Source organism: Pseudopipra pipra, chromosome 4 (assembly GCF_036250125.1).
Source record: "Pseudopipra pipra isolate bDixPip1 chromosome 4, bDixPip1.hap1, whole genome shotgun sequence".
In the NCBI taxonomy this organism is placed as follows: Eukaryota; Metazoa; Chordata; class Aves; order Passeriformes; family Pipridae; genus Pseudopipra; species Pseudopipra pipra.
In genome coordinates, this window is record NC_087552.1 from 39,079,312 (window position 1) to 39,193,399 (window position 114,088).

Genomic DNA, 114,088 nt, shown 5'->3' on the forward strand with positions numbered 1-114,088 from the left:
CACCAACACTTTACGACTTACATTAACACTGACAAAGTGGGGTTCAGTTTGATCCTAAACACTAAAATGTGCAAGTAAGCCACAGACTTTGACTGCAAGAGATGTGCTGAGTGTTTTAGTGCTTTTACCCAACACATTTTAAGACCAGCAGCACAGATGGAGACCAGCCAGTGTACAAAGAAACACAACATTTTCATTATTTGAAGCCATACTAAGATTTCTGTTTAGAGACATAAGTAGATGTAAGACTTCCATAAACATAATCAGACCAAAGATGTGTGAGGTTTGGTAAGATTTTTTTATTTGTTTATTACTGTTTGTAAATTGGTAGCCTATCATATCAAGGTTTCTTTGTACTTTAATACTTCACTTGAAAGGATTTTTGGAGTTTAATATTACAAAACCACAAATACTTTTTTTTTTTTTTGCGGAGTTTTCAGATAAAGACAGAATCAGCTGTTTGACATGCTGTAAAAATGATTTATATGTTTTAACAACAGTAATTATTTTTTTTCTATAACCATTAGGAATATAAATTGACTTTATTTTATATACAAACAGAATAACTTAGTGATTCATTATGTTATATAAAATGTAGTTCTGCAACTTTTTTGGTTGTTTAAAAAAGAAGAAATAAAAAAGATTGGAAATTAGATGATATGAATGTGTTTTGCTCCTTATTTGAAAACAGACCTTGCAAATCGCTCTTCATTATTCTAAAATGAAATTAAATGAAGTCTTCTAAATGTTAGAGCAGTTCATGTTTTTAAAATAGGACTACAGCACCATCTTGTGGAAATCTTTATACAAAGTAATTATCAAAGGAGTAAAAATTAATATTCCTACAGTAGTGATCAAATATTCTGAATTATTATCTCTCTTATTTTTCCTCTTTACCTTGAAGTCAGAGGGGCTTTTATGTTAAGTAAGATATTTATTCTCTATGAAATTTGATAGTATTTCTGGCAAGAACCAGAGGAATTAATCTGTTGGTTGTTGATGTCATGGCAAAAATGAGAAGTGGTAGTCGGTATAATTGATTCAAGTTACAGTGATTTATCACTGAAGGCCTCTGGGGAATGCAGCAAGTGCTAGGTCTTTCTGTATGTGTGCAATTCAATATCATCTCTGTTTAGTGCTACAGAATTGAAAATCCAGAGTTTCTTCCAGCAGTTTAAATGCTTAAACAGTAATGAAAAGCTGAAATCAAGAATATGGACAAACTGAAGTTTGAGAAGTGCATTATTGTCTTGTAAAGGTTAATTTTTCTGAAAAAAGAAAAGATGGTAAAAATATGTGAGAAGCTACTGGTATTTGTGCAATTTATATAGTAACTTTTTATTAGAGATGCTTAAAATTCATTACTAATCCTTAGTGAACAGGGTTTTAAAACAGCTTTTTCTACCAGCTGCTTGTTTTGACACCAGAAGTTAGCCATGATTTTGAACAGTCTCAGTTGTAATGTATTCTAGCTCAAAATTATTTATTTGTGAATTATTTACAGTTATCTTTCCAAACACTTTATGCCACCTGTAGTTCCTGTTCAGTTTTTTTCTAGGATCTTTAACTCTGTGGTGAAAATATCTTGGTTCAGTTATAACAGACAGCAAACTGTTTCTTCAGGAGAGGTCTTATATCTGCAAAAATTGTTTAATGATAGTATGTTGCTTCTGTGTTATCTAGGCAGATTTCTGTGTGATAGAGGTCTGTGTTGTGGTCTCTGTAGGGTACTTAGGATGATGCACTCTGCCAGTGATGTCAGATGAGCAGTTAATACAAGGGTACTAACTAAAACACTTCTAACTTGAGTGTTCTAAATGGGTAAAAGGAGTCATACCAAAACTATGATATGCCTTCACCTGAGCATCGTACAGCTTGTTTAATGAGGTGTAGTAAACTTAGTAGCTCTGTTTAGGCAATGTGACATCCGAGAGAAAGATGCTGTATTGGTCATTGCAAGACTTATTCTTTATAGATTATCAAGAGCAGATGCTTGATTTGGAGGTAGTGAGGCTTTTTACTCTCTGGGAGCAAACTGCTCTAGTTATAGGTTAACAACAATTAGCAGTAGTTAGAGCGCTGATGCTCTAATACAACACTGTCTGTTGGGTTTCCCTTCACCTTTCCTTTTGCAGTCATTGTAAAGAAAACTTATGCTGTAAAGCAAAATCACTTGATGATAGGCTCCAGAATCAACAGAAATATAATTTTGCTAATGTTAGGTTTATAATGATTAATTTTTAGCATAAGCAATGTCAAGAATATCATGCCTCAGGGTATTTGAATAAAAGATGCAATTATATTTCTAAAACATATTGCAAGGTTTTCATAAAGTTTCACGTTTGCCTGTCTGTTCTCTTCTTACCTAGTGTTGCTTCACTGCAGTGCATGTTGAAATATGAACTGGGATTAAGAAAACTGCAGTTAGAGAGCCTTGAATACTTTCCATGACTGCTGAGAATAGTTTCACAAAGCTGAAGTTTTTGGCAGCTTAGGGGATTTCCTCCCAGTGCTGCTCATTCCCATCTGTCTATGTTATGAACTGTGTTTTGTAACTGATGTGACTTAAGTATACACTTCTGAAAATACATAGCAAGGGGTATTGGTTGGTTTTTTGGGGTGGTCTTGGGGTTTTTTTGGTTTTGTTTTTTTTTTCTGATTCACATCAGTTCCATGTTCCAGCTTATGACATTGCATACAAACATTTGTGCCTGAACTTTCGGTTGGAGCAGCACGCTGTGCTGTCAGCAAGTAACGAGGCAGCAGAAGAAAGAATGGGTCAAGTTGGTGTTTTACTGCTGAAGGGTTTTTTCTCTGAGCCTGTAGTGAGCTAGAAGTGAAGAAGTTCCTATGCAAACTCCCAGTGTACATACTCATGAAAACTTGTTTATTTTTGAATTGACTAAATGAAAGAGCAAACGTGTGATTTTTCTTTTTTTTTTCCCCTGGCCAGTTTTTGTGGATTTAGTCATATCTTTCATATATTTAGAAAAAAAACCCCAAAAACTTCTGTCCTGTTGCTGTGTAAAAGGACCGTAAAATATACAGGCAAATGCAAATACAATTCTTGGGGAATATTTTTTGAAACCTTTCATATTGTGGAATAAACATGTATGAATGTGTAATGCATTTAAAATAATTTCACATAGACTATCACACTGTATTATAAAAATATGAAACAAATACTCCTTTCAACCTTAGTTTAACTGTGATAAGCTAGATAATATAGTTAATGGAGTTTGAAGCATTTCATTGCTAACAATTTAAGGAAATTTTAATATACATGATTACTCTCCAGTTATTTTTAGCTCTACATGTTGGTTTGCTTCATAGGTGATCAAGTAGAACACACTTTCCTGTCGTACTGATGTAGTCTGGGATTGCCTAGTCTTTAGGTCATTGCATAAATAATTTGTAGTAATTTTGCTTTCTCCAACTCTAAAATTAAGTGATTCCGCTTGTTCTTCTCCTGAGAGTATTATGTGGTTTGGTTCATTGTTTATGTCCACTTTAAGAATTACTTAGGAAAAAAGCTAATGGAAAAAAAAGGTGGTCTGGTTTTAAGAGTTCTTTTAATTGAAACCATTCCATTGGAACCTATTGAAGGAACTAAGAGTAAATTCATGAACTTGAGCTTGTGTATTAGTGTTAACTTAAGCTCCAACTTCTTGTAGTTATAAAAATGACAATTGACAGCTGTGACAATTTCAGATAAAGTAGTTGTGCTTTTGTGTGAACTACGGAAAATTCGGTGCTGATATGGTAGGAAATAAGTAGCCTGAATATCAAGTTCCATTTTAAGCTGAGATATAACAATTTAGGACCAGTGTCTCAAATTTTCTGTAGTTTTTTTTTCATATATCACTGTTGAAACATTTCTGTATTTTCTATATTACATATAGCCTTTTTCATGAAGACATACCAGCAAACAATTTATTGCTGTAAGTATGATGATCAAAGACATAAGACAATTGAATGGCTCTTTTCATGACCCAAACAATATGATTGGAGCTTAATCTCCAAATGTGATGTGCAGTAAGAGAGGAGATGGTTCAGACTCATGTATTCCTCAGAAGTTCAGCAAACTTTCCACCCAGGAATGCCTCTGCAACTAGGAGAGTGGGGAACAGTGATGTAAATAAGAATATGTTTGACGTAATTCTGGTTTGCACATGAAGGAAAAAAATGAGACTGTATTCCTTTGGAGAGAGGTAATTGGACTTGGAATCTGAATTGGTGTTTGTTGTTGTTCTTCCAGGATTTAGGTAATCACCTCTGCATTCTCCATGTTTTCGTCAGAACACTTTTAACTCTGTTAAAACAAAAATATCAAACTCTCATTCTTCAGAACGTGTCATCGAGGTGAAAGAGGAATTCATGTCCAGTGTGTGTGTATTTGGTGAGGTGTATACAGAGCTTGTGGAGAACAGAATAGGATTTTTGTTTGTCTAAAAAAAAATATGGTCCAATGTTCATTGCTAATATTACTTTATGCTAATATTTACAAATTTAATGCAAATTTTAATATATATTCTGTATTGGTATGTTTATTGACAATCCTAAGCACAAATACAGGCTAGGCAGAAAATGGATTGAGAGCACCAATGAGAAGGAATTGGGGGTGTTGGTGGATAAGAAGCTTGACATGAGCCAGCAATGTGCACTTGCAGCCCAGAGGGCCAGGTGTACCCTGGGCTGCATCAAAAGAAGTGTGATTAGCAGGTCAAGGGAGGTGATTCTGCCTCTCTACTCCATTTCGGTGAAACCTCACTGGAGTACTGTATCCAAATCTGGGGCCACCAACTACAAAGGACATGGACCTGTTGGAGGAAGTCCAGAGGAGGGCCACTAAGATAATTAAGAGGGCTGGAGCACCTCTCCTATGGTTGAGAGAGCTAGGGTTGTTCAGCCTGGAGAAGACTCCAGAGGCCTCAATAGCAGCCTTCCAGTACTTAAAGGGAGTTGGACATCTTGAGAGGGCATGGAGTGAAGGGACAAGGGGGAATGGCTTCAAGCTGAGAGTGTGAGTTTATATTAGATATTAGGAAGAAATTCTTCCTTGTGAGGATGGTGAGTCACCTGGAACAGGTTTCCCAGAGAAGCTGTGGATGCCCCATCCCTGGAAGTGTAGATTTTTTTAGCAACTTCGTCTAGTGGAAGGTGTCCCTGCCCATGGCAGGGGCATTGGAACTGGATTGTCTTTTAAGGTTCCTTCCAACCCAAAGCATGCTGTGATTCTGTGATAACGGCTTTATCTATGAGGAAACAGTGCACACATAACAGTGTGAAACTGGTCACTTCAGCTGGGGAGAGACCAGATGCAAGAGAGGAGCAGATTTCAGTCAAACTGAATTGGCTTGATACAAAGTCAAGGCAACACCACCAGAAGGCAAGACAGGAGTATGCAGCTGGGGCTACCCAGAAATGAGCTTGGGGTGGATATCCTCATTGGCAGTTACTGCCTGTGATATTGTTGCATTACAGTATTTATATCACATTACCTTCAGTTTTCTGGGGACTAAAAATCCCTTCACTACTAAGGATTTTATTGCTATTAGATTGCCTGCACAGGTCAATTTGCCTCTTTTATGATTTATGGTGTGAGTGGATACTTTGGTACTTTGCTGTTATAGCACCTCCTCAGAAAGGCTCGTTCCAGCCTTCTTTAGGTCTGCTGTGGTGATTTTTGAGTACTGTAACATTTTAGGATATATATGAGGTGGGGCCTAGTATCACAGATATAAAAGTCACCTTGAATACAATGAAAACCAAGGCAGTGGTGGGGGGTTGGTTGGTTGGTTTGGGGAGATTTTCTTTGGGGCTTGTTTGGGTTGTTTTGGGATTTTTTTAAGGTGTTGCTGACCAGCCAGAGTTGTATATGTCTATACTTTTCCTGTCTTAAAAAGATTGAGATAAGAACAATTTATTGGAAACAGCAATGAGATAAGAAAACCAACAATAACAGCAGCAATATTAATAACAAGAGTGTACGAAAGACAGTGATTCACATACAAAATGCTCACTGAGCCCGACCCGACCACAGCTGGCACCACCCCACCACTCTCTGGCTTGGTACTGGTGCCACGCTACCCCAACCACTCTCTCCACCACGTTTTCTTGACCATGAGGAACACCTTCTCCTCAGAAGAAAGAGTCCCTTTCCCCTGCCCCTGGCAAGGACATGAGGGGTATGGAATAGCTGCTATGTTCTAATCATGCCCCCTCCCCACTACTGCAAAAAAATTACCCCTGTCCTGGCTGGAACCAGGACAGACAGCAGTATTGCTTCAGCAAATGATTTCATAGACCTTAGTCAAGGTGAAGATGGAATGTGAGAGTATCTTGAATCTTGTACAAATCACAGACCTGTAAATGAGAAAACTTAATTTGACAGTTTATTTAAAACGGCATAGATGTCAGACAGGGTTTTCGAGCTTTAGGTAATAAGGCTTTCAGACTTGAACTGACTGACCCCAGCAGCACACTTCAGCACATAGCTAGCTAGCTTTAAAATATCCACTGAGGTTAAGTTGTCTTGATTACTCATTTAGCTCTTCATTTGTAGTGTCTAAGTTATCAGTAAATTGAGTAGCTCAGGTCCTGACTTGTTACTAGGGCTGTAGTGTTGAGGTCAGTACAGGCTGCAGGACCCAGGAAGTGTGTGAGTCAGAACACGCCAGTCTCTGTTGCTGTAACTGCTCTTGCTGACAACCCAGCCAGTTTGGTAACTCTTAGTCTTAAAGTCTTGGACAGCAGCATATACCTCAGTAACTGAATATAGGATCTAAAGTTAAATGGTGTTCTCGGCAGTTCATGTTATGCAGTTGCAACATCCCATTTATCCCACAATGATTGTTGTATATGTACTTTTTGTGGGAACAAAAGGGAAGAATATGTTTAAAAATATCTATAAAACATTCAAAATGTAATTAGTACTAGTTTTTAACATAAATGGTAAAATCAAGTAAGGAATATCTGAACTCAAGATTTCTGTTTTAAAATGGGTTCAATGCTTTCATGTTAAAAATTGAAGTTATATTTGGAGTGATTTAAGAAATAACATCCATGTAAAGTAAGCCCATTATTCATGCAAAAATGATGATTTTAAATCTGAGTGTTAAGTCAGACAATTTGCTGAAGGATCATTCTTTTTTTGTTGCTCCAGTATTAGTCACTATACAAAATAAAAAGTTGACTCTTACTGACAAATAGACCCCAAATAAAGCATATAAAGTATCATACATGTTTTCTATTTCAGTGTAGTTTATTGGTAAATGTAGACAAACTTGTCTACTATAATATAAACAGTTTAGTCCTTAAGTTACGTTTTTTTTTTCATGAAAGATTGACATTTTCTGCTTTTTCCAGATAACAGTAGCTAGTGTTGTCTTATCAGGGAAAAGGTTAGCTGCAGTTCTCTAAGTCGTGGAGAAGATAAGAACAACTTTGAGTAATGGAGCAATGGTGCAACAAGGTCTTTGTGTTTGAGAAAAGATTAAAGACTAAAGAACTTCCCAATATCCTGTTACAATCAGCCCTTTTCTTCCCCGCATAACAATTTCGCAATCACTTAGAAGTATGAAGATGTTAATCTATACAGGTTTTTCAGATAAATATGTTAATCTATACAGGTTATTATAAAAAGCTTAAGTTCTTAAACTTTAAAATTAAAGCTATCTGCAATATAGAGAATACTTCAAAATGATGTGGGATTTTTTGTAAGAGAAATTAAATTTAATATTTACCTTTTATTCTTCATGTGGGGTCTTATTTGTGACTCTGAGCCTTTTTTGCAGATATAATCCCTCTAATTTAATTTTTTCAAATATCTAAGAAAAGATACCCAAGAATATGTGTTAAAATCTCTATAAAAATTGTTGAGTTGCATTTCTTGCACCTCTAAATGAGTATTTACCCACTATCTAAGACAGATTTTCTTGATGTCAATGATGAATACATTATTGCCCATAATGGGGGATAGGCCCAGTTAATTCCAGCTCTCTTGCTATTATTATTAGCAAGTATGTCCCATAATCCTTATCATAAGTTCAGTTAGAACTGCTTTTGTAGCTGAAAGGGAGTTTTACTCCCCTTTCATTTCCTTTCCTTATACCTGGCCTGCTAATGTTTTCCTTCTTTACAAACTGAAGCTATGTTTTTCTGCTTCAGAAACTGCTGCTTGAATTTAATGTCTGGACTACATATCTGGAGGAAGAGAGAAGAGCGAGCTTGTTGCTTCTGCTACCAGTACTAAATCTGATTCTCCTTTCTAGTTTTATCTTCATATTATTTTTTTTGTTGTTGTTGAAAATGAAAAGCATCAATTCTGCTCTTATTTTAGGATAAGTAGAATTTACTGAGTTTACTCCGTGATTACGTGGGTAAAAAAAAAAAGAATCCAAAAGCAGGAGCTTTCAGAAATGCCAGAAATACTGTTTCTGGCCATATTATTGTAGTATGGCTTTTAACGTACCTGTTACTTTAAGTTCTTGCATTTTTTTTGAATAACATTGCACTTAAGCTGATCTATTTTTCTTTCCTTCAGTAAAGAAGAAATTGTTAATGGTGTTTATTACTATATCAGGTGAATATGTGAGTATTTTTCTTGCCAGTATTTTTTTTTATGCCTTGCATTTCAGAAAGAGACAGCTATTATTGTGATGGGTTTTGTGTACCAGTGAATCTAGGAGAAATGGAGGGAATAAATAATCAGGATTAGGCAAGTACCATGGCAAAAGTGCTGTTCTTGTTACCTCATTCTATTCTATTGGTAGAGATTCTACATCACTTAGGATAATTTTTTGAAAACGTAGACCACTGGGGACATTGTGCAGGCTCTTGCAGAATGTGAACCATGAGAGAGGTCATGGTCTAGAAAAGGTAAATCTGGGAAATATCCCAGGGAAGTTGTTGATAAGTGTACTAGTGAAATTGTGACTATATTTGTATAATTTGCATAATTGGAGAGAAACAATAGAGGCAAAATACATAGACAGTAAACTTCAAGTATGAAAACAATGCTTGCAGAACATAAACAGGTCAGCAGGAAACTAGCATGAGTTTTTCCAATGTTATTTGAAGAGGTAGGTGTTAGTTTGAGATTCTGTATAAATCACATTCTTATCTGTATAAATCACATTCTCATCTTCTGTTTTCTGTTTGAGACCTGAATTCTTTTTCATAGCAAAATGTAACATCTCTGCAATTTTCCCAAGGGGCTATTATGCCTCCTGGACACATCTGTACACCCAGTATCTCATTTTTGCATAGGGGGAATCAACTCAGAATTCATCACTGCAAAGTTAGAGTTGCCATGTGTCTTGTTTAATATTTGTCAGCATTGAATTTCTTCAGTAATTCTTTTTTCACTCAGTATTTTCAGTAAATATTTTTTCAGCATTTCTCATCTTAACAGTCTGAATATTGTCAGCCAAAATTGTCATATCACAAGAAAACCACATCTTCTAGAACATTTATGAACAGATTTGCATTCGATGTTTCTGCCTTTCTAGCAGTAGCTGCTCAGCTAAGTCTGTGAAAAGGGTAGCACAAATTAAATTTTTGTCCTAACAGCCTTCTTGCAAGTTTTCTTCAGCTTTTTGTTGTTTGACCCTTAACAAAATGTCACTCTAGAAATTTCAGAGGATTGTCTGAAAGAAAAATTGCCAAAATTCAGGAATGTCAGGATCTTCGGAACCTTTTCCAAGTTGTAGACTTGTATATCCATATGCTTCTCTGTCTTTACTTGTTCCTGATTTATCCAGGGAAACCAATTTTATCTTTTCACATCCTTTTTACCTTTCTTAGGTTAAACATTGGGTTATTTTTGGCATTTTAGGTCTGTATGAAATGTGATCTCTAATGGACAATATTGGAAGCATAATATTAAACAAAAGTTCTCACCTAAAAATCCCTTTACAATGAAGATGCTGAAGAAAGGTTCTGCTGCCTCTTTTGAGTTCTTTGAGGCTACTATATATCTAATATTTATACTACTTGAAGAAAATTAGACATTTGTCACCGAAAAGTGCAGAAAGACAATATAGATAAACTTGATGGATTCTTGGGAATGAGCATACCTATCATATAATTGCAGAAGCTGCAAGTTTAAGCTGAGTGCAGCATCTTTCAAAGGGAATTGAATTTCATACTGTCAGCAGTGTAACATAACTGATTACTTGGTACTTGATAGCAGCTTTAACTTAGAGGTACTAATTTAACATTTAGACTCCCATCAAAAAGATAAACACCTTTAAACTGACCACTCAGCTCGCTTAACCATGGTGTCTGTTTAGTATGAAAGACTTTATGCATTTTTTTCCTCTTACTTTTAGGTTTCTGAGGCCTTGTCTAGTACTAAGCCTTAACAACTTGTCTGCCTGAGACCTTAGGGCCACACAGAAGTCTCTGATGAAATTTAGGAACATTCAAAGCTTCTTATATAGCTAAAATTGCGTCAGATGACCCGTGAGAAACAGGTACCACTGCAAATTCAAGTTAATGTTAAGATTCCTGTCAGCATAGGCAATCATTTCAGCCCTTTCTTGCAAAGCAACCAAATAAAGTATTACTCAAACATCTGTCAGCAGAGACTTGAGGGTCTAACCCTCAGCTAAGCTAGAAACCTATAATGAAGCACAGCTGGTTCAAACTGCTTCTGCTTAGACAAGGCTTCAGCACTTCTTTGATATATTAGGAAGTCACATTTGTGACATTTGTGATATAATTTTCTAGAAACAATCTGTCCAACCTAATTTATGCAGTCTAACTCTTCTTCATTAGACTTTATTTATCTTCATATTATAAAAATTATCTGCACTCAAATGTGTTGTGTCTTTCTTTAAAACTGCTCAAATTTGCTGTGCAAGTTTTCATTTGTAAAGAAATTAAGTTTTTAATAATTCTGAGATAAGCAGAAGCCTTCTGATCTCTTTTCCATATCCCTGTCCTGTACCAAGCCACTAGAACCCAATTTCTTCCTTTACTAAAATGGTAAATATTCTACTATTTATCCATAATATTCCCTGTGGCTTCTTCTTCTGCTTTAATGTGTGTGCTTTCTATTTCAACCTCTTATCAGAGGGATGGGCCTGATTCCCTTAGATTCTCCTTCTTTTTGGGTATTCCGATGCTTTCAGAAGTTTTTCAAAGCTCAGGTTCATATGAAAGCTGAGAACTAAGAAAAACCAAGATTTCACATTGCATTTTCAAATGGGTTAAAAGAGGGAAGGTGAAGGGCTGTTTTTTAACAAAATGGTGGATAATCATTGTCACCTCAATAGAAAGTTTAACTGCTCTTGAAACAGAGTAATTTACTAGATAGTTCATTTACTTGGAATAAGGGTAAAAAAGGCCACTAACAATGGTTTATAGTGCATTCCATCAAATAATTGCTACTATTCTACTAGTAATAATCTGAAATTTAGAGTTGTCTTGAGAAACAAGGAAACAGGATCTTTGTCTCCTCATTTTTTTTTCTTCTGTCGAATGGTGCTACTGTTAAGAAGCTATAGAATAAGTACCTAATTGTCAAAACTATTGCTCAACCTGCAGGCTTTTTGTTCTGCTGTTCATTTGGCTATTCAAGCTTGAATTTTCTGTATTTCTTATATTGCAAAAAACCTGTGTTTTCTCTTGTAGCCTTTCTGTATGGATCCCTGATTCTTCCTTTCAAGCACTGTCTAGAAACTGTTGATGACAATTTAAATTGCCAATTGCTTGAGGAGTGAATATCTCTTGTGGTATCACAGGGAAGGATATTTTTTGAAAAGTGAATATATACAACCAGACTCCTTAATTTCTCAACCTTGTAGATGGAAATCCTGATGAAGCTAGAATTAGGGTTAGCTGTCTTAGACAAAACTGTCACTTTTCTCAAGAAAGTGTAGAAAGATTTTGTAGATGAAAAGAGGTTAGTTGGAGTGAAAAATTTTTATAAAGCTAAGCAATTACTGACCATTTGAAGGATCTTTTTTAATACACACTGTAGGAAATTAATAAGACGGTTTTATTACAAGCAGGGGTTTCCATGGTTGCCTTGTGCCGAGATACCTGGAGGTCATTTTATTTGGGGATTTGGGGAGCCATTTTGTGGCCGAGGACTAGTGGGCTGCTCGCTGTTCTGCTTACAGTTACCTATTGCTGCTCACAGGGTTGCTCACAGTTACTTACTGTTACTTAGAGTTGTGGTGTGTGTAAGGCAGTAAGACCAGTCTGGGCTCACTGCCAAGGGACCATGTGGCCGGGGTCAGGGAAACAATTTGATAAGTTGGTTAAAACAACCAATGGACTGCAAGAAGAAGACTATACCACCTTTTGAGAAAGAAAAGAGCCAGGCTTGGCATGGGAGGAGCGAGGGAGTGGTTATGTAAATCAAAGGGTCTTAAAAGGCCTCGTCCTTCCCATTCGGGCTGTGCTCGGACCTGATCACGAGTCCGGTACACCCAGCGTGCTGTCGATAAAGTTCTTTGTTTCACTCTATTTGGCCATCTCCGAAATTTTAATTAGAGATATTTCTCACACACACTGCGATGTTTCTTCCATGTTTGAAGGTAAGTTGGCTATAGCAGGGCCATGTTCTTGGTTCTGAGGAAAAAGTAACCCTAAGAATTGTTGACTGACTGAATGTAGATAAATGATTTTTTTTTCAAAGTCTCTAACCCTACATTCATTTTCTCATATCTCCAGGTATGGTTTTATGCTGCCTTGACCCATCTTATCATGTGTGAATATGACTTCCCGTAGAAACCTGAAGTATAGTGTAAGATACAGCTGATTTTGAGATGGTTGTTTTTCTTGTTTTGTTTGCTTGTGGTTTTGTTTGTTTGGGTGTTTTCCAACAAACTCTAAAAGTGTTTGTAAAACTTCTAAGGATTTTATGCAGACTTTTGGATTGACTGCATTTTAAATTAAAGTTTTTGTATGGCATTAGTGCTTGAAAGCTAAAAGACGTTTAAACTACTTGTGTATTGTACTTCTGTGTGCTAAGGGGCTTTGCAATGTTCTGCTGTTGATGAAATAGCTTGAACAAGAACAGCCCTTACTTTAAGTGACCTCTTCTTATATTGAGTTGTTCAAAACTTGATAGCATTTACTGACTTGCTTCCTAATGACATTAGAGCTAGTCTCCCTTATATTAAGAAAATATTTCGTCACTGTCATGTGTCTGGCAAACTTTTTTGAAGTGGTTGTTCCTGTAGATAGTTCATTCATATCTTTGCTGATGCAAAATAACTAAGTTAAGTAACATATAAGTTTTGTCATCTTCCTCAGACATGGTAATAAAAATATATTTTAAGCAATAGAAAAAGATGTCACTTTTCAACATAAAACACTTTTCTCACTAAAAATTTTCTAACTCTCCTAATTGTTGAGGGGCGTGTAAATCTATTTCTAAATATAGTACTGATTGAAGACCCAAAATTGGTTACAATAAACATGTTAATGTAATTTTTTTACCTACTCTAATGTACAATTTACAAACACCCCCCCCCCAACCAACCAAACAAATCCCAAACAAAAATCCACAAAATCTTTTTTCTGTTTTTCTCCCGTTTTTCTCTTCAGAAAAACAACCAGACTGCCAACAGCTTCTCTGGGAAACCTGTTCCAGAGCATTACCACCTTCACAGCAAAGAATTTCTTCCTAATATCTAAACTAAACCTACTCTCAGTTTAAAGCCATCCCCCCTTGTCATATCATACCATGTCCTTGTAAAAAGCCCCTCTCCAGGTCTCTTTCAGCCTCCCTTAGATACTGGAAGGCTGCTGTAAGGTCTCCTTGGAGGCTTCTCTTCTCCAGGCTCAACAAACTCAACTCTCACTAGCCTGTCTCTGTAGGAGAGGTGCTCCAGCCCTGTAGTCAGCTTTGTGGCCTCCCATGGACTTGCTGCAACAGGTCCACATCCTTCTTACATTGAGATCTCAGAGCAGGACTCAGTACTTAAGGTGGGGAGTCACATGGGTGGAATAGAGGGGCAGAATCACCTCCCTCGACCCGCTGGCCAGGCTGCTTTTGATGCAGCCCAGGGTACGCTTGGCTTTCAGGGCTGTCAGTGCACATTGCTGGCTCATGTTGAGCTTCTTGTCAACCAGAGAAAGCCATCTGTGATCACAGAATATGCCAAGTTGAAAGGGACCTACAAGGATCCCTCTTGGCCAACTTAGTTCAACTCTTAGCCCTGCAAAGGACCATCCCCAAGAGTCACACCATGGTCCTGAGAGTGTCGTCCAAACACTTCTTGAACTCTGTCAGGCTTGGTGCTGTGACCACTTCCCTGAGGAGCTTGTTCCAGTACTCAGTGACCCTCTGGGTGAAGAACCTTTTTTCTAATATCCAAGCTAAACCTCACCTGACACAACTTCAGGCCATTCCCTTGGGTCCTGTCACTGGTCACCACAGAGGAGAGATCAGTGCCTGCCCCTCTTCTTCCCCTCATGAGGAAATTGTAGACCACAATGAGGTCTTCCCTCAGTTTCTTTTCTCCAGGCTGAACAGACCAAGTGACCTCAACCACTCTTCATACGGCTTCCCCTCAAGGCCATTCACCATCTTCATTGCCCTCCTTTGGATGCTCGCTAGTAGCTTAATGTCTTTCCTGTATTGTGGTGCCCAAAACTGCACACAATATTCAAGGTGAGGCTGCCCCAGTGCAGAGCAGAGCGGGACAATCCCCTCCCTCAACCAGCTGGCGATGCTTTGCCTGATGCCCTCCAGGACATGGTTGGCAAGGAAGGCCTTGGCTGGTGCAAACAGTTTATAAGCATTAGTCAGGCAGTCTAATCCAGCATTGTGTCTTTAGAACATTTAAGTTAATTTTCCTTCTAATTAAGTAAACCTGAAGTATGTCAGTGAACCTTTACCTTCCTGGAATTGAAACGTAGAATATAATGTGAGTTGACTGAATTGCTCACTAATTGAAGCAATCAGTCAAGATAATGAGGGAGGATTTTCTAGTTAGTGGTGGTGGTTGGGGGATAGAAGAGACATTCAGAAACTCATTGAAAGTAGAAACATGATTAGGGGTACAGACTCAGGAGGATTTGTGTTAGGGTTGGCAGTGAAGAAGTTGTGCACTCTTCACTCAGGAATGAAATTTGAAAAGATTGTTGTTTATGTCTGTTGTACTGAGCTGTTTTATACTCTTACTAAGCAAATTTTTCTGATATATGGCAACCATAGAATTACTATTGACTTAAATTAGAAAAGTAACTGCAAGTTCTAATTTAAATTGAATTGTCACTTCAGGGTGGAATTTTTACTAGCTTTCTGTAGTTCTTACAAGTATGTGATCTGGATGGTGTTCAGCACTCATTAATCACTTTTGCATACCCATTTACAGCTGGATTTTCAGATCTGGTTTTAAAGTTCATTTAACATGCCTTCCAGAAAGTAAATATGTCAGTAAGTTTTGGTTTGTTTTACATACTCATTCTTCTGGTGGTTTAACTTAGTACAAGTCTATACTGCATTCAAACTTTATTCAGAGTTGGTCAAGACTAGTTTCATTTCAGATTACGGAAAGTAATTCAGGAACACCTGGAGCTGAGATTTATATCCTTACCTAAATTTTGAAAGCACTGTGTTTTTATAGCTCTTCAGAGGAAAGACAGGAACTGCATTAACACTTGTTAGAGCAACAGTTAATGCAATGCTGACTAGAACTTAAAGCTCTCAAATATTAATATTAAAATGTCAAAAAAATAAGGGGAGGGAGACTAAGTTTAAATATTTGTTCTTTAATGAAGGAAATTGCTTTTTCTCCTTTAAGAAAAAACCAGTCATGTTATTTGAGAGACATTATAGTGATGTGAACAAGGCTTGCTTCTTTATTTTCTTCGGATCTGGTATTGAAAGTAAAGACTCAAGTCCTCCTGGAAGTTATTTCACTAGAATAAGTATGTGCAGATTTTAAATTCTCACAGATTATGTACGCCAGTCGTGAACTTGGAAACTGGTTTATTTCTCAATTGAAATATCGCATTGAACGTTACCTTGTGCTTAGCTTTTTCTTGTGGCAGATTCAGACCCGGTATGTTGGAAACCTAGATTTCAAGTTGCAAGCATTTGAAAACATCTAATTTTTGTTTTAGTGGTTTTGTGTAGTAATGTTTTATAATTTAGAAAATTTGTATCTACAAAAAGTTGTACTCATATTTAAATCCTCCTCCAGACATGGTGAAAATGACACTCTGTGTGGCCTCAGATCCCATAATCTACGTGATATAATTCCCTTGCTTAAAGTAGATAGTAGAAGGCCACTAATTATAGAAATTCTGGCACATTTCAGCACTCCAGGCTGCTTTTCCAAACTGTAAAATAGTGAAATGATTCCATCTTTTACTTTCTTTAGAAAAGTTCAATCGGCTGGAATTGTCATTCGTCACTGACAGCACTCCATTCAGTATCATTTTACTGGAGTTAGGGTGATAAATCATATTCTGCCATTTCTCTGAAGAGTATAAAACCATTCCAGCACTACATCTGTTAAGGATATAGTGCTAGTCTTTCCATGCAGCAGAATTTTGAAGATTTAATCATAACAGCACCATTTAGAGGTGTCTATTCATGTATTTGAATCTTCTGACTAAGAAAGATTGGTTACTTCATGAATGAGAAAGAAATATATCTTGGGATAATCTCTTCTATCCAAGCTCTTTTCTCTATAAAATGGGATTTTGAGATATACTTGTTTGAAATACCTTCAGGAACTTGAAAGCAACAAGCGTTTCCGGTATTTCTGCAGCTGTGTGAAATGTTTTGCACGTAAAAATGAAGGTGATCAATTATGATTACACAAAAGGGGCAAGCAAATTCTATTAAGACTGTCAGCAGAAGTAGGTTTTGTAACTTTCTTGAGAAGGATAAAACTTTTTCTATTAAAAGCACCACAGAATAAATGAAAGTTACATATTTGATTTTTTAAATTTTTTTTTCTATGTCACTGTGATGCATTATTTTTATCTGCCTCCCTAAATATGTTCTGGAGAAAACCAAATTTTTTCAAGTATTAGAGTGAACTAATGAAAGTTGACTAATCTGTCTCTAAACAGACTATACTATCTTCTTCTCTACTGCCTAAATCCCCATGACTCATTTATGCATTTTCTTGTCTCCTCTCCCTGTATCCTTTTCTGCACTTAGCCTAGTTTGTGCTATTAGTAGTGTTACTCCTTTGCTGCCAATGTGGCCCTACTTGGCATGCTTTGATTTGGATTAGACCCAATCTGACCATGTAGGCTGAATACCTGTGAGTAGTTTGAATGTTTTAGTTCCCCAAACTCAGCAGTTGACAAACTGTTGTTTTTTTTAAATTTGACGAATTTAACATTCCGAAGGTATCTGTAATTTCACACTGTGACTGTAGTTTGGACAAAATGACAAGCACTGATGTAATTTGCAACATTGCAGACTGTTGGAAAATGTTTTCAGAGAGAAATATTTTCTACTATTTCTCAAAATTTTATGCTTATAGATGCCTTGCTCTTTTTGACGTGTGTTTATTGTTCATATATTTTTCAAGAACTGAAATGTTTTCACTGATTAAATCATCATATATTCTCTTCCTTATGATGATTATTTTTAAGAAAACATACATCTAATTTTTTTTGTAACGTTAGCTGTGGTTTATCTGATATATTTTATCTGAATATGAACAAATATGTTGCCTTATGAATTAGAATAACAGGAGTGTTCAAAGGAGTTATTAAACTAAGTTTGAAAAAAGTTGGCATGAACTTAAGTTAGGATACCTAAGCACAAAACTGTCTCTTAAGAGCCACCAGAATTTGAAAGAAACATTAAAATTTATATAATCTAGAGCTCCACGAACTTGAACATATGTTTGTGTCCAGTTCTTAACAGTACTGAGAAGCATTTCAAATAGTCAGCATCCAAACCCAACCACCTCATTTACACATATTTCCTTCAGACTTGGTCTGTTAGACATCCTTGGAGTCCACTTACTGCACTGATCTGCTTGTAAGATAGGTAGCAGGATTGGATGAGCAGAAGGCTGTGGATGTATTCTACCTGGACTTCAGCAAAGTCTGTCTCCCATGGTATTCTTCTGGAAAAGCTGTCAGCCCACAGCTTGGACAGGTGCACTCATCTCTGGGTTAAAAACTGGGTGGATGACTGGGCTCAGAATGTGGTGGTGAATGGAACTAAATCCAGTCATTGGATGGTCACTAGTGATGTTTCCCAGAGCTCAGTATTGGGCCCAGTCCTGTCTAATATCTATCGATGATCTGTATGAGGGGATCAAGGACACCCTCAGGAAGTTCACAGATGATACTAGAGGGTGGAAGTGTTGATCTTCAGGAAGGTAGGAAGACTCTGCAGAAGGATGTGGGCAGGCTGAATCGATGGGCCAAGGCCAGTTGTCTGAGGTTCAACAAGGCCAAGTGCTGGGTCCTGCCCTTGGGTCACAACAATGCCCTGCAGTGATACAGGCTGCGGGAAGAGTAGCTGGAAGGCAGCCTGGCGGAAAAGGACCTGGGAGTGCTGGTTGACAGTGGCTGAAGATGAGCCAGCAGTGCACAGGTGGCCAAGAAGGCCAATGGCATCCTGGCCTGTATCAGCAACAGTGTGGCCAGTAGGTCTAGTAAAGTGATTGTCCCCCTGTACTCGGCACTGATGACGCTGCACCTCGAGTTATGTGTTTTGGGCCCCTCACTATAAGAAAGACATTGAGGTGCTGGAGCATATCCAGAGAAGGGCAACAAAGCTGGTGAAGGATCTAGAGAGTAAATCATATGAGGAACATCTGAGGAAGCTGGGGTTGTTTCACCTGGAGAAAAGGAGTCTCAGGGGAGACCTTATTGCTCTCTACAACTACCTGAAAGGAGATTGTAACAAAGTGTGAGTTGACCTCTTCTCCCAGACGACTAGCGACAGGATGAAAGGAAATGGCCTCAAGTTGTGCTAGGGGAGGTTCAGTTTGGACATCAGAAGGAATTTCTTCATGGAAGGGGTTGTTAAACACTGGAATGGACTGCCCAGGGATGTGGTGGAGTCACCGTCCCTGGAAGTGTTGAAGAAACAATTGGATGTGGCACTTAGTGTAAGGTCTAATTGACAAGGTAGTGATCGGTCAGTGGTTGGACTCAATGATCTTGGAGGTCTTTTCCAATCTAAATGATTCTGTGATTCTGTGACTTGCCTTTTGTGTTATGGCTTAGGACATGTAGTATTTTCCTCAGGAGTAGGAATGCAGATATGTGCCTCCCTTTCAGGGACTGTCTTAACCACCAATCTGTAGCTCACATAAGGAGTGGGGGTTTTGTTTTGTTTTGTTTTGTTTGTTTTTTTCCCACTTCACAACTTTATGGTTCTTATTGCATCATATGTACAGCTACAAGATAAACAGTCTTGGCAAAAGCAAATGGAATGTAAACTGCATGTCTGTGAACTCCCTGATGCCTAGACCAGAATTTCATGGATTTTTTTGTCATTATGATCCAGACATTTTCCTCTGGATTACTTTATAAACATCATCACCGTGGGTGTTTTAAATGAGAAAAGTGTCTTCCTTCCAATAATATGTAGGTACTTGTAATTTGGAGGGTGTTTTCATCTGTGATCAAAAATAGAGAGAGGTATTTTACTGCAGGTAAAACATCTAAACCACAAAGAAGGTTTTATATAATTGGCTTATTCCAGCGAGCAGCTTAAAGGAAGGAAGGAATAGCTGGTGTCAGGGAAGAAATGCATGGGAACATCTTAAACTGGCTTTGCTGTCTGAAGACAAGACAATGTATCATGTAACTGCACTTTAATACAGATGTTTGGATTCCTTTGTATTTCTTTGAGGGAGGAGCTGGTCAAGTGCTTAAGTAGTTCTGCAACACCTCTAAACTTTTTAGATGTGAAATTACAATCTATTGGACTGTTGAGTCCTTCGCAGTCCCTGTCAAAATTACGTAGACTCACCAGTACAAAGAAAATGAATTGTTATAATGTATTTTAATACTTTTCCATATAGTCTCAAACACAGCTGCATATTGTCCTACCCAGCAATTAAGGTATTAAAGTAAGGTTATATATGAAAAAACCCCCAAAACCTAACAAAAACCTATTTACATATGAATCAAAAGATATTAAGTACTTTGGAGACAAGTCTGTGGGTTACTTTTTTCTTTTTTCCTTTTCCCTCCAAGAACAGCTTGAAAACAAAAGCATAAATTCATCACCCTTGGCCAAAGAGTTCATATTCAGAAAGGCATTTTGGGGGGAAGTAACCCTTCTCCCTGCCATTATGCACTTGGATCTCAAGCGCGTACCACGTGCTTTCCTGACGTGGGACCTCTGTCAGCACATAAATACGGAGGAAAACAGGTAGGATTATAAAGTGAGTTTTAAATAATTGCTTAATGTAGAAGGGTGGGAACGTGGGGGAAAGTTGCTTAAGGAAGATCAGTGTATGATAGATACTTGCAGGTGGTATGTGCGTGTATTTGCTGTTGTCCTTCTTGAGAAGTCCTTGCCAAGAGAGATTATATGCATCAAATTACGTTCCCCCGATTTCATTTAAAATTAAACTGTTTTATTCATTTGTCTACATTCAAATGGCATAAACTCAATTGAAATGAGTTTGCTGCCTTTATTTGCAAAGAGCACACTTTATCGTTCTACTTTTCTCTGAACTATTTAATGTTTTCTTTTTAATGTTTTATTTTCTTTTTAGTTGTCTTTTGAATACGTGCTCACCTGCTTCAATGGATCCAAAGCTACTAAGAAAAACACCCCTAAATATGTAACAGATGCAGAGGTGAATATAAGTGGAAACAGTTGAATAAGGGAAGCAGACCCAGAGCTGTCATCAAGCTCTTCACAGTCACTAGATTTTTTTTCACCTGCTCATGCAGTGCTTGCTCAAGACCTGTTGGCAGTGACTATATATTTCATCCCTCACCATTTTTTCCCCCTCTACCTCACAGGCTTTTTCTGAAAGTTTGTGACTGTATTAGATTCATCCTTAAATCCTGCTAAATGTGCTAAACAATGTAAAGTGGTTGCCATTAAAAAGACAGGTTTATGTGCTGCCGATCTTTTAACTCAAGCCTCCTTCTAAAGTTTGTCCTTGGAGATTCTGTGGAATCCTTCCAACTTATGAGAAACTGGTGTGGAATGGTGCATGTCAGCTTGGTGAGAGACCACTGAAGGGCTAGGAGTTCATTGGTTTGTTTTTCTATACAAACAAAATTAATTTCGTGAGGAAGTGGTGCTGTGTCTTGAGTGCAGTGTCTTGAGTCTGTGACATGGTAATCATAGAGATACCATGATCATATGTGTAAACTTGAGAGCAAAAGGAACGGCATTTATATTTTTTCAAAAGTGTTTTTGAAAGCAATTGATGCTTGCTGTTCTCTTGTTGTTCCATATGCGAAAAGTGAGTTTACAGAGATTTTTCTATATGTGTGAAGAAATTTCTGGGCAAGATGGCTTTAAGAAAGGTGCAGAGAAGTTTTGATTTGATTACAAAAATAAGTATTCCAGAAATCATAATTTCATGTGCATTCCTTTTCTTCCAAGAGAGTGTTCTCAGATTCCTTTAAATGCATCAGGCTTTGTTGCCTTATATACTTTGTGGATACAAAAAAGGAAAGTAGAGGCTTTCAAAACAAACTTAGAATATAAGTGATGTGAAATAATAAAGTCAGTTGCATTCTTCATTGTGAATTCCATTTGTTGGTTGCAATAATGTAGTTGGACTGTAACTTATGGAGGGAGGACCTTCTTGATGGCACACCAGCATGATTCTATTAAGTTAAAACAGAACACTTATAAGGGATTTGTCAGTTCACTTGAGTTCTGCTACGTGTCCTACAGTGCTTGGCAGTACAGTGCTGGAGAGTGAAATAAGCTATAAAAACACTTATCTTTTTAGGGGCTTTTTCAAGGACACGTGATATGAATGCCTCTGTTGGCAGCATAGAGAGCATATCCCCAATTCCCTACCAGAGAGTACAGATAGAAAAACAGTTTTGGTCTCCTTAATTTAGCAGAAATGCTAAATTAAACAATAGCATTTCTGCAATTGATGGTGCACGTTCAAAGGTGTTTTGTAGTTTGTGGTGCTTATTGAATTGATCTGTCTGTGTTCAGTATGACTTTGATTTTCTTTCCAGAACTGAGCTACTGAGTCCTCTACTTTTTATTCAACAGACCACTTGAAACCACACATATTTCTTTTTTACGCAATCTGGTGGTCCCTTGCTTGTACAGAGACAGAACAGGACAGTAGTGAAAGTTAGTTGGTTGGTTCATGTTATATTGTGCAATTCCTTTCCTTCTGCTTAATATAAGCCTCTAAATATAAAGTTCACCTAGCTCTGCTGTAGAGAGACCGGTTTCTCTGTTTGTGCATGAGTGCTGTGTATCGGGCATATAGACAAATTATAAGTAGAACTTTATTCTCCTTTGTTTGCAGCCTCATTAATTCTATATGGTTCAGAGTTTTAAGTGTGCATAGAAGTAACCATTCACTAAAACACATGCACCCAAGCAATCTAGATGGTAACTGTTATTTGTTTTTATGTAAGTGCTATTAAAATAAAAGGAGTGATTTATTAGGGATGAACAGAGTTTTTATGGCCATGTCAGTCTTGCACACATTTATAAGGTTGTTTAAGTATCAATACTCACAAGTTTAACTCTTTGTTTTATTATGTGTAAAGAAGTCTGGAGCAGGTCATTCCTTGCACAATAAGTGGATGGTATTTAAGAGAATATTAAAGTCCCGTTATTTGAGGAAATGGCTTGTTGGATTTTCTTTAAAGTGTCTGACCTCCTGTACAGCCCTTAATTCAACTAATTTATTATTTTTTATGCAATATTTTTGTCTGATATGTATCACTATTGTGTGAGAATATCCTTGTGTCAAAGGAAGTTCAGCAAAGTGTTAGCAAAACAGTGAGCATGTTTGTAATTTCTCTCAGGGATACACACTTGTAATTGTTTGGTGTGATACATTTTCTGGACACCTGCAGAAATTATAACAAGAAGGAAGGGAGGCAGAAAGAAAACTTGTTTTGGGGTATTGATCGTGATACAGAATTAATGCTGCTGCTTGGTCTATTCTTGTCTTTTCATTCATAATTTTCTGTTGTTTCAAGCTGTACTGAAAAGGAGAGAGATAAATAGATAAAGACATTTGCATATGTAGAAAGTATAAAGAATAATATATGTGAAGAAAAACACTTCAGTCTATGAAAACTTTTGTCTTGCTTAGACAGTTTAGATATTTAATGAGCAGTTAGACAGTTTAAATATTTAATAAAATACTGTGATCTTATGTCTTTTGAATAGTGTCTAAGTAAATTAACATTGTGGGGTATAGTTAATTACTTTATTAATTAATGCTTTGAACATTGTAAGCATTCTCTAGTGTGCAAAAATGCAACTCTTCTGAGAAAACTGCCAGTAAAATAATTTGAATTTAGAAGTCACAGAAAAGGCAGGAATGACTGCTCTTATAAGGCCTGATACTGCACCACCGAAGTCTGTGGCAATATTGTCTTGTGCACCAATCACTTAACTTTGAATAAATTGTACAATTTCTCTTTAAAAGACCACCACAGTCATTTCATATTTAGGAGAATTTGAAGGCTCAAACTATATTTGGGAATCTCAGCAGAACAAAATTGTAACTTTTAGGAGGAATGCTTAAAAAATAAATCCTTTAAAGAAGGTTACTGGTTTCTGCATCCTGAAAAACTGTTCAATGTCCAAGAGTATAGCACTGAAGGTATTGTGCGTGCCACTAATACAAGCAACATGTAGAAAGTAGGAATTTTCCTGAGATACACGAAGGAATAAATGCAAAGTCAAAGCCCTAAAGCAACTCAGAATTACTTAGCTCTCTTGATGTCTACAGCTTTTCTTAATAGACACTACTTTTACTTACCTGAAAGTGGTTATTCTTACCTTGACACACATATATAAAACTTTTATGAGTTTCAAGAATCTGTGAGAAATTATGCAAGTATACTGTGAAGAAAAAGGACACAAAATCCCCTAAAGGTGGATGTTTAAATAATACAGAGAAATCAAATCCTTATTGAACAGAGCATGGAGCCATGGTCCTTTCAGACACACTGAGTTGAGAGCTCTAAAATATTAAAGTGATTTCTGATGTCCAGCTCTAAAGCAATAAAAATGGATCTTCATATTTTTATGTATGAATACTGGGCTTATATGATAATAATGGCCATCAGGAGGATGTTGCACATTTGCAGACCTGCCATTTTCAGTGCTGATATGCTACCCATATGTTTCCTTCTGCAGTTTTGAGACCACTGAGGTTGTATAACAGCAGCTCTTGTTCATCCAACCTTTGAGTAATCTTCTTCAGCTGAGTACAAGCATGGCAGTCAGGACTTGTCTTGAAGGATTGCTTTGAAATCAGCTGTCACAGTTTGCTCTTTGTGGCACAGCAACTTAATTCTGTTCTGTTCTGAATTAAAGGAAAGCATAAAGTGTCTTGAAGTAGTTTTAAAAGTAGGGAAAAAAAAGACCTTTCATAACAGGTGGCATTATGCTTGATTCCTGGCTTGGATATCTTTGGAAGAAGGGCAATGTAGTAACAGAGATGCTTGATTTTAAATTAATTTTTTTAGAGTAGATTTTTTTCCATGACAAACCCGCCTTATTATTATCTCTGCACGAATGAATGATGAATTAAAAAAAAAATAAAAAGGGTAGCATGAGGATTGAGAAGCATTCTTTGAACTGGAGGTGATTTTGTCAAAATCTTGAAGGGCGGTATTTGTTTTGACTTATAGCTTGCAGTTTTTTATTATTAATTTTAAGGACACTTAGTTCTCAGTTCTTAGTTCTTTATTACATAATATCAGCTTTCCATTTTATACAGCCTGACAAAAATATTAGAAAATATAACTAGGAACATGAAACTTTGCACCTGCTTTTTAACATCAGATAAACTTTTGTAGGCAACTACAGAGGAGTGCAATCCCTGAATTTGTTATTCTCTAAAACCAAGCAAGCTATTTGATAGATTTGAGGGAGTCTTGCAGAGCAGAGCCCTTAGAGATGCCCTACAAATGATTCATTATTTAGGGCCTAAACCTATTTTCTCCATAAATTCCTATTCAGACAGTTATTCTGATAACTATGTTAACTGACAGCATCCCTGTAATAAATGTGGATAGAGCCTTCCTTAATCTTCGTTCGCAAAGCCTAGCCATGAAAATGTTAACTGAGTGAGTAGAAAGTATTATTGCAACAATAGAGCTAAACTATCATCTCAGAATATTTCTTTGGTTGATTCTAATTCTCTGCAGTTGAGCAGACATAGAGCCTACAAGTCTAAGCTGAAGCTGGAAAACAGTTTCTGCTACTTAATACATCATGAGTAATTTGATATTTAGACACTGGAAAACTATTAAGAATACAGTCAATATTAAGAATTGACAATAGAGTCAGTTTTGGTGAATCTGGCCTGTAGCTCTAGTTTTTCAGGATACCAGTTTCCTTTTAGTTCCTGGGAGCTTCAAACCAAAACATCTAGGATATTTGGCATTAGCATGTATGGAACAATTTTACCAATGTATTCTATAAAGTGAGAGACAGGTCTACTCATATGAGTAGATGAGTACTGGATTGCGCAAAACAGAGTGAAGTACTTCCATCTGCAGTTAAATAGATAAAATAATTTAACTCTTAAGAAAGGCAGATAGTCATATTTATGTGTAATATATGGTCATCTATAGATCAGATTATCTGCTTCCTCATAATTGCTAATTTATGTTAAATTAGTTTACCCCCTGTGTAGCACCTATATAATGGTTTCTGTAGTATTCTATGGAATTATACATACTCCCTGATAAAGGGAAAACTAACAATAAACCCAGCTATTCCACTGGAAAAGACAGAAAAATAATTAATTTCATTATACGTAATGAAAATTCTGTCTTTTTTGGAATGAGTTTAAGTGCAGCTATCAGAGACTTCATGTAATTAGATATGTAAAAATGTGTTCTGGTGTTCTGCTGTATTGTGGCTTTAACTGCAGGATCTGAAGAATTTGCCTAACAAATAGCCAAGAACTATGCTTTGTGGGTTTTGTTTGCTGGCTCTTTTTTTCTTTATTTGTTTTGTTAGACATGTGAGGGACCTCTGATATGTGATGTGTGGATTTAAGTTTATGCCTATCCCCAAGGTTTGAAACATTCCAGTCATATGTTTCCTATCAAATATATTAAGAAGCACTGTATGTATTTATCCACACAGCGTGTGATGAATTCTGAAAGTCTTCAAATTTGTCTGAGCTAAATTCAAGGTGGAATTTCTTTGGATTTAACTGAATTCTGAGAACAGGTTTTATTTTTCTTTGAGTTGTTTTCATTGAGACACCTTTCACAGTAGCGTTGTATGTTTCTAGTTTACTTTCAGCTCAGTTGGTGAGATACAACTGACATCTGGTCTACTGTCAGGATATGCCAGATGACTATTACCTTGCAGCACATTTACCATCAACACACTGAATTATTCCAAAACATTTCTGCATTTTCAACAACACTGGAAGAAATGACTGAATGGCCTTAAGTATGTGAAAGTGATTAATAGCTTTCCAGAAAGTTAGGCATCCATTACTCCAATTAGATATCTGTCAGTTGGTACTGACAGATGAGAATTAATACAAAATGCTTGGCAAGAATATTAATTCTGTGCATATATTTTGTATCTATATGTTTATCTATCACTGTAGTAATACAGACACTCATGTTCACAACATATTGAGCTCTACTAAAATAATCACATCTTATAAAGAGTAGGAATTCAAAGAATAAGTTGTAACCAGGTACAAATAGTTAAATGTAAAACTCTTGTTACCATTCTAATTTCGTTGAGAATTGAATTAGTTCCCTTCTTAATGCATTTTGGTTATTTGCAATCAAATTTCACGTGAGAGGAACTTTGTTTTTTGAGCACTGTAATCCAGTCATTCTTCCCATGACAGATACCTATTTCTCCAAAAACTAGAACAATGACAAAAATATTAGCACACTATTTTATAATTTCATCCTTTATCTTTAGATCAGCCTTAAAACAGCATTTATTTTGTGATAACACAATTGGAAAATATACATATGACAACATATATTTGTTTAATTTATATCATAGAAATGAGATTAGTTTGTGACAGCATTTTGCAAATGACTGAAGTACTGCAGTCTAGTGGAAATTATTTGACAAAGACTTTTTTTATGTACACTATTAAAGTATGTTATACATTGTTCAAGACAGTATATTTGGTCTTAGACCAAATGTATGCATATACATTTTTGTGTAAATGTGTTCGAAAAGATTGAATGTTTCTATTAAGTAATTATTTTCATGCTTGTTATAATTTATTGAAATTTAATAAACAGGCAGGTTCATAATTTCTCACACTTGTACCTGGATTTATCCTATCTTCATTTGAAACTTTCCCAGAACCTAGTTCCTCTTCACTTTCCTCTCTTGTGCCAAAAATCCCAGGCTCTTATGAATATTGACCTAACTTGGACAACGGTACGTTCCCCAAAATATCTCTGAGAAAATAACTTCACAGTCTTGAGATGCGGAAGACTATCGTACATGTTATTTATTGATTAGTATTTATTTTTTAAAAATAAACCTATTAAATATAAATTTCTTATAATTTTGTTATTGTTTCTCACAACTGGATCTGAATCAGGGGGAGATGAGGATTTCTGAATCTGTTAGTTCATCATAACTGAGGGGGGTCTTATTGGTTGTTACAATTTCCACTCAAGTAAAAAATTTTCCACGTCTCCTACCCCACTTTGCCCAGTAATCTTCTTTGCCCCATACCTGATGGACAAAGGTTGGCTTGTTTGTGTTTTGAGGGCATACAGGACTGAAATGGACTCTTTTTTTGGCATTCAGGATCTTAGAATTCAGTAGTCTTCCTGCTGGTGACAATTGAGTAACACTGCTAAGAAAATGCTGTATAATCTTCCTGAGCTCAAGAATGCCAAAGTATTTTTTTAGACCTCTTTGGGAAATGTGATGTGCATAAAGATGTATTCATACTCATAGTGGCCTGTGGAAGTATGGTAGAGATGGATAAGGGAGATTAACTTGAAGATAGAGTAGGTCCAGGTAAAAATGTGAAAGACTTGAATACATGTTTTTTAAATATATCAGACCTGACAGCCCATGAAAGAGGCATTAGTTTGCAAAACTCCAGACTTGTATCCCAACTGTAGTTTTGCTGCAATTATTGTTCATGCTGAAGAGTTTTGTAACCTATGTTATGGTATTTTGCTTTTTAACTTTTATGGGTAGTTCCTTCAAAATTATATATCTCAATATAAAGCATTTAATGACTAGAAAACTAGGCAAGTTCTTATCCTTTTTCCGAGTCTATCTTATATAACACTAATTGTAACTGATTAATGGTTATTTGTCAGCCCTGTGTGAAAAATACATACCTTGTGGTTCTTACAGGCTACACTGGGAAGGAAGTGTGTTTTAACCTGGAAAGGATGATGAAGTGCTTCCTTCATATTCACAGCAGAGCTAATCCCACTCTGGTCATGAATTCTGCTCCATTACAGCTCCTCTGAGGGTGAGAAATGTACAGGTGTTATTGGTGACCTTATTGGAAATGCTGAGCAGGTGATGGATAAATTGTAGGTGGGAAGATGTGTTTGAAAGGGGGATTTTACAAATCTGGTTCTGGAAAATGAGAATATTCCAATTGGTCACTGAGATGTATTCAGTGTAATATGATTTTTCTCTCCAAGTTGCTGGTTTTATCTGAGTTGCACTTTGAACTACAAGTTCGGTGCAGAATCTGTCTCATCTTTTTTATGTTATAGAGTAGGAAAATGAGTTGAAGTTAAATTAATACTGTTTTATTAAAAAAAAAAAAGTTTACGTGTCTGATAGGTAAGAGCAGTATACTAAAGAAACAGAAATTTCCCTTCGAAATGGTGTTTGATCCAGCAAAATCCAATAAATGGAAAAGGGATACTTTCCACAAGATGGCGGTGTAGGTGCATTTTTTTAACTTTTCTGAGCTAAAATAAATTGTTCTGCAAAACCCAAGAGAATGTTAGAGGTAACCTAACAATTTATAGCTGCAAGTAATTGCTATGTGTTTTGTTATTGTAATTAGTCAGATCCTGGGTGACACAGTAACTTCCATTACTCCTGCATTTTAGTTTGATTTATTTAAAATACATATAACTATTTTTTACCCTTTGTGTTGTGGTTAGAAGTCATAAGCGCTCTGAGCAATGAGGTGTCTGTTTAGATAATGCACGGTGAAGGAACACAAAAGATGATGAAAAACTTTTGCACCTTTTAGCCCAAAGGTAAAATCAAGGGTAAGGTTTATCATCAAAACATACAGAGTAAAAGCCTCTAAGAGGAAAAAATATTTTGTTTTGATGTTAAGAAACAAAATCCTCCCTCATAAGTATTATTGGCTTTTAATTGTCCTACATTTTTTCAAGATAAGGCTGATAGGTTTTTTTGGGGGAGGTGAGTTCCCCCTGTGGGTTCCCCCCTCACTCCCTCCACCTATAAGTTAGTTGAGGGCTTTACCTAATTCCTCTGCTCAACGTAGAAAGGTGTCTTCCGTGAGTGTTTATATCTTTGTGAATTTTGCTGCGGTGTATTTCATTCAACCAGACAGATCTCTCTCTGGCCAGTCATGTGCACCCACAATACATATTCTGATCTTTAAAACTCCTTAATCATGGAGATATAGTGCAAACTTCACAAGAAAATACTAGTCTATACTACTTGTAGCAGTGTGTCTTGGAGAATGTCAACCTCACAAAACTATTTTGCCAAAACCCCAGCTTTTCATCCATGCCATTTTAGAGAGTCTCCAGCATAATGGCTCGTTGTGCACATGAGCAGCTGGTGCATCTGCAAAGGACTGGGAAACACAACTGGGAGGCACTGAAGATGGCTGGGAGCCCTGCTCTCCAGAAAGAGCTACACAGGATATCTGCTAGGTCTTCTAATCTAAGAACTCCCAAAAAGGGCTTAGATAAGTATTGTTTTGAACAGAGCTGGGAGGCAACCAAAGAGCCATGAGCCTTTTCTTTGGTATTATAAGATGTTAATATATGTTCTGCCACACTGCTGTATAGCTGGTTTTAGATTGTTCAGTTGAAAAAATCAGGAATAATTGTATTTTCTTGTGGCCAAAAAAGGGAGTTTTCTCTCTTGTTTGTTTGTGAGATCTGACTGTTTTCATTTGTACAAAATTAGTGCACACATTCAAAAGAAAATGAAGGACTCTTAAAGTCCTAGTATTTAGGATATTATAGACTATAGAATATTTTGAAGTCTTGGAAATAAGCTATTCAAATTTAGATGAAATAACATCTTTAGGCACTCAAAAGAAATTTTCTAGGTCACTGTCTACATCACAGAAAAACAAATTACTGTAATACACTGTGTATTTGATACTTATAACATGATATAGAGCAGAAAAAAAGCAATTAATTTTTCAGTCAAAACAACAAATCATGAGAATATAAGGCTGAAAATTAAACATAGTTGTATTATCTCAGTTTTTTTGAAAATGAAAGGGAACTCCTACTATTCATAAGCAGTCAGTAACTGAGTTTTCATGTCTTACAAAGCAGGAAAATGAGCATATTATATTTTGAAAATATAACTTTTGGACTGAAAAAATAGAATCTTGCAAACTGGAGAGTTAATACTGTTTTTTGTTTGAATTTGATTCACCAAATGTTTGAGAATGGACTTCTGTGAATTATTGTACAGTCAGAATTTTTATGTATAGGACCTGTAGTCCTTGTCTTGGATACCCATTTACCTGTGTGTATTCTTAAAGGCCTCATAGTGCATTCAGTCCTCTAGTTGTTATTAACTGCTATCTATGTTATGAACTTAGAAGCAAGGCAGGATTATGCTCTTAAATAATAAAACCTGTGATTTACAAGTATTCCATGCATGTTGTTCGCATTTTTTTACTAGGTGTGTGGAATCAACTTAGTTCTGCCTATACTTATGTTATCATTGTATGAAATAATGGAAACACTTCAAAACAAGGTAGGTGGAGGAGGCAGAGAGGTTGGAGGTTAAACATTTATCAAGAAATGTATGTGACTGTAACATGTTTTTGGAAGTTGAACTATAAGTGCTTTGTTATACACATCAGGAATCAGTAAATGGCAGGAAAGGTTTCCAAAGTTAAACTGAATTTTCTGACTTTTCTCTTTCTCCCACAAAAGGAGAAAAAACAGCATTACCTTACAGCAATGAGGTCTTCTGGCATCTAAGAATTTCTGCATATTGCATCCAGTGATATCTTGCTCTAATCAGTATAATGAAAATTGTCTGTCCACTGATAAGTGCTCCAGGTGGCTTTTGCACAGTGCTTGAGAGCTTTCAGTTAAGGTAAGTGATCTTATTTGTATAATAATTGAGTTATTTAATTTTCTAGAATTTGATTAAAATATGCAAATGTGCTTCCCCCGTTCTGTTCCCAAGTATCTGAAAAGGCAAATATACATGTGAAAAAAATAAAGGTCAAACCACATCAGTGTTCCTTGCCCAAATAGGGCATTAGGAGCATATAAAATCTCTAGTGTATAATTTCTGTTGAGTTCAATTTGTAGAATTATCATTGAAGTAGAAGTGATAGAAAGTTTTTTGTTTGGTTGGTTGTTTTTTTTCTTGAGGAATGTATGGGTACCATATGATTGCTACAGAATGCAATCTGACAATGTAACAAACTCAACTGTATCTTAAAATGCCATTAACTCATTGTTAAGCTGCTTTGCTCCAAATTAAGTTTAGCTATAATGAAAAGCCAGAATGTGAAGACTTAGGCTTCCTACAACTTGATTTGACTGCAGCCATGGGAAAGTGTCAAAAATTGAGAGGAGCTTTAGTAAGAAGGAACCATCTTTCATCACCATGTCAAATGTAATAGTGTATCTGTATTGAATACCTTGCTGTGTTGTAGCAGTGCAAAAAAACTATACTACAGTCTTGGAGGCCTAAGAAGTTTATCTTTGTCCTTTTGGCCTATTTCTTATCTGGCTGGCACAAACACATCCGTGTGGACTTCAGGGAAATGTTGAGGCTTTTAGTGCTTTACACAGGTACGTTACTGATTAGCAAATGCAGCTGTTCTGCGTGTCATATGTCTCCACAAGTATATTGAGATAAGATGGAAAAAACATCTTGCCAGTGTATGGAAGATAGCCAACAAAGAATATGATTGGTTAATCCCAACAACCAAACATATTTGGTGCAAATATGTTTACTATTTTAGTGCCCAGTAGGATTTATGTTATATTACCTAGGTTATCGTACAGCTTCAATGTGCTTCTTAAATTTATATCAGCTTCTGAAGCTGGTATGATGTTCGTGAACTTTGCTAGTTGACTGGCAATTATTGTAGTGAAAACTGTTTGACAATATGTTTGTCAGTGAAGTCATGGAAATTTACTGTACAGGTCAACTACTGTTGTTTGCTTAGCATATTTCAGTACCTTGCTGAGGTCTCAGTCACTGCCCTGAGGAATTTACAATCAAAGATAAGTAGAGATAAGAAACCCACATTGAGTTTACTTGGCTGAAAATTGTTAGACAAACATGACACATCAGGCATGACGGATAACATATACCTTGCATTCCAGAATTATTAAGCCAATGAAAAATAATTCAAATATATAAATTAAATACAGGAAGAATTAAATTGGAATTAGGACTGGAGGAATACTGTGGAAAATGAGGTAGCTTGCATTGCCCAGTGAAGCTTTAAAAGGAGTGGAATTTTATGTTAAAAAAATAATATAAAAGCTGCAGAAAGGATTATTTTATTCTTCAGAGGAAACTGTTTACATAGATAAGTGGCCCGGAAAGGGCTGAGTTTCAGTAATACACATAAAAGTCAGAGTGAGAGAATCAAGGCTTAATACTAAGACATTTTCAATTATTCTTCAGTGTTTCGAACAAAAAAGAACAGATATGAACTTTGTGTGGGAAATTATTTTTCTGACTGCCTTCAGAAAATATTTTTTTTCTTGAAAGCAATTTGTCTCATTTAGTTTATTGGGTCAGTGGGACTGAGTCATGAAAATGTGTCAATTTCTTGGCAGTCTCAGTGCCAGCCTGCTTGATTCTCAGTTTTCTCTATTTCAGAACACACTTCTTCATCACATCAGTGTCAGTACTTCATGGAGCATTCAAGTGCAAGTCCTGCATAGTTGTGTGTGCTAAAATAGGCCACTGAATTTTAATCAGACTTAAAGTTGTCCTTTTGCAGCTCTAATAGTGATGCGTTTAATCACTTACAAGACAATTGCTGCACATGTCTTGTCAGTAAAACCATAGTTATCTATGTAACATGATTGTTACAGATTCATGGTCAGGGTTACCTCAATTCTTGCTCAGTTTTACTGACTATTGGCTTTTTGCAGATAGGTGGAAAAGATAAACAAACTCAAGAAATAATTTGTTTCTTTAATTTCAAATTTGAAGATGAATAAGGTAGTTGGATTCAGTAAATCCAGATTTACGTTATTTATCTTCAAATGTTTGCATTTGTTCAGGTGGCAAAAGCTTCATCAGAGAGGAGAAAAATTTTAAGAGGAAAGCTATGTACGGTAAGGAAAGAAGCAATAATCTTCCCAGTGTCAAGAGCTTGTAAAAAGAATTTTGGATTAAAAACCTGGAAGACTAGCTTTGTCAGGAGCTTTGATGACATGAACTTAAAAAGGCAAAAGGAACCCACTTAAAAACTGGTAGGAGGAAGAGCCATCAGAATAGTTAATAAAAGTAGGCACTGGAGAAAAATGATGAGAAGGAAGTCTTAGGGAACCTTTTCAAAAAAACAACATGGTGTATGGAGTAGGAGAAAGTGGGGATAGGAGAAATATTAGAAGTGTCACAAATGATACATCACTGTCTGCAGCTACCTAAAGGGAGGTTGTAGACATATAGGAGTCAATCTCTTCTCCCAGGTGACAATCTATAGGACAAAAGGAAATGGCCTCAATTTGTGCCACAAGAGGTTTAGATTGGATATGAGGAAAAATGTCCTCATCAAAAGGATTTTCAAGCATTGGAACAGTCTGCCCAGGGAAGTGGTTGAGTCATCATCCCCAGAGGTATTTAAAAGATGTGTAGATGTGGCACTTGGAGACATCGTTTAGTGGTGGACTTGTCAGTGCTGTGTTAAATGTTGGACTGTATAATCATAAAGGTCTTTTCCATCTTAAAGGATTCTATGATTACTGAGTGGTCCAGAGCACGAGAGAATACGCATATGGTCCTAGCACAGAAGAGGACATCAGACTTAATGAAGGTCATTTCCTGGAATAAAATAAAGTCCGGTTTAGACTGTGAGAGGAAAGAGGGATGATTATTAGTAATTAGGTTTATCCTCCGCAGCAGCTATGTTTGTGAATATTGAATACAATAATGCAGGTGAACCATCCTGTCTGGTAATCACACTCTGCGTTAAATTCAGTAACAAAATTCTTGACTTTTCATTTACTAAAGGAGGTATGAGAGGTAGTGAAAAGTATCTTTTTTTTTTTTTGATTAAGTATAAGAAGTTATTTCTTCACTTTGTCTTATCCTTACCAGCTCCATGCCCAATAAAATAGAATTATATTATCTTATTTTGTTTTGGATCACTTCAATTAGAATAACAGTTCCAAGGGGTTTGTGCATTACAATCTAAGCAAGCTCAGGAGTATGTTTTAGTTCAGATGATTTCCCCAGCTTGCAGATTGATAGACCCATGTATTATTCTCCCATTCATTCCTGGTTGCAAAACCTAGTGGGAGGAACAGGAAAGGGAAATGTTACTTGAATAAAAAAAAAAAAAAAGGAAAGAGAAGAAAAAAACCAAACAAGACTATCAACAAACTCAAGAAACCAACTCTACGGGATTGGGAGGCTGCTTTAGAGTACAGGCAGTAGACCACATAATAATTTTTCTGGGTAGCAGTTGTAGCTGTGTTATCTGTGACCTGGATACTAACTTTGTACTGATAGGAATCACAGTAGGATGTTTGTAACCTGAAGGTAAACAGTCCATTAAGGGATCATGCTACTGCATTGTTGCATCTACTGTTTCTGAAATCCTTAACAAACAGGTGTTTAACTAATAGTTCTAAGGAATAGCACCTTTTATTTTACACATTTCTAGTAAGGTGGTTCTGTAAAGACTCACATGTGGAGCCCTGACAATCCTGACTTGCTCTGGATCTTGTTATAAGCACCTGTCATATGTGATAGTGGTAGGGTCATAGCATCATCCTGAATCAGATGCGTTATGGCACTAGTAATATGAACTGGAGTATCTCACTGGAGTCCCCACAATAATAATAATAATAATAGTGAGTATGAGTCAGTTCAGGAGTGGCTAAGATTAACTCAGAGTTTCGGGGAGCCAAGAGGTGATTCATCCTTTCAAATAAAGAGAAGCTGCTAATAAACATTAATAGACATTTTCAGTTTTGTTTGCTGTGTAGCACTCACTGTAGATACTGAGGAAGCAATATGAGGAACTGAGAATGTCATACTAGCAGCTGTTTTATAATCAAGGACATGCATGTTGATTTGTCACTGCTGAGATATCAGCACTCTGTAGTGTCAAGATACAGCAACAAACTTTACTGGTTTTGCTACTGTAGCAGCTTTGTTTTTCACAGCCCTCACTGCTGTTGTTTCACACTTCAGATTTTCTGGGTTTTTCCATGAATTTCTGTATGCAAGTGCATATCAACAACAACTATGCTTAATTTATAGTATTTAAAGTGACAAATGAGTCAGATACAGGAAAGGCATTCTAATGTACATTCACTGGACATGAGAATGAATTTGTTCTCCACAGAGTAAATGTATTTGCTGTTCCAACTAACAGTAGTCTTTGCATATCTGCCAAATCATTTTAATTGGGACCTCATGCTACTCTGCCTGCTGTGACATTAAGTCACTGAACCCCCTACTGCCTTGAAGCCATCTTCACAATTCAGTGCTGAGCTGTACCCAGCTGCTGTCCCACATGCTTCTAGCTCACGGAGAACTCTCTTGCTTCAGGCAAAAAAGAGTGTGATGCTTACTTTGCTCCGCTGTCAGGCAATGTCTTTGACTTCCTTGCTGGTGTGTCCACTTGTAAGAGATTTTTTATGCTTTCTAATCGTTGCATGTGTTTGGGGTGTTTTTATCTGGTCAAAGGAAAGATACAGGTCAGAGCCAGACTCCAGAGTATCATGATAAACTCCAACTGGTATCCAGTGTGGTAGAGAGCTTTCTGTCCTCAGGAATTTTGTTCCTCCCTACACATTGTTCAAAGCCCGGTGCATCACAAACTGTCATCTTTTCCTGGCGTATTTAAAGCACATAAAACTGCTGCTTTTGCTGACTGTGCAGTGCCTCAGACAATAATGGCCACTGCTTTTCCTTTGTCCAGCCAAAATAGGTTCATTGTGTAAACTAATAACTTATCTTTCTTTTAGAAGCAGAGACAGGAGAGAAAGCACAAACAATACTTTCACTGGCCTTACTTGTTTATGTCCTTGATTTTTTAAAACTTATTTATGAATTTTTTTCCAGTATCAGGTGTTTAACTGGGCCAAGACCTATTTCACAAAAAAAGATATGACAGGCATTTTTCTTAATAAACATGCACTCTTTTTATCTGGGTCACTTAATATTTTCAATACATGGTCTCTGACTATGTTTTTTGTTCTTTTTTTTTTTTTTTATCAAGAAGAACAAAGCTCTGTAATTTTCATTGCAATTGATTCTTCTGCATTATTGGTTTCTCGCTGACTGTGTACCTGCTTTGAGACTACCATTACACAAAAAAAAGTCCAATGTTTTTCTCAGCCTTCCTATTTGTCTTTTTGAACAAAAAAAACAAACAATAGCCTTCCTATTTGCCTGTACTGAGGGGAAAACACTCAGAAATATTTTTGCAATTTGTCTTCTCTTTCAATGCTCAGATATCTCAAATTCAATATGTGCTCTGTTAAATGTTCATTAAATTCCTTCTCTCAAAAAAATGATTGGCTTAAAACCTTCAGACAGCTGTTTGGCTTGTGTCTGTATATGCCCGCATTCACAGGAAAAAATAATTTTAAAAAATACTGTAATGTACACTCCTGCTCTTAGCATTTGCTGATGTTTTACTTTCCTTAAGTGGAAAATATTGAATAGATAGTGATTTCAGAGACTGCATCTACCCCTCCTTTTTTATTTTTTTCTCTTTTCATGGCTTATAACAGCCTGGTTTATAAATGGGGTTGAGCTGACTCTGCTTGCATATTTGACCTATACCTTGTTAAAAATTTTTATTTGTTCTGATTACATTTTTTTTGTTGTTGTTGTGTGTGAATGTACTGATTTTGGCCAGGATAGAGTTAATCCTCACAGTACCTTGTATGGTGCTATGGTTTGTGTTTTTGGCCAAAACAGTGTTGATAACACAAGAATGTTCGTATTGTTGCTGAGCAGCACTTACACAGGGTCAAGGTGTTTTCTGTTTCTCACACTATCTGGCCAGTGAGGAGGCTGGGGGTGCACAAAGAGCTGGGAGGGGACAGAGCCAGGACAGATGATCCCCACGGACCAAAGGGGTAATCCATACCATAAGGTGCCATGCTCAGTATATAAAGCTGGTGGAAGAGAAGGAAAGGGGCATACCTGGAGTAATGACATTTGTCTTCCCAGTAACCATCATGCGTGATGGAACTCAGCTTTCCTGGGGATGGCTGAACACCTGCCTGCCCATGGGAAGTGGTGAATTAATACCTTGTTTTGCTTTGCACAGCTTCTGCTTTACCTATTAAACTGTCTTTGTCTCAACTCTAGAGTTTCACACTTTTGCCCTTTGATTCTCTCCCCCATCCTGCTGTCGGGGGAGTGAGCAATTGGCTGGGTGGAGCTTGACTGCCTACAGCAGGTAACCCATGACAGTAAGTTGTCTTGCTCCAAAGTTTTCTTATCCACTCTGTCCTAATGAATTTGGGAGTATTGTGCTGCATGTGAAGAGTCTTATATAAGAGAATAAGTCTGTTCTTATTATCTGTTCACAAGTGGGTACTTCTTGGTTTCAAGTGAGTAATCTTTTTGCATGAAAACATTCAGATGACTATGTATAGCTACCACACAAAATAGCACAATAGACTTATCTAAAAGACAGATGGAATTAAGTGTATATAAATATTATTTTGTTTAAAATAAATGGAAAACATTACTTTTCTGATCAGTGAAGTGATTAATATATTTTTGTGCATTATTGTTATGCATTTGTGTTGCCAGATTTATGAAATCAATAGTTTTGTCTCTTCTAGCAGCTCTTCAGAAAATAGAGTTGTATTATTGTAATAATGTGCATAACATTAGTGAATTTCTATCCCCCATAAGCATCAGGAATCCTTCTACCTTGTAAGCTGAATTACTTCGTACCAATACTTTATTTTTCTTTCTCGCACTTTCCACTTATTACATGTTACTTCAATGGCATTCAGGCAGATTAACTTTTTTTCCCATTCTGATTTGAGTACACATATGTAATACTTTTTCCCAGGTAGAACTGCTAAGTGTTATATAAATCAGATACTACCTAAAACTGTAAGTTACTCAAGAAAACTATGCAAGTTTTCCCAGGTTGAGGCATCTTTCTCCACACCTTCTTACAAAAGTTGTGTCAACTCTATTTAATTAGCATTGACGTGCTACCAACTGATGATTGTACAGGCTGTTCAGAGACCTTTGTGTTGCAATGTGGTGTTTCTTTTCATTGTGGGATGACTCTGCAGCACTGGCCTCCATCATAGCACATTAAAATTTAACCCATTCATGTTCTGGAAATAACGGGGTTTGCCAGGCACCACTACATTTCTGCGTAGGGGTAGAAGCCTTCATTTGTGGAAAGGTTTACTACTGAGCTCTCAGGCATATGGAGTCAATTGTGTTTTTCTTCTACTCTAAACAGTTGATTAATTCCTTCCAATTAAATGTACATTTCAGAGTGGGAACATTCCTGTGGCCTTGTGAAATTCAGCCAGACTTGAGGTGATTCATAATAAGACTTTCCTTTGTGGGAAACCTGAGTTAATTAACATGCTTACAGAGAAAATAATGCAGATATCCAACATCCTGAAAGACTGAACAATTTTGCTCAAATTCTTTTTATGTGGTCTATTTTTATTTATCTAATTCTTCATAAAATGATACTGCTATGTGAAAAGAATGTAAACATTATACTTCCCCTCTTTCTCTTGTATAATAAGTCCTCACATTACTCTAGTTTGGAAATTTAAAGTAGATTAGTCAGTTACTAATTATTTATTAAATAGCATAGTTGGCAGCGTAAGTTATTTTGGAAGTTTGCAGCTCTGTGTTGGCTCCCAGAATATCTTGTACTAACTCTGAGCAATTTACCTTCACTTTAAGAGCACTCAGTGGCCTCTATCTTTGCTGTCTCTCTTTTTCACACTCAGCTTTGACATGGCCTGCATCTCTGTCCTGATACTATTAGTTCAGATGCAAACAATTAGGAAGTATTTAGAATAATCCACTGAGCTGGAAGCCAATACAACAAGATGAAATCTCTAAAATAAAATTCAGATTTGAATATATGAAAGCTTCTTGAGAGTGAAACCTGTGAAGAAAGGGACACTGGACAGAAGTTGTGGAAATCCCAACATCGTGGATTTTTTTAGAACAAGCAATCTTGTCTGTAAAGAACAGTCTGTATTGAGATATGCTAGATGATCTAATCCAGCAGCTTCCATTTTTTTGGAATGGCATAGAAGGACTGGATGCAAAAGATAAGGAAAAAATTAACTTTGAAATTTTATACTATTTTTCTAATTATCTGATGTGATAATACCCAGCAACAAGGGGAACACAGGATGGTGTTAAGGTGAACTGCTAAATTAAAACTCTCTCCAAAGTTTCACCTAAATCCTTCTACTAGGATTTACTAGTCACTACGTTGTTTATATCCCTCTCAATACAAGAACACTTATAACTTTGTTAAGTAACAATATTACTCATTGTAACTTTTGTTTACCTTTTTTGAAAACTGACTTTTTCACAAGAAATTTTATTTGTGTAATATCAGATATTGGTGAATAACATTTTTGAAGTTATTGATAGAGAAAGTTAAATGAGTTTGCAAAGGACAATATTATTGTAAAGCATGTTTAAACTTGTTTTATGCCAAATTTTCTTTGCAGTTTTCCCAGTGGAAATTTTCAACACTCACATTGAAAAAGCTCCTTTTTGGTTTTTCATTTCATTTTTTCAATTCACATTTGAGATTATTTTAAAGAAGATTTGACTTCTTACAGGTAAACAGAGTACCAAATCTGTGGAAAAAAAAGTTAAATTGTTCTTTTCCTTAGTTTCACATCATGCCTGAAGAATTAGATGCATTTCAGGAAAGTGTCAATGACTTTTCCAAATTATGTTGTCTGATGCTGGGAAGCAGCACAAGGTTCACAGAAGTCCTGTAGTTAGACACTGATAAAGTAGAGAGAGTAAGGGAATCTACTTTGATATTGCTAGAAATTGTATAGAAAGCTGTGTAATAATATCTGAATAAATTCTAAATTCTTATGATGACCAAATGCATGGCATAATTTGAACATCACTGGTATATCTTGAGGGTGGTTGTAGAGTAGAAACCTGGTACAGTTTGTTTTTGTATGCTGCCACTGGCAATCCTGCGCTAGAAGCGTGTGTGTTTTGGCTGGGAAAAAGAACGGTCATCTATCATTAGGCAACAGAACTGAGCATGAGATGGGATCTTGTGCTGTGATGGAGAAATGAGATGTTCTCTTGGAAATACACTAGAAGGTCAAGAATTTTTATGTAACATCAAAGCCAAATGACTAAAGGACAGACTGTCACTTTGTAGAGGTAGCAAGATTATTCATATTTTTTTTTACAGTTGTTTTGAGGCTAGTTATCTTCTGTACATGAATCAGTTTCAGAGGGTGGGAACAGCTTTCCATGTTGATAAGGATATCTTGTTACCCTTACTTGCTTTCTTCTTACAGTGATAGTGACTGCTATCAGAGACAGGATATGGAAGTTTGACAATTCCTGTGTACTCTCTGATACATTCACTGTTTACGTAAATCAGGGAAAAATACTTTCACTCTACATTGCTTGTAGTTTTAATGGAGAAAACATCCAAAAAGACTAAATGAAAAGCCTGTGTGCCAGAAAAGTGCAGGAGAAACTGCATGCATTTCAGATATGTAATTTTTTTTAGTACCTCTTTTCACTAACTTTTTTCTTTCTTGACCCTGTAGGAGGAAGGAACACAAGAGACTTTGCTGTCTCACTTTCAGGGATTTCATAACAATTTTGATCCCTCTTTTTCTGTTTAAAAAAATCCAAACACTGTGAAACAGCTGTTGAATATTCCCATTTGTGTCTTCTGCCCGACTGTAGTCAGTTTTGGTGCTCAGGTCTGCCCTTTTTACAGTGACTGAAATTGATAGATTTTCCCAGTTTATTTGATTCCTTTCTAACAGTATAAATTAATTATCCTGCATTACATTCCATTTTTATTTATTTTTTTTTAATGTGGAAATGTATTAGGAAAGAGAACAAGATTAGGGTAATTACTATACAAAGTGTTCCCAAAAAGCCCAGCAAACAAAAGGAAGCCAAGATTGCGACAGATAAGGAATGTCATTACCAATGTGGCTCAGGGCTATTCTGACTTGTGGCCATAAACGAAGGAAGTAATTTTCCTCCTGGATCCTTTTTAAATATAGGAACAAAATAAAAGTCTGACGAATGTAGGTATGGTGCTTGGGAGATACTGAAAGGTCATATAGATGTCTGGGCAATAGGATGGAGGTGCATGTATATGAATTCATAACTCCTAACTGTTAAATTTCTTAGGAATTTACCACTAATACACCCACATCTGTGATGATATTACGTAACTTCTTAACAGCACTTCCTTTCTTAACAGTCAAATAATGTGGTAGGATGTCCCTATTCTTATGCTCTGAACAGTCTGTTCATAGAAGTGCTTAGAAACTCCTCAATTCTGTTTCCATTATGTCAGCTACAAGAAGTTCTAAAGTTTCTAAAGCAGAAGCTTTAGGCATTTTAATAATTAACTGGAGAACTGTCAGGGTTGACTAAAAATCCCAAACCAATACCATGTATATGAAACAAATTAACCCCACTGAGACAATAAATAAATTAAAAAAAATGTCCAGAACATTATCTTTTTCTTTAGTACAGATCAATAGCATATACGTTTATCTCTGCATTCACATTTTATGTTTATCTCTATGAGTGTTTTTTTCTATGATTAGTAGTTTTAACCAGCTTTTATTTACAACTAAACTAACACTACTTTCACTGCTTTCTCATGAAATTTTGTTAACATTCATGTTTGTATATTATACACATGCTCTTTACTCTCTCTATAGATATGTTACTTAGAAATACTCTTTTGATGGTAAATTTTAGTTACGTATCTTGCTGTTGGGTTTTTGACTCAACTACATTTTCCGGTTATATTTCATTTCACAGTTAATACTTGCAAATTCAAGTTGGTATCATGTTAAGCAAAAAAATATAGTTTGTTGCTTATCTGGCCATCTCATTTCCCAGTTGCATATTTCCTGCAGTTCGCTGATTTTTTCTGAATTTTTTAAAAAAAGATATTTACATGTAAATACTCTTCTATTACTACTTCTTCTGCATTTGAATTAATTATTTCCCAAATCTTTGTTTGTACTAAGCCCTGAGGGCAAACCAAGTGCTTTCGTTTTAAATTCAGACAAGCAGCTTCCAGAACAAACAGAAATGAAGTTTTGGTGAGATAAACAGAGTTTGCACATTACAGGAACTCTTCCTTCAAAATTCAATCTGCAAATCAAAGTTCTTAGAATATGAAATTTCAACACAGAGTGAAATAGTCTTCTGTGTGGTAGCTGAGAAGGGGGTCATGTTGGTGGTAATCTTGCAGGTTGTTTCATTTCTTAGTGTTTCCCAGAGAAAGTATTTTGTTTCTCTCCACTAAATGCTCACTAGGTGCAAAGTGCAGCTCTGATTTGTGTAAAAAGGACACATAAATTGGTTAAAGAGTCAGAAACAAACCCAAAAGTTTGTTTCAGTGGTCCATAGCCATCAAGTGCCCATATGAATTTTACCATACAAAATGCTATCTCCATTAAGGAAAATTGTAAAAGACTTCATGAAGATAGGACTTAATCTTTAATGTTTCCCTGTTTCAGGTGCTCTACTGTAAATTTTAGTCATTCATTTCTGCACAATCAAGCATAGAAAATAAAGAATATGCTTCATTCATGTGAGAAGGGGAACTGTAGTAAAACATAACAAAGCAGTGCAGAATGCAATTCCAAAACTGGGCTTTCTACAATCTATTTAATTTTGCCTAAATTTCTCTCTGTCATTATCCCCAGTAGGATTATGGATAGGGCAGAGAAAAATTATGAAGTAATTAGCATTCCAGAAATCATAGAGTGGACTCTGGAAAAAAGCATGCAAGCAAATTAAATAATGCATATTTCATTTCATTTGCGGTTAGAAATTACATTGAGCAGTATGTGAACAAAAGCTTGCAATTTACAATTTTTGTCTCAAGGGAAGCAAAATATTTAAGTTGAAGCAGTTAATTTTAAAAATTAAACTTAGTTAACTCTAGGCTGCTTTTCCTAGTAGAGGCTCACCTACAAAACCCATGTTCAGCAAAAACTGTGTTTCCAAAAAAGAGGTTCTTGGTGTTTTCTCGGGAAGAGAAAGACTTCTGTTTTTGCTGTGGTATTAGCCATATAAATGTTTAGAGGCTATGTCAAAACAAGAGCTGAGTAAGAGATGAAACCAGAAAACAGTGTGAAATGTTTCTATTGTAACTTTTAATGTTATTTGGAATTTCAGTTTTATTTATTATGACCTCCATTTTTCACTTTTTGTTTTCTAGTTTGATTTTTAAATCCCTTTGCCAGAAGCTGCTGGGTACTGTTAGCTTCTGAAAGTTCCTCTTCTTCAGTAAGGGCATGTTGAGAAAGAGGTTTATTATCAATGTCAGTAGTTTGATAGATCCAAGACAGAGTAAGAGGTTCCAACAAGTTTCTGGATGAAAGAGGCACTTAAGTGTGCTTTAGAAAAAAACTAGGAGAAGAGGTTCAGAATTACCTGCTCCTTGTAAATATTAACCATTTTTCTTGTTTTAGTTCTGACTTTGTCTGAGAAGAACTTGTTGGGCAAAGACAAAGAGAGGCTGCCACTGCCTGTGAACAATGTAGTACTTCATAATTTTTCCCTGGTTTTCCATAGGCACTCTATAAAGGTTGTGTCTGCAAACCTTATAACAGAAAGTCAGGACTTATAATTAATATAATTTTTCTGAAACACTTTTTAACTTAAATTAGGGCTACTGATTTTACACTCTACTATTTCTTCTGAGAATAAACTTCACATAGAAATGTCTTAGAAAGTAAGAATTTCACAAGGCATTTTACTTGCAATGTGTTTCTCCATCTTCTCTTTATATTTGATTCATACACCTTTCATATTCTTCTGTAGCATTGGCTGGTGCAAGGTTTCCAGTGAGAGGGAAGACATTCATATTTATTAAAAATGGTTTCATAGAGTACCAGAAATAGCAAATTGTTTGGAAACTAGTGATATATGTAATCCTATGATGCAAAACATATAAGTGCAGAGAAATGAAAGATTTATTTTTTTTTAATAACAAACTAGCAGCAGACAGCTAAAAGGAGGAGAAAAAAACTGGAGCTAAAAGAGAGAAAATTATAAATGTTCAAATTAATTCCTTCAAAATTTCAGCAGCTCTAAATTGACAAGTATACTGTATAGTTTGGAAATGAAGTGTTTAATTAATCCAGTAGGCTTTTCTTTTCTATGAAAGAAAAGAAAACATGCAAACCTGGTCATGCACTTATAAACATCTTCCTGCATGATCAGGATGTGGGTTTGCTAGTCAGCCTTGCACCTCTGTGATTTCACACCAGTGCTGATGTTAGTGCTCTCTAGTGATATGAACTGGCTCAATCTTCTGAAAGTTGTCACACATATTGTGAGGTACAAAGATTGTTGGATTACTGTGGCACCTTGTCAGCAGTTAACTTGTTTACAGGAACAACTCATTGGGAAAGCCTGTAACAGGACCAAATGGGATGAATGTCTGGCAGAGAAGGAACAGAGGCAGCACGGGTATAGGCAGTTTCTTGATTGCACTTTCTGTTCCCTTTAAACCTGTCATCCTAAATTTCTGTACTATCTTTGTATTTAAGCATGTCCTCCAAAGCTGTTGCTTTTCAATAAGCTTACTTTCATCACTTTTTTTTAATGCAAGAAAAAGAAGGTGGTATACTTTTTTCCATTTTTTGTCATGGGCCTTGTGTAGTAGAAGTGATTATATGTAAGTTGGAAAAAGACCCAAACCATCAAGCACATTATAAAATATGTTTCTTTTTGAAAAATCTTACAAATTACAGCATCTGTGGTACAGGTCACATGTTTATTTCTACATATTGCCACAAATGATAGCAGAAACATTGTAATTCAGCCTTTTTATGGAACATCATCCATAATAATACAATGTGACCTTCAAAAACCTGTCTGGCTACTTCAAGTGTTTACAACAGAGTAGGGAAGGTGTGGTGTGCTGTTACGTAGAGGTTTTTAAATATTAATAGAAAGAAATTATCTTTCAACTCTTTACCCAATCAATTTCTTTCCTTCTAAAATATATTGTATATTGAAGGCTTATCCATTTGCAGTTTAGTATGATAAATGTATGACAACTAGTGTTCATGAGAAAATAGAAATCATATTTGAGTACCAGTTACTAGTTAAAAAATAAAATTGCTACCCCTGCACAATAGAGTAGTTGCAGCACTTAGTTATGCAGGGTCAAGGTGAGTTTCAGTTCCAAGAAGGATTCTTGAGAACAAACAATATGAGTTAAGGCCAGAAATACTGGAAATGCTTTCTGTGGTGAAACAGCACACATTAGCTTTGAAACAGAATATTTTGCTCTGAGGTCCCCAGCTTTCCTGCAAAGGAAATAATGTTGGTAACTGCATCTAATATTCCTAGTCTGGAACAGATCAAATAAATTCAGGATTGCATTTATCACTGACACTAAAATTTTCATATGAAACATTTTTTATCTTTTGGATAAAATTAAACTTCTGTTTTTCCCCTTACTGCTAAGAAAGTATTAAAAGCATTTTCAACATGAGGATAGCGCAGACAAAAATATTTTCTTACAAATAGGGGATTACAGGGAAATCAGAGGTATGAGAATATTTTACTAATTTAGAATTTGATGTTTTTATGTGAGGAATCCTGCCTTACTAAAGTAATCACATTTAATTTCTTCACTGAAATGGTTGTTAAGCACTAGAACAGGCTGCCTAGGAAAGTGGTGAAATCACAACCCCTGGAAGTGTTCAAATAACATGTGGATGTGTCACCTGAGGACATAGTTTAATGGTGAACATGGTGGTGGTGCTGGGTTAACATTGGACTTGATGATCTTGATGGTCCTTCCAACCTTAATGATTCTATGATTCTATAATTTGCCTTCCATCTTGAAGATTGTCTGCTTTTGCAAAGCCAAATATTACTATATCTCAGTAAACACTGCAGCAAAGACCTATGAGTTTAAGTACCCTCCTTAGCCTTTCAATCCATTTTGCCAACTTGCTTTCCAAGCTTGGAAATGTGGGGTTTTTTGCCATGATTTGTTGTATAATTAGGAGCAGCGAGGGATGCACTTGCTGCATACTCCAGATCAGCTAATTAATTCTTGCTGACACATAATCCCAGAAAGGGTGGGAGGAAAGCAGGTGCAGTAAACACCCCAGACCTCCTCCTTGGCAGAGTTGATGTTGGAATGATGTAAAAGCATTCATATAATTCTTTTCCATCCCAATCTGTCATGTCTGGGGTTTCCTTAAAGTAACAGCATACCATGGCCCAGGAAACCTTTGATGTGTTAGATAGCTCCTCTTCACAGCCAATTTCAGGCCAGTTTAAGAAAAAAAACCTCTTTTTCTCGATTAAATTAGATGTTTTATTTTTGTCCATCAAAGGTAACTCAGAAACAATGAAGATATTGTGTGAGGTGCCCTCATGTTGCCAGCAGCACTGGGGTTTTTTTCTACTATAAACAGATATTTCCCTTCCTTCATCAGATTGTGCGCATGGAAGCAGAGCTTTGCTGTTTCAGGCAGTGGCCAGCTTCCCAACTGGTTTCAGGTTTCTGTGTATTTTTTTTTCTTCCTATTACACTACAATTAACACTGCTGTTATCAATTACTTGTTACAAGATAAAATCCCGAAGCCCATTCTTCTGTGTATAATTTTTAAACCTCTGGATCTGGCATGGGAAGTAGAACTTTACAGCCACACCCAGTGATTTCAAGAGAAACCAAAAACTACGCATCCATAAAGTAATTTTGACCTTCTTTTACGTCTGACCCGAAACCTAGAACGATTTCTTTTTAGGAAGGAAATTCCTAGCTGTACACTCTACAATGGGTCTTTATGCCATTTTGCCACCATCTGATATAAACTATTAGTCAACAAATTAGAGTTCAGCCTGGTTGTGGGGTTTTATGGTGGTCTGAAAATGACTAGTTCCAGGAGCGCCATAATATGGCCCATATAGAGGGGCTTAAAAAAGTAATGTGCACAACCCCAGAACAGGCAAGGTTGGAAGAGACATTGAAAAATCATCTAGTCCAACTTTTAATGGGAAATGGATCATAGATGAGAGTGTTTAGATGACCTAAAACATCATAGATGACCTAAAGCAGAGAGGCAGCTCTCTGTCCCAGAAGAGATGCCTCTGACAAGGCTTTCCTGCAACTTGTGTGGATTCTTGTCTGCCTCCTTACCTTTCATTCTCTTGACTGGAACTGGTTCATGTTCTTCCCTCATAGGAATTTTGACACTTCACCTCTCAGGCTGTGTACTCGTCTCCAGCCAGTGGGTGACAAGTTCCTCTTCAAGTTCTTCTCTGTTTAGTCATCTGATGAATGTGTTTCACCGGAAGTCAAGCAAAACTTACACAATACAAGTCGGATTCTAGATAGTGGAGAAACACTGATTCTGTATCCTCTAAGGTGACCTTAGGCTCCACAGATTCACTTCCTTAATCTCCACTTTTATTTCTCCTTCTCATCCTTGACCATCAGACACCCTACCTCAAAGTGTAAAGAGGTAAAGTTGTAGGTGTGGAAAGGTCAAATATGAAAAATAATGCAATTTCGTTTCAGCCTGGCACTAACAGAACATGAAATTAAAAACAATGCTTTACTAGATAAGGAAGAACTGATTGCTTGTAGAGAGGCCCCAGTCCTCAACTATCAAATGTTCTATCTGAACTCACATCATTTAGAACAGGAAACTCAGAAAAATCTGTTTCCTTCAGATCATGTTGATGTAATGGTATATAAAGTAATTAATATTCTGGATTTCAAACTGGCCTACTGGAATCCTTCAAGGGAAAACAAGACAAAAAAGCAAACAAAACATTTCCTTTCTTTTCCAGAGAAAGATAAATAGGAACTGCTAAGCAAGCTCTGACTAGCTTTGAAATCTCTTATGAAATTGGATTGTATTATACCACCTAAAGAGGATGCCAGAGTCATCAAATTGTTAAGAGTTGATTGTTCCACTAACTAAACCTGTTTAGGAGGAAAAAAGTAACTGTTGATGACCAGAGACTCTTTTAATCCAGAACTGAAATGCGGTTATCGAGCTAAAAGCTGATGATTTAAAAAGTCTAACCATTTTCTAGACATTAAAGGAAGCAAAGCAAATCAACTCCCAAAATGTTTATTGCTTGAACCATTTAGTTAGGAACCAACTCTCAGAAGCATAAAATTTGCAGAAAATAGTGGAACAGATTTCTGAATGGTGGAGACCAATTATTTCGGTATTGAATCCAATTTTAGCTTAAAAAGCTAACAAATGCGTTTGAAATTTATTACTCTTTCACCTGTCCTTTCCCTAATTCAATTAAGTAGATGGAGAGAAAGAGCGAGAGAATGTGCTTTCTCTCTCCACACAGAGGTGGCTATCGATATGCAGCAGGCTGAAGTCGGTGGTGCTTGTGACAAATTCATAAAATTTGTTCTTTTTGTATATCTACCAACCTCTGCTATCAGAGAAGATATAGTATCCTGGTGGATTTTAAAGCTTTCTTTTAATCAAAATTGTGATGTAAGGCAAGAGGTTTGCCATTTACCAGCTTCAAGTTTTTGCCCTTTCTTTGGCCACCAAGTAAGAGGGTGGTGCAGGATGTAAAAAAATACACTGATCTCCGCTGAATTTAATGAGTACAGTTTGAAAACTAATTTTATACAAATTTATCACTCCATTTCATTTTTTGATATATGAGTAGAGTTATGTATCCAACAAGAGATATGCAAACCCCTCAAATGCTGCCAAAGAATACAAGTTATACAAGCGGGCATGTCACAGGCTGACTTAGTGACTCAAGTTTTGGCAGCTGCCCTATAAACAAAGCTACTGAATTGGTTTGAATCTGTCTAGTTGTAGAACTTTTTATGCAACTGTCTTTCAAAGATATGCTTTAATGAATTACTAGAGAGTGAAAATTTGATCAAAACGCATGAATTACTAATGAGTTGAAAAATTAGGTTTTAGAAGTCCTATTATAATACTTGTATTTCAGTCTCTGGGTTTTAATCAGACATGAATAGCTGCTAAATCTGAAACAAAGATTTGCAAATCAAAATGCATTTGCTTTCTGTATTACTGTAATTTACATTTCGGCTTTGGGAGTCAGACTGCAGCTCCTGTGTCAAATACCACTGTCAAAGCTTCTGATCATCCACAAATCTAATTTTGAATATCAGGCAAATATTGAGGATCCCGTAGTCTAAGTTGCTTTACAGGTGATTAGATGCCTATTCATATATTCTAAATGCTTTAAATATACAAAACCTACCAGAATACACGGAAGAAAAAAGTAAAGTAAATAGAAACAAATAACAATGATTTTGCAGGTCAGATCTTTCCTCAAAGTTGTAATATTATAGAGGTAGCCAAGTTCCAAGACAGGATGGTCATGCTGCTTATTAGCAGTTATTTGCCTGTTTACAGAGATGTAAACAGTGACAGCTCTTTCTCTCTCTTTTTGTTTCTTCTGGAATGTTGTTTGACTTTTAGAACTGAGGACTTGATCACCTCTGCCTGCAGAGGAGTGAAAGAGTATTTTTGGTCAATTTGGTTTAACATTAGCATTTTGTGGTGGTTTGAATTTTGTTTTCCCCCAGAGGCTGGCTAAGAAAAGTGGTAGACCCCAAGGGGTGGAAACCCCTGGAAGTTTTGAAGTTCTTCCCAATGGGCGCTCCTGCAAAAATGTCAACATACCAACAAGCACCGGAAGAGACGGAGTTGTAGTTTTGTTGTAGAGGGAGTGGTGGCCATGTTGTAGAGCCACGAGGAAGGGATTGTGAGCCCCTTGGGCCCTCTGGGGCCCCCCCAACCCCTGGCTGGGGAGGGACTGCAAAGACCTGGAACAGTGCTAGACTGGACTAAGTGTCTGTAGTTAAGCCGGGAGATGTTTTCTCCATGGGCACAGAGCAGCAGCCAGCACTGACCAGAGAAACGGTGGCAGAGAGCCAGGACAGATAAGACCTGAACCAGAGGAGCAGCAGAAACAACATGCATGCATTTTCAAATACTGCTTTGCATGCAGATGTTTCCTCAAAATCACGAATGTTTCAGTGCTAAAGTTTCATTTAATTTGAGAACAAAAATGCTTTGTTGTAATTGCAGCACCAAGGCTTGAAATTTCCAGAAATGAAGCACATTTAGTTTATTTAAATGACTATGATTGCTTAAGCTATTGCTAATTGAAAACGCTATTAACAAAGTCTAAGATGGGTTTAGTCCCTATGTCTGTTAAACAGATCTGCCACACAGATCTTTGTTGGTACCCTGTAGTATTTTAATTTTTGCTACCAATGTGTTTTCATGGTCAAATGTTTTAAGAAACTCTCATTTTGAATTTCATTTCAGTGCGTAGAGTGATTACTGGACCATTTTTCGTCCTTAAGCTGTATAAATAATTATTTTTCCAAAAGTATGGTACAATGAAAAATTGAGGGGAAATTAATGGCCAGTAGCAACCTTACTATTCATACCATTATTTATACAGACTCTGTCATTCATAGAAATGAACCTTACTGTTTCAACCACAGAGTTTGCACCATGTGTGTGTCATAGACAAATATCTGTACTGCAAGATATGGCTACTTGTCTTCAGTTCAGTCGAGGAGTACAAGCTTTATACTTTATGGAAACCTTTTGTTCTATGTTTGAGATTTTTTTTGGGGGAGTGGTTTGGTTTTGTGGTTTGTTTTGGTTTTTTTTTTTTTTGAATGGTTGACATATTAAACAAAATGGGAAATGACAAGTAATAATGAGGCTACTCAGATGATATATTTTATAGTTTTCCAAGGAACACAGTCACAGAGGTGATAATGTTTTTTGTTTTGGCCACATTGTAGCACAGTTGTTCTTTTTTAAGTAGAACCCACTGTTATATTCGGTGGATGGTTCTGTTCAATAAATGTAATAGCAATGTATGTTCTTTTATGCTTTTTCTTGTCATTATTATTTGGATGGGTAGCTTTCAAAGAAAAGCTGGGTTTTCTTTGAGTTTTGGGGTTGTTGTTTAATTTTGTTTTCCCCTTCTACAAGTAAAACTTAATAATGCTAGCAGTTTAAACAAGAGAAGGAAAACAGATATGAAAAAAAGTAAATTTATTCTTCCACAGAGATGGACTAAATGATCTTAAATGTCTTTTCAAACCTAAGTGATTCTATGATTCTAAAGGCTCGGTCCTGAAATATCTGGGAAGTGTCCAGTGTGTAGCATCGCAAACATTTCAGTGATTGTGATTATCTATAATAATATATAAAATAACATATGAGAAATTATAACAGATAAGACAATAGATTTATCTCAGCAGGTGGAATTTTAGGGATACGTAATATGTCAAAGATTATACATCAGCTCATGTATGAGTGTTTAAATTAAAGAGTAAATCTAATTTTGGTATATTTTAGAAACTGAGAAGAAAAATGAAATTGCAAATTAGACTTACACTAGGTAAAACCTGCTAGTTTATACAGATTTAAGCATATTCCATGAACTTCAGATACCAGATTTGGGAGTTAAACTGAGAAATAATGCTTTACAATTTTGTAAAAGTTACTATCTTCAGGCACATGCATAAATAGTGAATGTTGCTCTAGAACAAATGATAATTTTTTTTGTATGTGTGGTCTGTGAGTGTGTGGATATATAGATACATATATGTGAAGATATGTATATGTGTATATATATAGATAGATAGGCAAAAGAATGCTATCTGCATTTTCCCTAGCCTTACATTAATACATGCCAAGTATAGTAACTCACTTAAATCAAGACTACAGCAGTAGTTTTGATAAGTGTCAGCTAATTTGTAAGCATTGCTGAGGGCAGTGTATTTACAAATGCACAGAAAGATAAAAGCTCCGTAAAAGAACACTATATCTTTTTGAAGTGAAATTGCCAGGATTTTGTATAAGGAAGCTTATTCATTTTTGTAAGAACTGTTCCAGAATAAGTAGCAGAGAATTCAATATTCTCTGCCCATCTCTGGGTCTTTCTTGAGAACTGCACTGTTCATATGTATTTGAAGTTAACTGCTTGTAGTGTTAATTGCAGAAAGAAGTCTTCAAGGTAAAATGCTGTTCAAAATTCTGAAGTGTTAGTCATTTATGTAAATAGAAATGGCTAGATGAGCTAAAATAAAACTATTTTTTCTGAGAAGCTTTACATTCCTGTGTTCCAGAAATATCTGTATTTCTTTTCTTCTTTGGATTTTGTTTGCAGCTGTGAGAAAGTGCACTAAAAGTTGTCTTTGTGTTTTCTTTTTTTTTTTTTCTGAAAGCAAGCAGAAGTGTGCTTTTTCTCATGTCCTATAGTAAAGAGTTCAAAGCTGTGTAACTGAGAGCCTGATTTCCTATTCTTCTTTCTTGACTTTCTCCAGATTGCGGCTGCTGAGGAAAGGTCTCATTGTGGAGACAAAAATGCTACTGAGATACCTTGAGCCACTTCTGTGACATGGAGCATCATGGGAACTAATAAACTGGCCTTAGAGTTTGCCTGAAATCAGTGATGTCTTATGTGAATATGTCCTCAGTGACTGATGAAGAGGCACAACTGTGTTTTGGTGTAGCTGGAGTGTAGTTCACTGCTGAAATGTTTGTGTTTAAGGTAGTCCAGGGGAAAGATGCAGAGGAGTGGCCAGGGTGACATATAAGGGAATAGACAGATCTTTTGCATTCTTCTTGGATGTCACTACAATAAATCTCTGCTTCATGATGCTAAATCTAGAGCCTTCAACCATCCAGAATTCTGGGACCAGATGTCAGACCTGTCACCAGGTAATCATCAAGTCCTGTGTAGCTTCTTTTCTGTGTGAAAGCAGGAGGGCTAGGAACCCTCTGATGAAAGTGAAAGTTGAAAAAGCACGACTCTTGTAGCAAGAAATCAATTCCACCTCTGCAGTAGTAATAATCTCTGTAAGATTTGCCCAGCAAGTGCCAGCAGTGAATTAGCACAGAGTTTGTGAAAAATTAAAAGGAGCTGTATATATAACTGTTGCAAATGCTTCACTGCTGAATGATTGCTTGAAATAGATTGATTTTTTTCATTAAGGTTAATTTTTATTGTGAAGATCCTGATTTTATCTTCTGAGTCCCTGAGAATACTGTGTTAGACTGTCTCTATACAAGTCAAAAAACATTGAGGTTTAAATTTGGGTCACAGTTCATAGTAATGGTTTTCCACTTAAAGAGTGGGGTTAATTTACTTATTTTAAATATGTTTCAGGTTTAGCCTCTTTTCCTCTTATATGTTTTTACCTGACCTGTTCTCTTCCTGTTTACTGTCCCCTTCAGAGTAAGAACAAACTCTTATTTACTGTCTCTCTCAGCTAGAATTTAAAATTTGACCTGACATTAAGCTATTCCTTTCTGTACTGGAGGGGAAAAAAAAATCCAAGTCATATGGTACTATCCTTCACTTTCATTGAACCATCTGGATTCAGCTCTATTCTGGAGCTGAAAACTGTCAACGTCTCTTGATGCAAAGCAAATAGACTTAGCTAAAAGGGAAGTTCAAGCTGGAGCATCAGCGTGTAGAAAGTTTAGAGGAGTTCAACACTGGAGGAAGGAAATTATTATCTGTCAGACGAGTCTCATCCTGCCCAAAAGCCATAGCATTAAGCATCTAATGCTGTTTCTTTAAAGATTAGTCTCATATTCAAGATTTCAGAGTAAATCAGATTTTGGGTTTATTAAAGTTTACTTTTGATTTACTGTTTGCAAAGCTTATGTCCCAAACAAGAGGAAAGTCTAGTCTCTTATATCAGGACTTCCTTAATTTAAAGAAACTACAAGGACTTGTTACTGCATGGCTCACCCCCTCAATAATAAAATTAATACCCATATGATTTTATGATACTCATAATACAAATTAGTTCCATGTCCTTCTGAAGTCTACATAATGTAATTTATTATCTACATAATTATGTTGATGATTGTAGTTATTTACCTTCTAAATGCCTTGAATCAAGGCATTAAACAAAGAAATAAAGTAAAACTATCATGTAACAAAGCATTTGAAATGCCTTATGATTTGGACTTTTGTGTAGGATCATAAGCACTGAAAAGATGGAGTTCACTAGTCATATTTATCCTTTACCCTTAAAAAAATCTTAGTTGAAACTGTAAGGACCCACTGAAAAGTAAACTCGTGTCACATGGGATTGAGTATTCATTCCAAATAATGATCATTATTTGAGTCTAGAATATTACTTGTTATTTTATGTTCTTGGCAATTATTGTATCTCATTTAAAATATTTATTTTTCCTTTTGGCTGTATTTTCCCTACAAAACTGGAACAGTTATTCTAAAAATTATGGTCTCCCAGGCAAAATAAATTCAGTCTTGGAATTATGTCAAGACTTTTAACTTAAGATGAAGTTTAAAAACTATTTTTGTGCAAAAATGAAACTCACTTTCTCCCTTTAACTCATCTTTCTACGTACTGCTTCTCTGGGTGTTTCTCTCTGTAAATCAAACATATGCTCTTTTTCTTTCTTACTGGAAGACTTCCAAAGGTTGAGGGGAAGTCTTACAGGAAACCCTTCCAAAACATATGTAGGACTTGTTCTTCCTGTGCAGATAAAACCCTCAGATGTGTTTAAATGCAGACTAACTGAAACTGGAAAGCTGTAATATTTGGTTTGGGGCACTTTTTAATTAAAAGGTAGAAATTTGATGGCTAGTTTTCTCCGTTATAATTTGTGCCAAGGGTTTTGCTTCATTGTATGTGTTTCTTTCAGTGAGTTCCAGATGTGCTAAAAATTTGAGATTTATTTTAGTTTAAATGTTTATTTGATCAAATGAGCATGTATTGCATTCTGAGACTTCCTTATCAGATTATCAGATGGAAATCAGTGCAGTATGTGCCTTTCATGAAGTTTTCTGTATGGCTTTGATTTGAAAACATCTGTCTTTTGAGCTACAAAATTAAACCAGAAGAAAAGACCCATACATACAAAAGGTTGTGACTTAAATTGTTTCCCAGATACTGGCTTAGATTTTCCAGGTGTCCTGGAGTCAAATTGTATATTTTATGAATCTGATATTTTCTTGTGTGACTATTGATATACCACATAAATGGAATCCACTCTTAGAATACTGATGATTCATAGAATTAGAATTTTGTACAAGTGCATTATCACAAGTTAATTGTGCAATGTCTAAAGTGATTAGCTCTAATTAACTTTACATATCTTTCTGTTTTTGATTCTCCCAGGGAGCATATATTGGACTTCTAGCCTCTTATTATTAACATTCTTAAATTACGTATGCTTTCATGGATCCCTTGGGAAAGTCAACCCACCCTATTTAACAGATATTTCTTTTGGGGCAGCAAGGAGCAGAGATGAACAGAAGCAGTCAAGACAGCAATGTATCATCAACGATATTCCCATCATTATTTGAGGTGTGTTACTAAGAGAAGCTGCTGAGTTACTCTCCTAGCCTGGTGTTTGCTCATTACATGTTTTGAATATAGTATCACTATTATTAAGCCTTCACTTGTTTATAAACTATCTTGAAATACTGCTTAACAAGGAGACATACAGAGGTAGATAATTATTAGCATTAGGACCTAACTAACACATGCTGAGTTCAAGTTTACATCACATCTTTTACACTAGTCTGCCCCGTATTAGAAATGCTCTCATTTTATTGAGACAAAAGTAGAAAATTAATACTATCAAATCAGATAGTATTTTCCAGTCCAGATGGATATGCAGATGCTGCCAGGGATGTTAAAAGTGTGGCTAGCATCATGTGTGCATTCAAAATGGGCTTTAAAAATAGTGCTAACATAGCCAAAAAAATGGGAGAATGAGTAATTCAAAGTATGAGTGTCTGTTTCTTTTCTTCTCCCCCCCAACTTCACAGAAGGTAAGTGCTAGTATTTCCACTATTTCAGATACAATGCTGAAAAAAAAATCTGTGAAATTAAAGTCTGTACTCCTAAGAAGGGTAAATTTTAACTTTTTCTAGCTTTCTCAGGAGCTATTAAATCTTTTTAGGTCATCACCTAATTAAATGACCATGTAAAAAATTATTTTTGTCAGGCATGTAACCCATGGAGTACTTAGGTTTGTTGGATAAATGTAGCTGGGGATTGACCTGGATTCAGGAGGTCCAGTAGTGCTCAGGAGGTAGGAAGCTCAATTTTTATTTTCATTGCCACTATATGACATGCTGCATCTCAGAATATGTATTGTGAAACCAAAACAGACATGTATAAAACATGAAAAAGACCCAGATTATTCAGGATTGAATTAATATTTTAATCAATCAGGAAAGAAATTAGGTTTAAAGGTTTGGAAAATACAATCTAATGAGTAAGCAGACATTTCAAACAATGCCAAAGTATTCATCCTTTTATATACAGAGAGAGAAAATTCACACACACACACAAATATATATATATATATATATATATATATATAAAAGAAAACAAAAATATTTCTAGATTATTTTATAAATACCTAAAATCTAAGAAGATAAAAATCTGTACTTTCTTATATGATATGGAACATACTAATATATATGTGCATATATACACCAGGAATTTGAATTTTGAACATACTTATATATATGTATATATATATATATAAGGAATTTGAATTTTACCTCTTGTTCTGCTTAATTTTCATAAGAAAAAGTAAAGTCTTAACTCCTTACAGAGCTTATGGGCTAGATTCCTGAATTGAATTCCTGGTCTGAAGAATTGAAGATGTAAGTAGGCACAACAGTGAAAAGAATTTTAAGAAAGTAAGTCAGGTCCACCAAAATACGCTTGGAGTCCGTAGATCAGAACTACCAGAATGAAAAAAGTGGCTCCTATTACTAAACAACAAAAAAAGTCTTCAGAGCGGTGTGTTTATTATACTAAATAAATAATCTTAGTGTTTTTATAATCAGAATAGAGTGGTAACATCTTCCCACACCAGATTTTCTTGCCCATTTCTTTGTTATAGCAAATGTTTGAACACTGTTACTGCTCTAGATAAAACAATAACCCTTTTCCCCAAAATTACTCTTTTCAAAACTTTTTATATTTAAGAAAAGCCAGGAGTAATTAGCACAAAACAATTATCTCTTTGATGATGGAAAAGGTGTTTGGCCGTATTGCTGAAAATGAATCCCTTGGGATGCTGTAATCTTCATCACTTCTCCATTTAGAGTATCATCTTCAATTATTGTTATCAGTCCCTCAGCAATTGTTGATGGGCTGAAAAAAAAAGTTATTTCAGATTCATGATATAATAAAACGTGAAAAGGACAAGTAAAGAAACTCAATGTAAATCTATATAACCTGAAAATAAAACAAATTTTTGTTTGAGCAAATTTACTTTGAAGAAAAGCAGAGGTGTATGAGTGTTTCAGGAAAGATATTTAGTCTCCTCAATCAGGACATACATGTAAAGTGGCTGCTTTACAAATCATCATTTGTTTGCTCTAGTTTCTGATAAATGCCCGTGGACATCCAAATGCTACTGGACTTCCTATCAAAGTTTTCTCTGCCAGGAAAATGGACAGAAGTAATCCTTACACAATCATCTGCAGCTCTGCTGTTTCTGTACCAGGACTGACATACAAATTAGCATAAGGATAATTTCACATGCAGTTTGCTGTGGTCAATAGGTGCAATGTATTTTACATATGGAAAAGTATGGGTGAAACAACACAGTCATAGCATTTCCTTTGTGCAGAAGCATCTGAGCAGCCAATTGTTAGAAACTAAGAAAGTGTTAAAAAAACCCACTTTATGCTTGTCTTGTTCTCACAGGCTGTCTGAGATGTCTGCTTTTGGCCTTTGTTGGCAATACTGTAATGGGTCGGATAACTCTTTGATCTGATGCACAATGGCTGCTACTGTGCTTTTATGAACTTAGTCCAGTTTTTTCAGTTCTTGGTCTTCTGTCTTGTTTCACTGGCAAATTTTGTGAAAATCCAATGCAAATTATATACCTTGTATCTCACAAGAAGTTTGATTAAAGAAATTTATGAGGGAACACCTAGGTCTATTAAAAACTAAACACAATGTATTTAACTTAGGAATTTGATTTGCATTTTGCTGGGAATTGGGAATGCATATGGGGATATATTACTGTGAGGGTGGTGCTGTTAAAATAGCTTAGATGTCTTCCTTTTTTTCCTTGTTTATAGGATAACACATTTGATAGTCTTTTGTCTGAGGCAGCATTTCCCTTTTATTTTAATTTTTCTAAAAGTGCTATTGTGTGTCTTTGTTCCTCATGAACAAAAGGGAAAAAGCCTGTATCTGACTTGACTTACTCCATCACGCCATAGAACTGCATCATATTTTTGATCTCATCCTTATATGAATAATATTGTCCCATATTCTCTTCTTTATCTATGGACTGAAGAATTGGTGTGTTGACAAATCCTGGACAAATTGTGTTGAGTCTTACACCATAGTTGTCCATATTAGCAGCTAACTAGAAAAGAGAAAGGGTTAGACGTTTGTCATCAACATTTTGAGACAGTATTGTGTAAGTTTTTAGATAATGAGATTTAACACTAAGTACTTTTCAGACTTGCTTAGTAAGCAGATTTTGTTACTACTGATTGTTTTGTTTCAAACTAAGTTTGAAGCACATTTCCTGTAGTAATCATACTAGATTACTAGGAAAAAACCTGTTTGTTTTGTTGGGAGAACAATTCTACAAGAAATCAACACTCTTATTTGCATGAAGCTGTTTTTTTCTGATATTTTTTGTTATTAGTGCTCTTAGCATGTCATTAAAAGTATTCTAGGGTGATGAGATAACTCTTCTAAGCAAAACTAAGAAAAAAAATCTCCCAAATATATGAACTTTTTTATTAAAATAAAACTCTGCAATAAAGAAACAGTATCTCTAAGATTGTATTTGCCTTCCTACATCAACAGAAATAGGATCTAGTCTTTATGCCTAGAACTGTAATGTTAAACCTTTCCAGTTGCTCTGTTGTCCCTGCCAATGTATGAAGCTATCACTGGGCATCTCCACAGGAAAGTCCCTGTGAACTCCAGGAAAGAGGCACTAGTTTTTTCAGGAAGTAGTTCAGGAACATGATGAAAGCAAGACGCACAAGTTGTCCTGTGCCCTCATTTGTGGTTCTACCAAAGTGTGTATGTAGCAGAGAAGTCTTATCAGCATTCAGGCATGCGTTGCATGCTGGATGAACTTTCTTAGCACAGAACTTATGAACTATACATGACATATTCAAGAATAACCATAAATGTTAACGCTAAATTCTATTTATTTTAATATTTAACAGGAATCCTTTCAGGTATTATGTAAGTCTCATGTCATTTTCATGGTATGGTAGTCTGCCCTTTTGGTCTGAGGGAGAAAGGAAAATCAAGTCCTAGATGTTAGGTATCAGACCAGCCCAACATTAGGCTGTACTGCCTTCCCTGGTAAATACTGTAGTTCGCTATGTTCATTATTCTTATTCTTGACAGTCTTATGTTACTTAAAGACAGTGTTTCCTCTAATTTACTTTTGCACTTAGATGGTGTAATCTATATTTATAATGAGAAAAACAAAATGCAAGCCTAGGTGTCAGGTTCTTGATGTGTTTAATGTAGTATATGAAACACTTATCCATACTATTCTCTTAAGGTTAATCTGAGAAAGAAGTTAAATCTGTGGGGGCATAAAATATGGATAAAATATCCAAAGTATTATTTTAGGTGAATAATTCTGGAAATCAGGTTGGAAATCTTATATGAGTAGATTAATCTATTGAAAGTAACCATATCTGCTTCCTCCAAGTTACTTTATTACACCGCTTGTTCAATTTAACTAGGAAGTTTTGGAGTCAGAGCCTGAGACTTACTATATGGTCATCTTACATGTCCCATCCTGAATGTATCATTTTGCCTTTTTGGAGTACTAAGACTCAGTAAGAATAAATAATGGTGAGTCCAAGTCACTTTTGTAAACTTTAGTTTAAAAAATGTAACCAACCTGACTGGCAAATAAGGAAAACAAAATGTTAAGTGACTGGGATGGGGTTCTGAAAAAATTTTTAAAGCTTGGATTAGAATTTGGCTTTTGGGCTCCTCCCACTCTCCTTAAATTACTTTGCAACATCTTTCTTCCATGCTCCCAAAACCTCAAATTGGTCATAAACACACAGATGCCATACTTATTTCATCTTTGGATTGCCTTTGTGAAAGGAGGGAACCTCCATTGCTTCAGGCACCTTGTTTCCTTTCAGAAAATTAATTCCAGTTGTGTGGCTATATAGAAGGAATGTGAAAAACTTCAGCATGTTCCGAAGGAGCTGCTGATACTCTTTTCCAAAACACATACTTACTGCTATTGATCGTGTGAATCCAATTACACCATGCTTTGTAGCACAGTATACAGGTTGAAATGCAGCAGGCATGAGTCCTTTAAAATAAAAAGATAGCTGAATAAAGATGTTGAGAACTCCTATTTATGATTACCTTAAACACACATATAGGTATATAATGTAAAAAAAAATATGATATATTTATAGAGATAAAACAAAATAGAGTAGTAAAAATGTGCAGATTATATTTTATAATCTGAAACAGGCTGGGAAAAGATATTGGATAAAAATACAAAGAGTCAAAAGAAAGTAATAAAAGAAAGTGTAACTTTTAAGAGGAAAGGTTTTATTTATGAAGTATAACTTAGAAGAGAGGACAGGATCTGGAAGAAAACACTCAAAAATGAGATTTTTAAGTCATGTTCTATGAATTAGTAAAGTATTTAAGTATATAAAGGATGTGAAGTATTTTAGATAAGCTTTGATTTCTAACACCCTAGCTGATGTGAACTGGACACCTGCATTAATTTACAGTGACTTCAGAGAGGAAGTGTGGGAAAAGGAGAAGCAAAATAAAAAATGACTGCTAACATCGTGAATCTTGATGGTGAGAGGGGGAGAGCAGAAATTTTTATTTATAGTAGAAAAAGAAGAGAGAACAGGGGTTTTGAAGGAAAATTAAGAACTTTGTTCTAGTAAGACTGAGTTTGATGGCCAAAGAAGGTAATCAAGAAGAAATGACAGATCATGAGTGCATATTCATTCCTGCCCATTAAGCCAGCAATTTCCACTGTACAATGAAAGCTGAACTGGACCATATGGATGCTGTAGTTTCACCTGAAAGCTATGTCCTTATGAATAGCAAACTTCAGCCTGTCCTAAAATTAGAGGATAAAATTAGTCTGTGTTCCTTAATGTGCCATTGTAAAACTGGATAGTGATTTTGATGCCTTAATGTTTGGTTCTATTGGAAGTCATCTCAATTAATAACTCACATCTAGTACGGTTACTTTCATTTTTCATATTTCATATCTTTAAGTGATACATTCAAGAAGGGGTGGGACTTATCTCAGTGGAGATGAGGAAATTCACTACCCAGCTTTAAATATGGATTTACCAGAAAAAATATGTTTGCCAGAGACTTGCGTGGGCTCTTTGCTCTGGAATCTGTTTTGTCTAAGGGAAAAAACTTTCTAAGACAGCATGAAGTTCTAATTACAAACCTGAAAGTTTCAAGGTTTTATCTTGGTTTATATGCTACCTTGGTGATCCAGTGAAACCAAGACTGTTATTAGCACTGTTCAACAGTGGAAAGTGAAGAACTAAACCTAGTGGCTGGTTGTTCTCTTTAACTTGTATTTATTTGCTTAGTTTGGACTAATGTGTTAAACTTCTGCTTGAGAACTCACTTTATGAAAATGGCTTTTGTGTTGTCTCCTGTGGGTTGTGATCACAACACAGGCTTAATGTTCGTCTTTTTGTTGAATTTTGATGATCATCACCATTCTTCAAATTATTGGAAACATTAGAATAGTAACACATTAGAAATATTATAACACTATTTTTAAAAAGACTCTTAAGTACTTTTACATGCTTTAGATAAAAAAAATACCAATTAGGCTGCAGCAAACAGAAATAAAACTGACACAATTTAGTGAGAGACACAGAGGAGGAATTTAGAGGTAATTTATTTTGAGGCAAATTACTTTTTACTTGAGAGGGAAGAGAAACAAAGTCAAGAAATAAACAAAGGAAGGGCACAGCTCACATAATGAAGTGTAATAAGGTTCAAAGACTTACTTAAATGGCAAAGACAGCAAGAATATCTAAGCAGAAAGGGAGGAACAAATAATTTTTTTTTAAAAGCCAGTTCTTTTCTAATTGAAATTATTATTTTTGCTGGAGAACCAAGAAATAATCAATTGACTCATTTTCAGCCCAAGCAGCTAAGACTAGTCCTAGCACCTCTCACACAAAACAATGACAGCCCTGTCTTACTTTTCTTCCTGAGTTTGGTACTGAGAACCATGGTGTGGGCTTTCCAGTTCTGAGCCACTTCCCTGCACTGGAAAGAGCTGAACTTGTTAGTGATGTGTCCTAAGGACTTTCTTAGCAAGTATTTTGTGATGAACCACTGTGAGATATTGAGCCTGCTCAATTCAAGCAGTGAGAAAAGATGAGTTCATAACATATTACTTAGGACATCCTTTTGTTAGAAAATCTGGATTCTATTTGCTCCTTCCATGAATATTTAATTATCTTATGCAATGCAGAACAGCTGTGAAACAGACTGGAGAACATTATGCACAAAATAATGGGGGGAGGAAGGGGAGGGTGTTCAAATGGATGGGTTAGTGTACTTCTGCAAAGTGATATATGTGTGTTTTAATCTCTCTTAACAAGGGGGGGCAGCTATGCCTACGTTTTTCTTTCTCTGGATGTTGCTGCACAGTGAAGTGCAAATGATTTCATGTTGACTCAAGATGCTCTTTGGTTTACCAAAACCAGTGTTAACTGCTCTTTTTTTATTTTTCTCGGTTGCTGGCAGGTTGACAGAGACAGCTCTTGCCCTTGCTTATACTCTAGTCCCCTTGTTATTAGAGTGGCAAGATCATTCTACCATTGGAGACATGGTGTCAGGCTTCTCACTCCAATGCCTTATTTATCATGGTCAATAGTTTCAATATCCACATCTTGAGAAATTAGTACTGGAGGTGGAAAGTTGTATCAATAAGTTTGTATTGTTATCAGTAAGCTTTGTGGAGACTGAAATTTCCCTTCAGTCTGCTGAAGAACTTTGATGAAAACAGAATTAAGCATTTTTCCCCAGTTATACTTTCCCGCTGAACACATATTGCCTTCAGAGGTTTGAACAAGTCTCTTTGAATAAGATTTATTAACCTTTTTAGTTTTTAGTTGGACTTTGGCCCTTCTGATTTTTTCCCTGTATACCCTCATGACATCCTAGCAGTCCTCCTGAGTGCCAAAACAGAAGACACTCAGAAATCCTAGCAGAAATTCTAAGCTGTGCCATTTCTATGATTCCTTTAATAGTGAACTGAAGTCTCAAGGGAATAGTTTCTAAATTTTTTAACCTCATTGTGTTGGATTCTGCTCGGTATCCTTCTTTTAATAAAGTGGAGGGACCAGAAGCTCTTTCATGATTGTGAAATTAAGGCCCCGGTTGTACAGCCATTGGCACTTCTGCTTCCCTGTACTACTGTGATACAGTCCTTACTCAGTGATGTTAACAATATTCTTAGTTTTGTTCTTGTAATATATATAGAATCAGGTCCTATTAAAGCCTGTTTGCTATGATGGGTACTTTAAGTATTTCTTTGGGCTGAAGCTTTCCATATAAAAGGAGGACAAACGAGCTGCTTGTGGAATCTGAGTGCTCAAAGTAGAGTGCAATCAAAACACTTATATGACTGTACAACAGAAAGGTGACCAGATTCATTGCATATCAAACAACCTCTCAATCTTGGTGGTGTGCTAAAAATTTTACCACTTCTAAGCCCTCTATGAAAACTCTGAAGGATTTTTTTGTCTGCTAGAATCCAGACAGATACAAATTCAGTTTTATAAAATACCTTCTTCAAAATATGAAAGCTACCAAGACAAAAGTGTATGCATGACTTTCTTTCTCCCTTTACTTGCAAAAAGTGTAAGGTACCAGCCACCACAAGGTAGAAGACAATGTTAAATTTAATCAGGTAAATAATCTCTTGAGTTAAATTTAGTTTTGTATGGTTTCTCTGTTGCTTGTAACTATTCCGTTAAACAAAATAAAGGTAATGTGTAGCTTCCTACAGAAGAAATTTTAGAACATTTTACTCCTTAAATTTGAAATAAAATTTTTTTCAGTACAAAACCCTGCAGTCATTAGAGTTATTTTTTATGGGGCCAAGTTAGAAGTAAAATACATTTCTCATTATTTCAGTTTAGCAGCATTACTTCTTGATATGAATACACAAATCCAATAACAATCAGATTTATAGATCTGAGACACAGCTGAGTGCTTGCTGCGTGTGCTTGCATATTTGTCTCTCTCTCTTACCTAGTCCTGTCCTGTGGAGAGACTAAAGAAAGGAAGACCCAGTACTGGAAAGACAGGGTGGACACTGGCTTTAATCCAGCTGAATGAACACTTTAAGCATCGACTTCATAGGAAGCATTTAAGTAGTTCCATGGGTGTTTGAAAATGTAAAACTATAAGGCTTAATTCTGTCCCTAGTCCAAATCATTGGGAAAATTTCCATGGCGGAGAACTGGAATATAATTAATGTGTAAAGCAAATATTATTGAATGTTACGTAAGCACTAAATACAATTCTTTTTGTTGCTCATCAAGGCACAGGAATAGTTGCTGTCTGCATCTTATAGAGAACTTGCACAGGGGGGATCAAAGCCACTCAAAACTTTAATGATCAACAGAAGCTAGTTCTAAGAAAACACTGAAAAAGAATAGTAAGCAAGCCAATGGCAGTTTGCCTTTCATATATGGGATAAACTACAGGACCTAGACCTTCAAACTGGAAAGGAGAATTAGAGTCATAAAGCACAAGTAGTAGTAAATAAGTAAGCAATAAAAATTAGTATATGTTAGCTTTTAAAGTGTGTTTTTTCTTATGCCCTTGGAAACAATTCCTAAATACAAGCCATGTAAAAGAAAACAAAACAAAGAACACTTTGTTTTGTCAGATACCCACAATCATAATGGCACAATGTTAATGTTAAAAAATTAAGTAAATAAATGCAAATTTTAATCAAATAATTAAAACGGCTCTTACAAGCTCTTAACAAACAGAACAGCCAAGCTTTTAGGTCTTAAAAACAAAGTCATTTTGTGTTTATGTGAGACTATTTAGAAAAGGAATCAAACTACTTGCTACCTCTGCCCTTTTTTAAGCACTGCCTGGGCACCAGTGTTCCTGTGAAAATGTTTAATCTTTTACTTGTGCTGATGAACTCTTGTACTGCAACAGCAGTTCCTTCAGGTTAATTTGATCCCCATACAATGTCCGTTTGAGCCAATAGGGATAAACTTAGAGGCGTCAGTGGGCAATGTGTTAGGCAGTATTACAAATGCTGACTTAAAAGTACACGGAGGCTTTTAATAAAGAACCTCTCACCCATATGAGATATGTGCATGTATTAAGTCAGATCCTCCAGATCCATATGCATTATCTTAATAGGGTGAACTAGACTTTTTATCACAAAAGCTAAGGTTTACAGGAGAATTTAATACTCAGAACATCCACACCTATCCACAGTCAGTAACTATGGCCAGTGCTCTTAAATGGCTTTTCATTGTTAAGACAGATAGGAATATCTTGGAATAAAATTGCTCTAATTTGGTAATCTGCACAGATACCAAAGAAAGCTCTGACAATCCAAGTGTAAACTAGCATATATATTATTTTTCCCAGACAGTATAACAGTAAAAAGAGAGAACAAACTCTTCAAACGAAAAAGAGAAAATGCAATTCCCCACACATTTTTTGAGGAAGGTTTTCAGATGACATCATTGTCCATATATAGTTTCCCCTTCAGCTGTGCTTTTTTGCTGTGAACCCAGTCATTGCAACATTGAGTGTACCACAGGAAATGGTGCAGAATTCTGCCTCACAACTGAGCAGCAATAACCCTGACCCATATAATGCTATTTTTATGCCGATAAATTGAAACAAAATTATAGCATAGACAAAGAGTGAGCAAAGAAAAGACTTGCTTAAGCTCGGTGAAGTATGTTAATTTTATGGCTTCTCAAGCTCAAGTAGATCACATTTGAGAGGACTTGGAACAGAATGGGTGTATGACATTCTTCGTTAGTAAAGTAGATACAGTCTAGTCTTAGATATTCCTACAACTGTGCTCCTATGGAATTGAATGGAGGAATTTATATCATGCACAAGATTTTAAATATGAGACCGATAGGTTAGGAAAATTACTGATTTTTCTATTGGACTGTGCTTAAAAAAGCAAATGAAAGTTGTAGTGATTTGATATACTTCTGTTGCTATGATGAAAACCAGGTCAAAATTAATATAAACATGGAAAAATAAACAGGGAAGAGCCATAAGAAAGAAGAAAAAATACGACTGATAAGTATGATTCATTTACTTTAGAAAAAAAAGTAGTAGGAAGCGTTTTGCAGAAAATATTCTCACCTGCCAAGGATGAGATATTAATGATTACTCCTCCATTGCCTCCATTTCCTTTTCTCATGTATTCTAGGCCAAGGTAGGTTCCTCTAATCACAGATGTCTGGTATAAGGGGAAGGAATTATCAAAGATATTCAAAGATTATTTGAAACTATTAAAATATCTTACTGAATTATTTATGGTATACAAAGTATCTTTCTATTGTGCTCCTACAAACTGAAACTTGCTTTTATTGTGGTGCTTTACCAGTGATCCTGTTTATACTTTGAAGATTATAAACACAAAAGACACTCCATGGAGTATTGCAACTCCATAACTTCAGAAGTGGGACTGCAATAAATAGAAGTAATAGCAGTTTACTTATTTTTCTTAAGAAGATCTCAATAATCAAAATAAATATTGCAAAGTGAAATAAGAGCCACGAAAGAAATTAAATAAGTAAATTATAGATCAAACACACACCTTATCTAAAAATGTAAGTGGCAGATGAACTGATCTATATCCCATAATTTTTGTTGAGACGCACTGTAATACATAATAAAAAACTGTACAGACTGTATCTGAAAATAACATTAACACTTAAAACTGCATTTGGCTCAAGTCACAAGAAGTTTACAGTTTTTAAGATTAAGAATATATTTCTGGTCCCAGGATATTAAAGATCTGTATTATTTTCTGGCTAAAGTTATGGGAGCTTTACTAGTCCTCTCAAATGAAAATTAGCCCAAACAGGCAAATACAGATAAGGTAAAAAAAGCATTCTAAGAGATGTGAAATGTTGTTAGCTTAATATTAGTTGCAGTATGTGATTTTTACAATTATTTTTTTTCAAGAAAGTATTTTGAGGAAAAAGAAAATTTCTGAAACCTATATAATCCTGATTCCTTAAAATCTGGTTTTGATCCCTAATGCAGTTAGAAATTCTGCTGGGATTCCTCTCACTGAACTTCAGACAAGCCTGGGGTTATCAGCCTCCTGGATGAATCATGAGAGAGAGTTTCTCCCAGAGAGTGAGTCACTTTACCTGAGATTTAAACAAACAGTAAGAGAAAGGCAGCAGCAAGGGCTCCTGGTGGAAGACAGTAACTTTAGTGAAACAGTGTTACGGCATAGAAAAGCTTTTTTTTGTTTCTCTCCTGGCAAGTTTTGTTTCAGCTAACATATTTTTTAAAAATATTTTGATTATTATCGAAAGGATGCTATAACAGATGCTTTAAGAGAAACTTTCTGTTTTTCAGAATTCTCTTCAGTGTTATTCAGTCTTGAAACATACCAAAGTAAATCTGATTTCTCTTACATGTTATGGAAAGTAGCAAATCCCCTTGTAAAGGTAATCTAGTGCTGTTTAATGTTGATTGTCACATATAAATTTGATTTATTAAACCCAAGACTGTTAATGTCCAGTAGTGTTGCCATAAGGTATACTTATTCTGATCATAAACTAACTGGCACCTCAATTGAAATTAGATTTGGACTTAAGGGTGGGTGATATTTTTTAATATATACTTATGATAGGCTGTACAGAAGATATTTAGAAAGAAAGGGGTTGTACAAAAGATATTTTAGAAAGAAAGGGGTTAATGTTGTCTATGAGAGCAGGTGCAGGTCCTGTCATGCCCTGGAGCAGTGGCTCAGCCTGTTGAGCAGAAAAAGAGAATTCCACTTAGGATGATCAGAGAACATAAATCAATTGAAGAAGAAAGCAGCTTGGGGCTCCTTAAGGATTTTTCTATTCCTCCAGCCTTCTAAGAGATAATAGAGCTAGATTAGTCCTTGTACAAACTTCAATTATAAAACAAGAAAAAAAGTGGGCTGCTTGACTCTCTTATGAAAATTACTGTATTGTTCTTTTTTTCTCTCTAGAATCCATTAACTTAGTATTTATTCAAGTGGCTGGGAACATGTTCTCCTTTACACAAAGGTATTGTGAGAGGTAGTCTTCAGAATAAAGACAGACTTCCATTTGGATATTGCCCCTTACACCTGCTATATCCTTGTAGTCCTTACCTGTAATCCTTGCAAGTACCTCATTGAGTGTGGCTGATTTTGGGTGAAGTGACTATTTATGATCTTTTGGCTGGTAAAGTAAAGAATTACTATATTCTGCAGATAGATAAACTCTGAACCTCTTATCCAGGGTGAGAAGAACCTATATGTCTGCATACTCAGGAGGTGACACTTCAGATGAAAAGTACTGCGTGATAGATTTCCCATTCTCTTTCCAGAATCCACCTCTCTCCAGGAGAGAAAATTCTCTCGATAGTTTCCCAAGGAAGACAGCAGTGGCAGAACTTACTATGGAAGTCAACAATGTGTGCCTAGCAGACTTAGTGCCACTTTCCATTTAAGCCTGTTGATCCAGCTGAGTTCATGAAGGGAAGCTGGCTGCTCATATCTGGGTGTCAAACACTCAAATGGGAAAGAGGTTTCCCAAAGAAAAACAGTATTTGGATTACTGTTTTCCAAAGAACAATAGCACATTTGATTTTGGTTTTGTTATGAAATCCATCTTCGCAAGTGCACAAATTGCAGCCTCAGGCCTCCTCTCATATGTGACTTTGGATTCCTAATTGTTGACGTCAGAATGATTAGTCTGCACTCTAAAAGAAAGATCATCATCTGTTGCTTCCTTATACCATGAAATACACAATAGAAAGTGAGATGGGCAAAGAATTATGTGTTTTCTGCACAGTTTTCTGGGTTTGGGATATGATTAAAAATGTCTGTCATTTCCTTTCCATAAATTGAAAGAAACTAAAGGTCTCTTCAGATTGTGTAGTTCTCTAATTGAACTTCTAAAATAATTTAATTCCATGCTCTTAACCAACAATAATTCATAGCTTGTGTGTTGCAAATAGAAATTCTGGGAAAGTTAATTTTAAAATTACCTAATTAAAAAAATTGTCTGACTTGGTTTAAGATAAAAAAATGCTGAGAGACTGTACAGGAAAGCAATTCAGAGCTGAAATTTTTACAGTTCCTTTTTCTAAAGCTGCATTTAGTGGAATGGATGTTGTTCATAAACATGTCAAGAACAAAGAGTATGAAAGTTGTCAGATTTGTAATTAAATGTAGGTTAATCAAGAATTAGGACAGATGACTCTCACACAGTTTTTTTGACCCTGGCTATGGAAAACTAGTATCATTAAAATCAGAAAATAATCTAAATTACTGTCCTTCTAGCTGTTGAAAACCGTGTGATTTAGCAACACTGCTGTTTATTTTCTTACCAATATACAGTGTTTTACTATAGCACATAATGAAGATAGGCCATCAAGGTGCACTGGAAGTCTGAGTGGTCTCCCAAGAGGGCAATTTTACTCTTCAAGTGCCAGTGGAAAATTTAGGATTCTTTCCAATAAAGTTATAACATGAGAATTAGTTTTCATATTTAAATTAGAGATCAGACCTTCTGAAGTACTATAAAGTAATAAACTCAAAGTGGTATCTGACAGCATGATGAACATTGTAAAATAATTATGCAAATACTCTGAGCATTTGCAATTGCTTTTGAGAGTATCATATCAATAATCGCTAACTTATTTAATGATTTCTTAAATGGCAATTTAGGTATCAGTGTCAAAATCAGAAATAAAAAGGTTCTTCAGTGATGGTGCTCAGAACATCATTAATCATCATCTTTTGCAAGTGACAATTTCTTTGAAGGTAACTTAGTACACAGTGCTTTCTTCTAGTGTTTCAAGGCAGGTGTTCCAACTGACACACGTTCTCCTATTTAACAGGAGTTTTACCTATCTAATAAGGTTTCCCTTCCACCTCTGTCTGATACTTCTGCTGTCTCCTTATGCATGCTAGTATTTCATGCTGAGAAAATGTATTAGCACCTTCAGTGTTGAAGATAAGTACTATATTGCTATTAAGATGGTACAGCAATATGAAATTTTGAGGGAAAAAAAGGGTAATCAGTCCTAACATTTTATATAGGTTCCTGAGCTAACATAGTTCAGTGCTAGGGATAATGAACAAAAATGGACTTGTGGTTTCATAAAGCAGGTTAGCACAGAGCTGGAATTTGACCCAAGATCATTTGCCTTTCATACTGTGATGTTGTAAATTGATGGCTATCTATAAGGAAACATTTAAAGTACCTTGTAAACTGCGTAAGACAGAGTTCAAAAGTCTGAAACTAAGTGCTGCTAGTGGTACCCATGGAAAATTTTAGCATTTTGCTGTTGGACAGGAAGGTGGGACTGATTTTTTTTTTAATGTATATTTTCTAGGAAGTAGACAAGTTGTAGCAAGCATGCAAGTCCCTTGGCATTGCTATGTAGAAGTTAATTTAATTTCTATGAAATGAAATTGGAGGCTCTTGAGTTTGAATTTCCAGCTCAAACTGTGGAAAACAAGAAGTCTAGGGAGGGAGAGGTACAAAGGAGAAAGGAATGTGCAGTTGGATTTGTTCATTTGCTGCAAATCCATAGCTTTTTTTACAAGGTTGGAGTGAAACACTATCTTTTAGTTTTTTTATGGTAGTTTTCTTTACTTCCCCCCTCTCCACTCCACACACCTCTATTCGCAAAGGACATTTGAATAGCATTACATTTTGAATAGCTAGGCTTAAGTTCTTAGTTTAAAGACATTTGCTGTTCTTTGTACTTCAACTGTGGTTGCTATAAACATACATTAAAACTGTAAGCTAAAAAGTTCATTGACTTACTGTGCGATTAAGGTAGGTCACTGTGTCCTTCCTAATGCAATATGAACAACAAAAATAATTATACCTATATGCTTCTTTATGCACTTAGAGGATTGACCCTCATGTCACTAATTTCAAAGGAAGTGTCTCTTTTTGGCTGCATCTCTCCATAGACACTTGGTCCCCTGTTATAAAATTATGCTGAAGAATAGGCAACTAAGCTAGTGAATTTCTAGTTGTCTTAGAAGGCAAGCGTGGTAAACCAGTCACATATACCATTTTATCTTCTACAGATAGCAGTTTGTTTTGGTTTGTTTGGTGGCATTAAGAAACAGTGCTTGCTTTTGTCTGTGTTGTGGGATCCACTGGTTATTTCCAGCTGCTGAATCCAGCTATGTGTCTGGGTCACATTATTTTGGGATGAAAGTTCAGTCCTTGTCATTTCTCCTGGTACACTGGGAAAGGCAAACAATGTGTATGGACCAGACGAAGATTGCAGCATACTCCCAAGGGATCCTTTGTATGGCTTGCACAGTGGAACAGCCTTGTGATGATCATGAAGTCTTTGTCCCAAAAATAAATTCAGTTAATCACTTCTGATGTTTACTTAGTTACCCTTCTGGTTTCTGCCAAGACATTAACTGCCCTTTTGAGGAATATTTCCTTACTGATGAGCTAACTGATTTTGCAAGGTTTGCTAATTACTGGAACATTTATTGCACCGTGAGCTATATTGAAAGGAGTCACACATAAATATACAGTGCTGCATTATCTTCTCTATAGTTCCAATCCAAATATTTTGCAGGGACAAACCATGAATTTGGTAGACTTCTTTTAGTAACTTTTCTAAATTTATGCAAATTGTTACCTCTCTCATTTATGGAAATAACTTTTGCAAGTCCATAAAAAATGTAAAAACTTGGAATTGTTGGGTATTGCTCCATTTTGTCTAGTAATGCAATTGAATTCTACTTCTTTCTGGGGGATGCTTAAATAATTGGATCCCATGTGACTGTTTTTTTTTGATGTGCCCAATTTCCGGCCTGCAATTTAAAGTTTTGCCAGAATGTATTAAAGTGTACAAAATCATAACAAAAACAGGAGATAGTTGTGATTTTGCATTCAAATTTTTTCATAAATCTGTGTAATTACATTTGGGAAATTTGTTTAAATATATCTACAAAATTAATTTTTTTGGCATAATAAAACAAGAAGGTAGTCAAAATGTCACATAAAGTGCTTCTGAATTTTTGTTTAAGGTAATACTTAAAATGTGAGAAAATGTGATACCAGTTCTGCTACATTGAACTGTATACTGCAAGCTATGTCAGTTTTCAGAAACCTGTGACATGAACATAAAAAGGGAATCTGCATGTAATTTGGGGGATTGTGTTTAATATAAAATGTGCTAAGTGCATTTGTACAGAGCAAAGATATTGTAGTTATAGTGGCCACTCTAATTACAGTGGTTCCAGAAAGCCTACATCATCAACACAAGATAAAATTACCGAAATTTCTTAGAATACCCAATTGTGTTTAACTGACATATATTTTCAAGGCTTATAAAGATGTGGGCCCTTTTCTTGCTTTAGGGATTTGAAGAGAAAAAAGTCAGATTATGAAATTTTTGGATCCCTAAGGTAAAAGTTTATATGAAGTTGAATGCAATAAACACTATTCTTATGCTGGAGGACTGTAGGTAGGACTCTTGATAAGAACGTATGTGTCATATGCCCCTGTGCCATTCTGTGCATTAGTATGTTTGTGTGTGGTGAACTCTTGAAACTACACTGGTAATATCTGTTTAAAGTGGAATTCCTGTATGGATTTTTTCTTTTGCACCACAGTAACAGGAGTGAACACTCGTATGGGTATGAGCAGTTGAAGTGGCTGTTGATTAAGCTGATGTCGATCAAGTTCACACTGCGAGCTTTGGAGTTTTGAGGTGACAAATAGATGGCATTTCTGGAATACTTATCAAAAGAAAGTAACAGAAATATTTATAAAGTAATGAAAATATGGATGTTTAGCACAAAATGGAGCAAAATGGTGGAAAACACTACAAGAGAAATACCTTTTTAGCAGTTGATACTCCTTCTACCCCCCATCCCCATCTTTATTAAGTTGTCTTTTCTTGCTCCTGGGAAACTGTAATGGATACAAGTAGGAATTGTGTTTTATTTCCTCTTTTTCCTTGCGAATTAAGTCCCAGTTTTTGAACTTGCTTCTTCATTTCTGTTCTTCATGCTTTCTCAAGCAGTACTAGCAGAGAACTTCCTTACACTCCTTTAAAAATATTCTTGAAGACCAACCGGTTCTGTGAACTGTTTTAGCCATAAAGAACACACCCCAGATGTGTTTGTTCTGATTTATCTTGCTCTGTACTGCTCTACTTTTGTACTTTGTACTTTAAACTGGGGCAAGGAATATTTGTCATTTCAATATATAAGTGATATCACTAAGACAACAACTGGAATGTAGAGGGCTTATTTTCCCTTTTTAAAATAAAAAATATGTGTATTATGTGTATCACGTGTGACTGTAGCAATTATTCTTGTTCTTAGGAATAATACAAAGAATACTTAAAATATCCCACATCAGGGAAATAGAGAAATTTTTAAAACATGTATTTCAGACATATTTTTTTCCTTTCAACAAGAAGCAAAAAACTCACCTAGGGTCTGCTTTTGCTCAATCACTTGTAATAAGAAAAAAAAATAGAATCCTAGAATTGTTTAGGTTGGAAAAGACCTTTAAGAACATCAAATCCAACTGATAACCCAGTGTTGCCAAGGCCACCACTAAACTGTGACCCCAAGCACCCTATCTATAGGTCTTTTAAATACCTCCAGAGATGGTGACTCAACCACTTCCCTAGGCAGCCTGCTCCAATGCTTGACAACCCTTTTGGTGAAGAAATGTTTCCTGAGATCCAGTCTAACCTCCCCTGGCACAACTTCAAACCATTTCCTCATCCTATCACTAACGTGGAAGAAGAGGCTGACCCTCACCTCATTACAACCTCCTTTCAAGTGGTTTTACAAAGTGATAAGGTCTCCCCTGAGACTCCTTTCCTCCAGGCCAAACAACCCCAGCTCCCTTAGCTGCTCCTTATAAGACCCTTCACCAGCTTAGCTGCCCTTCTTCGGATATTCTCCAATACCTCAATGTCTTTCTGGTACTGAGGGGCTCAAACTGAATATGGAATCTGATGTGCAGCCTCACTAGTGCTAAATACAGAGAGAGAGTCACTGCCCTGCTCCTGCTGGCCACACCATTTCTTGTAAAAGCCAGGATGCCATTGACCTTCTTGGCCACCTGGGCACACTGCTGGCTCACGTTCAACCAGTTGGCTGTCAAACAACACCCCCAGGTCCTTTTCCATTGGGCTACTTTCTATCCATGCTTCCTGCAGCCTGCAGTTCTGCATGGGGTTGTTGAGAACAAAGTGAGGATTGGGCATTTTGCCTTACTGCACCCCAGACACTTGGCTTTGGTTCATCTATCCAACTTGTCCAGATCCCTCTATAGAGACCCTCCAGCAGATCAACACTCCCACCCAACTTGGGGTCATCTGCAAAACAGCAGAAGGAGGTTCTCAATGTCTTCTGTTTGAAGCTCTTGTCACTGAAAAATTATTAAGACACCACATTATTTACCCAGACAGTAAATATCTTCAAGATTTCATGATCAGAAGTACCTTTAGTTTTTGAGCTAAACTGCAAGGTGGGTGACAGTCAAATATGTTTCTCACATGGACTTTGCTTTTTCTAGTGATGACTATCTGTGTTTGCAAATTTGTTAGGTGAATGGATGTCTACAGTAACTTATATCTTGTGTTAAAACCAGGCACAAAAATAGAGAGAAATAAGTTGTCTAGAACACAGATAAAGTCTTCTTTCAAGTTCAAGGGATCTGTATTAATAGATATTGGTATTGCATATCACTGAGTAACAGAGTACTGTTACTTCACAATATGAAGTTTCCTGATGTTTGATTTTTCAGCACATTGTAGAAATTAGAGAAGGAGGAAGAAATATATGTACTTAAATCTCGAAGAATATGTGAAGAATAGACAGATATAAAAGGTCAAGAGAAAGGTGGTATGAAACCTAATTTTTTTTCCCAAATACCTATTTTGACATTAATTTTTCTGTAACTTCTCTCATATACAGTTTGTCTTACTTGTCCTGGGGTTGTTTTGTTAGTTTGTTTTCATGGAGACATTAGGATTCAAAGACAGGTAGTTTGGTCCTCAAAATTTTTGACAAAAACAAACTCAATTTTCTTATTCTGAGCTTTCTTGTTGCCTGACAAATTCCAAATGAGAAATCTTCACATTTCACTCTTCAAAGCTTCCTTTTGCTACTTTCTTTGCAGTAAGTATGATCATGGGGTGACCTGTTGAATCACCTTTGAATTAGGACTTCACGGGTGGTAGAATACTAGCTGGTCAGAATTTTTTTAACCTAGAAAGTTGGTCTTTCCTTTGGAGCTTAGATGTCCCAGCAATATACTCTAAATTAAAAAAAAAAATTCAATTGAGAAACAGATATTGTGGTTCTTATATGAAAGAACTGGTAATAGTCTGTTCAAAAATGAATTTTACAAGCTCTTTGAACATACTGGGTTGTAACAAGTAAGTGCTCTTAAGAAGTGTGCTTTTCCAGTGATGATGGTGAAATGGCTCAGATTATATGGTTGCTTTATTGGTGAAGAAAATGTGGAGCTCTTGGTTGAACGGCAAATGGCAATTTATCCTCTAATGCAGGCCAGCTGAGTCTCACAAGCAACTAAAATGTTCTAAAACCTTCATATAAAGAGACTGGGCCTACTGTGGATGCAACCCTACTGCTTTGGCAGTCAGTTGTTACTCCACTTTAGAATTTCATTGTGTTTTATAGAAAGAGAACGTTTTCTGGTGATAGATAGCCTGAGTACTTCTACGCAGTGCTGCATGTCTCAGACAGTTTAAAGGACCCACCACACACCTTTTCTTTGGTTAGTACACATGCAGTTACATGGTTATTGTTTCAATAGCTGTGCTTACCAATCCGATAATTAATGCTCTGTCATATGGCACAGTCTGTACAAGCCAAGGCTGTTAAGTGTATTCCAGCTTTAAATATGAACATGTGAAAGGAGATAATGCTTACCAAGTTAGTTTGTATAGTGCTTTCCCAGTCCTTCTCATTGTTCACTCCAGCATTATTAACCACAATATCCAGCCTTCCAAAATGTTCAATTACTTTTTTGAAAGCATCTAGAGGAAGATCCAAGGGTGAAATTTCTTAGCATTTGTGGAAAGTAAGACATAAAAGTACATGCGTAAAAATTAATGCTTTATTAGTCTATCAAAATGTCTTCATTGTTTTCTTAGCCACTAATGAGCAACATGCAATTAAATGCTTTATCTAATATGCACTAATATTAGACATAATCAGGGAAACTGAAAGGATTAAGATACCATAGTTGCCTTTTCATTCAGTTTTATGATGTCTGATAAGAGGAGCTAATAAAAGTTCTTATCATCTATACATTTTACATTAGATAGGATGTTTGACACCCTAATTATGTAAATTAAGCATTTACAGCTTGATTTGTAACAATTTGACACAGTTAGAGAATTCAAGATTTGACGCCATCTATTTTAAATGAAAAGTAAAAAGCTTCATGTGTTCAGAACAATTTTCTTCATTCAGTCCAATTTTTATTTAATGAATAATGAATATGAATATTTCAAATACAAATAATTAATCATAATTGTTGTTTAAATGTATATATTTATGGATACAATGTAATGCATCTTTCTTGTCGGGTAACTTTAATAATCTGTTTCTCAAATTCAAATCTTCTTCATTTTGATGATAAAAGTAGTGACCTGTCTTCCAAAGAATTTCAAAATAAAGAACTGGGAAACTTCCACAATGACATTGTGTTCTCCCAGGTGACAAGGTTTAGAACTGAGATAAAAGATGTCTGTGGAAAAACATGATGATGTCATAGCGAGGAGCAAACTCATCAAGCCTGCCTCTGCTTTGACAGGGTAGTTGGATGAGATGACTTCCAGATGTTCATTCCAAACTAAGATTTTCCGGGACTAAAGACATTATCTGACATGTACATATAGCTTGTTTGGTTTTCCCTTGATTCTTATCACTAAATATTTATTATTATGTAAACCAAGACACCACCTCCACAGTATTATTTTAAAAAACAGTTTGATGACTGACCGAAAATCTACAGTGTTTCAGGTGTACTGAAATTATGCTTGATAGGTCTTAATGAAACTATTTCACTGAAAGATGATCCCAGGAACATCTTCATTCTCTTATCTTTAGTATTTGGCTATTCAGGAGCATAGCAACAGCTTTCAGACACCTACATATTTTTACAACAGTTGAAGGGATGTACAAAGTTTTTTCTTGTACCAGACAAGAAAAACAGTCAGTACTGTTACAGCGTTTTCTTTGCCTGAATGCTGCAGGTCCATCATGTTCTTCACATTAAAACAAGAGCTAGGCAGCTGATGGAAAAGGTTTTATTCGTCCAATTGTCTTTATTGTACAGATTTTTCTAATATTCTTATTCCATACTAGAATATTGTGATATTACTAAATCCTCTACTTTTGGCTGTCTGCCTTTTTGGCTTTTCTTATGTTTGTTGCTAATTCTTTCTCTCTTTTCTCAACTTAACTCTTTAATCACTTCTCATCTCACCAATCCTGCATCAACAAGGGTAAATGGAAACCTTTGGCTTTATTACGAGCAGAACTGAGTATTTAACTTAGTTTCAATGAGTAAAATAAATACCGTTTGGGTCCTCAATTAACTTCCAAATTTTGGAAACTGGATGATTCCCTCTTAGGCCTTCTCTAAATGACATCTTTCATCAACCTAATTCTTAATAGAATCTTTTGCCTTCAAAACCCACCAGGGATAATAGTAATTTTGCTAATTATTTGTTTATTAGATTCATGGACTGACTGTAGTTTTCTAGTTTACCCATTGAGAAAAGAGACAAATGCTTTTCAGCTGTTTTCATATCTATGTTTGGAATATTTCTGGTAAAAGTTTGTCTACAGTAATCCCACCTCTTACCTGTCCCCAAAAAGAAGAAACTCGCTGTAAATTCTTAGTAAAGTTCTCACTCACACATCAGTATAAGCTGACTTGTTTTTGCGTTGTCAAATGTAGAACAATTCCTTTACATTGCACGCTAGTTAGTGCTTATGGAACCATAAAAATTAAAAGCAGATGATCATATGAAACACTGAGTGAAGAAATAAAAATGAAGAGGAGTTTCCATTTTAAAGGAAAAGTAAGAAAAACAGTGGAAACCAAGCACAAAGAGCAGTTATAGAGGAGCTTCTTAGATATCCTTGGAAAGCAAAAGTAAATGTATGGTGATTTTTCAAAAGTAGGACAAAATAGAAGACTTTTATAGGAGACTGAAAGAACCACCAGAGAAAAGAGTACAGGTAAGACTTGAAAGTAGATGAAGCAGCTGATTTCCTACCCATAAGCCTTGTGTACCTACAGATACCAGTTCTAGTATTGGGACTTGTTTCCTACTGTAAGGGCTAAAGTTATAGGAAGAGGCTGCATTCATGCACATGACCTTTAACATAAAATACGGGACTTAATTCATCCCATAAGACCTTTAAACACTAGGTATGAAATTAATCTAAATTCATTAAGCAGTAGCATACAATTACAAGTGAAAAAAATTGAAAACAAAGCAGTCAGAAAACCCCCAAACAACAAACACCACCAAAACCAACACAGAAACCCAAAAAGATTGTAAGACATGTTTGCAAATTTATGGTAAGAAATGTACAGCAGGATTAATATGATTATCAGAGAAGCATATACAACAGCTGCTCTTTCTGTTTGTGAGACCCCATTCCAATCCTACTCTTTTCCTACTAATTTGGTTCTAACAACTCCCTTCCTGACCCATTCTGTTCACTCCAGCTCCCAGTTCCTATTGGTCCTGCACTACCCTGGCACTAAAGAAAGGAGGAATTGTGGGAGAGAAGGCACACTGGGGTAACACCCATGCTACAGCAGATGTTACTCCTACCCCTAGGATGCTTTTTCTTGCTCCTAGGTTACTCCTCCCACTTGGAGAAACAGTCAATAATCAACCTAGCTGATAAAGACTTTGTTTGCTGATTAGAGAAGATCTCATATTTAAAGTCCAGCATCTCTCTTACAGACAGGCACTGTAAAGCTATGGACTTAGGCATAGTCATGCTAGCTTGGAACTGTAAACAATATTGCTGAATTCTGGAATAACTGTAATGTTTTCTAAAAGAGGAATGGATATGCTCAATGACCACTCTTGAGAAAGTGACCAGTGAAGTTTAGCGAACAAAAACAGAACTAAAAATATTCACATCTAGTTTGACAGAAATTAATCTGGGGAAAGAGTGCTGAAAAAAGGGATGTCAAAATCTGTATCTGAGTCACTACCTATGATTGTATCATTTAATAATGAACCTTTGATGAAGTGATGTGCCTGTTACGAAATATTGTGAAGGGTGTGCATCAACATTATATGATATTCTAGGAACTCAGTAGGGTACACTGTTTCACTAAGTGAAAACAGAAGTGCAAATCATTCATGAGGGAAACTTCTTGCATTCCCTGCATCTGCAAAATGTGTGTGAGGTGTTATCACCCCACAGATAACATCACAGTATAGTAGCATGCTATTTTTTGCTTTCAACTGTGGCAGTTCTGCTTTCAGCTGTGGCAGCATGCAATGAAAGTAAGTGTGCTGGATGGAAGGAGCACTGCAACTCAGCGCAGAATTTATTATGAGGGAATGCAGCTTGGAATCTGTACTGAAGCCTCATAAAAACCAAGTCTGAGCTTTAAAGTTTATATATATTACTCATAAAATAACAATTATCTTCTACAGAGGCTTTAATGCAAAAATATCACACACAAAACCTCAATAGAAAGGATTTCTTTGGCTTTTCTTTCCCACGTGCAAAGGAAAAGGGTGAAATTGTGGTAGTAATATTTCACATCTGCAGGTTCGGAAACAAATCCTTTTTCAGTCACTGTCAGAAGCGGTCGGGAGCAGGCTGTCCCCCAGAACCTTTCGGTGCACTCTTACCGGTGCGGCAGACGGGGCTCGCTCCGGTCGCTGCGCTTTACACCGGAGCGCAGCGCTGAATTTCCCTACCTTTCAGCTGCTCCTGATCCGTCACGTCACACTGGATGAACACCGTCCTCTGCGCTTCAAACTGTTCGTCCAGGGCCGCCTTGCTCTCCTGTCCGGCCTCGGAGTTGCGGTCCAGGAGGGCTACCTGAGCCGGGAGGGAGGAAAACGAGTGGCGGGCGGGCGGATGGACAGACGGACGGGTCCCCCGCCGAGCCGAGCCGAGCCCCGGGGGCTGCCGCCACCTCGCGCCCGTGGGTGCTGGCTGGAGGCAGAGGGGAGGGGAGGGAAGGGGAGGGATGGCGCGCTTCCCGAGACTTACCTTGGCGCCCTTGCCCAGCAGCGCCTGTACGAAAGCCCGTCCGATGCCCTGCGCCCCGCCGGTGACCAGAGCCACCTTCCCATTGACGTGCATGACCGCCGCGCTCCTGCCCGCCCCGCGCCCGCCGAGCCCGAGCAACCCAGCGCGGTGTCACCTGCCCGCTTTCCTTTCTCCCTCCCTCCTGCCCTCCCTCCTTTCCTCCTCCCCCTCCTGTGAGGGGGGAGCCGCCGCTGTGGCTCATTCCCCCCCGCTCCCTTCTCGTGTGACCGAAAGCCGCCCGGAGCTGCCTGGGCGGGGGGAGTAGGGGCGGAGCGGGTCATTAAATCGTTCTCCCAGTGCCGGGATGAACCCCAGAGATCAAGAGCCAGAGTGGAGACCAGATTCATGCCCTCTTCTCACTCCCGGGCTTTCCGGAGAGGACCGGCTCGCTGTGTCTTCCCAAGAACGGGTCCCAGCTACAGCTCCGCTCGGTGGAGGGGGGGATATGCATGTGTGTGTATTAGAGTATTTGAGACTCCATAAATCGCGTGAGAAGCTGCTACAAGCTTTGATAAGGGCTCTTGGCAGCTCTTCGGGCTGTGTGAGTTTTGGTTGGCCCAAGTTGCATGAGCAGCAGGGTGAGGAATTAAGAGTTCAGCCTCGAAAAAAACAAACATAGGGCCCTTTTTCACACTTCAAAACAGTTCACCAGCCTTCTACCTCTTATTCTGCTACTAAGCAGAATCTATTTGCATGAAAAAGCATCCATTAAATGTTATGGTTTTTAGACATATCAAGGTAAGTGCTTTCTAGAAACTTGTAGGTCTGTGGATAAAGTAGCTTATATCTTAAAATGTGTTTAACCACTTTTACAGTTTATAAACCAGATTCTGTCTGCTCCATTAATGTGAACTGTATGCAACTAAAATTTCTCAATACCAAGGTATATCACTGTACATTAGAAATAAGAGCAACTTTAACAATCTGAAAGCTGAAGTAAATTTTCTTGCTTAATAGTCTGTTATGAGATTCACAAATGTTGTCCCATAGAAAATGCAATGTTGTGGAGTGTTGGGCAGGCAGAAAAATTCCATTGTTTCAGTCTAAAATTCTCTAAACATGTACATCATGCAAGTGCATGTGTGTATTAACACACAAACACACTTGTCTTTTGTGTTCTCTGTTTTCTTTTGCCTGGTGTATCAGGTTTAAACTTCTCGCTTATGCTTTCAAGGCCCTGAAGTACTCTGACTCAGACTGCATCTCTATCATTAATGTCTGTTGTCATTTCTCCTAACTTCTCAGCAACAGTGTACCTACCATGCCTTCTCTCTTATCCCAACTGCCTATTTTCTACTAGTCTGCCTTCATCTATGAAATTCTCCTCTTTTGTATTACCTAGAAGAAAGAAATTACATTGTTCCTAACACCAGCAAACTATTACAGAACCATTAAGGTAACTATGTTACCTAATTGAGTAAATTGAGTCAATTGGGTAACACAAGATCTTGTTATTATAACCTTTGTCCTTAAAAATGTGAACTAATATAATCCAGCTGCTAAATTGGATCTCAGCCATTTAGTTTTCCTAAAGATCATGATTCACAGTACTTCATAAGAGCAGTCAGAGCTGGCCTCTGGGGTTAGTGAGTTGTTTGAATATGATACCCATGTTTCTGGGAGGACTCCAGATTGCTTTGGAGCTGTGAAATTTGTGCCACCTAAAGTGCCATGCCTAATGATTTCTTTCCCAACCAGCTGAGCCAGCTTCCCTAATTTGTTGGGAGACAAGTACAGTGCCAGGTCAAAGTCACATCATGAGAGCAGTATTACCACACAGGGACCTAACAATAGCATTGTAGTGGACTCTTTCACCCTCAACCCAAAGCTGATTAGCCCCCCCTTCCTGTTCTCCTCCACCCCTTATGACCAAGTCATTATCAACATCTGTCATGGTCTTTATTTCTGTGATGTAATAATATTTTTTTAAAGAGCTATGCAAGGGAAAAGATCAATAAAGCCCTTTGCATTTCCAAACAGCTGTAGCTGGAATGACCTTTGGCAACCATTTCTTAAATTGTTGATAGTTTGGCATGAATGTTAAGAACAATCTGGACTCTTTAGAGATTTTGGAATGTTTTAAAATCTGAGTGCACACACTGTTTCCATAAAACAAAGCTTGTAAGTCTGCATCCCAAAGATCAGTTTGATTGAATATAGTCCTGGGTATCATAGACTGAAATTGTTTAGAAGTATTGTGATAAACTAAACCAGGGTTCTAATCTGTTTTTGTTGCTGAACAGGCTCTTTCCATTATTCCATTCAAGAATCTAAATGACACATCTTGCAAGATGGCGGAAAAAAAGGTTCCACATTGATACCAGTAAATTTGGAAAAATATATTTGAAATAAGACACAGTGTTCCTAGCTAAAACAGTATGTGCCAATCCTCCAAATCTAGGCAGAAGTAATAGAAGGATGGCTCTGTGACTTACCCCTGCAGGCAGCAAAGTTAGCTTGACTGTAAGAGATATGTACACTCTTCTCATTCAAACCGCACTGGATTTGTTGCCAACTCACTACAGGTACTCTTAAGAAATTTGTTGGAACATAGTCATTTACTGTCCCAAGTTTGCAATAAGGACAAAACATTGTCCATAGGAAAAAGCTCCTTGTAGACATTTGCCGTGTTAGAAATCCAGAGTTAGCATCTCAGTCTTCTTGGTGAAATCTGAGGGGGGAGGTAGTTATGAAATATTTTTCTTCTGTGGTTCATAAATTGACAGTTTTTGAACCTTTCATTCAATTGTCAGGAAAACTTTCTTAAAAGCATGAGGACTTCCATTGGTCAGTGTTTCAATGGTCCATCTTTTCAGATAACCCATCCTTAAGGAAGAAAAGTACCCAAGTTCACATAAAAAGTTGGAAGAACTGTCACAGCAGACAGTAGCATACTATAAAGAATCTGTCTTCCTAAATGGCCAGTTTACAGAAGATTGAGTATATGCTTTGGGTACCTTGTTCTTTGTGTACTGATATGTTGATTTAAGCTGGTATGTTCATTTAAGAAAATGTGAGGTTGCATTATTCAATGGTAGAGTTAAACCGAATCTTACCACATTTATGATTTTTTTCATCAAAATGAAATGTGCCCTAACACTTGCCCTAAGGGGTTCTTATCCAATACATTAGTTAGACTCAAAAATATCACAAACAACTATTATCTGAAATCACTAGCAAAATGTCTGGTTTTTTTGTTTTTCTTTCGTGTCTGTGGTGCTTTCTCTTCCATTTCCCTCCATTTACTTAGTCCATGGTTTATGCTGCACTGTTCCTCATAGAACACAGTGGCATCAAAGTGGGAAGAGACTCCAGATAGTTTTAATCTGTTTTTGTAAAGGAATATAATCTCTCTGAGACGTATGCCGTCCTGTTCATTCAAAAATGGTTTTTCAAAAAAGCAACCCATGCCTCATTTTTGTTACCATCTCTTCATTCTCTGCAAGATATTTTCCAAGTTGCTATGAAAACTAAATAAGTGACATCATACCTGTGAATGGATTATCAGGCAATGCGTATAGCAGGATATACAAACACAGTTAGGCAGCATGTGCACTTTGGTATGTAGCTTAGTGCATTTCCCCAGCTTCTACTGAGAAGAACAGGTGGAAAATGAAGATAGAGAAATGACACAAATGTCCAGCTTTGCATGGGGTAATTAAAGAACTGATTTCAGGTCACATACTTAATCTGGTGTAACCAAACCTTCCTTAACAAGAAACTTAAGTGTTCAGCAAGTATAAAACAGTTTTCCATGTCCAAGAGGTTTTTTCATAATGAAATTTCTGTATGATCTCTTTGCATGTATTAAGTTGAAAGGCATCAATTACTACCTGAGAAGATAAGGTTATGCAACTAGGCTTTATTTCAGATATTATATGTAAATAATATAAAATAATATAAAATTATTCAAGACATAGACTGGTTGCCAGGAATATCTAACTAACTCAGAGGGCAAGAAACTGAATGAACAAGAGGCTCAGAGATTTGCCAAAATGCATTTTTAAAGCACAACATCATGTCAGCTCATGGTAGGTGAATGGCTAAATTATTTTATTCATCCAGGACAACAGCAGTAGATGCACAACAATGTAATGTACTTGGTGAAAATAAGTGAAAACAAGATACATCAGAGTACAAGAAAATAGTTGCGAAAAATCTACTTTTATGGTGCTCATGCTACATGCTTGAGATGTCAAGACTTCCATGGTGAGATTTGGAGTAAGACACTAAAACAGTCCTGTGATTGTCTGTCTTTTCAAAAATAGCAGGCTGGATAGAAGACAGCACAATATGGTGGTTTTTTTTAAATACAAGAAATAGAAATTGAGGTTAGTATTATTGTCATAATAGAAATGACAGTTCATGTATTAGCAGTATATGAGAATAAAAAGGCTTGGTTTAGTAGCTTAATGAGGATCATACAGTGAAGACTAGACTACTTTGCATTATAAATTAGGAAAGAGAAGTCCCTGAGGACACTAAAAAAGGGAATGAGAAACTCATATAGTGCAATTTCCTGATTCTTAAGAATATCTGAAAAGTATACAATTTTTGTGAAAAGATTTGTCAGAGCATGTGGGAGGATGTTACAGTAAATGAGAGGCAAGAGACGCAATGACTGGTTTTTAGATTGCCTTCATCTCATATTAGAGAAGGAATGCTAAGAGGGAGAGAGAGTTTCCTGTCCATTTGGAAGTATCTACTACTACTGAAAGAAAAGTTTTGAAATACAGAAAATAATGTGGTAACAGATATCTAGGGAAAAGGGGAAGAAAATAGCTGCCTAGGAAGCTAAGGACAAAAGATTTAGGAACCCTGTCCTGGATACCTATTCAGAGAGGCTTTCTAGCTCTCCAGCATATGTTTCCTTGACCGAATTCCTTCTGTCATGCTGAATATTGATTCAGCCTGTATCTTAGGCATCACAATTGTAAAGTTTTCAATCCATTGTCCTGCATATAGATCAAATAACTGAGGATCAATAAGCTGTTTGTGTTTCTCCATAGATACTTAATGCTTTTAAGGAAAAATAAAAGCTCAGAGCAATTAATGTAACACAATGCTCAATGAGGATATAAACATTACTAGTAAAATAAATTTTAAAAACTTACTAGATAAGGTAGGAAATTTGGGCTTAATCTGGTGCCTGAGATAACACATTTAAAAAAATTGTAGTCTGCTGGAAGAATGAGAACATGAGCATGAGGCCTTGCTAGGAAGGCAGTTCTGCAAGGTGTTAAACTTCTCAAGGCTTGAGCCAGGCTCTAAATGAATAAGGAAGGATTCAGTGTTAAAGCATGCCCTGCCCTTTCTCTATCTGATATAATTATAGGAGAACCTTTAAAACCCTGTATTTGGCACTGTCTTTAAACACCCCAGCAGTATGGCAGCTGGCAGCAAAAACAAAACAAAAATATGTGAACCCCTCCCATGCCTCTTGCAACTTTGGCAACACACCATATGCAGGACTGACTGTCTGTTCTGTTAATTTGATTATCAACTCATCAAGCTGTGCAAATATCTACACATTTGGAAAGAAAATATTGTAGGGTTACACTCAAATCGTGTAGGGCTTCTTAAAATCTAGTGTGAGCAATCAAAATCAGACCAACCACCCAGCAGAGTAACTTATGTTTCTTAGAACTGTGTAATTCTAGTGCAAGTGATTTGTTTACTTCCTTTTAGGATTAAAACCACAGAGATAAAAGTCATGGGTTTTGATATTTGTTGAAATGCTAGAGTCTGATTAATTATTTTATTTGATAAATACTATTAATGGGCCTTCTTTGAGTAATATCCAGTTGAGGAGAGAAAAAAAGCTTTTTATTATAGTTTAACATTTAAAAGTAAGAATATTACAAAAAAAAAAGAGAAATCTCAGAAAACCCTCATTCCAACTCTGAAAAATAAGGAATTAGCAGGGAGGCATGAATCCAATGAGCCCTCCTTATTCTGCTTTTCAATTTTATGTATGGTCTGATGGTGATAGTTGTCTTTCAAGCTAGTGATTTGACTCTTTCCTTTTTTTTTTCTATACACGTCTCTATCTAGGTACATCAATTTCTGGATGTTCTGTTTTAGAAAAAAATCTGTCTCATACAGACTTTTTTTTGAGCTGGCACAGAGTGATTGTTATATGTATGTTTTAGGAAACTTCCACAACTGTCTTTTGTGCAAAAACTTGGAAGTGCTACAGAAAACTTGTACTGTGCTATAGATAAACATCTGGTCATAAGAATGATGTAGTGACATTCAGAAATTACATGAAAACATAAACAAAGCTCAAAGAAAATTATGAAAAAGGAAGCAAAAAAACTGGTGAGTGATGTACTTACTAGAAATTACACTTATCACGGAAAATGAAATTAAGAAATGATTAAAAAATCTCAAATGTTAACACCATGGCACTTTTTCTCATAGGAAGTTCATTCTTTTAAATTATTTTTTTATGCTTAGTGTTATGAAATACATGAAATTGAATCAGAAACTGAGTAAAAACAACAAAAAATATATAAAACTACGAGAATCAACTTCATTTCTTAAGGAAATGTCATTGTTGATATTGGTGAAAATACAAAAAAGAAGTATAAATATTTACTTCAGGCATGATCAATACAAGCTTAGATGTAGATATTAAAAATAATAACATTTTTTTAAAAAATCTATTAAAAGGAAGTGTCCTATGCCAAAGGGAGGACTGTAGCTAATACTTAAAATTTTAGCCACGAGCCTGTTTTTGAAGTGTTTTAACTAATAGAAGTTTACAGTCAATTAATGAATATTATTTTTGATCACTGAAAATCTCTCAGCTACTGCTGAGTGCTTATGGAGGGTGTACACAGGCACCTTTCACAAATTCTCAGCTGTGTGACCTTCAGAGAAGATAAGATGTATTTGCTAGACAATTGAGAATGATATATTGTGGGCTTTCTAGCTGAAATTCTTAGATGAATCTTGACTTACAAAGGAACATTCAGGGTTTTAAGGAACTCATCTATGCGGCTTGGTAAAAGAACCACGTTATGCTGGTATAAGAATCTTTACTTTTTTATGAATGCAGCCACAATCATCCTTCTGTTCATATTAAAAGCTCCAACTAAATATTTAGTACAATATTTAGTGGAGGCATTATCTGCACATAGTGAATTCATTTGCTGAGATATACAAATTAGTTCCTGCTTACATAATAGGGTTTCCTTCATATCACCATTAGAAAGAAGCTGAAATCTTCAATGTAATTATTTGTCTAAGTTCAAATTTGCCATTATATTCTAGAATATCTGAAAATCTTACTAGTAGGTACATTCTTCTAAGACAGTGTAAATAACTAGGTATCTTTCTTCCATTTTATATTTCTTCTATTTGGGCAAATAGAAATAAACTTATCCATTTTTAGAATTGTTGTCTAACTGAAAGCATTTTTTTACTACTAGAAAAATTATATCTTTGACTATGTTATGAAACTTAAAACCTCACGATGGTTTTGTTTGGATTGTAAATCTATAATGTATTGCAAAAATTTTTGCATGAAGTCATATAAATAAGTCTTTCAAGACACTTCAGAGGTCATATAAAAATAGAATGCACAGCCACATCAAATATGGTAACATGCTTAGGTATTTGTGGCAGAAAAGTAACTGATACACTCTTTTAAATATTTTAATATTTTCCAATTAGCAGTTACAGTACAGAAATAAAAAACCCATCAACATTTATTGGATTAATTCCATTTTGAAATTAGGCAGAAGCTGGCAGCAAAAGTAGTTTATTTCATTTCATATATGCACATTCATTAGAAAATTAGCATGAAAAGATTGAGGTCACATATGTCTATGAACTGGAGACAATAAAAAGTATTTACAGGAAATATTTAATTTTGCTCATGCACTAAACTACTACATTTCAAAAAACATTTATTTAATTTTTTTTTTTTAATATTTTATTTTTAATTTTCACAATAAGAGATCTTCATGAGTGTCCTAGTTTGAGCAGCCGGGAGCAGTTTATCACTGTGTGGGTGTAACCCAAACTGTGTATTCTACATCTTCTATGTCATTTCCCAGGAACTGTTAACAATAGACCATTTGCAGCAGCTGCCCAGAGCAGGCTATAGCTATGGGTGATGCCCTGACACCTCAGGCTATAGTTATGGGTGATGTTAACTCCCCTCCAGGGAGTCATCAGCACCTTCACACCCAGCCTGAGGGGTCATGTCTGCTAACAGGCCACCAAGGATTCCAAAAATATCTCATGACTCACAACCACCCACTGTGGAACTCCGTGCCCTTGGGGAGGTACTGGGCATTCCCACTCGAACCTGTGTGTATATAATCTTGGGGTCTTGGGACTTCTGGTACTATTCTTTGGATCCAGAGGAGAACCAGAACCTCGACCGGACTGCAACCACCACTCTCGACTGGACTATGACCACCACCCTTGACCAGACTGCAACCAGCGCTCTCACCAACAGGTTTTCCGCCCCCTTTTACTTTGGACTCAGGAGGACCACGTGGGGCTCAGCACGGGGGCCAACGAACACCATTCTGTTCGTGCCCCAGGGTGCTGGGTTATACATCTGGGTTTGTGGGTTAAAACCAATTGCTTGTCCGTATAATTGTATTATTTATTACTTTTTATTAAATTGTAACTCTGACTTGTGATCTCTTTTGAGTTGGATTCATTCCTCCTGCTGGTTTACCTTTAAACCAGCACAATGAGAGAGATCATAAAGTACTTTCTTAGAAATTATTATGAGGGCATCTATAAACAGGGTTGGTAGCACAGCCCAAGAAGCTGTCTCACATTTCTCATTAGAATTTGCCTGCTTAAAATTCTTCATAATTCTACAGTGTCAAAAGTAAGATATTTTCATATCAGATGTTTTCTTCAAATTGGAAAACTGCAGGTAAAGACAAGTCAAGTAAGAACTGAGACTCCCTACATCTGCAAAAGTATTTCGGTAATTTTCAAACAAATGCTCAGTCACAACACCCTCAGGATGTTTTTGTTTTTACCAGGAAAACTGTCTCACTGACGGTGTTGATGTGCAAAGTGTAAACTCTGTGTTAATATTTGTCTAGTTCATGCATAAAATCTTCCAGTCTTGTGATCAGTCCTATACGCTGTGATGCGAGCAGTGAGCACAGATACTCATCCGGGCTTTGTGCTTAATACTATGGCAATGCCTCTCTCACTACATTATGTTTTCGTGCAATTCCAACTTTTCAAAATAATTCCATAGCAAAATAATTGCCTTGGTTTTGGTTCTTTTCTTTTTCCTCTCATCAGGGAGAGGGGACTGTTCAATCCACATTTCTGTCTTTTGAGAGGTGTCATTTACCTATATAATTTAAAGCTCCTGCAGGGTTTGAATACTTCTGGCATTCATGTGACACAACGTAACGATGGAATTTCACTAGGCCAGATACAAAGACAGAAACACAGCAAATATCTTCTTCTTACTGTTTCTTACTTAGTGCCTTTGAAAGTAAATAGAAATGCTTACAGTGCACTAATTAAGTTTTGTGTTAAGATAGGCAGACTATTTATTGGGATACTTAATTTCTCTCCTAAATATCATAAGGCACTACTGTTGATGGAAGTAACAGGTCTGTAGAAATGAAACATATACATGATTACTGAGATATAGATACAATCCTGAGATGAGCTCAGTTGATTAGAGTATTGTGCTAATAATGCCAAGGTCATGTGTTCAATCCTTGTATGGGTTATTCATTTAAGAGTTGGACTTGATGATCCTTGTGGGTCCCTTCCAATATGTTCTGTGAAGTCACCTTTTTATGGACCCAGACCTTCCTCCTCATGTGATTGAATTTCATTTCTTGGAATGGAGATTGTGAGTACCTTACCATTATACTATTAAAATAAAATTTTCAATTTTCTGAAATGCCTTTTCAATTAAGAGAGAAATATCGCTCCTATTTGAATTATTTCATATCCTGTAACACTACTGAATAACAACATAATGTTTGAGATGCTAAGAATTACTTCTTAGTCTTTTCAAAAGAAAAGTGAAAAAAAAATTCCAAAAACTGAGAAGTTAAAAATCCAAAATAAGAATATGAGACTGAACATAGGAATGAACATGAAAATGAACATAATCTGACAAAAATCTGTGAACCATGAACCATGTAAGATCGGAATGAGTCCTGGTGACAACTTAAGTATTTTTGTTAAGGTGAAGTGAATCAGACTGGATCATTCCACATTTCTAGCTCCCTATACCACACCATATTTCAAGTCATTATTCTCTGTAAGTAGAGATGTTCAGAGTTTCAGTATTAAGAGAGCCCAGATCTCTTATGGAACCACATTTATTTTGACAAGTTTCAAAGAAAAAAATCATTAGAACAAGACTGTTCTTATTTTATTAATAAGTATTTTTTTTGCAAAATTAATTTTATTCTTAATTGATTTTGTTATTTTTTATTTGGGCCTTTATATTCTATTAGTTGTGTTATGCTATAAATAGTTTCTGTTATATACAGTATTTTTAATGTTTTTCAATTTTCTAGCTGTTCTTTTTCCCACAGAATTTCTAATTTCATATTCCCTGAATAATTTCTTGACTATGAATTCCTTTGTAGTGATAAAAGTACTTATGAAATGTGAGAATTTTCCATAAAATTGAACATCAGCCATTCTAGTCAGGGGTTTTTAAGGCTTATGACATTTTAAGGCTTATTAGACAAACACATTTAGACAGATTGTCTGCCTGGAAAACAAATAAGGATAATACTATTAGACTGAATTTCCATGAGTGAAACCATTTATTCAATTCCCCCCTAATTTTTATTGCCTCACAATTATTGCCTTTTCTTTTGCTTCAAATAATGAGTCTCCCACAAGGTACTCAAATGTGTGTTGTAGAAACATTTATTAGACATACCAGGACATGATAAAAAGATCATCCTCCCAATTTTGGAGGGAAAATTTGTGTTGTTTTGTGAATCATGGCCTAAGTCTAAAGAACTATGTAATCCATTTCTAGGCAGCAGAGACAGCAAAATCTATAAGGCAATTTACAGCAGAAGCATTGCAGCAGAAGTCTACAACAAAGTTTAATTAAAGTGTTCTGGTGATCTGAACATATTCATAATCCAGCACTGTAATTAAAAAAGTCCTCATCAACAAAATTTTTCTCAGGCTCATGGTGCCAGTTAGCATTGTTATGCATATATATATGTATATATTTCTCACATGTATAAATCTACTGTTAATGACCATTGTTCAGCCATCTCCAAGTAAGCAAAGCAATGCCAAGATATGAGGCACTGGTCCTAGATGGTTGATTCATATCACTCAAGTGAAGTATTCTTTACATAAGCTTTTTATACAGTTCATTGAGATAACAGTGTGTGATCTAAATGGGAAACTTTTCTGCTGAGCCACTTAGAACTTGTGAGTAAGAATGTTAAGCATTGTGAGTAAGAATGTTAAGAATGTTATGCACAAGCCTTGTGCTTTGGGTGTCTGTTCATTTGGCTCCAGTGCACCTGTGGACTGTGGAACCCATTGCCATACGATGTTGTATAATTTTAAATGGGTTCAAAAATTATCAATGAGATTTACGTTAATTAGACACCAAATTACCATCACTGAAGGTGAGATAGCAAAATGTGGGAAACTTACTATATACATATATATGTGTGTGTGTATGTGTGTGTGTGTATGTATGTATGTATGTGTATGTATGTTCTGATCTAATCTGGCGACTGTCAAGGAAGGGATTCTAGAATATGTGGATTTTTGTTCAGAATGAGTGCCGTCATGTTTTCTATATTATGGCAATACTGCAATGTCTGTAAAGTTAATTAAATCTATTACATACATTTTTTCAGAACAGCTTTTCCAGAGAAAACAGATTATTTTTCAAGAATGATTGGTTTTTTAAATCTAATTTAGGTATATTCCTGTCCTTCTTCATATATCAATATTCATTCAATAATCAAAATATATTTGCGTGTGTGTATCTAAACACACATAACTTGCATACCTTTCTATGCCAAGGAAATAGACAAGTTCTGCATGTCACTAATTTCTATTTGAAAGATAAATTAGCCCATTATGAAATACCCAAACTGGTACAGCTTGTAAAATAGCAATACTCACTAGAGTGAGTTTATGTTTTCTTTCCTGGCTTAGGTGACATTAGCTCAGAGAGTTCAGTGACAAAAAATGCTTGTGTATATGAATCTTGTGCATTTTGATGAATTTATCTGATTCTATGCCTTAAAAATGATTTTCATTTAAATGACAAAAAAGAAATTTTGATATGTGATATTTTTAGCACTTATACAGTAAGATTTTTTTTTCTTTCTCCTCTGGATTTCATGAGATTATGGTCAGGCATACAGATCCAGTTTCTGTGTGATTATAAATTAATTTCAGACAAGCTGCAGGTATCTAGTGGCTCTTATGAGACTCTGCTAAGATCAGGATTCCACACACTAAAGGCAATTTAACAATAGAGTTTATAATATAGTTTAAAACAACAGTAACATTATTTTGTAGCGGGTGAAGATAAAAAATAGCATTGGTTTGAACAGACTTTTTTGAATGTGTTATTTTCACAAATTATAGAGGTATAAAATATTAAAATACTCTTAAAATATTGTCTGCCTCTGTAAATCCTATTGAATTACTTGAATTCTCTAAAATAATAAGTATTCTTCATAAAGAAGAATAGCACAATGCCTCTTACTATCATTGGATAGTCTATTTCTGAATTTATTTGTTTTATTTTGGACTTTTTGTTTTTACAAGTAAATCTGGTTGTTTATTTAATTCATGTCTATCTTCTGTAGTGTAGAAATATATTCTTCTGAAATTGGTTGTGCAGGGTCTTCCCAGGTATGTTTACACAAGTAAACTCTATATATGTCGAATCAGAGGTCTAGTAAATACAAAGTGCACTACTAGGCTGGAGCCTTCAGGTTTTCTTTAGGCAATTTTTCTGAGGTCATTTTTTCCCAGCATTAAGCATGTGGATGGAGCATTTGTTTGCTCAAAGTTTTCAGTGTACCTTCTATGCATGAAAAGTGAGGGTGGATCTTGGCACCACTGTAGGTTCTTTTTCCATATCTGTTTTGACCTTTTTTTTTTTAGTTTCTGGGCTCGAGTTCAAAGTTACTAACCACATCTGGCATCTGGAGCAGATAAAGTTCAAGGCAGGATGTCTCAACAGCCAGCAAAGATGTCCAAAAATTTAGAGAGTAACTATGTGCAAATTCAAAACCGTACACTAGGAATCTAGGGATCAAGACAAATCAAATATTGCATGACTAAATGTATTCCAATGAAGCTAAGACACATGAATTATTTTGTGCTGATTCACTCAGGTATATGACTAATCAGGCAGAGTTAATACAGTTGCAAACTCAAAAGGGAAAGACAGCTGGAGAAATCAGCAAATTTTGTGAAAATATCTGAAACCAGGAGAACACTTTGCTTAACACTTAAGTTATTGCACAAATTCATTGCATGGCTTCCTTCTGTTGCACTGAGAACAAATAATTAGCCTAAACAATCAGAGATGTGTCTACACTAGCCTTTTGCCCTTCATCTTTCAACCACCAGCATTAGTGAGGAAGCAGTCCTCATGGTAGCTAATACAGTACTACTAGCAACAACAACTCTTGGCATGCCTGACTGCAGGTAGCTTGGGCCTCAAAGATAGTAGCAACTTTCCCATAGCAGACCTCTATAGTTTCTTGGAGTACTAGAGCTATTTTAGTCTATATCAAGGCTTAGAGAGTTTCAGGCCAAGATTCAAAAAAATATGATAGTGCCAAAAGTGGATCTGTAGATGGTTCAAGCATCTAAATCCAAGACTGTGATTCTCAAAAGCCCTGTTGAACCATGTTAGGTCTGTAGTTTTGGCAGTACATCTACTCTAACGCAGAAGATTCCACAATTTTCAGTGACTGACTTGTTAGGATTAAAACTGGTAGCTGTATGAAACTTAAATCCAATCAGTAGTCTGAAAAAATGATGTTTCTCTGCCCGAGTATTTACCTGTTCTGCTCCGCATTAACTTCAATCAAAATATGGTTGTTTTGACCACTTTCTTTAAATTTACAGAAAGGGTGGGAAACATGATCTGTCCTCTGTTTTGTGGAATACCTGAGCAATTAAAGCATTTGCATGGAATATGGGGCTAAGGTTGTCAAGACTTTCAACAAAACAAATGCACTGAAATCTGCATCTCCCTGGAAAGTACCTTAACCGTAAGGCCATGAGGCTGTACAATGATACTGTATACTGGTGCCCGTTTGAAACTAGGGCGCTTGAAGTAGTCTTTCAGTAGTTCCTGAAGTATGCCTATGTATTTTAAACTAAATGATCATTTTATGTAGCTCCAGAAACTTCCAGGCTTCTGTGAGGTTTTTTTATTGTTCATTTGTTTTTAAGTGTACCAACATGATTAAGTTCTAGACAAAATAATTTCTTGCAAAGACTGCTGTGTCACCCTGTGGGGAATTAAAAAAATCTTGAAATTATGAACTCCAATTAGAAAATCCATCTTATCATAACAATGGATTAACTATTGCATCAAGATATTGCTAAAATAGTCTTCAAGAAGAACACAGAATGAAATAATAGATATAGAAATAAAGCAGAAAATCTGTGAGTCTATCAAATTCTTACATGGGATTGTTGCTGTTTGTTTAACCTAGAAGTTGTACCAGCAGAAAATGTAATTTATCATAACATTAACTAGTTGTGACTAGTATTTAAAAAGCAATATATTTTTAAAAAAAATTAGGTAAACAACTGAGTATTAGCCTACTTTGAGACTGCTGTTCTCAGTTTGTTTTTCTGGCGTCAGACAGTATTCTTTTGTCATAGAAGTGAACTGAGTTTTCAATGCTGTTATTATAAAAGGCATATGTAGTCAGAGTTAAAGTAAAAAAAGGAAACCAGAACTAAAGAGATAGAAGTGGAAAATGGGAAAAAGAAATAAACACACAGTATACGGTAACTACAATTTAGTAAAGTATAAAGACAAAATACAGATGAAGTATCCTGTGATAGGGAACTTGCAACTAAACATTTGTTTCTTCAAAATTTCTAAAGAAAAATATATTCATGCATTATGCCTAAATGTTTAAGAAATTAGACTATACACATATGAGAAAATGTCAACTTTGTATTCAAATTGTAAGAACTTAGTTTGTATGTTTATAGACTTTATTTAGTACAATCACTGTCAAATAAGCATTAGTCAGCAAAAAATGAAGATTTACACCATATGGGAAACATCCTGACTTTTGAACAGTGGCTATTCTGACTATCTTCTGTTCCCTAAGAATTTTTTACATAAATCTTGAAAATAGTTATTGTTGAAAGTTAAAGTACTGAACTAAACCTTTGACCCACACTGTATTTTGTAATATACCTTTTACTTCAGTTTAGAGACAATAATAGGAAGGATTCTGCTGCTTAAACACTGGCATCCACATATTTTTAGATGTTTTAAGGAATCTTGGATATCTATTGACAGGTTTGACATGAGACATTCAAGAAACCCAGATTTTCTGGAACAACAGTGAAAATGTAATCATGAATATAATCCTGAAACCCAAGTCTGCCCCATGCAACAAGTGGAGAATTCCTGAAAGTAAATGAGTTTTTCTGCAGCATAAAGACTCTCATATCCATATAGTCTTAACAATCCTGAGATCCAAGAATTATGCTGAGGGGACCGAGCATATAGATGCATGTATACGTATGTCATACATATACATAGGTGGAGACAATGAGTTAATAAGTTCATGGTATCATGAAATGTTTGAGATCACATAAGTGATTAGTTCTCAATCCATTGTGAAGTAATTTTAGGTTAAGCCTACTGCTTTCTCACCTTAGAGCAACTCATGCTACAGGCATCCTAACCATGGAACAATATAAGGTAATAAATAAAAAAGAATTTAAATATTTTTCTGTCATACCAGGATGTTTACAGCAACCGAGCATGAAATGAATTATTGCCTCAGGATGACTCCAGGAAGATATTATAATTGTATTTGGAAGATGGAAGATCTAAAAAAGGTGTTGCCTCTGGTGCATGCGAGCCTGTTGCTCACTTCAGTTTACTTAATAGATTCATTACTAGTGTTTAATTTAGCTGTGGTGACTATATGCTAATGGTTGCCACATAGATTCTTTACTGGACAAGTACAATCAAGTGACTATTCACTCATGGGTCTTTAGCAGGATTTTAGCTCCTCAGTTTGTTCCTAAATGCTAACATAAGTGTATCATCCCTGAATAGAGAACAGATTTTTCAAGCAGTCGGAGAATACTCTGAGTATCAGATCTCTGAGGTTTTATGAGTCTATTCTGCACTTTGCAAGCAGTTTTCAATGAAGTTGGTCCAAATTTTTCACAAATGGCGTTTTTGCCAGAGAAAATACTGGTAAACCATAGCCACATAATTTGTATTGGCTTCAGAAAAATTTCCAGTAGCATGCTCAAGCTAATTGAAGATTATGTTGCCTATTTAGTATCAATGTGGTTTTACTGTTTCATTCTGACTTGACTTCAGGAAGTTTTACTTCTGTTACATGTTATTGCATGTGTCTGTTGACTTTGTCAGTTCATAGTGGTGATACATGTGGTTCACTATAGCAAAATGTTTAGCCTGGAGGAGACTGAGGAGGGATCTTATCAATGTGTGCAAGTATCTAAAGGGAGGGTGTCAGGAACCAGGCTGGTTCTTGACTCAGTGATGCTGGGCAATGGGACAAGAGAAAATAAGCAGAAACAAGAACACAGGAAGTTCCACCCAAATATGAAGAAGAACTTTGTTGTGTGGGTGACCCTGAGCACTGGAACAGATTGCTCAGCAAAGTTGTGGAGTCTCTTTCCCTGGAGATATTCAAAAGCTGTCAGGACATAATCCTGAGGGTCTAGGGGTCTAAGGGATCCTGCTTGAGCAGGGAGGCTGGACTAGATGACCTCCAGTGGTCCCTTCCAACCTTAACCATACTGTGAAACTGAGGTAACACTTGAAGTCTGCCCTTTATTGTAGTTGTAAGTTTGTTCATTTGAAACTGTGTCTGTTTACAGTGGTGAAGGGAAGGGACTGCCCAGAGGAACAGAAGTAGAAGGAGCAGTCACTTCAGAGGATTCTTTAGAAAAGTGGAGTGATTGCACACATAAGTATACTTTTGAATGATGGAAAAGAGGATTGGGAGTTATTAATTTTCCTAGTCTCAAGAAAGAAAGAGAACTATCTCTGATAATGCAATACTGCTGCTTGATCTGGCAACTTCACCATTCTCAAAGCAACAAACTGTGTTTATGGTTCTAGGAACAGCAGTACAGGCTGTTCACAGGCAGCATTCCTCTGATCGGTACTTCAGGAGAAACAGAAAGAAGTCCTCTGCTTCTGGAAGATTGCTTAGTGGAACAGCTAGTCTAGAAGTTTTGCAACATGAATCCCAAGAGTCAGTGAATATGAATTACCTATGCCAAACTCTGACCTTGAGGCACAGCTCTTCATTTTGAGCATGTTACTGATGTGGAAGAAGAAGATCTCTAATTGAGATCTCAACTGACGTAACTTCTCAAAAGTCACAAAACTTGTCAGCCATTTCCCAGAGATTGTCAATTAATTCTATAATTGTGATCTACACTCAATTATGGAAAGAATGTTTTTGTTTTTTTTCATGATATCTAGGTAGAGGAATCTCCTACCGGGAAATCAAGTGCCATATTACTTGGTAGAGACCATCTTCACTTGTAATTTTTTGAACCCAAAACTATCAAATGGCACAATGGCCTTTAGCTGACTGTGCAGATGTTTTGACTCTGATCTGAAAAGGATGGGGACACCAGGCATGATAAAACAAATTAAAAACAATCACAGAATCAGTATGCCCCAAAAAGTTACTTCAGGTAAAAAGAAGTCAAGCACTGTGTCTGCTAGCAATCTGAATATAACATTTAACTGTTGCTTCTCGTGATTTCATCAGTCCATTCCAGCAGCATGGCTCAACAGACTTTAGCAAGTCTTTTCAGAGGCAGCAAAAATATCATTGCAAACACCCTGGAGCCATGAACTTCATCATGTAATGTTCATGGATGCTGACCACAGTTATGCTTTCTTCTAGGGAATAACAGAGATATTAGGTACTTTGCTGCTGCTTCTGCCTTTACTGACAGGTTTCCCACAGTCTTAAAAAGAGCATTCGTCAGGCTGTAGTACCATGAGAACACAACAGAAATGATGTTGTGTGTGCTGTAAAATCAAAGTAAATTCATACACAACTCCTTAATTGTGAAAAAGAAAATACCAACCGCATCATGGTTGGTATTCAACTATCATTGAAAACCAACTACAAAATCACTTCTGAATGGTAATCAAAAACAATTCTTCATGCTTACATTATCCTTACAAATATCAAGTGAATGATTTGGTATGAAAAAATTAATCTTGTGAAACACTCTTTACAGAATTTGTACTTTCTTTTAATGCAAATTTAGTCACTACTTTGACTGAAAGTAGTTCAGATTTAATATGCAATGGATGAGAATTCAAAAATCATATATACCCCCTGTTCTTAAAAAAGGCTGAACTGACTTCAGCTTTACATCTCTAGCCAAATCTGCTTGCTTACCAAAGCATAGTCTCTAAGTTAGAACAAATGACAGATAACCTTCAAGACCTTGCAGAACTGTACAGAAAATAACAGGAACTAAACTGTCTAAAGCTGAAAACAAAGTTCTTGCTGCTTGAGAAAATGTTCATAACGAACATTTCAAAAAAACAAGTCATAGCCCTCTTTGAGGAAATTAGGAGTGTTTTTCTTTGGATGATGTATGTACTACAAGATATGTTTTGGGATGAAGGCATCCCAGAAGACAAGCAAACAGTCTGAAAGATTGTATGTCAAAGAAGCTAGATGCTTTGATGTGACAGTTCTGAATAAAAAGGCTTTGCACAAAAAGCCATGGTGAACACAGAATGTATGGTAATGTAAATGCAGAATGTTTCTTCAGTGATATGAAGAAAATGAAGAAAAGATCCAGGATTTGATCTGGAAGACTAAAGTGTAAGCTTCTAGTATAAATTGTCAAAAGCAGTCACCCATATGTGGTATGTATTTTGCCCTTAAATTTGCACGAATGCAAAGGAAACACAGTCTTCTTGAGCATTTTGATATAAGAAACAAGACCTAGCAGACTGGTTTTTTCTCTGTTACACACATAATGATCTAAAAAGTAAGGGTGAATTTAGTTCAGTTCCCCTTTAAACAGTTGTGCGTTCCCATGCCTCAATCAGTGCTTCCAAGTGAGAGAGTCATTCCTCGGCCATTGGGCAGACCTGGAAGTATCTGTCAAAGTGTCAAAATATGCAGCTGCAAGACATTGCAGTGACTAAGATATGAAAAAGGAAGCAAAAAATAAGTTCTCTTTTGGCTGCTGAAATGAAATATGTTTTGTTGTTTGCTGTACTGAAAAAAGCTTGATCCTTACTTTCCTTACCCACTTCTTATAAAACGTTTTGTTCAAAACGAATGCTTTCCAGGTTTTGTCAGAAAAGCAAAAGGAAGGAGTGTATTCACAAATCTAGTAAAAACTCAGCTTTTATTTTTCCAGAACCTAGCATATTCAAACATGGCATATGGAATCTAACATTCTGTATGAGAGATTTTTGAGATTTGAAATCACGTCCTTTACCTCCTGAAAGAGCATTCTGACTTCCTAGGTTTAGAATAGCTATCTTAACTACTCCTGTAACCGTCCTTTCTCATGGAAACTGCAGAAAGAAAAGAGTGAGACATTAAAAACAGGAAGGAGAAGAGTGACTCTAATCTTTGGGATATTCACTATAGAAATGAGGCACCTGGACTCCCATTTCACTGCAGAGTTTTAATTATTATTGCTTGCAAGGATATGTTGAGCAAATCTTCCACTGCTGATGTTACTTTAAGAGGTGGGAGATGCAAATAGTCAGCAAGTTATGAAATAATTTTTTAAAACTCTAATCTCAAACAACCTTTTTTTACGAAAGTTGGCATTTGCTATTTATATGTTCAAATTTTGTGAAGTAAAAATTGTATTTCTTTTAATCCTTTCCTTATTTCTGATGTATGAAAGCATGCAGAATTTCTGTATTCAGTATTTTGCTATTTAACAAAGACCCTACCAAACTTAAAAAGATTATACCAGGAAAAAAAAATCTAACCGCTGTGGATTGATTTACAATATTTGTTTATATTTCTCTGCACTTGAATGCTGCCAAGGTTGGCTTTTCTCTCTCTTTCTCTCTCTCTTTCTTTAAATGCTTATTATTGTATGAGTAAGCATTAAGCTTAATCCTGTTGTGGTTAAAAGAGAAGGTTTAGCAATTTCATTCCATGTCTTCATCTTTAACTGTTCTTATCCATGAATGCATGTCTCTTGCTACTGTTTGATCTGTTCAGAAGAAATTTCGTTCAGAATGTGGAGTTTCATCAGAGTTATGAACATATGATTTGGAGGCTGTTAGCAAAAATATTTGTTGTAAGTTCACATCTTCGTAGTTGAAAGTAGTTAAGGGAGAGAAATATAAGGTATTTTTGATGGTCATGGCATGGGTATAAATTGCTTACTGGATGAAGCCATACCAGAAGGCAAAGGAGACTGAAATACTCCCCACGAGGAGAATTCCAAGGTAGCCAATGAGCAGGTTGATGGTGCTGGGCCTTGCTACGCAGTCATCTGGAGTAGTCAAAACTCCAGTTACAGGCATGCAAAAAAATGAACTGAAACCAGTTTGTTTTCAAGAGGAGACTACTAGGGTGAGGAAAGGAGACCCTGATTAATGAGAGGTGATGGAAGACTGTGATTTATTTAACTTTGCAAAAGGAAGGCTGAGAAGGGATAAGATTGTTCTCCTCAGGGATAAACACCACAAGGGAACAGATCTGTTTAAGTTAAAGAACAATGTCGGCACAAGAACAAATAGATATAGGCTGACCCTGAAAAAATCTTGGAGTGGATGTTAAAAGAATATTGTTAAGTATTAATAAAGTGTTCTTCAAGTAGCCATCCTGCAAGTATGACCAATATACACCTGCATTTGAAGCTAAGAGATTTATGTCTCTGAGTGACAGTGGATCATCCATAAGCAGAAAGCTTACACATATATATGTACACCTGTAGGCGTATTTCTCTAGTAGCAGCAGGTTTTTCACTTTAAGTCAGGTTTACCAAATGAGTCTGATGCATTTATTAGCAAGGGTCCAAGTGTAAAGGCTGTATTCCAAACTCTCTTTCCAGCACATATTCCCAGCACATGTTCCCATTAATCTCTTAAAATTTAACTGGTAGAAGTTCAATTCTTCTGTACTGTGATATATTCCAACTCAAGAGGAAGTTATTGACTTAATGCCGTGTTTACTTGCTGATCTGCTCTCTATCTGACATATATATCAGGCCATAACAAATGATCCTAACAGTACCTTCTAGTCTTAAAGCCAATTAAACTATGGGTGACCTGATCATAGGTTCACTGCAATCCATGAGTACATCGATATTTATAGATAATAATCATATTTTTTAAACAGCAAATTATTTTTGCCAATAGGGATTTTGTGAGGTGTCAGCTATAAAAGCTGCCATCAAGCTTTGTTATGACATTGCAAAGAGAAAGTAAAGGGGCCTTGAAAATTACATAATTTAGAATAGATTATTTACTTTTGGCTGTCACTTTTGAAAGATTTAGAGCCCTGCCCAGGTTGTATTGCAGAACAACATTAGTGGTTATGAACTTAAAAGCACCTACTTTTTATGTAGTAGACTAATATGATCTGCTGTCATATGCTGTAATGTTTTCCTTGCAGGTAAAGCCTCTGTTCTACAGACAGCATTTTACTGAGGAAAAATAAATTCAGCTATTGAAGACTTTATCTAGGTATCTTCATTTTTGTAGGGAACATAGATGTAGGAGCAAACACCTGGCATGAAAAAAGCTAAGATGAGGTCTATTGAGAACAGTATAGTTAGATAAAAGAAAATAAAATAATTTTCTGAAACAAAATAAAAGTTAGTCTTTTAGTTACCTGCTTTTCCAAATTAACATATCACCAAGACCTTAGTAATTTTTTATATTTTTTTTAACACAGAGTTGAATAGCACTTTCTAAAAATTTAAATGGTGTCCTTGCTCTAGATGATTTACAATCCAGTGAATCAAACCAGTAAACACTAGGGTGGGCATAAAACAACGGTTAAAAAGCAAAATAAGTTTATGTTCTTACAAGGAGCAACATAATATTTAGAATGATAGCTAGTAATAATGCTTGATTGGTTTAGCAAGAAATAGCCTATTTTCAAAAAAGCCTGTTTTCACAAAAAAAAGTGGCAGTTTCTTGGTCCAGATAACTCAGTGATGACCAGGACTAACCTGTTTTGCTAGAATTGTGTGCCTCACGTATGACTGGTTTTCATTTCTAAAAATGTCAGCAATTTTTCTGTGGCAGGCATATTTATAAGATGCATCTCCCATGCATTTGGGATTTGTTCGTGTTTAATAGTGTACAAACTGACTGCATCTTTTCACACAGTTTGAAGAACTGCATGGTTTGGATTTTCTCCCTGGAATCTATTTTCATGGAAACTACCTCCAACCTTCTACGAGAATTGTTCAAAATCTGCCGAACATCTATTGGGAGAAATCAAACAGTCAGAAAAAAAACACTGACAACACATTCACATTGTCTTATTACAGAATCACAGAAACATAGAATCATTTAGGTTAGAAGACCTAAGACCACTGAGTCCAACATTTTACCAATTATTTCCGTGGAACATCATAGCACAAATTAAAAGAAATACATCAAAAGTATTGCCTGTTGTCCTGCTGTCTTCTGACAACTAATTAGTCACAAACAGTTGATCATTGTTTCAATAGCCTTCCATATGTATTTTGAAAAAGTAAAAGTAAATTCAACAGCAAAAGAGAACTTACCTGTAAACTTCTGAAATGGAAAACCTTAGAACTTTTAACATTTTTTATCATATTTTATCAACTGAATAAATCTTGTTCTCACAGAAACTGGGAGCCAGTGTGGGGGAGCAGAAGAAATAAAGTAAGGAAAGATGGTAGGTGACAATCAGTCTTCAGTGGATGAGCATTTGCTGAGAATTAAATTGAAAAACGGTGTACATCTCCTGCAGGGATTTGGAGTTTCTAGCACACAATGGCACAGATGCGAATTTACTGAGGGGAAGGAAGACCATTTTCCTAAGACAATAGAGTCACCAATTTTCCTGCTGGCAGGATAACACCTCATGTAATTTCTGTGCTATGCTGTGACTTCTGTCCAATAGTTGACCCTCCACAAAGATAAACGGAGCAAAGATGGGATGTTGACAGTGCAAACTAGATAGCATCATCCAACATAAATTAGGGAACAGTCTAGTCATGTAATCCTCTCCGCTCTTTACTTCAGGATTGTAGACATCCTTGAAGTCATAGATGCCTTTAAAAAGTTCATTTTATTACTGTGCTTTTAAAAATGCTTTTATTCTTTAAAATGCAGATGTTTTCCCAGAGGTACTTCCAGTTGGTTGCAGTACATTCAGGATTTACCATACATCAAGAAAGTACAGGAAGTTTTCTCACAGGCCTTAATGGAGATGCTCTTTTAGAAAATGTACTACTTTAATGATTAAATGACAACTGTGCTCTTAAAATAGGACAAGAAGGGATATTCAGGGTAGAAAGGAAATCAAGTGGAACCTGATGTAAACACAATCTTAAGCAGAAGGATCAACTTGTCTAGAATAATTCCTGTTCCCTTCATTGACAGAAAGTGAAATACGTAGCACACATTTTGGTGCTTGCTTTTCTTTTATTTTTGAAAGTGCCATGTAATCAGTGCTTGAACTGGGTTCCTGGCAATCAGTTTTTGGGTTCCTGGCAATCAGTTTTTGGTCTCCAGAAGAAAATTTTCATTGTATCCAGGTTGACTTACACACAATGTTTCATCTTTTTTTGTGTCCGTCAGTCTTTAAAAAGAATTAGCAAAACAATAAGAAAGAGTAAGAAGAGTATTGAATAATCGCAATTCTGTTGCAATATGTGGCCAGTCCTCTGGGAAGAGCTCTGATGGATTTCATGTGACCTGGCACTCTTTGTTGGATGCAAGATTTTAAAAGAAATAAGAAAGACTTGAAGTCCTATTAGCCTGAGTTTCCCTCACATGTGCCATTATGCTTCCTCACATGGTAAGCGAGAAGCTTCTTAGGGGAGCTAAATTATAGAATTTCAGCTGAAAACATCAGGACTGAATTCTGACATGCAGATATTTCTCTGGGATATGTTCATTATGTAGGCTGAAAATAATCTTTGTTTAACTCAGTAAAAGGCATATTCTGCTTTAAAATACCTCAAAAATATCCTACTTCACAAGTACTTTATTGCTAGGAGCCATGGTGAAAGGTGTTTACTTGCAGAGCTGAATACAAAACAAATATAGAACAAGTGTGATAATAAGGGAAATGTAAGAAAGACAAACTTTTAAGAACTTCCTGTTCTTCCTTGAGATCTGGAAGAACAAGCTGTAACTTCAGCACCTGCCCTATGGTCTGTGTATCATCTCTGCAAATATGTCATCTATTAAGCCATGACACAGAGAAAAAGCTTTCTTCAGGCCTGCAACAACATTTAAAGGGCTGCTTAGCAGTTCCCTGTTTCAAACAGATATTTAAAAGGCAGATTGATGAAGAATGTGTGGTCCAGATGAGCACAATATATGTCAAACATTTCTTAGTTTCTCAGTGTCGGTAATTTTTCAGTTTAGGCTAGATTGGATAGATCAGTGGTAATATTTAGACCAAAAAAACCCAGAAGCCTAATCAGTCATTATCAAGTAGATTACCTCCTGCTAGGACTTCTCTGAAACTGCATGTGGATGTCACAGGAAGAAATGTGACTAACAGTAATATTCACAGAATCACAGAATATGCTGAAATGAAAGGGAACCACAAGGATCATCAAGTCCAACTCTTAGCCCTGCACAGGACCATCCCCAAGAGTCACACCATGTGCCTGAGAGTATCACACAAATGCTTCTTGAACTCTGTCAGGTTTGGTGCTGTGACCACTTCCCTGGGAAGCCTGTTCCAGTGCCCAACCACCCTCTGGGGGAAGAACCTCTTTCTAATCCCCAACCTAAACCTCCTCTACCACAACTTCAGGCCGTTCCCTTGGATCCTGTCACTGGTCACCACAGAGAAGAGATCAGTGCCCGCTCCTCCTCTTCCCCTCAGGAGGAAGTTGTAACTGTGATGAGGTCTTCCCTCAGTCTCTTCTCCAAACTGAACAGAACAAGTGACCTCATCTGCTTTTCATACAGCTTCCCCTCAAGGCCCTTCACCGTCTTCATTGCCCTCCTTTGGACACTCTCTAATAGCTTAATATCTTTCTTATATTGTGGTGCCCAAAACTGCACACAATATTCAAGGTGAGGTTGTACCCCTGCAGAGCAGAGTGGGACAATCCACTCCCTTGACCAGCCAGCGATGCTTTGCCTGATGGCCCCTAGAACACAGTTGGCCCTCCTGGCTGCCAGGGCACTGCTGACTCATATTCAACTTGCCATCGACCAGGATCCCCAGGTCTCTTTCCTTGACACTGCTCTGCAGACTCTCATTCCCCAGTCTGTGCGAACATTCGGGGCTGCCCCATCCCAGGTGCAGAATCCAGCACTTTCCCTTCTTGAACTTCATATGGTTGGTGACTGCCCTGTCCTGTAATTTGTTGAGGTGTCTCTGCAGGGCCTCCTTGCCTTTGAGGGAGTCAACAGCTCCTCCCAGTTTTGTGTCATCTACAAACTTGCTTAGTATCCCTTTCAGTCCTGTGTCCAAGTAATTTATGAAGATGCTGGAGAACACAGGGCTCAAGATGGAGCTCTGTGGAACACCACTTGTGACAGCTTGCCAGTTTGATGTCACCCCATTCGCTATCACCCTCTGTGCTCAACCCATGGGCCAATTGCTCACCCACCATGTGGTGTGTTGATCCAGCTGTGGGCTGGACATTTTGTCCAGAAGGATCCTGTGAGAGACAGTATCAAAAGCTTTACTGAAATCCAAAAAGATTGCATCAACTGGCTTCCCTTGATCAGCTAGGTAGGTTACCTTGTCATAAAAGGAAATCAGGTTTGATAAGAAGGACTTTCCTCTCATGAAGCAGTGCTGGCTGTGACTGATGACAGCGTTGTCTTCTAGGTGTTTTTCAATACCTCCCAGAATAATCTTCTCCGTAACTTACCACTGAAGTGAGACTGACAGGCCTGTAGTTTCTGGGGTTCTTCTTTTTGCCCTTCTTGAAAACTGGGACAATGTTCACCAGCTTCCAGTCAACTGGAACTTCTCTGGCTTCCCAAGACTGTTCAAAAATCATCAAGAGAGCTTTGACAATGATATCAGCCGGCATTTGAGGATCCTGGGATGAATCCCATCAGGCCCCATGATAGGAGACACTTTTTGTGATTGTCCTGTTGCTTCCATATGCTTACGGAGACTATCCATCCCCATCCAATGCTGCTTTTCCAGAGAGGGACTGTGTTTGTATGTTGTCTGGCCAGGGGAGAACTTCAACCCTTATCATCCCCTGTGGCACTGGGGCTAGACAAGAATGGCTCTTCAGCTCAGCATGATTCCCCTCTTTGGGAGTACCTCACCTGTGTGTCCAGAAAGTTTCAATGTCTGTGGATCCCACAGGCCACCACACATGGCCCTGTTCCACCAGGTGATGTGGGGAGAGGTGGCTTCAGGTGGCCCATGGCAGGGCCTCAGGAGCCACTTTGGGCTAGTTACAGGACCGGTCTGAGAAATTGCCGCAGCCATTGTGTACATCTGTGGGTCTGGGACTTGGGCTGACCCACAGGCTGCCTCCCAGCCACCAAGCCCTTCCCAATGCTTGGCTGGGGTGGTGAGACAGTCCCTGTTCTGATGGATGCTAGGGGAGTTCCTATGGCTGTTGGCTGACATGCAGAAATTGATTCTGCAGGGGGTAGGGATAACTGTTCTTTGTGTGCACAAGCATAGATGTTATTTTCAGGAGTAAATATTTGTGTTTAGTAATCCATGTCTTTTTAAAGTTCTGATCTTTGAAAACAAGTGCTCAGATAACCCACATGTTCAGGTAACATCTGTAAGGGCAAAAGAGGGGCTAGGTACTGACAGCAGTATATCTGTGGTCACAGCGAGAGTGAGCTTTGGAAATCAGGAAGTAAGGAGGTTGAAGTGGAAGGGGAAGACTAGATGAAAATGGGGGCCAGTGGATGCCAGGAAGGAAAAGCAGCAGGTTGTCACAGATCAGAGGTGAGAGCAAAAATACTCTGCTGTAATCCTTTGTATATGATATAGAGACTTAGGTTTAATCCACATAGCTGCTGAACTGCACTGGATTTTAGTAGATAACCTGGAAGATGGCCAAGTATGGTTACTGTGTGTGATCTACCTGTGATCTACCACTAGCCTTTTTGTCAGGAACCTGGAAAAAGGTTTGTTGTGAAAATCACATCCCTCCTTCAGATGCTTTAAGGACTTTCAAACTTAGTATAAGGGGTTCCCTATAACTTTAAGATTTCCTATGATTCCTTATTGGACTATTTGTTGTCTTTGCTACTATGTTCTGTTACCAAAAGTTCATAGAGAACCCTACTCAGCTGGCATATCCAGCTAATTTACTGGGAACACAATCATTTACTGGTGAAATCACTGATTTAATCACCCATATTTGATAAAATCACCCATATTTGCCCCATCCCAATCTCCCCCCCAACAACAAATACTGTCAAGGTAAGGAATATTTCTTTCTTTTGTAGCCACACCCAGCTTACTGTAACCCTGACTCAGTCTTGTGTTCATCCTATGTGGCAATACTATCAGCTTAATTTTTCAAGGGGTAGAATAAATAACCATACTTCTTTTTCCACATTACAGCATAACAGCCATAAATATTTCCTTCCAAAGGAAAACTACATAAAAATAATTTTCAGAATATCCTACTCTTCTTAAAAATGTCTGATTGTGACTGAAATGTGAAACTAAACTCTAATATTATTTGCAGAGTAATCTGAAACATATCCATTGACTTCAATAAAGAGATTCCAGATTTACATTTCTTTAGGCAGAATTTGACTTAAGTCCTTGTGGTTAAAATTTTTTCACAGGGTTGTAATATTTAAAACTCATGTGATGCAATAAATTTGAATCAAAACTTTTGCCCTTATGGTAAACTCTTCTAAAATGCCCATTACATGTGCCAAAAGTACTATGACAATATCAGGGGAATATAGGGCTTCATGCTTCTTTTATCTCCAAATATCAAATAAATTTGAAATCAGACTAATTTGTAAATTGGAAAACTGTGACAGGCCACAGTCTTTTTTGCTTCAGGGGCAAAACCAAGGGCTCTTCTTAATATATAGTTCTTCTTAAATACAGTTGGTACACAAAGCTGTTCCTTTTCTAAAGAAATCTTCTAAAGATCAGATCTTGCATATTTTTTGATGTCTTCTTAAGCTTAAGTAGGTAAGCAGTTTATTCAGTTCAATGGAACCTACTCTTATATAAAGTTCACTTGTAAATTCAAGACCTTTGAGAACATATTCATATAATGCCATTGTTTGCAGTCACAGTATCCGAACACTATTTTCATAAGTGTATGCTGATCTGTAACTAATTTAGCCTTATACATAGTAGTTGTGACAATGAAAAAAAATACAGGAGCATGATCTAAACATCTAGAGAGTATGCAATGAGACATAAACCAGTATGAAGTTAAAACATGGAAAAGAACTTGCAGGGAAATGTTTCAATATATGATACAAGGACAGAAAAGATGTGAAAGGGAGATTAAAAATCTATGAACAGTAATAAAATTGCCTAGGTTAATTTATAGAAAGTAATTTTTCTTAGAATGTGCAGTTATTTATTGTTAGATAAGATTGATTTTCCTGTACTCTTCATACATCAGACGTAATTTACTCAATGTAGGAATGGTCATGGTCTTCCCAAGAAAGGTGATGCAAACACCACTGAGGAAGAGACATGTCGATCCCTGTCTACAATTTATTGTTAACACAGATTATAAAATTGACACCAAATAAATACAAAACCAAACAGCACACTTCACTATTTTTCCTGAATATATTTTTTGGATCTCACTAAAGCCAATATGGAGTTCAACATGTTTACTTTGAAGTCTAAATGTTCATTTCACTGCAGTGGTTAAAAATGTATTTATCTCTCATGTTGTGATTTATTAAATTTGTCACCGAAGGAGAAATATAGATGTATAAATAATGTGAATAATATGCCCTTATTTCTTGTGACTAATACATGGAAATGGAAATTAAATAAAACAATATCTAGGACAATAAAATAATGGAGACATTTATTACTTTAAATAGTTAACATCTTAGCAATGGAAACATGTTTAAATAAATATACAACCAAACTATTCTTCTAACTTTTTTTTTATTTAGATAATGGGTATATTTGTCTTTCAGTATGTTTATTTAATATTTGTGTCTCCCGTTAGATTCTTCAAAGCAAATATTCTAAAATCTCTGTTAATTCTTTAAAATAACTATACACTCCCTTACTTTAAAATAGAACAGTTTTGTTTAGTCTAAGACAGCTGTGACAGCATGAAAAAATGATAACACAACATAAATATTAGAACTCCACTTTGTTTCTTAGCTTACTGAGAGAAAATTATATGAGTTTTGTATGTTAGGAAAAGAAGACTATCACAGCTCCCTTAAGATAAGTGTTATTTCTGTATAGAGTATGTTTTAATGAAAATTCCAGCTAATGTTACAATTTTATCTGAGATGGAAAAATTAAACCTATTTCAGAGAGGTGGACTCGGGTAAAATAAACTATTACATTAGACGCATAAATCACAAGCATTCTTTCAGTGCTAGAAAAAACGTGTTCTTTTGGAATGGAAAATTTCCAGATCTCAGTAAGACCAAGGAAGCAGCTTATTCCCTGAGATGTGAAACAGTGCTTATACTTTTTCTCTTCTTCCCTTTTCTTAAAAAAACCCCAAAACCCCCCCAAAAACTAAACCAAACAAAAAACCCCAAACACAAACAAACAAACAAACAAAACACCATAAAGGGAATAAAAGAAATCTTCTTTCTCTGTATTACAAGATCAATTACAAAACACCTGAAATTTTTGTTGTATCAAATAAAAGTTTGTTTTCACAAAGTAAACCCCAATCATTGCTAACTAGAATATAGGTATATGAAACCAGTACCAAACACAGCAAAGAGACCATATACGACCATAATGCTTATCTTATTTATACCACTGTGATTTCATTGTCAGAAGTAATTGTGAAGGTAAGTCACAACAAATTTGTTGTTTTTCTGATGCTAAGTGGCAGTCATACATAGGAACAGCTATTCGTTGTAATGCCACTTTATATCTTAGCTTTGGTTAAGTATTGCTGGGAATTGCTTTTGATTTACACCTGCTCCAATTCCAGCTGTCATGACTTGTTCCTTACTCTGTCCTCTGGACTTAGTAATTAATCTTCATGGCCATTAGGATGTGATCCATTGGTTTCCATACTTTCTGATTTCTCTTCCTGACTGTTTTGCCACCAGACATGCAGTGAGACCAAGAATGCAGCATTCTAGACACAACTCTACTAATGAGATTTTGTTCGAAAATGTCTCGTGCAGATATGTCAGTCTCACAGACTCTGAGCCTCACATATGAGACCTCTTGCAAATGGAAGTTTCCTGATAATTATATATTACTAATTTTAAAGGGTAGTATCAAAATACACTACCTATGCCATTTCCCATTAAAAATATCTCAGACAAATAATGTCTTCATCATTAGGCCTGAGGCATACTTCTGACAATCTGCTAGTTATACCTGTGTGGGTTAGAGATTGCTAACAACTCATCAGTTGTTATCACCAGCTCAGTCTCTATCACCAGCTCAGTCTGGTTGTGAATACCTACCTAAGACTGTCACGCAGGTCTTTGTGTTTTGTGGAATAAACCATTTAGCTGCATGTTTGGCATAGTACCCTCTTTGTGCCTTTGAATATTCTACTTTCATGTAAATTTACTGAGATCTTGTGAATCACATCAATGTGTGTCACATAGAAAAAGTCATTCTTCATGTCCTACTTGTGAAAAAAATTTCAGGAGAGTAATAAATACTTGCCAGTCATGCAGTCCTCTCCTTCAAAAATGTTTATGTTGTGTATCCATCTCAAGAAGCAGTGTTTTTTCTCATCTAATCGGTTTTTGTGGAATTATTTTTATTCAAATCTGGACTGAATATATTTCATTCTCTCTGACTTCTAAAATATAACCATTAAAAACTGAGCTACAGGTATTTTGTAATTCATAGGAATCTCTTGTCTTTTAAAAATGCAGTTCAACAATGATGGAATATATTCACTTGTTCAATAGAAAATGAATTTAAGAAAATGTGGAACAGCTTTCCAAGCTTCTCTGCAAAATCTAGGCACAAGAGTTGCTTTTATGTTGGAAAAGCATACTGCTTTATGTAACTTTTAATTAGACATTTCATCATAACAGAACATACTTTTGATTAATTGTCCTCTACTTCTGATAGAGCAATAAATTAATTTGCTTGTTGAGTTATACCTACCTAATCAATATATCATCTGCCTGGTGCAAGATCTTGTGTTTTGGAAATGTAGGAATGGTGAAGCATATAGTCATCTGTGACCTATAATCTGTGTTGTAATAAAATACCATTTTACACAGGCCCAGACAATTTGTGCTACTGTGGTAGTTGGCTCCATAATCTGGCCTCAGTGTTCTGTAAATTTGCACTGCAGGATTCTTATGTGTGTGTCCTGTACACATTCACCTAATTTGTACTCAGTGTGAGAGCTGAAGTTTGTTACAGATCAATGTTTTTAGTATCATATACAGTATTCCATTAGATACCATTCATGATAGTGTAACAACAAAACACCTCTCTATTACTTCTGTTCCATTTTCTGTTCTTGAAGCTTTGTGTGTGGTAGTTCCTACTGGCAAACATGGTAGCCAGGTTTTCCTTATTAGTTTCTATTAAACTTTGTTCTGTTTCAGTCAGAGTTCACTTTACTTGTAGTATAGAAATTCCTAAACTATCTTTGCATGTTCAAATGACAAAAGATTAATTTTGAAAAGTATTCAGTGCCTAAAAAGCAATGTGATGTTTGGAAAGTCAGACAATAAGAGATTTCAAGCTATGAATTTCTGTCTTTGTTGAACAGCAAGCACTGCAGTCTTACATAACACAACACTGTATCCAGTTGCTGCAAAGTTCCATCATATTTCTCTGACCGCTGACAAGTTATCCTGTTGTCTCAGCAAAGATGTCTTCCCTTGGGTACCCTCTGTGGTTACTCTAATTATCTGCAGAATCTTTTATACATCTTCCCGTACTATAAAATTTTCATTTTTGCTTCTGCTGAAACATCTTTGCTGTCATCTGTCTAGATTCCTTTTGCATTTACCATCTTTCCATCTTCACTTGAATTAAATTAATATTTTCTATTTGGATCTTTGCCTTTCCTTTCATCTGTTTCTGATCATGTTCTGCCTTGACTGACATTGTAATTACCACATCCCCAATTATTATGTGGATGTCTATAATAACTCCATAT

The 114,088-nt window shown here is 36.3% G+C and overlaps 1 protein-coding gene and 1 long non-coding RNA gene across 5 annotated transcripts; one reads left to right on the forward strand and one right to left on the reverse strand.

The window, feature by feature from the left end:
• Positions 1-11,958: 11,958 nt before the first annotated feature.
• On the forward strand, positions 11,959-56,684 carry LOC135413194 (uncharacterized). Its single transcript, XR_010430125.1, has 6 exons — positions 11,959-12,753; positions 20,166-20,338; positions 28,481-28,601; positions 31,255-31,420; positions 33,586-33,777; positions 53,113-56,684. It is a non-coding gene; the product is annotated as an uncharacterized LOC135413194 (long non-coding RNA).
• A 306-nt stretch (positions 56,685-56,990) lies between these two features.
• Positions 56,991-81,535, reverse strand: HPGD (15-hydroxyprostaglandin dehydrogenase). Of its 4 annotated transcripts, XM_064652514.1 has the most exons (7): positions 81,353-81,535; positions 81,055-81,178; positions 77,012-77,118; positions 67,204-67,300; positions 61,053-61,129; positions 59,019-59,182; positions 56,991-57,951 (listed from the first exon to the last, which is right to left on the reverse strand). In XM_064652514.1, the coding sequence occupies exons 1-7, from the start codon at positions 81,443-81,445 to the stop codon at positions 57,813-57,815; spliced, it is 801 nt and encodes a 266-aa protein (XP_064508584.1). In that variant the 5' UTR covers positions 81,446-81,535; the 3' UTR covers positions 56,991-57,812. The 4 variants fall into 4 exon arrangements, with proteins under 4 accessions (XP_064508584.1, XP_064508586.1, XP_064508585.1 ...); XM_064652516.1 differs by lacking the exon at positions 59,019-59,182 and having other exon boundaries at positions 81,353-81,531; XM_064652515.1 differs by lacking the exons at positions 67,204-67,300; positions 77,012-77,118 and having other exon boundaries at positions 81,353-81,529.
• Between the last annotated feature and the right edge of the window lie 32,553 nt (positions 81,536-114,088).

Bases quoted from the DNA above. Each gene is read 5' to 3' on its own strand.
- HPGD (XM_064652514.1), bottom strand. From the start codon at position 81,445: ATGCACGTCAATGGGAAGGTGGCTCTGGTCACCGGCGGGGCGCAGGGC. The intron at 81,179-81,352 runs GTAAGTCTCGGG...CTCCCGGCTCAG, and splicing joins TGCTGGGCAAGGGCGCCAAG to GTAGCCCTCCTGGACCGCAA. The intron at 57,952-59,018 runs GTAAGTCAAGTC...TTTTTTTTTCAG, and splicing joins CAGTTCTATGGCGTGATGGA to CCCATCAACAATTGCTGAGG.